Consider the following 144179-nt stretch of genomic DNA (forward strand, 5'->3'; position numbering starts at 1 on the left):
TGGAACTTCTGTTTTACACCCAACCCTTTTAAGATGAGTTGGATAACTTCGGCTACGAAGTGGGGGCCATTGTCGCTCCACAAAATTCGACAAAGGCCGTATCGGGGGAAGAATTCCTTCAGTAGTACTTTTGCGGTAGTCATAGCGGTGTTGTCGTGGGTTGGGTAGGCTTCCACCCACTTGCTGAAGGCACACACAACGACAAGCACATACTTTAAACCTTGGCACCTTTCTAGCTGGACGTAGTCCATTTGTAGGACCTCAAAGGGGTGATTGGGGACCCCAAACCCTCCCCGGGGTACAGCAGTTCCTTTCCCAGGGTTGTGTTGGAGGCATACTAGGCATTGTTGGACCAGTCGTTTGGCTGAGTCTGGTATTCTGTCGTTGTGCCAGACTTTGGAGATGAGTTCGATCATGGGGGCAGACCCTATGTGTGCGGGGGAGTGTGCCATGGTCAGCATGGGGATCAAGTATGAGTCGGGCAGCAGCCATTTGTTCGAGTCTTTAGTTCGCCAACAACCGTCATCGTCCTTCAATCCTACCCGGGCCCAATCAGTTAATTCGTGTGGTGTGCTGGCTAGTTGGATATCCCTAATCGTTTCCCTAGCATCCTTCCAATTCTCAGTTTGTGACCTGGTCACGTACATGCGGGTCGTGGACCTATTCTCGGCTGTGGTTCGGGCAGTAATGTCAGCTAGTGCGTTTCCCTGACCTATAATGTCTGTCACCTTCTTGTGTGCCTGGCATTTGATCACGGCTATCCGTGTGGGGAGGAGGATTGCTTCGGTCAGGGCAGAGACTAGATCTCCATGCAGGATGGGTGTGCCATGCGAGGTCAAGAATCCCCTCTCTTTCCATAAGAGCCCGAAGTGGTGAACTACCCCAAAGGCGTATTGGCTGTCTGTGTAAATGTTTGCGGTTGTCCCTGCTGCCAGGATGCAGGCTCGTGTGAGGGCAATTAGTTCAGCCGCCTGTGCGGATCGCTGGGGGATGCGGGCTGTCTCAACAACGGTTCGGGCCGTGGTGACTGCATAGGCAGCTGAGGTGGTGTCATCGGGGAGCTTGATACATGAGCCATCCACCCACAGTTCTCCGTCAGGGTTCGGGAAGGCAGTATCCCGGAGGTCAACCCTACTCTTGGTCTGTTCGTCGGTGAGGGTCACGCAGTCATGTATAGGGGACGCATTGGGGTCAGTGTCAGAGAGAGGTAGTAGAGTGGCTGGATTCAGAGTGGTGCATCGTTTCAATGTGATGTGGGGTGCAAGCAGAGTCAGTTCGTACCCAGTCAGTCGTGCGCTAGTCAGGTGTTGAGTTTTGGTTTGGTTCAGGAGGGTATCAACAGCATGGGGCACCAATACAGTGAGGGGGTTCGAGAGCACGATCCCCTCACTTTGTCGGATAGAGACAGCAGCGGCGGCTACTGCTCGAAGGCAGGCGGGCAAGGCTCTGGCTACGGGGTCGAGAGTGGCAGAGAAGTAGGCACAAGGGCGTTGTTTAGGGCCTATGGACTGGGTTAGGACAGACAATGCGCATCCCTCCCTTTCGTGGGTGTAGAGGGAGAAAGGTTTAGTGTAGTTTGGGGTTCCTAGGACTGGGGCTGAGCAGAGGGCGTCCCGTAATTCTTTGAAGGAGGATTGGCATTCGGGTGTCCAGGGGAGGGGGAAGGGGGTATCTTTAGCCAGCAGGGAAAGCAGAGGTTTTACGATAAGACTGAAATTTGGCAACCACTGACGACAGAAGGAGGTGAGGCCCACTAGGGACCGCACTTGCTTCTGAGTTTTGGGAACAGGGGTTTCTAGGATGGTTTGAATTCGGTCAGGGGTAAGTTTCCTCCCGTCTTTGGATAGTAGGTGGCCTAGATACGTTACTTGGGGCTGGCAGAATTGCAATTTCTTTCTGGAGACCTTGTGACCGTTCTCCGCAAGGAAGCGGAGGAGGTGAATGGTGGCTGTGACGGCAAGTGGAGTGGTGTCGGCCGCCAAAAGAATGTCATCGACGTACTGTATCAACGCCACTCCATCGGGTAGTTGGACTGCATCTAGTTGCCTCTTGAGGGCCTGGCTGTAAATACTGGGACTCTCAGTGTAGCCTTGGGGTGCCCTACAGAATCTGTACGAACGGGCTTTTAAAGTGAAGCCGAACAGGTAGCGGCTGTCTGGGTGGATGGGGATGGAAAAGAATGCGTTCTTGAGGTCAATAACAGTAAAGATGGTGGCGGTGGATGGAATCAGGGTGAGGATGGTGGTGATGTCTGAGACTACGGGGTACTGGGGTATGACTACTTTGTTAACCTCTCGCAAGTCAACAATGAAACGGTAGGCTTTCTCATCCCCCTCGCCTTGCTTCTTTACAATGGGTAGGATAGGGCTGTTGCAAACATTACTCGCTACTTCTTCTACCACTCCTGCCTCGACCAGGGACTCGATGATTTCCACCAATGCCTTCTCGCCTTCGGGGGATATCCGATACTGAGGAAGCTTTGGGAGCACTGCGTCCGGTCGGACGGTTATGTGTACCGGGTCGATCACCATGCGCCCTACATCTGAGTCGGTTTTAGCCCATAGATGTGAAGGTAATGTGTCGAGTAGGGACATATCGGCATCGGTTATAGAGAGCATACGCCGAGTGTGACAGGGTCTGGACAGATCTGGGTTATCGTGTAGGATGACTCGAACTCCGTCTGGGGAGCATCTGATAGTGGCTCGAAAATGTTTTAGCAAATCAAGTCCCATAATAGCATCGGGGGTGTTGGAGGAGAGCAGAAAGGTCGTGTCAGTGGTGTTATCTTCTAAATCAAAGGGGATTGGTGCTGATAAGGGGTTAGTGGAGGGCGTTCCGTCAAAGCCTATTGAGGTTACGTGTGAGCCAGACAAGGGTGCCCTAGGAATCAGTCGTTTAGATAACGCACTACGTGTCGCCCCAGTATCTACCAGGAATGGAGATTTTGTGCCCAAGACCTTAGCGGTGACGTAAGGACCTTGCTGGTCAACACGGAGTTCGACTGGATCCCTCCCTTGCCCCTGGCGGTCCTATGCGAAGTCATGAGTGCTTTCATAGTCGGACTGCTGACACTGGTTTTGTCGGGGGCGATCAAAGGTGTTTGGTCTACCTGGCCTGTCGTTGATGGCGTCGTTCGTGTGCCCTCGTCCCCGTCCTCTATTTCTGGGGTCATATGCTGTGTCTCTGGGGTTCCTATTTTTATTCATTTCCAGAAGGACCGGGCACTGGGATTTCCAGTGTCCGAACCCTCTACAGAACGCACATTGGTTCCCATCTAAGTCTCTCCGTCCGTTGTAGGGTGTAGGTGTATGGTCTCTAGGGGGTAGCTTTCCAGGGGCGGTTGGTTGGTAGTTCTCTTTCGGGGGTTCCCTTCCTATGGTCACCCCTTGCAACTGAGCTATCATCACCCTCTCCTTTAATTCCTTTTTCTTCTTCTCTGACGCTCTATCGTTCTCGTTTTTCTGGTTTTCGTAGTATTGGGCCATCTGGAGAATTGCTGCGGGTTTGGAGGCTGCCCAACTACTCTCGCTGGTCTGTAACTTCTGGGAAACTTCTGGCGACAGACCCTTTACATAATTCTGGACAAAGAGGTGGTGTCCGGTTGCGGTGGTCATGTCTTGGCCACTGTAATCGGAAAACACAGTCTCGAATCGGGAGAAGTATTCAGACACGTCTTCCTGGGGTTTCTGGCGGCAAGCCGTCACTATCGACCAGTCTACCTTTCTTTCCGGGATTAGAGTCTTCAGCTTTTGTACAATCTTGTCTGGGAGCTCTAAGATGGCTTTCGGGGGTTTCTGTCCTGGCTCTCGCTGTTTATCTATGGTATCGAGTTGTACCCAGGTATATCCGAACGGCTCAGCGTGGTCAACTTTCCGGATTTGTTTCCACACATCAGCCGGCAGACATAGCCCAAAGAACAAGTCGATATCTGCTAACGTCATTATCGTTGAGCCTAAGGCTGTGCCTAATTCAGTGTAGAAGGCAGTCGGGTTCTTTCTCAAGTCGGGTAGGGTCTTTCTAAAGGTCAAAATATCTTGCCGGTCCCACGGCTGGTAGACCCAGTTATATACAACCCTTCCCTTCGCATCTTGGTGGTTGATGTCGTCGTGCGTTCCCTGACCCCGTGGGGGGACCCAGTAGGGGGCAGCTTCTTTAATGGGCATCATGGCATCGGCCCTTCCTCCCTGGGGCTTAGTTGCTATGGGGGTTTCCGTTTTGGTGGTCTGTCCATGTTCTTTAAGGTGTCGGTAGACCTCGAGTGTACGAGTGAAGAGGTTCGTTACATCGCCCTCTCTTTCTTCCCCAATGTCTACCTTCCTATATAGGGCCGCTAGGCCTTCGGGACCTTTATCGTGGTACCTATCCTCATATGTATTCAGGGTGTGATAACAGAGCCGTACGACGAAGTGTCGTCTGCGGCTGTCGGCATACGATTTATACACGTCCGTTATATACTCCTCACTTTCTTTTCGCTCCACCAGCGTCCCTACTATCTTGTCAATTCCTGCTCGTTCATCTTTAGTTAACCGATTCATTCTGGTGGACTCTTTCTTTCCTATCTCATGGTCGTCTAGCGTTGTAGTCGACGTTAGATTCAGTACAAGAGGCTCAGCCGGCGCGGAGGCCGTGAGGGCCGAGGCCCCTGTACTGCTTTCGCTCGTGTTCGGGGGTTGTGGGTGTTGCACTACTGATTGGGAGGGTGCATACGGAGGGGGCATGTAAATGATCGGGGGACCTAACAGTAATTCGTCATTCGTTCGCTGCTTGGAGGACAACTCAGGGTAGAGCAAAGAAGGGGTCCTAACAGCGTACTGGCCTGAGGTTTCGGGCTCCTGTCTTAGTTTAGTTTCCCTTCTCTCCTTTATGTCTTCTTCTAACTTTTTAGCGGCAAGGTGAGCTGCCTTTCGTAATTCCTTTTCTGCTTTTACTTCTTCCCTCTTTTTCCGTTGCGTCGCTTCTTTGCGCCACATGCCAATACTGTCAAGCATAGTAGGCGTCGTCTTATTGCTACGCAGAGCTACTTCTAGCGCTTCTATCTTGCGGTCGTCGAAGGATCCCATCAGTGGCCACTGACTTTCGGGGTCCTTCTTGGTATATTTATGCCACAGCTTGCTATAAGCCACGGCGACTAGTCCGTATTTAGTGAACATGTCCTTATTAGGGGTGCCTTCCAGTGGAGCCGGGTGGTTCACCTCTAATAAGCGGTCCGGGCAGAACCAACTACCAATCAGTGGGGAGAAGATAGGCATGACGGGTTTCAACGGGGACAAAAGTCAGCACTACCTATCTTTTCACTGCTTGCAAAGACTAGACAGAATATCTCTATTCCTCGTTATTTGTAAGCAGAGAATACCTCCAAAGAACCAATATCGAACAACTAGTGTTCGGACAATCAATCAATCAATCAATGGGGAGATAAAGATAGGCACGACGGGTTTCAACGGGGACAAAAGTCTGCGTTACCTACCCTTCACTATTTGCAAAGACTAGACAGAATATTCCTATTCTACGTTATTTGCAAACAGAGAATATCTCAAAAAGTACTATTCTTCAAAACAATCAATGTTCGGACAATCAATCAATGGGGAGATAAAGATAGGCACGACGGGTTTCAACGGGGACAAAAGTCTGCGTTACCTACCCTTCACTATCTGCAAAGGGAGAGAGGGAGAGTATTCCTACTCCTCCCCGTTTGTAGACAGCGAATATCTCAAAAAGGAACAATCAATGAGCAATACTAGTATTCAAACAATCAATCAATTATTTCGCACTTTTGTCGTATTTCACGACCTTACCCGGACCGCGTGGACAGTTTCTCGTCTTCCGCCTCCAGCGCCCGATCGTCCTCTATTCTCCGTATTTGCCGCGGCACTCCTGATGGTTCCCAGTCAGGACCGTAGATCACTCGAGAGAGGTCTGCTCGGAACCAGTGAAGTTCGGATGATCGGCTGCCAGACGAGGGTCTATTGGGCAGGAGCTCTCCCGATCGTTGCAGTCGTTCACTCTGTCGTCGGGACCTCTCCCACTGGATCCACGTGTCGCTGATGGGCCCCACGTTTGGGACGCCAATTGTTAAATGGTAGCGGCAGTTTCAGTCGATAATCTTTCAAGTATTTGCCCGGCGGTAATCGCCTCTCATACCACTCGATGATTTACCAATAAAAGAGGCAGGCGCCGGAGACTGGAAGGCAGGAAACAAAGTTTTATTCCGTCGGAGCAGAACACATCAGATCAGACAGCAAGGTATCGTCACGAGGTGCTCTAACTGCATCTCTGAGACCTGGTCTCTTATACACTGGTTTATTGCTTTATTACACATAGTACATTCTTGAGATTCCCTTGATGCCTGAAAGAACATCCCCTGAAGCCCCGGCTCAGATCCGATCCCACACATAGATACAGTAGAAGTTCCCACCCTACCCGCAGTGGGAGATGGCTATCGCGCAGCAGGGAATTCCGCTAATTCCCGGGGGTGTGTGCAACTGGCCGGGTCTCAGGGGGTAGGGGCTTTGATCTACTGTAATCCCTTTGATGTGGGGTGTTTCCCTTACAGTAGGGGCAGTAAACTGCATCCGCAGGGCTAGGTGATGGCCTGGGACCAGTTCAGACAATGGGGCGCAGAGGAAGGGGGTTATCAAAGGAGAGGCATGACCATGTATGGGTTGTCGGTTGGGAGTGGTTCCGTAGCAGGGTCGCGCAGAAGGAGAGGGTTTATGGCCTGTATGAGAGAGCGGGGGTGGCCGGCGCGCGGGGGATGCTTGCAGCGCCAGGGGAAAGCGCTGGCGGTCGAGAGTGAGCGGGGAGAGAGTGGGGTGCCTAAAATGGCGGCCGTGCATTCGTTGTGCGTGGCGCTGGGGAGAGGCAAGATGGCGCAGATGATGTTCAGTTTGCACGCTAAATTTCCACAACTGCACTCTGCCCTTGGGGATATATTAGGCCTACCTGAGGGATGCTTTACATGTAAGAAAAGAGAAGGATAGGGCCTGGCAAGTGGGTGCACTTGCCAGGTTGACATGGCAGTTTAAAAACTGTTCACACTGACACTGCAGTTGCATGTCTTAGACACATTTACAGGGCTACTTATGTGGGTGGCACAATCAGTGCTGCAAACCCACTAGTAGCATTTGCTTTGCAGGCCCGGGTACACTCAGTGCACTTTACTAGGGACTTATAGTAATTCAAATATGCCAATCATGGATAACCAATCAGAATCACAGTTTACACAGAGAGCTTATGCACTTTAGCACTTTAGCAGTGGTGAGTCCCATAGCCAACAAAAACAGAGTAAAAAAAATAGGAGGCAAAAGGCAAAATGTTTGGGGATACACCTGCAAAAAGGACCAAGTTTAACACATCTTCTATGACATCAATGATAATGTCAATGCAACATCTGAAATGACATCATTGATGACAACACTGTCAATGGAGAACTTGAATTATGATACTGCTGTGAGTTCACTGTATTTCCTAGTGCCTCCTTTGTAGGGATTGACTTTCAGGGTATAGCAAACTTGAACTGTAAAGGCTTGCTCTTAAAGAGTGAAGTGTGGGGAAATTACTAGAATCATTGGTAGCTAAACAACCCCTCAACAACAGTTTAATGGTGGAACATTGCACCTGTCTCGGACCACACCCAATAAGTGCCATTAACGCTGTCCATATAAAAGATCTGATACAAGAGGTTAGAGAACTATGAGTAACAGGCTGTAATTCTAAGAGATTAGGCACAAAGTCACCTGTATGCCAAGATGTGATCATATAGACTTCCTACCATCTACCACCATCCTCACATTTTCTCCTCAGATAAGACCTTAGGGAGCACCCCAGTTCGACAATCAGAGTATCCTCTCCTATCAAGCATCACATTTCACTGCAATGTCCCAAACCTAGGTGAGAAGGACAGAAGCTAAGTGAGGAGAATTAGCATAATAGTACAGATATGATGGTCCTAGGAGAACTTAAATTCATTGTGGCCATGAATCATGTCAAGACTTTACAGCTTCTAAATTTTCTATGGAGCTTCCCTGTAATTCTTCCCTGTGGTGCTTACACTAATATAATATACAATGTTACGCTAAAGTAAGTGGTGCAAGCACCAGCTAACACAGGTTGCAGTAGCAGACTTGTAGTTCCATTTGATCTCTTTGAGTAGATGACATTGTATGCTCATATCTAGATACATCTCTTGCCTCAGACCTGGACTGGTGTTCGAGAGCCAAGGAAGTGGAGAATTGAGGGCCCTTCCCGGTGAATGAGTGTCATTGCCATGGCATCACAAGAGGTGAAGGTGAAGGCTAGAGGTATGCTTGAGAGTTACATGATGACATATAACATGAGTCCATCAAGGGGAATATGTGATTTGTAGTCTTATGGGTGGCATAATACATGCTTCAGCCCATGGGAGGCCTCTGGGGCACCTATGCCCTGGGTACATGGGTACCATATACTAGGGACTTATAAGGGTATCCCAGTATACAATTTGGAGTGTACTAAAGTACATACATGACAATTTAAAGGAGAAAGCAGAGAGACTGGGGTCCTGATTGGCAGGATTCCAGTCAGACTAATCAAAAACAGTGTAACATCAAGCAAAAAGTGGGGGTAACCATAAGAAGCAGATCCTACTTTCCTACACCTGGCAACAGAGCGAAGACCCTGGGTGCAGGGATGCACTAGGGAAGAGCACTTGGTGAGGATTTTAGATGGAGGGAGCAACACAATAGGGAGTTGTTAAAGGGAATGAGCCTGATTGCTTGTATTTTTTTGTTTCTTTTCTTTTGATTAGAATGTTGTGCTTTTGCACGGTTTCAACAGCCCTCTCTTGTTCAATTTAATGATAGAGAGAGCTTAATTGCCTTATAGACTCACCTGTTGTGCTGCCTCCTTTAATTCATACAGCACAGTAGATTTTGTAGAGGCAATGGCCAGGCTCATAAACCTTAGTCTGGACTTACTAATAGCATAATTAAATGAGAATATATATATTTTTTAAACTTATTTTGTTGTTTCTGAAATCTTTTAACCGTTCTTTGCACAATTCTGATAGCAACTGAGCATGGAGAATTTTGAAACAATGATCTAAGGTGTTTTTTTCCTTTTGGCTCCACATCTGGACTCCAATAATAAAATAATAAACGTAAACATATTTTGCATGTATTCATCCATTATAAATAATATTTCAAAATATATATAAATTAATTATTTTACAATGCTAAAAATTGTAAATAATTTTATTAAAATAAAACACTACAGAAAATGTAGTTAAATAATAAAATATTTGAAAAAGTTATAATTTGAAATTAAATATAAACAAAATAACCATGACATTGAACTGTAAAATCTTATGAAGTAGCCTAACTCAATTCCAAAACTATTAAAAAATAAACATGTAATATAACTATACAAATACACTATTCTCACTAAAATCCTACAAAAAATAGCTAAAATGCATGCATTGGATGGGGTGAAAACGTACTATTCGAACTCTAATTTAACGAGTCTTAGGGAAGGTGCATAGACTGGGTTTACTGGTCAAAGTCTGTTGTTCCATATGGAGTTGAGGCTACATATTAAAATGTCTATTTTATCTTTGCTCAGTTTTAACAAGCTTTTACACACCCAGGTTTGGGTAGCAACAAGGCAGGAATTAAGAACTGCTCCTCAGTAGGATAATTGGATTGAAAAAGAAACTGTGGGCTTTCAGCATAACCCATTCATTCCAGGCCAGAGGAACACATAAGAAGAATCAAAGTTTGAACATGAATGTTAAAAACAAATGTGGGTCTAAGAGAAGTCCTAGGGGACGCCGCATGTCACCTGATTTAATTTCACCTGAAAGGTGTCATTTATAAAAAGTGACTTTGAACTGTCCAAAACAAAGAGAACCAAGCAGGGGTGGATCCTGAAAAGCCAACCTCTTCCAAATGGTCAATCACAATAGCACGATCAACGGTGGCAAAAGCTGTGGATAGATCTAACAGGTTGAGACCTGCCAGATTTTCACTGTCCACACTCTACCTTAATTCATTCAAGATTGAGACCAGAGCAGTGATAGAGAACAGCTCAGTTTCGGTCCCCATCTGAGGGTGAAACCCAATTCAAGCCACAACCAGTTGATTATTTTGTTTTATGGGTCTTGGAAAGTCATTTAGTAAGATACTTTGCCCCTCTTTTAGAGATCAAAGGGAGGAGAGATATTGGCCTGTAAATGGACTCCAGCAATGGGCCCAGATTTGTTCAGCATCAGTTTGATTACACTCTCTTTCCATTTTATTGGAACCTGGCTAGACCCAAAAGAATGGTTCACTATTTTTGCCATATAAAATTTTAGCTGGACCAATATCCGACATAATCAACTTTAATCGTTGGACCGTGTTGTCCTCTTGAATGGCAGGCATATTGTGTACTTCAGAGATCTCTTGCCTGTTGAGGCAGCTGGCTCACTTTGAGAACATATCTTTCCAGTCACTAGGATTTGTTGAAGCCTTATGTGTGAATCACTTTCAACAAACTGTTTGAACCTTATTAGTAAAATAGAAGACCCTTTGTCACATAGTTCCTGGGTAGGAATTAATGAGCCATCAGAAAAAGAGGGGTTAATAAACTCTACAATTTTAAATAAGGTGATTGCAGAGTTAGAGGCACCTATAATGCGTTTTCACTGTATTGCGTAGAAAATAGGAGATGTACAATCTAGCCAGTTGGTGGCAAATGTAGTGGTTCAGGGTTAATGTAGTTTCAGTTATTACAAAGGTGCATGTAGTGTAGTTTGAGGGTTGTACAGTGTAACAAATAAGAGTATTGAGTGTGGCCATTGTGGCCCCAGATTGTTTAGGTCACAAAAGATTAGTTTCAAAACCCTTTGTGTGTGTGCAAGTGTGGTAGGTGATAATTCAAGTCAGAGGTGGCCTATCCTGCCAGGTCCTATTCCCCTTTGTCTCACTGTCTGAGAGCACTACAAATAGATCAACTGCCAGCTAAAAATAGTCATATGACCTAGGAGATAGGCTGTAGGCACCAAATGGTGGAGGTAAGGAAATGCCAACTTTCTAAAAGTCAATGTACAAACAACAGCTGTAGTGCACTCAGATTCTATCTCTTTACTTAGTATACTGCAGTATTAAAATTTTAATCAAACTTGGTGTGCACTCCATGTGGTGGTTCCACCCCGCCACCAATTCTGAAAGAAAAACCTTACTAGAGCAAATGGTCCTAGACAGGGTGTGCAGTACCTGCTACACTCTAAATGAGTGTGTATTAACAAATCCTCAATATCATCTTTCACAATGTAAGAACAATTTAACAAAAATCATCAAATTAAACAAGCAGAATTGTCAACTCTTCTTCAAAGACAACTATGAACTTCATCCGTCATTGTTGTAATGCTTCTTTTTAATTCATCATGTGGTATAATTCAAAATCAAATGCAGCTTCAGGGTCAATTCAAATGAACTTGAATAACGTAGATAATGTCATTCCCAATGCATTTCAGGTGTATCTAACACCCTTCGTCAGGGGATATCTACAAACAAATAAAATCTATTTTAACCTGGGTGATATTCAATTTAAAAACATAGACATCACTTAGTGATTGACCCCTAAAAATCCGGGAAGGTTTTACGTACCAAAGTTTAATGAAAAGAAGAGTCCAGTGTGTAAAGCAGGTATCTATAAGGTGTAAGGCAACACACTTTATTGATCAATAGAAATGCCATCCAGGTAGGCAGCATAAAGAAAAGAAAACAAAGAAAAGAAAAGAGTCAAACCACCAATACAGCACCAACAGTGAGTGACCAATAAAAAACTACCTATTGCAGATCAGGGGTTTAAAAGTCCCTATGTCTGTACCATAAGAGTACAAATAACAAGACGCCCAATCTACCTTCCGTGGGTCCGTTTGAGACCAAAACAGCCTCAGTGGAAATGTGTAGATACACAGCGTAATAATGCCAACCCAGTTTCCTGGTTAGCCAAATGAAGAAAAATTGCCCAATAAGGTTACACTGTTCTCTGAAATGAAAATGATAGTTGCCAAGTTGTAAAAGTAAGTTACACCGTACTGCATGTCTAAAATTGTAGACTGACTAGAATAGTGAAGCTTGACTCACCGGTGCATCAGATCCTTCCCTCAAAGGCGGTTGAAATTGTGCTGATCCGACACTATACGTGGGTCTGTAACGTAGTTAAAAAAGACTACTAAGCGAAAGCTGACTCGTCCACCTTATCAAATAGCGTCCCCATCAAATACTACTTACTAATGTCTCGTTCACTGATAGGAAACATCTACCCAAAGCAGCACTCCGCAAGCATTCTTACTCAGCGAGCATCCAAATGCGCATTTAAAAGTATAACCGACTCGTGTCTGACCTCTCACAGAACCCACATAGCGTGCACGTTAACTTAGAAATATGACTTGCAGCTTCCAGCATCCCAGTTAAATAATAGCGGCCATGTTTAAGAAAGAGGGACTTGAATAAAAAAATGGTTAAACGCCTAGGGGACACTGGTTCAATAAAACATAAAAGAAATAATATACCGTGATTCTCACCCGAAACATGTGCAACTAAAGTAGATCAAAAAATATAGAAAGATTTTTAGGAGTCTAAGTGATAATAGATTGTGTAATAACAAGCAATATTTTTATGTTGTCTGCGTAGCATGTTTGTACAACATTTGGGATAGCAACAGGTATCTCTATAACAATGATCCATGTATAATCGTGAATGAGAGTTTTTTGTATTAGTTTAACTTTCAGGACATGTTTCCGATAACAGTCTATGTTAAAATCAGCAAACTTTCAAATCTTTTGTTAACCATTGTTTCGTATTGTTCGGGAATACCATGGGCTATCTCATTTTACAACAATTGTGTAACACACGCAATAGTGTTATATAAAGCAATGTAGGCATACCCTATGGATACAATTGTGGATTACATGTAAAGATTGTCACATAACGTTATAAGTTCACTGCGGATTGCAAGCAGCACGAATTTAGACTATGTTGATTACAATGTTTATTTGATTTAATTGATACATGTACATACGCTTTACAAATTTTATGTTGAATTAGTCGCACATGTGTTGATATGGATTATTATTGATTGTGTATTGGTGCAGCATTATCATAGCGATCCAGCACGTATTTACACCTTTTTTTTATTTCGTCTCTATATTTTCTGATCTCCTACTTTAGTTGCAAATGTTTCGGGTGAGAATCACGGTATATTATTTCTTTGGCCGCTATTATTTAACTGAGACGCTGGAAGCTGCAAGTCTTATTTCTATGTTAACGCACCCGCTATGCACGTTCTGTGAGAGGTCAGACAAGAGTCGGGTATACTTTTAAATGCGCAGTTGGATGCTCGCTGAGTAAGAATGCTTGCGGAGTGCTGCTTTGGATAGATGTTTCCTATCGGTGAACGAGACATTAATAAGTAGTATTTGGTGGGGACGCTATTTGATAAGGTGGCAGACGAGTCAGCTTTCGCTTACTGGTCTTTTTTAGCTACGTTATAGACCCACGTATAGTGTCGGATCAGCAGGATTTCAACCGCCTTTGAGGGAAGGATCTCGACTCGATTTGGTGCATCAGTGCACCTGTGAGTCAAGCTTCACTATTCTAGTTAGTCTACAATTTTAGACATGCAGTACGGTGTAACTTACTTTTACAACTTGGCACCTATCATTTTCATTTCAGAGAACAGTGTAACCTTATTGGGCAATTCTTCTTCATTTGGCTAACCAGGAAACTGGGGTGGCATTATTATGCTGCGTAGCAACACATTTCCACTGAGGCTGTTTTGGTCTCAAACGGACCCACGGAAGGTAGATTGGGCGTCTTGTTATTTGTACTCTTATGGTAAAGACATAGGGACTTTTAAACCCCTGATCTGCAATAGGTAGTTTTTTATTGGTCACTCACTGTTGGTGCTGTATTGGTGGTTTGACGCTTTTCTTTTCTTTGTTTTCTTTTCTTCATGCTGCCTACCTGGATGGCATTTCTATTGATCAATAAAGTGTGTTGCCTTACACCTTATAGATACCTGCTTTACACACTGGACTCTTCTTTTCATTAAACTTTGGTACTTAAAACCTTCCCGGATTTTTAGGGGTCAATCACTAAGTAATGTCTATGTTTTTAAATTGAATATCACCCAGGTTAAAATTATTTGTTTGTAGATATCCCCTGATGAAGGGTGTGAGATACACCTGAAATGCATTGGGAATGACATTATCTACGTTATTCAAGTTCATTTGAATTGACCCTGAAGCTGCATTTGATTTTGAATTATACCACATGATGAATTAAAAAGAAGCATTACAACAATGACGGATGAAGTTCATAGTTGTCTTTGAAGAAGAGTTGACAATTCTGCTTGTTTAATTTGATGATTTTTTGTTAAATTGTTCTTACATTGTGAAAGATGATATTGAGGATTTCTTAATACACACCCATTTAGAGTGATCAGGTAGTGCACAGGACTATTGCTCTAGTAAGGTTTAACTTTCTAAAAGTGGCATTTTCAGAATTGTGACCATTAAAGAGGGTCTTAAATTGAATTTCTTTAGCCAGCAAACTCAACCTTCTTACCTGCTCCCAATTGAAAATGACCATTTATTAAATGCAATAAGTTAATCAAATGTTATCCTATGGGAGAGGTAGGCCTTGCAGTGGTGAGAAACTAATTTAAGAGTTTTTCACTACCAGGACATGTAAAACTTAAAAGTATATGTCCAACCTTTTAGATACACAACACCCTGCCCTATGGGCTGTTTAGGGCCTACTTTAGGGGTGACTTATATGCATTAAAAAATAAAGTTTTGAGAAAGATGGCATTTTCCTGCCCGTTGCTGTTTGGTGCCTGTAGCCTGTCTTAGGTTACATAACTGGCAGTTAGACTTTGTGAATTCCCCCCAGAAAGTTGCACTGTACAGGAATTAGGTGTGCCTAAATGGGTTCTCTGCTGGCAGGATGGGGGGGGGGGTTAAGCAGGGCATAGCCCCACTTGCAAGTGAATAGGCTGTGATCTGCCTTCTCACAAAGGCCATGTCACCACTCTATTGTTCCTGCAGCCAGCTTGGAGCCTGGGCAGGTGAGTCAAGAAATTCCAAGCACTTCAAAGAGAAACCTCAAGAAACGTCTCCTAACTTCAGAGAATGTATCACATATGAAAATAGGACCCTCATACCCACTCTTCAGTTCACTTTCTGGACCTGCACAAGGACTCTTAGATGACACTCTGCTGCCTGGATCCACCTTGAACCCTCAGAGGCCAGCACTGCTGCTTGAACCCTCATTATTCACTTGAACACAGAACTACGTGACTCCAAAGGGCTAGTTTTCTGGCCTCCTGTTCAGAACCACAGGGACATAACAGACTCCCACCATCTAAAACCCACACATGGACCCAGCCTAACCCACAAAGTGGTGCCCCTCTAGTCCTGAAGCCTTGGTGATGGTGGTGCTGCTAAAGGTGCCCAGATAGCTAAAATCCAAAACTTGGGAATTTTTAGATAACTCTTCTAAGAACCCAGGGTCCACTAGGACACATCTGCTTCGCCCAAGGTGCATCGCTGGTCAGCCTGACTTTGTGGTAGCCCACGTTGGATTCTTCTCTGCAGCAGCAAATTTTGTACAGCGGTCCTTCCCATAGCGGTATCTGGCCTCCTGGAACTCATGTCAGCGAGACAATCCTGCCTTGTCCCACTGGAGATTTTCGACTTCCGAAAAAGTGGCACGTTCCTAATGTATAAGTCTTCACACTGACTTTGTCCAGTGGCTCCCCAGCGATAACACTCCCTCCTCGGACACTGCTTGCAGCCTTACCCCACTTAACTTTACCTTCTCAGAACTTTTTCTTCAAAATGTCTTCTAAGTGCGAAGGTAAGCGCAGACTGGGCCTAATCCACTTCTTGTATCTGACCTGCTTTCCATCGCGGTCGGTCATATTTTTCGACTTTGACCCAGTCTCTCTAGACTTGATGTTCACGGTTGACGCTTTGATCTCTTAGGCGCTCGTTTTTGTAAAAAACTTTAAAATTTGTAACTCCGGTTCTACGGATTGGATTTTTATCATTTTGGTGTCAAATAATTTATTAACATCTACTCTATTTTCACAAATTGGTGTGGAATTTTTCTTGTGTTGTGTTTTCTCTTTATTACTGTTGGTGTGCTGCATAAATACTTTATACATTGCCTCTAAGTTAAGCCCAACTGCTTTTTGTTCCGTGCTTCCTATTGATAAGTACAGGTTAATTTAATGACTTTAGTGACTTGGATTATGCATGTTGCTTGACCAGGGCTAACACCCCAGACAACCAACAACTAATTTCACACATATATACAAAGAGCACCACATTCATCTACTCTTTCAAAGTGCAAAATGAAAACATTTTCTCCATTTTTAATTTCTGTAATTTATTACATTTCAGTTGTGTTTTAATGGATACCCGAGTATTTCGGTTCCAGGAAAGTTTGCTGAAATTCTTCTTTTATTTCTTTGATATAATTAACTTTTTAAATCAACAACACGGCGCTATATTTTAGCAAGGACTGATAGACTAGACTGCAGCTGCTAATTTAGTTTATTTAGAATCTCATTTACAAAGTTTATCTCTCATGAATTTATGAATGTGGAAAATGCCAAAGGCAGGGCCAGACTGGCCACTTATCCTATTGTGCATTTCCACAAGAGACTGGAGCTATGTGATGTCAGTGTTTGAAGGTGAGCAGCTGCAGCGCCCCAATATTTATTGCAGCATGCAAAGCACGGGTCAAAGGGCAGAGAAAAGAAAGAGAGAGAGAGAGAGATAGAAAGAGAAAAAATAGAGCAACAAAGAGACAGACAGCAAACACAGCTCCGATCAGAAGGCCCTTGGGCAGACAGGGGCTAGTAGGCCCAGCTGTGGGGGTTGTGTATTTTTACTCCTGCTGTCCCGGGCCCAAGCCAGCATGGATCCTGAACATCTGGGCCAAGTACTACCTATTAAGTACTTGACTCTAAGTGGCAGTGCAGGAAGAGCAGGCCAAGTCTTCTCGAGGGAGGTAGGTCCAAGGTAATATGGTTTCCCAGCAAAAAATGACGCAGCACACTAAATAATGCACACTAAAGCGCTCTAATGCTTTCCTAGCCAGTGGCCCCAGGTTCCTGCCTCTTCCTCCTCTTACAGTTTCTGGCAGTTAACTTGAGACGTCCGCACAGGTGTTGCCTACACTAGCAGTGTGCAACAGTCTTATTTTGGAGGTGAAAGTCTAGCTCACTATCGTGCTAATATGCCAAGTTCATTCAAGTTTTAAAAGGCCTGCTTGCCCTGGACCACTCTTACTCTGCTGCGGCCTGATGTGTTCGGGACCCGAGCCACGTCTTCAGGTGCTGCGATGATGAGAGAGATGCACTGTATCTTCCCGCGGCCAGTAGGAGCGAAGCGCTGAGGTGGATGCAGGGGGCAAACAGCATCTAAAGGCAGCAGATGGCTTCTCCTTCGCAGTTCATGATGGTAAGGTGATGGAGCAATGGAGATGATACAGGGTGACTTTGGCACTTGATTTTGAGTCCCTCTGATTGTTGTGGGACTCGAACTAAATGGGCGATGGCCCCAACAGTTCTAGTGCCCCCCACCTGGCATACAAGGGTCCACGGCAAAGGCAATGGCCCCAACAATGTTAGTTGTAATGGGCAACAACCCGAAACATCAATGCAGCCCTGGCAATAGTTGTTGATTTCCACATGAAGGTGGGCATCTCTCTCTCTTTCACAAAAGTGGTCCCAACTTTTCAGAGCTCCTAACCCTTCACTCACTGTGATCCACTCACCAGGATCCCTGCTGGGGCTTGCTCCCTCTAGGCTCTCTCCTCCTCGTCACAGGGGACACTGGTCTTGACAGGCAGGAAGAAGGTTGGTGCTCCATGTGTAGGGCAAGTTTTCTTGGCTTCTTGGGTTATAGCCTCTCAACCAGTTGGTGAGGAGACCTTGGTCCCCAGTCCTGGCTGCAGCAGCTTGAAGTCATGGTGATCTTGTCTACGCTGATGAGCAATATGTGGGTTTCCGGCTCACACTTTTATACTGTTCGCCAAGAGAGTAGATGTGATTTAGTGCCTGTTCTTTTAAAATTCTTGCTGCGGGTGCGGAGTCTGCTGAAGTGCCCACTCTTCTGTCCTGGTGTTTGTGTGAGGGGAGTTTGCCCTAGCCAGGGTGGCACAAGAATTGATTGACTCACAACACTGGCCATGGACTCAGCTTAAAAAACATATGGGTGTCAGCCCCTCTCTTTTATGATTCTGTGTCCCTTTAGTGTCCAGTACCTTCCCTGGATCATAAAAACCTTTGTTAGGCACAGAGTCTCCTCTGTTCCTCTGCCTTTCTTGTATCCCCTTCCCAGCCCCAATAAATTTCAGCAATCTACATCTCCTGTCTAGGTCAGCAGACCACAACACCACCTTAGCTCTGCTATGCCCTGAGATTCCAAAATGGAACCCACAGGCCTCCATGTTAAGAATCACACTTAGGCACACACACATGCAACACAGCAAGTACACGCAGTCACACGCTGTAAGGCACTCCATACATTTACCATATAGGCCAAGGTAAGTTAAACGCACAGCAGCAGAACTTTACACGAGTGGGCCTGTAAGCACAAATCAGAAAACAGGTAAAAAGGCCTGTGTACTATAAAACAGAAAAGGGGTATGCTGCCACCACTGCTCTCATGCCATTTCACTCCTAGCATGGGCAGTAGCTATTTAACACTATGAGGGTAGCGCTTGGTGCACCCTCGACCGAGGTTATAACGCACATGCATGATCTGTGTTCGACTATTACAAAACATCGATACCAAGGTTCCAGATCTCAATGCAGCCGGGACATCCAGGGAACGTTCTTCACCAAGTAGGGGGCTTATTTTCATCCCAACAAGTCGAAAGAAAGGGGGAAAAAGTGGGCCGTTTTGAATTGTTTTCCAGGGCTGCTCCTGGCTTCCATTCCAGTCCTATCCATCTGATATGGTATAGCTAACCTGCAGGTCTCACATTACCATAGTGGGTGTGAAGGCAGCTCTTTTGCACTGCCACAAGCAGAGGGCAGCAGGATGCAGCAAATTTCAGCTGGCAGAGGCACAGAGTCAGCAAAATCCCACTTTACATGTGGCTCTGAAAATTCTGACCTGATAGATTGTACATTGATGGCCAGATTTATCACACTTTCACTCAACGCAATGCACCAAATTGTAGCAGGTTTACCAAATTGTAGCAGGTGTTAATAATATTGCTTCCCTATTCCTGATTCCTTTACTCAAAGCCATGCATAGCAGATGATATTCAAGAGGTTTGAAGGAACAGTGTGAGCAAGAGCATTTAAAACAATCGGAAAATGTGTCTGGCTCTGGTTGTTCAACTCTTTATGCACTAAGCACAAGGATTTGAAGATAATCTGTTTGATGGTGAGCCCGAGAAGCCAGAGCAGTTGTATATGAGCACGTGTTCAGCAAGTCTACTAAGAGAGCTCTCAGCTATATCCAAGTCCAGCATGTTACAGTAGCCAGCTGCTGTGCTTACAGAGAGTAGAATGTGGGTGGCTGTGAGAAGACTTTATAGATGTTTGCCTGGGCTGCTCAATTGGACATTTAACTTACAGTTTGCAGAGTGTCGCTTCGCTACCTATGCAAAACTCACTTGTATTCACGCAGCATGGAGGAACTATGCAGAAAGAAAACAAGAGGTGAACGGGAAAGCTGCAAAGGAGAGACAGCAGTGATTCCCAGAGGTTGCATTCTGCGTAGATGGTCATGTTGGAAGAAAGGACTCACAGTAAACTTTTCTTTGCGGGCACCACTCGTCTCCAGTGAGGTCCTTAGAACGTCTGCTCTGCAGTAGATCTTTAGACACCTTAGGTTTCTAATTGCATCAATTTGAGAAAGATATTATTGTCTGTCTTATGCTTCGGGAAGATTCAATGTTGCAACTTGCATTGGCTAAGAGATAAGCAGCATATGGGTTGGCTGAAGTAATCGGAGCCTATTACGTAATCTCGAATAAAACCTGAACAAATATGTATATATATTATTTTATGTATACTATACCAGTTATGAAATGACCTGTTATAATAATAAATATAATGTATTAAACTGTCTGTTGTCGTAACAAAATGGCATATCTTTCATTTTCATACTTTTATCACACAATGATAAAAGTTATTGGGAAATTAGCGTCCAAGATAGATAAGCATGCAGAACAGGTGGGTGTTAAGACAGTCCTCATACCATTATGTTTTCATAAAATAGCAAAATTTACTTTTGTCCTCCCGTCTCTATTCTAGGTAACTTCATAGTGCTATGGCCTACCATCAGCTGATTCTCTCTGGTTGGTGTTTCTCTTCCACTTTCCTTCCTCCCTGGAGTTTATGCACTCCTCAGTCTCAGTCTAGAATTATGATGGGCAAGGCTTAAGGTGAAGAGACGTGAATCCGCTCTGGCTGTCCCTGGAATCCCCTAAACATTCTCTTCAGCATCAGCAGAAGAAAGAAACACAAGCTAACTAAGGCGCAGTCAGATTAAACTGTGAGTCTATTTTCAGCCCCGCTTTCTCAGACGAGAGAAATTGGCTGATGTGTGGGACAGGGAGATGACCAGAGCAAGGAGCTGCAGATAAAAGCGCTGACCTCTCTGTGTGCTAGTGTAAACGAGGACTACAAGTCCCAAAATGCAAAAGGTGTTAAACGATAAGAACCAGAGTTTAGCTTCATCTGGTAACTTTAAAAATGGAAATGTAAAACTTTATGTCCCTGGAGGTATAGTGTGCAAGGCTCAAATACTGAATTACCTTAAGGCATTCTCATGATAGATAGCCATATGCCTGGTGTGTTCCCTGGCGGTGGTGCGTCATTGTAGAGGCAGCAATATGCTTGGCCGGACCACCACAATCCTGCCAAGCATATTGCAAGTTTACGGTTTTCAACGTGGTTCCTACTCCATGAAAACCGTGGTGGAGAGGGAACAAAGGGGGGCCTACAGGGCTCCCTGGTGCCTAATGCCATGTGGATGCACACAGAGGAGCACAACATGGCAATTTTATAGTCCATGCCGAGGCACCGCCGTGGGAATGTTAAAAAAAACACCAGACATGAGAAACACTCATAATCTGGCGGGCAGCCAGACTACCAATTTGGCTGTGCCACAGTGGGGCAGACCCAGCGCTGCACCGCCAAACTCCTAATCAGACCCTAAGTGCTAACCCAGGGAACCTGTGTCTGCTCTGCTAGCTGCCAACAATTAAGCCCCACCCCTGCCCGCATAACAAAATGCAGTGCACACTCATTAATAAAGGCATCTGCCTGGGTGCACCCAACCCAGTTAGTGGCACTGAGAAAAATATTATGCTTTATCATGGGCCATGGGGGCAAAACATACAAAGAGGGCGACGCTCCTTTACCCTCATACAGGAACCGCCATTGTTCATATCATGCTGGAGCAGAGTCCCTAGGTAATAAGGATGTCACCATACATTGAGCCACATTGGGTTCACCGTTCTGATACTGACCAGCGTCGCGGGGCTCTGCATCAATTTTAACATATTTTAACTATCACTTTCTTTCAGGTCTCACCACATTCAGTCAAACGGACCTGATGTATACGCTCAAGGCTGGTCCACACTCCTTTGCGTCAAAACCAACATTGCGCTAGTTTACGAGTTTACAAAATCTGTCTGAATTACCACTTGGTCCTGATGAATTGCCACTTGACCCATTAGGGGGTGTCCAAGGCAAGAAACATGTCAACCTCTCACATCACACATGCCCTTTAGGATTATTGTATCCAATTAGGGTTGTTAGCTTTTAGTTAGGTTAGTGCACACCTGGAATAAAATTCAGACTATAGGGCTGCCCTAATCCCATTTTCACATCACTTTCATTCACACAACTGCGTACACTTTACGGCTTCATCACCAAAAGAACTCTGCTAAAGAGCCCTATCGCGGGTGCCCATCGGGCATTGCTGCGTCGGCCCGATTAGGAGCTCGCCCAATGATGAAGCATGACACCCCCCCCGGGGTATGTGAGGGCACTTTATCAAAGACCTGAATATTCCCACTCACACTTGGGAACTGCACACTATTTTGGTTGAATCTGATATCGTCTGGGAATACGTGTGCAGGATAAAAATACTCCTGGTTCCTCATATTTTAAGAATCTGCAAGAACATGTCACTATTCACCAGGACCGTCCCAACGCTGCTCCAATTTAGGGAAAAGTTGAGGACTCACCTCTTTAATGAACACTGTATCACAATGCATTAACAATCCAAACTCAGTTTCTTCTCCTTTTACTCCTGACTTTAAGCTTGCCTTTGACCATGTACAGCTCTTCACTGCCTTTTGGCTAGGTTCACGCCATAGGAATAACACATACATGCATACATAAATATATAGATACATAAAATCCAGTGTTTCATAGTGTCAAAGGCCACTGAGATAGATAACAAAAATCAGAGAACAAAATCAAAAGCGCAGGTTGTCCTTTATCTGATGATCACTAAAGATTATCTAATGCAGCGACCAGAGTTGTCTCCATAGTAGCCAAAAAACAGCTTGCATGGATTGAAAATGATATTTTTCTCTTCGTGATCCCATAACTGATTATAGGCCGACAGTAGATTAGATAGATAGGACAGCTATGAAATAGACTGATACACAGCTTCAAAACTGTAGTTTTCAGCTCAATAGGGCCCTTTCCTGACCATATTGAGGCATTTATGATGTCTCTCCCTACACGAATTCGATGCTCTGCTAGCTTGCAAAATCGAAGTCACTCGTCTGTTAGTGACCTGAACCAGAAACAACTGCAGCAGGTAAGGGTATTAAAACCTCCCTAATTTCCTCGATATAAAAGTAGTTTTTCATAAATCCAGAGCTGCTGTTGAATATATTAATGGAGGAAAACATTGTCCTCTATAAAAAAATAAAAATTCTAAGCTACTGTTGTGTATTTGCCACCGTAAATTAGTCCCTCTGGAGATGTCTTTACGCCATTAATGTTCAAGATCTCTGGGCTGTTTTACATCATTTTACATCATTTTAAGTACAGGAGAGTACCCGCTCTCATTTTTTATTGCAACATATAGAGTTTCCTGGGGCCAGCAGGTTAATTGTAGTTATTTAACGCTCCTTAAACAAATGTTTCCTAAAAGAAACTTCTAGATTATCTGGTGTGATTGCTTTCCAATTATGATTTCTAATATTTGCTCTCAATTTAATTGCGGCCTGTCTCTTATTTCTGGTAGACCATTTAAAGGATTTTGAAGAGTGATCAGGACATGGCAAAGCAATAGGGATAACAGTTGTATAAAGAGTAGTGTTCACACAAATTACATCTAATGGGTGCCCATCAGAATGTGTTCAGTAGATCCTAAGGGCCTCGTTTATGAGTTTTTGCTGTAGGGCAGCGCTGCAGGCCTTCCTGCTGGGCTGCTCTACGGCCAATGAAAAGGGCAAGAATGCGCTGTATCTGTCAGATGCAGCACATTCCTGTCTTTTTCTCCTGCGCTGGTGCACAATGAGCTGCTGTGCACCAATGTAGGCACATTTGCATCATGGTACAAGGGTGCCTGCATTGTCAAGATGATTATTTTTGTGCAGGAAAGGAATCCTTCGTGCACAAAAACAATCACAAGAGGCTTTTTTCTCTTTCTATGTGTGCTGCAGAATTCAGCACACATACAAAAAGAAAAAACAAAGAAAAATAAAGATATTTCTCCTCATTGTGCCTCCCTTACGCCTCCCCTGGGGAGGTGTAAGCTTTTGACGCTACCTCAGAGTTACGATTTCTCGTAAATCTGAGGCAGTATCAAAAAGCCATGGATGTTGCTGGGAACTCCCCCAGCAACACTCATTGCAAGCCCCTTTAAAGGGAATGATATTTAAAAGGCACCATTGAGCTAAAAAAAAATTGGCTTAGTGGTGCCTGGTAAATATGGAGCAGGCTCCTGCGCCATCAAAAAGGGACGCACCGGTGGAGCAAGGGGCTTATAAATAAGCTGTCAAGTAAATGCAGGTAAAATATAGGAAATAGACCTAAATTATGTGATGGTAGGGCACGTGAAGCCTGATCGAAATTAATTATTAGATCACCAAGTAGAATAGCAGGCACACAGTCTACAATGATGCAGCAGAGTTGCTCAGGCAATAAATTTAATAAAGTCAAATTAGCCGATAAACTAACAATCAAATCAAATCAAATCAAACCAAGCTTTATTCGATTTTCAATTTTAAGTCTCTGGTTCTGAAACTGCCACCTTGACTTTAAATATTTCCACCTTCACATTTCCTCTTTTGGTTGGCAAAAAACCTACATAGTTATCAAAAATGAGTTTCTGTAAAGTAGGACTAGTTAAAGCCATGGGATGTGGTTCTGGAGTCATTTACAGGATGACTGTTTCAGGGATGAATGTTTCGGGGAGAAAGAAAATATATTGAGTGTCTTGCTGAGCACAAGCACTGCTTCAAGCCTTTGATCCCCCATTGCAGAGACAAAGGCTCACCCTCTAAATCATCAATCCCCCGTGACTGAGATTAGGTCAAGCATTCCTTCCATCACCTTGTTGTTTGTTGTAGTTGATGCCCTAAGTGGAACTGATATGCCCAGATGTGGGTGCTCAATATGCCGCAAAACTCAAGCTATACCTCACTTACAAAGCCCAAGTAGGCCCAAACCAGTCTGGAGTTGCTTGAATTCCCGTCTGGAGGGAACCTAGCCCAGCAGTTTGAGCTGGATTGTTTCTGTTGGTGCAGGACCAAGACAGATTTTTTATGGCAGGTCTCTTTCTAGAGTGGCACAGTGGATGAAAAACGATCGGCTGGAATGTGGTCCCAGTGACTAACAGTGGCTGAGACCACTTCAGGCATTCCTTCCATCACTTAGTTGTTTGTTGCAGTTCACACCTTAAGTGTGACTCATATGCCCAGACGTGGGTGGATCTTGTGCTCACTGTTCCACAGGGCTAAAGCTATATCTCCATGATGAGGTCTAATTAGGCCAAAACCAGTCTGAGGTTGCTTGTGTTCCCGTCTGGATGGGATCAATGCTGGCAGTTTGGGTTGAACTGCTGCTATTGTAGCAGGACCAAGACTGATATGCATATGTCATCTCTCTGTCTAGAGCAGCATATTGGGCATAAAACAATAGATTGGAATGCGGCCCGAGTGATCGCCAGTAGTTGAGATGAATTCAAGCATTCCATCTATCACCTATAGTTTGTTGCATCTCACCAATCATGAGCAGAAAAAAGAAGTGACACTTTGGCACTCCTTAAATCCCATGCTGTGAAAGGTAACCATTGTCCAGGAAGCTAGCTGTTTTGCTAGTATTTTATACCACTACTAGAAGCACCAGTTTTTTTCATCCTGTTGGGCTGTTACTTTTGCTCTTTTTGACTCCCCAACACTGTCAATTTTCCAGCTTCCCTCCTAGCACTGTAAGGTAAGCTTGCACTGATTTTTCCTATGCTGAACCTTTCCTGTATATGTCAGGAAGCTAACACCCAACATTCCACCTCTATTTGATATTAACACTAGTAAATCCCGCCTTAAACTACAACCCGTTGTCATTGATTTACCATTTGAAGCACTACACCACCTCCCCCACCCTAATTCACCCCTACATCACCATACTGCCACATTACACCACTACACCATTCCACTCCATCACTTTACCACCTCACTACATCTCTACCTCATTAAAGCACTATGCTACCACCTAACACAACCAAGATAAATCTCTGATCATTGTAGTCTACTGATTGTCCAGCACTGCAACACACTACTATAGAAAACACGCTGCACAGCCACCACCAATAGACATTGCCACCACACCACTGCATTACCACGCCACCCAAATATTCTACCACATTGCCAGCCTGCACCACCACCTTACCACCTACCACTACTACAGTCATACCACAACACACCTCAATGCCAATTCTGAGTCACCTAAAAAACACACAAGTATCCTTCAACACGATACCTGGGCCTATCATCATCACGCTACACCTGCTCAGATATGTATTACAATTCCCAGCATCATGCTACTACCCCTAGTAAAGCCCCGAACCACCAGAGCACTATCACCTCACAACAGAAAATTACAGCAACAACATTCTACTCCAACACAGCACCACATTACCACCACTACACTGATACATTAACACACCTCAATACCAATTCTGAGTCACCTAAAAACCACACAAGTATCCTCCAACACGATACCTGGGCCTATCATCATCACGCTACACCTGCTCAGCTACGCATTACTATTCCCAGCATCATGCTACTACCCCTAGTAAAGTCCCAAACCACCAGAGCACTATCGCCTCACAATAGCAAATTACAGCAACAACATTCTACTCCAGCACAGCGTCACATTACCCACCTGCCCTTCAGCCCTCACAAACACATTACCGCTCCATCACTGCAATACCACCCAACAGTAGTACATTTCCACCCCTCAACTCTGCACTATCATTCCAAAATATAACTGCCATTCCATCTTAACTATTTAACTTTAAATACACTAAAACAACAATTAATTAGTGGGTTTAAAATTACAACCAGACCTCTACACGGTCTGATTTTCCTATTTGAAACATTTCTGACAGGACTTTTCACACGGAACATCGATTGTTAGTAAACCCTCTACGCATAGTGCATCAAATAAATAAATTATGTGAGGTTTATACTCCAGCTAAATACATTGATGCAACAACCTTCAAACTTACTATTTTTAAAAACTAATTTGGAATTTTGAGTACCAGCTTTTCCGAAGATGAAGCGAAGTGTTTGTGTTACTCATATCTAATAAGTGAAGTTGGAATCTGCCTCTGAAATAAGTTGTGAATTGATGTTCTCATACTCGTTCTCAATGCAGTTCCTGCTATTTTGGCTTGACTCCTCTATGGAACTGTGCTATGTTCCTTCCTTGTTGTAGGGCTGCTGAGCAATGTGTGTTGCTATGTTCTAGCCTTGGAATGTGGCCACACAGGGGGAGGCAGATGAGTACTGGACAGAGAAAGATGTAGGTGTGTTGTACTGCACTGCTCCAGACAATAAACTTGGGTATTGAAATTTATCTCCCTGCCATCTGTAAACAACATACTGGCAAGCTCAGAAGTGGCTGTTCTCAGTACATACTTTCATAAGTGATTCAGCTCAATACTAATGCAGGATTTCCATGATTTGTTACATTTTAAAGCAGCTTAATCCTTTCTTAATGTACAAAGTAATTGTGAACAATACCCATAGCGAGCTTAAAGCTCATCTGAGCTTGTACCAAGAGTTGGAAGTAGGTGAGTGAAAAAGACACAGTAAAACTGAGGGTGTAATCTTGACCATCTAAATTCTTAGTAAATTAACTCAGCCTATGTATTTTAATTTTAAAATTGACATGATCCACTTTTTCCTGTCCATCAGAACGCAGCGGGTCAGACTCCCCCCTTTCCTCTCTGACCCTACACCTACCACCTGCAGAGTCCCCAGGGGTCCTACCTCAGCCCCACGCTCTTCAACATCTACATGGCTCCGCTCGCCCCCATCATCAGAACTTACGGACTCAACATTGTGTCGTACACAGACGACACCCAACTCATCCTCTCCTTATCCAACGAACCCAACACCGCCAGACACAACTTTCAAGAAGGCATGGAAGCTGTCACCAAATGGATGAAAAGCAGCTGCCTACAGCTCAACACTGACAAAACAGAATTACTCATCTTGGGCCCAAACCCTGATGCCTGGAACGACTCCTGGTGGCCCCCTGAACTCGGAAGCCCACCTACCCCCAAGGACCACGCACGCAACCTTGGAACCATCCTGGACTCTGAGCTCAAAATGGACCGCCAGATAAACTCTGTTGCATCCTCCTGCTTTCACACCCTCTGCCTCCTACGTAAGACCTTCAAATGGATCCCCCTCGAGCACAGAAAGACCGTCACTCACGCCCTCGTCACCAGCAGACTCGACTACGGCAACGCACTCTACGCCAGAATAAACAAAAACCTCACTCGCAAGCTACAAAACATTCAGAACGCCGCCGCAAGACTGGTCCTCAACCTGCCAAGACACTGCCACATCTCCAAGCATCTGCGCACACTGGCTTCCCATCGAGGCTAGAATCACCTTCAAGATTCTCACCCACGCACACAAGGCGGACCAGCATACCTGAACAGCCGACTCAAATTCCACGCACCCCAAAGGACCCTACGATCAGCCCAGCTCTCCTACGCCGTGGTCCCCCGCACCAGAAAGACCAGATCGGGAGGCCGCTCCTTCTCCTTCCTTGCGGCAAGAGCCTGGAACGCCCTCCCGCTCCACCTCAGACAGACAACATCGCTCCTCATCTTCGTGAGAAACCTCAAAACCTGGCTCATCGACAGAACCCCTCCTTTATGGACTGGAACCTGCACCCCTACCTACCCTCCCCCCAGTGCCTTGAGACCCTCACGGGTGAGTAGTCACGCTTTAACAAACACATGATTGATTGATTGAATGTGAAAGGGGTTTTAAAGGATACATATTAGGCAATGTCAATGTAAAGGCACTTCTTTCTCATCCACTTAAAATATGTAAGAAATGTTCAAAGAGCCAATGTCTTCTCAATCTCACAGGGGTGTGCTAAATAAGGTTTTCCATCTTCGTGCATTTACTATTATCTAGATTTAATGCAGAGGATTGCAATGAATATTAATTTCTAAGGAGTAAATGATTAGAAAAAATTGATTAAAGGCATACAATAGATTTGATGGGGCCCAAAGCAGGAGATAAAATTATACCTACATTTGAGGGAAGAGGGTCCTGCTCTATTATAGATTATATAGCAGTCTCTATCCCTTTTGTGAACTGGATATGTAAGGCGAGCATAGAATGGAGCATATTTAGTGACCACAACCCCTTAGTTCTGCGGATAAAGAATTGGGCCCCATGCAAAAATAAGGAAAATTGTAATGTAATTAGCACATTGAGGCCCACGGACCAGGGGAGAAGACTTAGATGGGGGGAACGCATAATCCATTACAACGCATGACATTACAACGCATGACACTACAACGCATTTTTAAAAACTACCTTTACAACGCATTCCATTACAACGCATACTACCATTACAACGCATACCATTACAACGCATAATATTACACTATACTATCCAACACTTACCCTACTGATGCACCCCCTGGAGTTAGAATAGTAATTTTTACCCCTATACTATCCAACACTTACCCTACTGATGCACCCCCTGGAGTTAGAATAGTAATTTTTACCCCTATACTATCCAACACTTACCCTACTGATGCACCCCCTGGAGTTAGAATAGTAATTTTTACCCCTATACTATCCAACACTTACCCTACTGATGCACCCCCTGGAGTTAGAATAGTAATTTTTACCCCTATACTATCCAACACTTACCCTACTGATGCACCCCCTGGAGTTAGAATAGTAATTTTTACCCCTATACTATCCAACACTTACCCTACTGATGCACCCCCTGGAGTTAGAATAGTAATTTTTACCCCTATACTATCCAACACTTACCCTACTGTTGCACCCCCTGGAGTTAGAATAGTAATTTTTACCTCTATACTATCCAACACTTACCCTACTGTTGCACCCCCTGGAGTTAGAATAGTAATTTTTACCCCTATACTATCCAACACTTACCCTACTGTTGCACCCCCTGGAGTTAGAATAGTAATTTTTACCCCTATACTATCCAACACTTACCCTACTGTTGCACCCCCTGGAGTTAGAATAGTAATTTTTACCCCTATACTATCCAACACTTACCCTACTGTTGCACCCCCTGGAGTTAGAATAGTAATTTTTACCCCTATACTATCCAACACTTACCCTACTGTTGCACCCCCTGGAGTTAGAATAGTAATTTTGACCCCTATACTATCCAACACTTACCTTACTGTTGCACCCCCTGGAGTTAGAATAGTAATTTTTACCCCTATACTATCCAACACTTACCCTACTGTTGCACCCCCTGGAGTTAGAATAGTAATTTTTACCCCTATACTATCTAATACTTACCTTAAATGTAATTTAATATTATGCGTTGTAATGGTATGCGTTGTAAAGGTAGTATGCGTTGTAATGGTAGTGCGTTGTAAAGGTATTTTTTAAAAATGCGTTGTAGTGTCATGCGTTGTAATGTCATGCGTTGTAATGGATTATGCGTTGTAAAAAATGCGTTGTAAGTGCATGCGTTGTAAAAGTGTGCGTTGTAACGTCATACATCCCTTAGATGGGCCAGGGTGGACGGGGATGCCTTCTACAGATCTTTAATGGATGTCGGTAAGGAGATGATTGGGGTTTGTTTGGACCCATCCTTGGAAGGTCCCATGGTGGTCAAAGCATTTGAGGCACTGGCACGCCTCATTGACGGACTGCTAAAGTCACCCGCGCCTGGGCCGATGAAATGCTCCCCCAGATGGTTTAATAGAGATTGTTCTAGGGCCCACAAGGATTTGAAAGAAAGTCTAAAAAAGTTGCCTAGAGATAAGGGGCGTATTGTACAATGTCGGACAGTTTACAAAAAGGCCATTAAGTCAAGGAAGTTGGCCCTCCAATCACAGACATGGGAAAATTTACGGGAGGTTGCTGACAGAAAAGACTCTAGAGCATTTTGGGAAATAATTAATAACCCTTGTTTCCAGGATGCGTCTGCACCGGTGATTGCCACTACCATTCTCCCCGAACAATGGTTTGACCATTTTAAAGGCTTATATAACCACGCCAACGAGCAGTCGGGGAGGGGTGAGGCTATTTGCCCATGGGTGACAAACTTAGAATTTACGGTAGATGAACTGGTAGTGGGGATCAAAGGGTTGACACAGAATAAAGCCCCTGGGCCGGACGGTATTCCCCCAGACCTCTACCTAAGTAAAGTTGACCTATGGGCACCTATCCTCACTAGAGTAATAAACACGGCTGTTTCTACAGGCATGCCAAGATCCTGGGCTGCAGCCACGATAGTCCCAATTTTCAAAAAAGGGAAAAAGGATGACCCCCGGTGCTATCGCCCGATTTCCCTAATTGATGTAACAGCTAAAGTATTGGGGAGAGTCGTCCTGAACCGCCTCCTGGATTGGGCAGAGGATCACCACATAATAACCGACTTGCAATATGGGTTCAGAACAGGAAAGTCAACTACAGACCAGTGTCTGAATCTCTACCTCCTAACGGCCAAGTATACCATTGCAAGCAACCAGTCGATTTATATGGGGTTTATGGACCTCTCATCAGCTTTTGACCACGTCAATAGAGAAAAGCTCTGGAACCTAATGATCAAACTAGGGGTAGAAGATGGCCTGGTGGTTATCTTAAGAGCACTCCACTGGAACACCTCTGCTAGAGTACGTTATAATCTAGAGGGTGATACTACAGCTCCCTTTCCCTGCACTAGCGGGGTGCGCCAGGGTTGTATTCTGGCCCCGTTTCTGTTTTCATTATACATAAACGGGCTAGAACTGGCACTTGGTAACTTAAATGTAGATACCCCTAGAGTGGGACCTCGAGCAGTACCGGTGTTGTTATATGCGGACGACGCGGTACTCTTAGCCAGAACACCGAAAGGCCTCCAGATCTTGCTGGACGGGTTTGTTAGCTTTATGGCCAGTTTAGATCTCTCCGCAAATTTTGCTTGCTTCAAAATTGGCACACACGTAATGGAACAGGTTAAATCCTTTTCCTATCTGGGTGTTTTATTTGACGGGTTTTTAAATTTTAAACTTTTAATTGAAGGTAGAAGTGCTAAAGTAGTGGCCTCCACGGGGGCTATAATGAGCTATGGACATAGGTTGGGCAGGTGGTCTCCTGAACAGGTCATGCATTTGTATGGTTCAGTTTGTTGTCCCAAAATAATTTATGGGGCAGAAGTGTGGGGTTTTGCGAACCCACAACTAATTCAAACTGAGGAAAACAAATTTTTTAGGAAAATTTTACAAATCCCACAAAGTACGTCAGTCTATATTACACATGCTGAATTGGGAAGGGTGTACATAGAGGACCTGATTAAAGTCAGACCACTTATGGCCTGGTTGAGAATATGGACCAATAGTGAGGCGGGTCTGAGTAGGCAGATAATTAGTGACTGTATGGGTAGAGATAAGGGGTTGGATATCCCATGGCTGAGCTACGTTAAGGGTGTCCTGTCCGGATTAGACTGTAAGAATCTTTTTATTGACCCCACGACAATAACTGCTGCGGATAAAACCCGTATTAAAAAACTTTTTCTGTCAAAGGAGTCTGCCCGTAGAGCCGCCTCAGAAGCAAGTAAGCCTACTGTTCGCACTTTCAATCTAGTTAAATCAGTAGTAGGTATGGAACCCTACCTTGCCCTGTTATATAATGCACAAAACAGATTTTTAATTACCCGTTTTAGGCTCAACCTTTTACACCATCTTTTGGCTGACCCATTTGGTTTTACGGCCACAGTTGAGCAGAAGGGTACCTGCGGCTGCGACAATAGGTCTCCGCAGGATACCCTTCATTTTGTACTTCTTTGCCCTTTTTATTCAGTGCCCAGACGTCGTTTTTTAGTAAGGATTTTAAAACAAATGAACTTTAGACATGCAAAGGTTGCTCTCTTATATTTACAAAAGGCTGGGAATCCATTGACGTTAGCTTGTATTATGATTTTTATTAGAGTTGCACTAAGATTGAGACGCACAAGAGGGTTATTTTGAACATTTTGATGCAAATGGCCCCCTCCTTTTTTTCTTTTTCTTTTGTCAGTATAAAATGATTTGTATTGTAATGTTTTTAACTGTACCATTGTACTTTTATGATATTTTCTAAATATCGAATAAAGGTTTTTGATGATGATGATTAAAGACAGTAACCCACTGGTTAAATGATAAATTGTGCTCTGTGAAGGTCTGCATTAACTATATACAGGACCCCAGCAAAAGTCAAGTTTCCAGGCCTTTTTCTTACGCTCCAGCTAACCTTTATCTTCTGTCAACCTAAATCCACATTATCAACGAGAATTTCTTTAACTGTGGACTAGTGGACCAAATAAAAATTATGCATTTCCCTTCATCTTTCTTTGAGCCTTTCCTGTATACTTAATTTTAGTGGTTAATGACACTTTTTAGTTTTTCAAATAGTAACACCAGAGCAATTAAAATGTCATCATTGCTTACTATATTTACAAATTACAAATTATTCCTATGCTGTCCCTTTTCCTTGGTAATTTAGTCTCACATTAGCTGGATCCACATATCTTTCATGGAAGCGTTTCTAAATGCTGGCAATCGCATCAGTTTTTCGCCCACTATGACTCTCTTGGAGCCGGGTCACGCTGATTTGCCTAATGCAGATTATTGTCTACAGTGGCTCAGTGAGCTAAGCACAATAGGTTGGAATGCTACCCCGAGCGCTTGGCACTGGTTAGACTATTTGCAAGCATTCTTCCCATCACCTTTTGTGCGTTTAACATACTCAGAGCTTGACAGTAACTGCCAATTTAAGGCACTGATTTGTACCCACTGAAGTGTTTGTTTCTCAGTCACGGAGTTTGCGGTCCTGACCTCACACTCATGTCTGCAGATGTCAGTATGACTAGGCAGGTATCTGCCCCCTATCAGGGCCATGCCCTTCTGCACCCTATTTACTTCTAACCTCGGCCATTTCCTGCTTTTCCACACTCATTAGAATGCAGGCGCCCGTTGATACATGCGCTCTTTCAGTTTCCTTTGTGCTGATTAGATTAAGTGTAATTGGGGTAAGTGATAGGTTAGTATCCAGATGTTGTGTAATCTCAGGAGGTGTGTAGTGTTGTACTTCGCTCCAAAGTTCATCATGTCACAGCTTGTATTTGTAAGGAATTTATCAAAGGAAACCTCAGCTTTCACTCACCGCCCGCTAAAATATGCATATTCTTAGTCTAAACTACTTTTTTATTGGTGTACACAGAAGATGGGGCATAGCCTTGCTGTAAACGTATTGTTTTTAAAGTCATTCCAGCTGTTTGGGATAATGTAGTGATATAAGTGGCAGAGTGGTCTATTTCTTTGGGATATCGAAGTGATACAACACGGTAAAGGGACTGAAACGAGTTTGAATGTTTACAAGATTATGACCCAGGCAGATTTTATCGCAGTCTGGCTGTAACGCTGCTGCTGCTGCAAACCGATCCAAACTCCATACATTGTGATAGATGAGAATGTTGGAGAGGTCGAAGGGGCGATATCGAGGCATGTTCACGATTTTAAACTATATAAGCAATGTATGCAATATATGCGGTAATGTAGTTTGTGTATACGTAAATCGGTCTTTTAATTTCTATACTTTGGTGTATATTTTTTTTATGGTTTTTCCTAATTAAGAGGAGTTTTTAATGCCCAGAATAACAGCAAAACTAAAAAAGCCTTGACAATGCCAATCGGTTTGGCTTTAATTTATTGGGAAGATATTTGTAAGTTTGAGCTGTGGACAGAAAAGGTATATTTCGAAACTAACAAGGAAACCCACAAGGTGAATAAGGACCTTGGGCGTCAGTATTTTAAGTAAAAAGTGGTCCTTATAAGGAAACCGGATAAAGTTGTGATTAATATAGACAAGAATCAGTGCTATATTGATACTGTCCAGCCGGACAGTGAATTTTAATGAATGATCAAAGCCAAAAAAGATAAACACACAACAATAAGGTGGGTCACAGTCCTGCGTCCTACGTAATCACAAAACATGTACATTTAGACGAAAACATTCAGGCAAGACAAAAAAGAGCATGTAAAGAATGCAAATAATTAGACCAAGCTTAGAGACGACAGCGGTTGCACTAGTTTTATCACAATCGATTAATGTGCAAGCTATTTTTAGCAAGTCGACGGCGTTTCAATCCTTTAACATAATACTAGGATCATCATCAGGATGATTTAATACAAGCCTGAAAATTGGTGCCAAATTATAAGGCAATAGCGAGGGCATAAGTCCCTGGGTCACTGAAGAAGAGCCTGGGATAGCTCAGGGGCGGGCCTGGATAAGGTGGCCGGGATGCTCGTGGCAGTCTCCGAATGTTTCAGTCTAGCTTCAGATTATGGAAGAGTACAGAATCCATGTTTTAGGTATCAGGGAATAACTTCTAATTTTGCTTGATCTGGCATACTAGCTGCCTTAATTCTACTGGCCCTCTCAGCAGCGTTTGATACCATTGATCGACAGGTACACCTTGACCGTCTGAAACTCTCAGCCTGCATAAAAGGAACAGCACTAATTTGGTTTTCTTTCCTTGTCCAAAACCATACTCAGCAGGTCAAACTGGGCCCTTTTCTATCTAGTTCTAATGCCATTACCAGTGAGGTCCCACAATGCTCTGCTCTAAGTGCCAAGCTTTTTTAATATCTACATAATTCCTCTCACCACAACACCTGACTTCTGCAACATAGGATTATCATTTATACGCCAATGATATCCAGGTACACATAAGGCTTATCAAAAGTCTCTCATTGCCTTGCCCTTATCTACTGTTGGATGCAGAAAAACTGGCTATGCGGAAACTCTGCTTCTACCTTTTCCCTAGCCTTATTCCTTGGGTTGTTACTCCAAACTAGTGGGAAAAGCTTGCAACCCGGGTGTGCTGTTTGACATCAGCCTTTCATCTTTCCTCAAATAAACTCAGTTACAAAAGCAGCTTTCCACCATGTGCTCTAACTCCTCCTACGTGTCCTCCCTCTATTCTGCCTCATACAGAAAATGAACATCCAACTCACTGTAGTGATATCCCGAATTGACTCCTATAACAGCCTCTACACCATCCTAACCCCCCAAAAAATATAAGCTTCAGCGGGTCCAAAACGGAATCACCATGATCAATTCTCAGCTGCACTACAATCTCCACTAGCTCCCAGTGAAGTGCGTACCAACTTTAAATCTTTATGCTTCATTCATAAAGCCCTATATGGACACTCCCCATGCTACCTGTCTAACTTGCTCCTTCCCTACCTTCCATTCAGAAACCTCAGATCTGCAAATCACAACCTAATGTCCATCTAATCACAACAATATTCCTCCCCTGCTATTTAAGACTGGAACAGACTGCAACTGATTCAGAAAACATCTAAAAACACACCTACTCGAACAAACGTGTCTAACCCCTGCTGCCATCGACTTCCCGTGGCCCCTGCTGGTTATACGCCTAAACCCAGCACACCTTCCTCATTGGGCCTCGAACATTCTATCCAAACTAAGGCTGTATCATTTGCTTGCCTCTGTTTCACATCTCTAAGGCGATCCGTATGGCTCGTGGCACTCTACACATCTTTCAAACCTAAGTGGGCAGCATAGTCTCCAGGGGTGAGGAGCTGTAGAGGTTAATGAGGATGGGGGTAGCATGAGGTGAGGGAAAACACTTGTTCTGCGGAGGAGGAGCATCACAGCGCCCAGGATGGAAAGGAGCAATGTGGGGTGCAGTGTGTGGAGGAGCTGGATAGGATCCAGGGTTCAGAGCGTAGCATGGGGGCCAGGGTGAGGTGGGCCAGTGCAGTACCGGACCAGCGCACAAAGCAGACATACGATCATTGTTCACACGGAGAGAACAGGTAGAGCACGAGCAGCAAGACAGACTTCACTATTATATAACAGTGGGCGCCAGAAGTGCAGGCTTCAATAACACAGTAAACAGCAATAGCACTAGCAGGAGCTATGCAACTCTATAACTCCCAGCCCGATGAGCACTGTTGTAATTTCCTTCCTTATTTGGTTCCTTCCACCCACCCCTCTATTGTGTGGGACTTTCCTGGAATGTTGTCAACGTTCTATGCTGCACTCTCGGGGACCTGTGTGGTTCCTGTCACTGGGTTATGGATGTCGTTGATCACCCATGTTAATAAAGACTTGGATCCTACTTCGGTGTGAGGGTGATCATTTCAAGCACCACACGCTAATACACTGGACACACAGCAGTTCAGCCTGCACCAAACCGATATATGAAGGGAGTGAGGGAGAGAGTTACTTGTGGGCTGAGAGCATTGGCCGAAGCGGAATGATTTAGAGAGAGACCAGTCTCCATGTAAGAGGAAGAAAGAGGTGTGCCGTGAACTGTGTTGAGGAAGAGTCTGGCCTGGGGTAGTATGGGTAAGGAGAGCCTACCTAGGAGGTTCGACGGGATGAGAGAGAAGTACACCAACTTTATTTTTAAACACCAGGGGTGATGCAAATTTAAAGGAGGGCTCGATGGAAGTGCTATGGAGTGCAGGTATTATGGCAGTCTGTCTCCATCTTTTAGGCACTGAGGCTCCTCACGCACATGTAAGGATTTTGGAGGCAGGGCAGAGATACAAATGAGATTGCACCAGGACACAGGCTTCACTAGGCACACCATCTTCTTTTCCTGGAGACCTTCTTCCCTTGGATCAAAATGAAAGTTGTTGACGCTTTTTTGTTGTCACTGTCACCCACCAAAGTGCCCGTCCACTTGCCTTTTGGAGACGCTGGTAGCCCTGCTGCCAGTTAGGAGCAGCGGAATGGGCTCTTGGCCACCATCTATAATATTTGATTTATATGTATTGGATGCAGCAACCGCGTTGCTCGGTGACTGATGGGGAACAGTTGGGTAGTGGAAACAACATCACATTCAGCAGAGTATTCTGGCCTCAAAGCCCCAGAGGCACATGCTGCAGAAGCTGCAGGGCCTGTAAGGCGCGCCCCCAGAGTCCTGTCAGCCACATTCTGCAGAGAGAGGCACCAGTGTGTGCGGGCAGCAGATGTTGACAGGGGACAGGAGCGGGGGATCACAAGCCGGGGACTGTCAGTGGGGCAGGTAATCGGACAGAATAGGACACGTGGATAGCAAGGGATCTAGGCAAGGAGTGTGGACAGGACACAGAACAACCGCGATCTCCAGCGATGCCCGCACTGACCATCAAACAATGGCACTCACTCATGACTCCTGGCCAGAGCATCACCAGTATTATTGGAGCTCCAGCCCCCAGTGCAGGGTGCCAATCTCCGTTCGGATACAGAGAATCAGTGCGCTTCCATTTCAGTGAATTGCAATTTCATTCCTTATGCAATATATCGATTTCTTAAGGTTCCACCCAGCCACTGCCTGCCGAGCACTCCATCTTCTGACAGAATACCCTGGCGTGCGCTGACCGACCGGTACAAAGATGCTATGCTCATGGCCAGCCTTTGTCCTGGCTGACTGGTGCAAATGTCGCATTTGCACTTCTTGTTCAGTGCAAGTTTCTGTTTGTGTGTGCTACCAAGTCCTTGCCGTTAATTCTCCCTAATATTGCATACTGTGCTAACTATAATTAGCCAAGGGAACACCCAGGTTCATCTAAGCCCACTGTAAAGCGCCCTGAGCATTATTGGAGGCACTAGAAGCGGAACCTAGACAGGCTATAAAGAAGGCAACAAACTTTATTACAAAAAAACCTAAATCTAATATCGCACATCATAAAGAGCCCTCCAGGGCAATTATTCGAAGGGCCTCGCATTCCGAGTGCTATGTTTCATTAAGGAGGGCAATAAAAGCGAGTTTACAACCTGCTGTCAGTTTTAATGAGCGACAAGCAACGCACTAAACCTTCGGTGGTTAAAGGTGAATGTCGCTCGTGTAATCCATAACGTGCCCTGGATCCCACAAGCATCTGTGGAGAATTAAATCATGTTAATTTTAAAATAACCCCGTGAAGTCGTGGACGGCCAGATGCTGGAAGTCATGGGAGCCTCGCGGAGCCTACACCTGCATGGCAGCGACTTCATGGATAACAGGAAGTGACGATTCCTTGCCATCCAGACAGGATATCAGTCATCCTGACTTGCTTTTTAAAATGATTGCCAGTTATATGAAGGCTGCTTAGCGCAGATATATGTACTGTCTGCGGTGTAATTAACAACACATTTGTTTCAAGAGTCTGAGAAAGGACAGAGCACCGCTGAGGCATTTTATAAACCCCGGTGGACAGGTTTCATATTGATGTGCTCAAAAATCAACAAATAGATGAGAATGAAACGGTCTGATTGGGGATATATTTTAATGGTGTGACAGGCAGGCTTAAACACAGCAAGCTCCTGCAGCATGTGACTTCATGCGTAATTATACACGCTGCATTTCCTTGTTGCACAAATAATATGTTAAGTAAAGTACTTTGTGGTTCTTAAATATGTTAGTGATATAATTATCACTAGAATGTACGTTTATATTGCATTTCTATCTGAGTGCTTTAAATTACAAATTCAATTACTATTAGCCAGTTCCAACTCATCCTAATTTTACAACCCACGTGCAGACAGACTAAGCAAACCTTTTTTTTTACGAATTGAGCCCTCTGGATCACAAGTGCAGAACGGTACCACAACTTGTTGTACTTCCTCTCTGGTGCCGTACATATTTAGGCTTCTCTCACACAGGGTACATGTTGTGCTGTCTGAACAACTATCCGTACTATAATCACATCTGCATGGTCCCTGCGTTTGAGACAGTTCTCTCATAAACACAACAAATAGAAAGACTCACACAGGGAAAAGACAATGACACAGATTCATCTATATGTTTATTAATGTCCTTAATATTTTGGCTATTGAGGACAATATCACTCTTCCCCTTTTCTGGGCTAATATTCCATTTGGTATGAAACAGCACGAGAGGACTTTGTATTCACATAAGAAAATATGAATGCTTGTCTGCATTAATGGAACATTCACTCTCCTTATGTTCAAACATTTTTGTTCTCCCCTAATGATCAGGTCATTTTATTCTCACTCAATAATACACCTTCGTGTCCAGGTTTTGAACCTCAGCACCATGCAGCATCTTAGCTTTTTTGGAGTTGTTATTATACACTAACTTAGTTCAACCAAACCACATGGGGCATGTCCTTTCGCCAGGCTTTCAGCACCTCATCATTTTAAAATAAAACGTTGTAATTGTGTCATGAGGAGTTAGCCTGTAACAGCCCATCATCCACTCCTTTCAAGGTCCTTTTCCTTATAATTTCACTACAATCTCACTGCATCTGTGAATCTATAGTTCAACCTTTCAACCATACAACTGGTGTCTGGGTGGTAAAATAACAACCCATGACGCTTGATTTCTTTCATCTTCAAACACTCATATTGCTCTGTTAATATTAACTCTCCATCTTTCTTGGTTCAAATTTCATCCAGAAAATTTACCCAAAATATCCTGTGCAGTTCTATCCCAACGATCCTTGGAATTTGACACTTACCATTGCAACAGAGCAATTACCATTTTCAAATTATTGTCACATAGCATGCTCTCTATTTAATTCCATCACCTTTCCCGCCTCCATCTTGTTTAATAAAATCTGCCAATAGCTCTTCCTCCATCATTCTACAGCTGAGACACTCATGCTGTAGAACAAACAAAGTTTCTGTTAACTCCATTTGATGACATAAACCTCTCTCTCTCTCTCTCTCTCTCTCTCTCATTATTACCTCACCTTTCACACTCCTGCACTGACCAAGAGCCCACAGCACCTTCACTCATTCTCCTTCTTTCTTGTTGCCTCACTACTTCGGTTTATTGCCACAGGAAGTTATACTGCAGGAAACCAAAGGATTCCCAGCTCCTTTTTAGGTTGAGCCTATAGCGGCAGCGCGCATGCGCTGCTCGCTTTGCGAGGCATGCAGTATTCAGTATGGCATGGAAGCTCTGTGGAAGCTCCACCAACTCTCCCCCATCTTTTTCATTTGCTTAGGTCTTAAATGCTGCCTTCCAATTTGTTTTAGGCTTGTTAGTCCCTCCTCATGACGGCCATGACGTCATTTGTATCCTTCCATGGCTACAGGCCCCTTTACTTCAAACACTATTTTCTTCTCGTGCCTCCACGCTCTCCCGCAGTCCGTGACTTCTCGGCCACCCCTGAACCCCGTCCCCCCTCCCCCCTCCCGTTTGTGCCTTCTCACCGCCCGCACTCCTGTTTCCAATGCAATAGGTCTCGCGTATATGCGAGTCCTATTGCAAATGCTTGTTCTCATTTTCACAGCTCTACACGGATAACAGGCATTTGATGAGATTATTATTTTGGCCCCGAATTCAAATTTGTCCAGCATGGGTGAGCTTGTGGCACCTTCCTTCACCAGTTCCAAATCATGTCACACTTTGGACCACAAAATGCTATACCTCATTTTAACTCTTTCATTCACCCTGTTTTCCTGGCAAAATTCCTAAGTAAAATCTTAATTTAAAAAACATACTATTCAGCTAAATTGGGAAGAGAATTCAACATTTCTTTGTAGTTCAATGCATCATAGATGCCCCTAAACCAGATAACATTCTTCTTCATTCCTACCCCAGCATCTTATGTACAAGATACTTAATAGGTCTGACCCCAGCTTGCACTTCTTTAACTTAGTTTACGCCTACGTGAACGCTACAGTTTTACCATGGGTATTGAAGAAATTCACCATACCTGCATTCATCTGCCAGCAACACAGCAAGTTGATGCAGCGGACCGGTATTTATAGTCTTAGAAACACCTTAAAGATTCCTCACTATACAGGCTGTTCCAGTCCAGGGCACGTGATAATTGATCACATGACTAAGAAAACAACCACTCGTGCATAAAACAGGAGAACGAGCAGACGTCACCTCACCAAGATGCAGGGACACAGGGAGATGCTTTGATCGCCTTCCCCTGGCACCCCTATGATGTCTGTTGAGAAAACAAGTCATGTTTGTAGTATGTAAAGTCAGTTTTTCCTTTTAATTGTATTTTCCTTTAACTCTACTTTGAATTTACGAGTAACCATTCCTTTGAGTCTCTATATGTGGCAACAACAAAACTTAGGAAACACGTGGTTTTCGCTTAAATGGATGTAAACTATTGCACTGTATGATCACACAAATGGGGGTGCTTTTAAATACGAGCACCTACTGATACCTAATCCATCTCCTGCCTTCTTTCTTTTCAGTTATGACCATACAAGGAAAAGGTCCTTTAAATATAGTCTGTATGATTACGTACATGTTTATTACAGTTTAATTGAACAGCAAATAGCTAAAATAGTCGCCAAAAGCAAGGTGACAACAAGGTCCTGAAGAAAGCCGCTTGACCCTTCATGGGCTACACATGGGCTACACAAAGGCTTAAACATATCAACCTACCAGATGCCTGGGAACATTAATTTCTAAAAGCATCACACAGTTTTAACGGAAGAATACATTTATTACATAGGATTTATAGGCTATTTTAACTCACTCTCTCAACCCTGCCTTCACTTACTCCTACCACCCAAAGAGCTCCACTTACAAACGTGTTGAGCCCACCCATTCATGTTCAGAGTCTGGGTGAGGGTCCAGTGATGAAGCATGCCACAGGTGGTACCTGTGGGTGAGGTCCATATCTATATAGCGATTTACTTGGGTGCATTTTTCGCTCACCTATCTCGGTTCCATACAATAAATGCACTTTCCTATGATTTTGGGCCTCCCCTCTCTCCATGTTTATTGAAGGTCCATAATCATGCCATTCAGGTTCTTGTTGAATCTCTCTACAAGCCCATTGGTTTAGGGTAAAAAGGCATGGAGAACATGTAAGTCAACACACACTAAAGCCACATGTATGTAGACATGAGGTTTGTGACCCTGTCTAAAACATACAACTCCAGTATAGGTACCCAGCAGGATCCTGGCAACCACTTGAACAGTTGCCATCCTCACGGGTGCAGCCTCGGGCTACCGGCTGGTGTGGTCTACCGCCACCAGGGTAAACATGAACCTAATGATATCTTTGGTCCAGGGCCCAACAATATCCACCCCTTCACTCTTAAAGACTTTCCTTACTATAGGTAAGGTCTGGAGGGGAGTCTTGCACTTTTGCACTTACTTGGCACTGGCCTGACAAGTCATGCAGGAGTAGCAGAAGGAATCTTACTTCTGCCTTATCTGGGCTCTTCCATAGGACTTGGCCTTCCTGCCATTAGTTTGCTTTGTGCACGGATCGCATTCTAGAAAAAAACTACCATTTGCAGTTAAAAAACAGGTAAAAGTGACCAAGAAACTGATACTGCCTAGGTTGTTTCATAGAGCTCAGTACATGGAGTTGGACTAACTACTTGGTGCATTAATATGGGACCAGAGGAGAAGAAGACGGGCACTATCTAACTAAAGTTGTCCATAGATAAAGGGGGATTGAGCAAACCAGATAGGGAACTATATTATCTAGAAGCACAGCTTCAGTGGCTGACAATATGATTGAGGGACACTGGACTCAGAGACAGGGATTACATTAAACAACACACTGCAAGGGAAGCTATTTAATATGATGATACGAGCTAAGAATATAGAACAACACCCTAAGACCTTTATAGGTGGCTATGCACTGCTGGAGATAGGCATTGCAAAAAAAATGCAAACGATCTCTCCATATGCACCTGCGATTCCCTTAAAGGTCGTCCCCAAACATAAGAGATGCTATATACACAGAGAGCTGTACCATCAAGATGAGGCTGGAATAATTATGGTGGGGGACTTGTCCCAAAATGGGCTACTGCTAACTTTTGAAATGTTAATGATTTATTATGATCTACACAGGGGGCAATTTTCAATTTACATGAGCCTTACTGAAACAGTTATTCCCAGATGGAAGCCTGAGGATTGGAACCAGAAACATTAAATCGTATTCAAACTGTGCACACCATGGGAAATGGCAGGCACCTGATATCCTGGCCCTGGAAGCAGTGGAGACCTCCTGACCAAACTGAGAAAAACATGGGAAATTCACCTGAGGAGGCCCTTTAATGATAAAGAATAAGAGAGAACATCATTGTATAACCTCACACTATACCCAGGAATGCAGGATCTAAATATATTCAGTTTAATATATCACACAGGGCCTACGTAAAATCCAGGACTCTTAGGGCCTGATTACAAGTTCGGCAGTCTTACCACCATACTGCCGCCATTGCAATCCCAAGAAGACCGCAGTGGCGGCAGTCTCCCGCCCGCCGTATTACGAAGTCACTGCTGGCCCAGCAGCAGTCTTTCTAATGGCGGGGAATATTTTTCATATGTGTCAATGCAGGTGTGTATATTTTGACTGCACAAGTGTTAAATGTACACATATGCATGACACATGAAAAAATACCTACTACCGGTACTTTCCCATTGCTGGAGTCTGGACCATACATACATGCCCAGTACAGTCAATGAGTAAATAGTACAAAACGGACTTACCTGGATTTCGGTGCCAACAGGGTTGTTTTCTTTGTGGTCAAGATGCTGCTCCGAAGGGGCCCTGGAAGAAGGGATGCATGTGGGAGACTGAAGGGAAGAAAAGAAAATGGGTGAGAAAGCTTCCCTCCCTTATTGAGAATCTGGGAATATGGATGGACAAAGCACTGACAATGGACGAACAAGCAAAAAAGATGGCAGGCACTTGTTTTGGACTGCTCAGAATGATCCAGAAAGTCATGGAGTTAATTCCAGAGTATTTAAGGAAAATTATAATCCAAACCATTGTGGTCTCCCGCCTGGATTGTGGTAACTCCCTTTATCTGGGTTCTCCAAAATATGTTAAAAAACTACTCCAAACAGTGCATAATGCGGCAGCCGGGCTTCTTTGCAAAATTCGAAATCACAAATCAGTAAGGGAGCACCTGAAACAGCTTCACTGGCTTCCTGTTGACGCAAGGATCAAATTCAAGGCCCTTTGCCTGCCACATAAAGCAATAACCAACAGAGGTCCCCCTAAAATCAGAAGCCCAGTCCTTCCAAATGTCTCCACTAGAAGCCTAAGATCATCCCAAGTACGCTTTCTTAGAACTACAAGAATTAAGAGAGCAAGATGGGGGGGGCAGATCTTTTACACATCTGGTCCCTAAGCTTTGGAATGCCTTGCCCCACGAATTAAGATTGCTAGTGGTGTAACCCAGATTTAGGAAAAAGCTTAAGACCTTAACAGGTATAGTTCCCTGCGGCAGCTTGACCACCCAGCACTGGGAAGCCCTCGGGCAGCCATGCGCTTTACAAAACCTCTAACTAACTAACTAACTAATTCCTTTGGTTCCGCTGACTCGAAGCAGGCAGTCTTCCCTCCACGGTCGGCTCGTTGGAAAGCCAACTCGTAATTCCGACGGCGTTGAATTTCTCTGTACCACCCTCTGCCAGCGGACTTCCCCCTACCGCCGTCGAGGCTGGCAACAAATGGCGGGGTAGTGCACCGGCGATCATTTGTACAGCAAACCGCCGACATCATAATATGGCGGGTGGACCACCAACTGTGAGGTTGGGTTTCTGACACCGTTTCAATGGTGGCTCATTTACCGACAAACTCATAATCAGGCCCTTAATAAAATATACGCAACCGCATCTCCTGGCTGCCGTCTTTGTACAATGGGCTAGATTGGATATTGTCTTATGGGACTTTCTAGTGAGAAACAGCTATTCGTCAGAGGTTACATTCTTCCTGACCCAATTTATGAACAGAATAAATTTGTTAAAGTCAGTTATATGCCTATTGGGAACATCACTCGTCCTCTCTTGGACAAAGCAGCTTTTATATTTTTAGACCTGAATTAGACTTGGAACTCATTGTTACTAAAAGAATGATCTCAGTATCATGGAAAGCTAAAATACCCCCTGCTCAGCTTTGGAAATGGCAACTGGAACTAATAAAATGGGTTGAACCTGCGTCTCTACTGTTGCGCGAAGAGGAAAATAGAAGGATTAGAAAAATACGAATATCCAACCAGTGGGAAAACATTTAAAAAATATCTCTAACACTCACTGGAAATTATGACAAACCTCCCTAAATAAGTCCACATTTTAGAAACGAAATGCTAGATTTAAAATCATCAGAAACGTACACATAAACTACACAATGTCAGACTTCCACTCTCATGATGCTAATGACTTATATAATGTTTATTGTATCCTTGAAAACTATTCTTCATGTCGTACTATTGGCTGTCTGTTGCACTTGTTGTCTATTCACAGCTCTGGCTCTTCCCCACTGATTAGCCAGGGAAGAGCCAGGCAAAATTGTATAGCATCACACTAGACGGGCTATGACAATTAAGGGGATCACACCAGCAGGAGTGAAACATATTGGTGTTTTTGGTAAAAAATGATGATGTTGCACAGATCCGATATATTACACACTTCTATTTTAGTTCTGATATAGTATTGTTCATTAGTATAATCAGTTGTGTTTATTCTCACACCTTTTATTATTTGTTTGTTTATTGAATACAATGTCTGACCATTCAGACATTGGCGTTTGGAAATGACACTGCTACTTTATAATATTGTAAGTAATAACTGATGATCTCACTGAATTAGTGGTGACAGCATTGCAGACAAGCTGGCAGAGGTGTTGAATGTATCTTTCATAACATTCATGTGAAATATGTTCAAATTGCCCTGTTAATAATTGAACACATACTTCATTTTGCACTATGGGCCAAAATCTAATGAAAATTCTTTGGGAAAAAAAGGACTTGGCCTGCCCAAGTGTCTTTTCAAAAGTATGTAATGGGCCAACTCCAATAGAAAGACCCAATATCATTGGGATACCGCCATCACTCCTGCTGACCTATGTACTAGAACCTTAGATTCACTGAAAGAATGCCATCCTCCATAATAATTAGGTGAGCTCCAGAGATATCGCCAGACTTCAGGGATTCTGGTGCTTCTCTGTCTCTCAAGACCATTCTGCGCTTGTTATCTCATGTGCCAGCATAGCTATGCTTTCCTCCCAGGGCAAAATGTTCTCCTCCAGTGCAGCTGCTGACTTTTTATCCTCCAGGGCAAGGGGTGGCCAATTTAAATTCTAACACAGGTGAAGACTGCTGTTTGTCAAAAATCATTCTTTTGCTTCCTCAGCCTAATACTTATTCTCCTCTGAGGTGATCTATGCTTGGTGGGTCTCTTCCTAAGCCATGAAGCTTTCTCATACTCCCACTCCCTGGCATTTGCACCCAGCCTTCATCACCACCATAGAAAAGCCAGCCAGATGGCCAAAAAACAAATATGGATAAATACAGACTGAAATGTTAAAAAAATAAATACCATAAAACCGGGAGCCCTAATTATAAGTACCATTACCATGCATACCATTACCACGCTTGCCATTACCACACAAATATATTAAAAATATTACAATAAATACTACTAAATGACAGAACACTATGAAAAACAAGGCAGCACAGTAACATTTTGGTGCACATTTTCTGCATAAAATACATATTCTATATAAAATACATATTAAAAAAATCATGTCGACATGAAGCAAATATCTTAATAAGCTTGTTTCATTCTTGATATGTACACAGCAGTCCTCTCTTCATTTCAAGCCTATTTATGTAGCTTGTGCCCAACCAAGATGGCTGTCGTGAAAAGGGAAGGTAAAAAAAAATGTTTTCACCAAACAAGTTAAATATACATTCAGTCAGATTGCAAACCACAATAAAGATACATTCCAAAACATATTTTACTGTGAATTATTGAATTCCATAAAGAAACATATCAATTCAGCCGTCCACCCTTTTGTGCTCAGTAGTACATTGATTTAGATCGTGATCTCACCCACCATTAAGAGCAGAAGAAAGAGAGCCATAGCCAGTTGCAATCACTGCCATCTAGCTACACAAGTAAGTATAAACTTAACCAATAACATTCTCAAACAAAACTAACATTATCTCCAGAAGAATTATTTATCCAGAATTTATTTAATTTTGGAGACTGTGAAAAAATGTACTACAGTGGACTATTCAAGTTTCATTTCTAATTGTACACCACTGGAAGGTAACAAAAACATTTATCATAAAGAAAATTATACAAACTTTTTTTTTCTAAATTGCCTACTCAGATTTGATCCTGGACAGTGACTGAGGGGCAAAGTTACTATTCTAACCCTGCCACTTACAAACCTCAGGGAAGGTGCTGGACAGTGAGTCTGGGGGTCACAATTACTATTCTAACCCCAAAACATACTTACCTCAGGGAAGGTGCTAGGTACTGACGGGGGCAAACTTACTTTTATAACCCCAAAAAGTACTTACCTTAGGGAAGGTGCTGGACACTTATAGGGGGGCACAATTACTATTCTAACTCTGCTTGAGTATTTACCTCAGGGAAGGTGCTGGACATTGACTTGGGGCAAAATTACTATTCTAACTCCACCAAGCATTACCTCAGGGAAGGTGCTGGACATTGACTTGGGGCAAAATTACTATTCTAACTCCACCAAGCATTACCTCAGGGAAGGTTCCGGACAGTGACTAGAGGCAAAATTACTATTCTAACTCCATTGGGTATTTATCTCAGGGAAGGTGCTGGACAGTGTCTGGGGGCAAAATTACTATTCTTAACTCCACCGTGTACTTACCTCAAGAAGGGTATTGGACAGTCACTGGAGGGCAAAATCAATAATGTAACGTCCCCAAATACTTACCTCTTTTTCTTTTCCACAGACCTTAAAAAACTAAAAACAAAGAATTTGAAAATCCAATAGAAGAAAAGAAAGTCAACCAGAATTTAGAAAAACAGTTTAGAAAAGGAAAAAACATTTTCAGATAAATATTCTGTTAAAATAAACGAGTAACCAAATCTAACAACTTTCATTCTACATGCCACAAAGAATAATACTTCAAACAATCACAACAGCATCTCAAGTAACCATGCAAAACATATTTCTCTTAGCAGGTAAATTGTTCACACACAAAATAAAGCAGAGAAGTAGGCAGTATCATTCACAAAACCTCTCCTTTTTCTTATATTTCATAAGACCTCATAACAAATCACCAAAAGAAGGGTCCAGCCACAGTGAAAACCAAAAGAAAGATCACCAGACTTTAGAAAAACAATTTAGGAAAGGAAAATATATTTTCAAGCAAACATTTCTTTAAAAGCAACGAATAACCAAATCTAACAACTTTCTTTCTACAGGCTTCACAGAATAACACTTAAATGTCTTTTATTTTTCATAGGATTAATAATGTTTTTTTTCACATTCACAACAGTGTCTCAATTAATTATGCAAACCCTTTTTTCCTTAGCAGGTACATTGTTAAAAACAAAATAAATCAGAATTTTAAGCAATAGCATTTACAAAACGTCTCCCTTTTCTTATATTTCTACATATCACAATACCATGGCATGCAGAAATCAGGCAAACTACATGCTGTTCCAAAGAGGCAATAGATTGCTCAAATATGGTGGCTATCTGTATTGTAAGGCGAGTTTAACTGAGCCCAGGAGTAATTGGAGGTGTGTGCAGTATTTTTCATCCCATTGCAAAGACAGAGCAGTTACTATGGGTGACACTGTGGAAAGGACCAAAGAGCATACCCACTCTGCAATGGAGATTGAAGTGCGAGAAAATATGCAGAACATTAAAATGTTACTATTCACCTCTAATGTACCCTCTGGCTCAGTTTTGAGAGAGGTAGCCCAAAACGTAACCAAACCATGCATGTTGCTCGTAGTATGCCTGCAATACCCAATTTGAGGAGAATGGTACAAAGGCAAAAACAGACAAGTAATCCCCAAAGAGTAACACCACATACCTATTCTGAAATAATTATCCCCCCCGAGCTAACAGTTTCTTACACTAATTCACTTTTCGTCTTTTATGACAACAAAAACCCTCTTAAAATAATATTAATATTTAGCACAACCCATAACTTTGTAATCCTTGAAAATAGTGAAATTTGGATGATGGATGGGACTTTAAAATCAGCACCCCACCCATTCATCCAAATTTACTCCGGTAATGCTATCATAAACCACACAACTGTCCCATTAGGGTACAGCTTACTCCCTGACATGCAGTCCTCAACATAACCTGAATTGTTATCAGTAATAAAAAGCAACACTGTGATTAAAAGTCTTAGGAAAATTAAAACTGACTTTGAATTGCAAATGATAAATACTATTATCAAAATGTACCCTGTCACCCAAATTCAAGGAGGTTTTTTCACTTTTTCCATGCATATTGAAGAAAAATTCAAAAAACATCCTTAGCTGAGGATTACATGTCAAGCAGTAAATTACAGTATGAGTTAAAAAAACTAACAGAGTTGTGCTTTGTACCTCCTGAGTGTGTGGATGAGTTATATACATCAATTACAGAATTCGAATATTTTACCCAAAACTATGACAAATTGGCCCCACTCCTAAATTACTTTGAGGATACTTGATTTGGCCATCTAAGCAGGTCAGGTCATAGGAGGAAGCCAACGTTTTCCATTGGCTTGTGGAACTGTTACTCGATCTGCTTAGAGGGATGTGCAAAGAAAAACAATGGAACAGAGGGATGAAACAATTCTTTTAACAAATCAATTGGCAGAACTCACCCTAACCTTTATCATTTCTTGGAAATGTTGAAGAAGGAACAAAGGGGTATATTTACAAGGTGAAAGCACCACCAGAGTGTCACTTTTAGCGACGTTCTGGTGGCGCTATGCCTTTCTCCATATTTACAAATCGGCGTTAAGCCACTGTATGTGACTTAATGCAGCCTTGTAAATATGGCCCCTTTACACGCTTCACTTAGCGTGAAAGGCGCATGCAAAGGGTGTTGCTTTGGGCGTTTCACCGCAACACCCATTGCTTTCTGATGCTGCCCAAGATTAACAAGGATTTGTAAATCTGAGGCAGCGCCAAAAACTAACGCCATGCAATAGCAGGTGTTAGAATGGTGAAACGAGGCGAAATACTTGTATTTCTCCTGGTATTTCCTTTTTCTATGTGTGCTGCATTCTGCAGCACAAATAGAAAGAGCAAAATGCCATTAATGATTGTTTATGTGCAGGAAGGTATTCCTTCCTGCACATAAACAATCATTAAATAATGCTGATATTCTACTTTTATGTGTGCTGCATTCTGCAGCACACTTAGAAGTATAAAATTACCATTATTGATTGTTTATGTGCAGGAAGGGGCACCTTCCTGCACATAAACAATCAATAATAGCGAATTGTTACTTCTATTGCTAATTTAAAAAATATTTAGATAAATATTTTAAATGTAAAACACGTTGTGAATATTTGTCACTCACATTAAAACGATTTAAAAATATTTTAGATATTTACAAATTAAATCTAGTAACTTTATAATTACCTATGATAGTAAATGATTAGTTAATTAATCTTATATCTTTAAATGCTAGAGTATTGAAATTAATACCTGAGTATTAATTTACTTCTCCACCCAAAACACCTATATCCCTTGCGTCCCATCCGTAAGGGTTTGTGCCACAGTCTTTAAAATATTTTAACATCATTAACATTATGATAAAATATAATATATTATAACGAGTACACATTAATACTCAGGCATTAAAATTAATACCTAATTATTAATACACTGTGCCACCCAATACCCCTATATTCTTTGCATCCCGGCCCTAAAAGTTTGTGTTGCATTCCTAAAAATATTTTAAATAAGTAATAGTTTGATTAAATATAATATATTATATTGTTTAAATATTAATATTCACTTCCTCACTTAATGCCCCTATATCCCTCACACCCCGTCCCTAAAGGTTTGTGTTAAAGGCCCCCAAATGTTATAAGTAAATAACATTTTGTTTAAATATCATATATTATAATGTTGAAATATTAATGCTTAGTTATTCAAATGAATATCTGAGTATTAATACACTCCCCACCCAATACCCCTATGTTCCTTGCGTCCATGTGAGTTACAGTTTAAAAATATTTTATATAAATAAAATTATTACAAAAATCATATATTGTAATATATACATATATGCTTACATGTACTTGAGCATTAAAATTAATATATTAGTATAAATACACTTCCCACCAAATACCCATATATCCCTTGAGTTTTTAAAATATTTCATGTAAATAATGCTATTACTTAAAATCATATATAATTAAATTTCTGCATTAATATTCAGGTATTAAATAAACATTAGTATTATATAAATTAAAATACCATAAACCTAGGTATATACTTACCTACATACTTACCCAATAAAGACATGGGTGGTTTGTGTATATACCTATATTGTATGTTAAAGGCTTGCGTGGTAATGAGGTATATGCATTGTATTGACTTGTGTGGTATAATGACTATGTGATAAATGTATTGCAAGGCAAAGACTATGCTGTAATGGTTCTTTCCACCCACATACTTGAAGTGATGCCTGTAAAGTCTGGAGACTGACAATTAAGGCTTATGTTTTTTTTTAACATAGAACCTATAACCATAATTCTCTCCAAGTTTTGTTGCTACAGTATTAATTTCCTGGGTAGGAAGATTCAAGATCCTGGAACAGGTGTAAGAATCACACTCCAAATATCTTGTAAGCTGAAGAAATGGTTTATTTCATGGAGAAAGAGAGAAAAGAGCATACATCCTGTGTATTAACTTTCACTTCCACCGCAAGTCCTCAACAAATTTATTATAATATTCGATCATTCCCAAAAATTTCATAAGTTCCTCTTTACTTTTAGGAGGTGGTAAGTTAGCTATCGTATCGACCAAGTCAGATTTAGGAGTAATTCCCTCGCCAGAAATTGTGTGGCCTAAATAGTGAATCGAGGTGGTACCAAATTTACATTTTTCAGATTTTATGGTGAGATTAGCTTCTTCAATTCTTTCTAAAACAACATTAAGCCTCTCTTCATGTTCTTTATGATCTTTCCTAAAGACAAGTATGTCATCTTGATAGACACAAATACCATGACATCCCTCCAAAATTCTTTCCATTTCTCTCTGAAACACAGAGGAGCCAATACTAGACCGAAGGGCATGCGCACAAATCTGAAAGTTCCGAAAGGAGTAATGAAGGATGTGTAATTCCTAGAGGCCTCATCCAGCTTAATCTGGTGATTCGCTGATGCGAAAATCAATAGTGCTAAATACCTTGGCATCACCTAACAAAGTTATCAACTCAGAGATATTTGGAAGAGAATAATGGTCAACTACAACACATTTATTGAGCTGCCTCACGTCCACACATAGGCGAATGGAACCATCAGATTTGAGTACTGAAACCACTGGGGCAAGCCTGGTGCTGGTGACCTCTTCAATAATACCACCACTTTTTAATTTGTTCAATTCTTTTCTCATTTCATCCCTCACCGGAAGAGGCACATTCCTGACTTTACAGTATGAGGGTTGTGAATCAGAGCGTACAGGAATTTCTAACTTAGTTAACATTAAGAGAGACAACGGCTCACTGATATGTGTAAATTCTGACTTGATGAACCTGGTCATTTACAAAATGCTGTTGAGTTAAGCAAGAACCATTGACTTGAATTGACAAGTGCTCAATATAAAAAGCAAGCAGGGCAGATGCCCTCAATGATTTGACAAAAGTAAGTAATAATCATTGAGTGCCCTCAATGATTTGATGAAAGTAAGTATAATACCCATACATTATCTCCAACAACCAGTTCTAGTTGTCGGTCGCATGGTTCATTGCTGCAAGAGTGTCAAATATTTGCTTACAAATAATTCTCTATGGCATGAATCACTGCTGGTCCTAATTCACAATTTAGGGGATAACTGAACTTAGTTATTGGAATCTTCCTTGAGTGAGTCATTTCCTTTATACTGAAAACACATATATATGGAGCAGGTCTCCATAATTTTGCAAATCTTTGGAAATTTTTGGAAAACCATCTAAAAAACTTTAAAAAGCACTGAAATATGGCCTTATATAACAAGTCTCCGACAGGCAGCTAGGAAGCTACAGGTAGCTCGCCAATTCCCTGGAAGTAGCTCCCTGAAGTGCAGCCCAGCACAGTTCGTAATTCAGATGGTCTAGCCAAATTGAAGCAGTACAGCACACGTCCATATTTTTGTAGTGACCACCAGTCAAACCAATCACAGTATCTCACGTTTACGCACAAACATACACTGTGACATTGTAAGGTATCTGCAACGTGACCACTCTCTTCACTCTGAATGTATCAAAGTCACATGTAGACTGGTCACTTTCCAAGCCCAACTCTATCAGTCCAACAATAAATGTGAAAACTGAGAAAAGAAGCACCAGCAATACCCAGAGTAAAGTCACTAAAGTGTGTGAGAACTGTGCTTTAACAGTCCTAAAACCAAGGAAAAAAGAGGCTGGATTGAGATTGGAGACAGGTAGCCACCTTGTTTGTTTCAGATACTGGTAGTGGGGTATGCATGTATTTGTTTAAATGTATCTGCATGCATGCTTATGCACGTGTGTTGTGAATGTGGCAGGCATCATGCCCATCCTTGAAAGACTTCGTTTCTCCCTGGAAGCCATGCCTAGTGCCATAAAACATCAAGGCCCAGATATAGAAACACTTTCCATTGGGTTTGAGTTCTTTTTTCTAATGCTGTGTTGTGGTGAAATTTAGGGGCATTTTTATGAAGTGGTGGCGCAGCACAGCAAGTTACCTTGTTGCGCTGCACTGCATCACTGGGAAAGGGCCACATTTATCCCCTTAAGTGTGTGTGTCAGCCAACGGCCAACACATGCACACCCTCCCTAGTGCATCAGTTGGCTATTGGCCGACACTGGGAAGTGCTTAAAAGGATCCTCCGGTGCTAGAAGCAGAGGATTCCTTTTAAAAGAAAAAATCAGGGGGAGATGCGGCATTGCTTCTACGTCCCCTCCCATCTGTCCCTCTCGCTCATCTATGACATCAGTACACTGCGAGGTGCACTGACAACACTTTTTCCCCATCAGAGCAGAAAAGAGAAGCAGTTAAACTTTATCTACCACTCTGGTGGGGGAAAAAGGGCCAAAATGGCCTATCCAGTTTTCAGGGTGGCATCGTTTGAAAGGGACTTTCTCTCCTTTCAAATGAGGCCTTCCTGTAAGGGTTTCCCAGCTGTGCATTGCGGCCATGTCGTGATCCACAGCCAGCACTTCCCACTATACCCTATGGAAGTAATGTAGGGGCTCAGCCCTTGTGTAAGTAGGCCAGACCACCATGGGGCCATATCTTTTTTTAAAATACAGTGTTTTTTCTCTTGAGGGGGGTGTGATCACCTCCCAAGGGGATTTTATATGCATATGTTTAAAAAAAAGCAAAGAAATTGTCAGGGGGTTGGCCCTCTTGGTCACGGGCTGACCCCTTGTGGAGCCTATTTTTTGTTTTTTGTATAAATGTGTGGTTTCTCTGGGGGCCGCGATTGGCCCCAGGAAAACCACACATATATTTAAGAAAATGATCTCTCTCACTAAAAATATAGAGAGAAACTCCATATATATATATATATATATATATATATATATATATATATATATATATATATATATATATAGAGAGAGAGAGAGAGAGAGAGAGAGAGAGAGAGAGAGAGAGAGAGATATGTATACATTTTTACATCTGTAGTTATTATACTTAGGAAATAACATTAAAAACCTTCATAAATTACTGAAAAAAACAAAGGCTACAGGGACATTATAGTTAGGCTCAGATTTCACACGCACGAACCAATAGATATTCAGCAGTTATAGTTACCTGAGCTTTCTATAATGTACGCCCCATAATGCACTGCACATGACCTCACATATTACATCACTTATGACATGGTCAGTGACGTTACTGATTACATCATCCAGTGAGTGTAAGTGTTTCCTAAATGTTTTTGAGACTTACAGATATATACTAAGCTTCTGCATATGTTAAATTACTATCCTTTCTATGCTACTAATGAGTGTTATTACTTCTAACATAGGTCATCAGAGTGGCTGTGTGACTGTCTTTATCAGTGTGTGAGTGGGTGTCTGAGTGGCTGTAGGGGTATTTGAGTGGGTGTATGAGTGGCTGAATGGATCTGTCAGTAGGTGTGTGAGTGGCTGTATATGTCTGGCAGTGGGTATGTGAATGACCGTATGGGCATGTGAAGGGGTTTGTGAGTGGTGTTCTGAATGTGTGAGTGGTTGTATGGGTGTGTGAGTGAATGTGTGTGTGGTTGTATGGGTGTGTGAGTGGCTGAATGGGGGTGTAAGTGGTTTTACAAGTGTGTGTGTAGGTGTCTGAGAGGCTGTGTGAGTAGGTTTGTGAGTGCTAGCATCAGTGTGTGAGTGGGTGTCTGAGTGGTTGTATGGGTATCTGAATGGGTATCTGAGAGGTTGTGTGGATGTGTGAGTGGTTCTATGGGTATGTAAGTGGGTGTATGAGTGGGTGTATGGGACTGTGAGTGAGTGTATGAGTGGTGGTATGGCTGTGTAAGTGATTGAAAAGGTATGTAAGTGGATGTGTGTCTAGTTGCATGGGTCTATGACTGGGTATCTACACGGTTTGTGGGTGTGTAAGTGGTTGTATGGGTGTGTGAGTGTGTGTGTATGGTTGTGTGGGTGTGTGAGTGGGTATATGAGTGGTTCTGTGGATGATGTAATCAGCAATGTCATTTGAGATATTATCAGTGATGTCACCAGTGATGTTACTTACCATGCATGAGTGATGTAATATTAGATCATAAGCAGTGCATTGCGGGGGCGTAAGTTCTATATATCTCAGGTAACTATAACTACTGAATTTCTATGGTTTTGTGTGTATGAAATCTAAGCCTAACTATAATGTCCCAGTAACCTTTGGGTTTTAAAAGTGAATTATGAAGGTTTTTTAATGTTATTTCCTAACTGTAACCTGTAACCTTTGAGATTGGGTGTGTGAGTGGCTGTATAGGTCAATGGGTTTGAATGGTTGAATGGGTCTGTGAGTGGGTGTATGAGCAGTTTTGTGGGTGAGTGAGTGGCTGTATCAGTGTGTGGATGGGTATATCATGTGTAGACGGGTATGTGAGTGCCTGCATTGGTGTATGGCTGGGTGTGTGAGTGGCTGTATCAGTGTGTGAGTGGATGTGTGAGTATCTGTATTAGGGTGTGAGTGGGTATGTGAAGGACTGTATGGGTTTAGGAGTCTACATCAATAGGTGTTTGCATGTATAAACAGGTGTGTGAGTTACTCTATGGGATTTTGAGTGGGTGTGTAAACAGCTGTCTGCGTGTCAGTACCTATGTGAGTGACTTTATGAAAGTAAGAGTTCATGAATGAGTCCCTGTATGGGTGTGTTTGTTAGTGAGTATGTGGGTATATTAGTAGCTGTGTGAGTGTTTGTATGGGTATGCAGGTAAGTATGTAAATGTCTGGATGTGTATGTCACAAGTGATATTGTGTATAGACGTGTGAGTGAGTATTTGAGAAGCTGTATGGACTGTAAGTGAGTGTATGACTGAATTTCTACATCTTTTCATGGTTTTTCCTAATACCCTTCAGTTTTTTGGGAATTTCAACATTTGCTATATTATAAAATGTACTGCAATTTGAGCCATAAGTTCAGTTCAGTAATATACATTTTTATGTTTATAAATATATTTTATTAAGTCATTACTACACAATTTAAACCAAACAAATAAACGTAACATAACCTCCTTAACTATTTACAAATACAGAACACACCCAAACCTAATCGTCTGATTAGTTACACTACAACCCCACTCATATACTTGCAGTGCTGCTGTCTATTTACTTAATATCTCCAAATTGATAAATATGATGCTAAACCAATGTGGCACCAGCGAGTACTGGTATCGCATTCATGGTGAGCTCAAGTGTATGTTGCGAAATTTTGGAACACCAACTTGGTTTCTAATCTTCAGTTGTGCAGAATATCCATGGGATGACGTATATGACTTTTTGAAAGAAGCAAAATGTAACATTAAAGGCGTCAAATGCAACTCCCAGGAGAACTTAAAGATAGAGTTCAGTATTTGCCAAGTTTGTGTAGTGTAACATCTATGGCAAGCAATTAGCAAGAGAGACTGGTAAAAAAATATTATTATGGGACAAGTTCCATGTCAAAGCATGTTAAAACCATCCACGAAAGGACATACAATCACTTGATGCGGGAGAAGGGAAGTGGAGGAGAAGCATACTCACCATCTGTAGTAGTGTTGGGTGAATCTTCTAATGTTCAACAAATGACAGTATCAGATTACTGCAACACTTTATCTGAGTTGGTAACTTTATTATACAATTTAAACAAAACAATTACCAAATAAACATAACATAAATTATTTTACTATTTACAAACACACTTTTGTACACAAGTACTTCAGGTAGATGCAAGTATTTCTTTATACCAACAAAGACAAATTGACCCTGTACTGTATGAGCAGGAAGAGATGCCACATCCAAAAACGCAAAGTGATGTTTGGAAACATTTATGTTTTCCTTCAAGAGAGAAAAAGGTTAGTGCTAAGTATGTCCACTGCAATGTCTGCTGCCAAAAATTTGTCAAGACAAACTGGGAGGACAAGTTACTTGTGGAAACAGATCAAAACTATCCATCAATGCTTGTACCATTGCATAATGCAAGAGAAGACAGGTGCAGCAAAAGAACAATCATAATCTGCAGTAGCCTTAGGGGAATAATTGTCATTGGCTGTCATAACTGCTCCAGCTGTCTACAAATAAGTTATCTGAGATACTAACTCACAGTAGCAAATGCCAGATGCCCATGGCTCTAAAGATGCCGCCCGTGGCTGCATATCTGGATACAATGAAGAATCATCGTTGCTAATTATTTTTTTGCACCCCTTTGAACCTTGATGTTTTTTTACAGATTGAAGCCAGTTACTTTTTCCCAGTTGCCTTTGATTACCCCTTTTAATACCTTGTTTATTTTCTTTTCAAAAATAAAAGAGAAACACAATTTAAAACTGTTAGTTCTGCAGGACCACTACTAGCATTTAATTTACAGGCCTAGGGGCACAGGTTCTGCACTCTACTAGAGACTTAGGGATAAATTAAACAGTGGTGGCTCGCAGTGGGAGTGCTGCCGGGCGGTGGGGCGGGTGAGTGGCAGGGTGGGGGGTAGTGGAGTCAGACTTACAACGGCAAAGGTGAATGTAAATAAATAAATAAATACCTGCCGTTATATATCTGACTCCATTACCCCTCCACCCTGCTCCTCCCCTGCCGCATCGCCATTCAGCACTCCCACTGCGAGCCGCCACTGAAATTAAATATCCTAATTATAGTTAAGTCAATCAAACCATGTTTAGAGGAGAAGCACACATACACTACCACTATCTAGCAGTGGTAAACTGGTCACATTTCTACGGTAAACTGGGTGTCTCAGTATGTGACTGTGTGTCTTAGTGACTGTATGGATGTTCAAATGGGTTTGTACGTGACTGTATGGATTGATAACTGACTGTGTTAGTGGGTGTTTGGGTGTGAAACTGTTTGTGGAAGTGGCTCTATTAGTAGTTGATACATAAGTACTCTGTGAGTGTGTGAGTGGATGTGTAAGTGATTCTGTCACTGTCTGACTGGATGTGACAGTGGCTGTATGGTTCTCTAAATAGGTATGTTTGTGGCTGTATATGTGGGTGACTGGCTGTATAACCGGGTCCATGATTCTGTAAGTGTGTGTGTAAGTGACTGAAACTTAAAAGTACATGTCTTACCTTTTAACTGCACAGTACCATTCCCATTGGGCTACCTGGGACCTACCTTTGGGGTGACTTATATGTACAAAACAAAGAGTTTAAACATTGGCAACAGGCAAAAAATGCCAAGTCGAAGTAGCAGTAAACTACACACACTTGCTCAGTAGTGGAAAGCCTCTGGCAGATTTAATGGGCTCCCTGTATGGATGACTCAATTAGTGCTGCATGCCCAATACTAGCAAATAATTTGCAGGCCCTGGGCATAGGTAGTACACTCAACTAGGGACTTACAGATAATTAAATATACCAATTGTCGATAAGTCAATGAAACCATGCTTCAATGATAAGCACATACACTTTACCACTATCTAGCAGTGGTAAACTGCTTAGATTCCTAAGATGAACTGGGTGCCTCAGTATGTGACTGGGTATGTTAGAGACTGTAAGGATGTCTAAATGGGTATATAAGTGTCTGTATGGATTAGTAACTGTCTGTGTTAGTGGGTGTTTGGGTATGCAACTGTGTGTGCATGGGGCTCTATTAGTAGAGGATACATGAGTACTGTGTGAGTGTGTGAGTGGATGTGTAAGTGATTCTGCTACTGTCTAACTGAATGGGACAGTGGCTGCATGGTTTTCTAAATAAGTATGTTTGCAGCTGTTTAGGTAGGTGACTGGTTGTATAACTGGGTGTATGAGTCTGTTAGTGCGTGTGCAAGTGACTGAAACTTCAAAGTACATCTTACCTTTTAACTACACAGCATTCTACACATTGGGCTACCTAGGGCCTACCTCGGGGTGATTTATGTGTAAAAAGGAGAGTTTAAAGACTGGCAAGGGGAATTAAATGAATACAAACAACAACAATATCCACGGGTCTAAAACTTTGCCTGGCTTACTAGAACGTGACCATATGAAGAACGACCAGAATATGTGTCTGGGCATTCCTATTAATGGGACAGATTCCCATCACTCACCGAGGTGACATGCTTCATCATCTGGGTCTCCTCCTAGCGCCACGCTGGTGACGCCAAGGGCTACAACCCTTCAACTATGAAGGGGAGCTCATGGATGTTTTCAAATTAATGGTTCCACTAGATGTGAAGAGGTGTTATTTAGGGAGTGATGGACACAGTGCATGTGAATAAGAAAGTGAAAGTGATGTCTAAAATGACCACCAGGAGAGAAGTTTTATTGGGTATCTCCTAATGTCCAGATTACAACCAGTGCAACGACAGTTTTAACATAATAACTGTCTGTGTCAAAAAGAAGGTCTCCATGTTTCAGCCTAACGGACTAGATGAATCCATGGCTTTCTTCAGGACCAAACACTAAATAAATTGCTACTGCGAATAAAGTGCCCAAACAAGTGAAAAAATAATAATGAATAATGACACAGTTGGAACAATCACAACCATGTGACCTGTATTAGTAGGTTTTCCAAATCCTCATCTGTATCAAGGATACTGTGAGTACCCGTGTACTGTGAGGAAGACAACTCACCTCACCTGGCAACAGATCAGGATAATGAAGCCCCGCTCTAACCGTCGGTACCCCGAGCTTGTAAAGAGCCGAAGGGGAATTAAATGCCAAATCAAAGTGGCAGTAAACTACACACACAGGCTGTGTAGTGGCATGTCTCAGACAGGTTTAAGGGGCCACTTGCATGAATGTCTCAATTAGTGCTGAAGACCCACTACTAACATTTAATTTACAGACCCTGGGCATAGGTAGCACACTCTACCAGGGACTTACAGATTAATTAAATATACCAATTGTGTATAAGTCAATGAGACCATTTTTAGGTGAGCAGCACATCACTTTACTACTATCTAGCAATGGTAAACAACTCAAGTTCGTAAGGCGAACTGGGTATCTCAGTATGTGACTGGGTGTGTTAGTGACATTATGGGTGTCTAAATGGGTATGTATATGACTGTATGAATTGGTAACCGACTATGTTGGTAGGTGTTTGGGTGTGTAACTTTGGGTGGAAGTGGCTCGGGTAGTAGTGGCTACATAAGTGCTGTGTGGGTTTGTGAGTGGATGTGAAAGTGCCCTGTCATTGTTTCACTGGGTGTGTGAATGGTAGAATTGTTTTGTAAATAGGTATGTGAGTTGCTATATGGGTGGGTGACTGGGTGTTTAACTGGGTGTCTGGGTGTGTAAGTATGCGTGCAACTGGCTCTCTGACTGCTGGGTGTATCAAAGGCTGTATAGGTGTGTGCGTTGGTGTGACAGTGCCTGTATGGATGTGTGTATGACTATGTAGGTAGAGGTATAGGTGAGTAAATGGGTGTGTGAATGGTTTTATGGATGTGTGACTGAGTGTGCCAGTCACTCTATAGCTATATAAGTGGTGGGTACAAACCTGCTTTTGTGAAAATATAAGTGGGTGTATGAGTACATCCCTGTGTGTGTGAGGAGGGCAAATTACATACTATTAAATTACATATTATAAGTAATCACCCACATCTAATTTCTAACACATTCATTCATTCATATTGGCTTAATATAATAACTTCATTTTCAGTATAGCAATTCATCCCCATCTTTGCTGTTCACTATATATTTTGTTAATGTTCTCTTCTAAGCTCCCTTTTACTTTGCCTTCTACTGTAGTGTCTATAAGCTATACATATTATTTCAGCTTATATACACTAACTTTTTTTAAATAGACTTTTTATACTACAACATAGTTAACACATACCTGTAAAATCTCTTTGCTGTTGTCCATCTTTTGTTATAATGTCTGTTAACATATGTTCCCCATTGCAAATCTCAAGTCAGAACCATATCAATCCTCCTCCACTCTCAGTAGAAAAGTATCTGAAATGGCTACCCTTTTCCATGTGCTCTTACTCAGAATCCTATACTTAGCAAATCACAGACCTCCTTCCATCTTTTATTTGTGCTGCACCACTCCTAAATGGTCACTATTTGTTAGCCCTTTCCATGTTTCCTAGAAAGAAGCCCAATTTGGTAGTTTTTTGTGCAGATCTAGAGATCCACCGCAGTGCTCACAGTGGCCCCATGTAACTTCATGGTGGACTAGTGGATCCATACAGAAGACCTTAAAAACATTCAACAGTCTATTGTTAATGCTTTTTAATTGTGTTTCATTTTGGAAAATATTTCCAGTTACAAGACATACACTCCCTACTGAGCAATTTTTGTACACTATTCTGCTTTTCTGTTTTTCCACAAAAGTCTTTTTTGTTCTCTGCCCCTGCAGTCTTTTAGCTCTGTTTCCATAGTAACCATGTTTCCAGTAGTCTCTGCCAACCAATAGCTGAAAGGTTTACATGACTTTCCCTAAACAGCATACTAGCTTCATATTAACTGTAGCAGGTGTGGTTGAATGTTACCAATTCCAAACATATCCCAAACAACATAACTTTTTTTTTTCCAAAGCCAATCACAGAAGTAGCTACTTGTTTTTGTTACAGTCACTAGCTAATTCTAGTTCCCTGCACATCTGCACCAACCAATTACATATGTTCATTTATATTTTACTTGCTGTCCTCCATTTTAGCTGCCTTTAATTTTCCAAACTGCCTCATTCTGCTGTAGGCTTTTCATATAAACTACAACTGCTTGTCTACAAATGATCAGAGTCTAGATTGTGGTCCATAGTTTTGTGTTTTGGGCCGGAGAGAGTGCTAGAAAGAGTGCATTGGAAGGGACCTAGGTTTATCTGTTGTAGACATTACATGGGTTGGCCAGAGAGGGTTAAAACAGCATTAACTGATGACTTTGGTTGGAAGCATTGCAGATTGCCAACATCCAGACCTCATGATTGTGCACTGTGGTGGCAATGATGTAGGCACAATTACTGGGATATAGCTTGAAATCCTAAAGGAGGATATCTTTGGTAAATTAATGTCACTTTTCCCACATACTGCCTTGGTGTTCTCCAACATTTGCCAAAGACAGAAGTGGCAGTGGTCAACCCAATATTCTCCACATACACTGAAATCCAAGAAACATGTAAATAACACTGTTTCTGTATTCCTCTGAGACAACAACATGGGCCCGACAACTAACACTTCAATATGGATGGAATATATAGAAAAGACGGAGTCCATTTAACATATCAAAAGACTGCATCCTGTTCTATGTATAATTGTCATCTACACATCATAAACACAAAGTTTCTTGAGGGTGTGTGAGTGGCTGTATGGGTCTGTGAACAAATGTGTGATTGCTGCATGGGTCTGTGAGTGGGAGTGGTTTTGTGGGTGTGTGAGTAGGTATGTGAGTGGCTGTATGGGTCAGTGAGTGAGTTTCTGAGTGGTTGTATGGGTCAGTGAGTGGGTGTCTGAGTGGTTGTATGGATGGTTGAGTGGGTATTTGAGTGGCTGTATGGGTCTGTGAGTGGATGTATGAGTGGTTATATGGATCTTTGAGTGAGTGTGAGAGTGTCTGCATAGGTGTGTGAGTACATGTGTGAGTGGCTGCATGGGTCTGTGAGTGGGTGTATGAGTAGCTGTAAGGGGTGGGTGAGTGGGTATCTGAGTGGCTGTATGGGTTGGTGAGTGTGTGTCAGAGTGGCTGTATGGATGGATGAGTGGGTATGTGAGTGGGTGTATGTGCCTGTGAGTGGATTTATGGTCCTGTGATGGGTGTGTGAGTGGCTTGGTGGGTCTGTTACTAGGTTTGTGAGTACCTTGTTGGTCTGTGAATGGGTCTGTTAGTGCCTGCATGGGTATGTGAGTGGGCATGTGAGTGCCTGTGTGTCTGTTAGTGCATCTGTGAGTGACTATGTGGGTCTGTGAGTGGGTGTGTGAGGTCCCCTCTCAATGTCCCTAGCCCACCCTCTCACAAGGCAAAAATAGCAAAATATGTATATGTCACCACCACTTATAAGATTTTTTTCTTTAAAAATTCTTTTAGCCCGAAAAATAGGAATGCACAGTTAATATTGCCTGTGAATCCTCTTGAGGAATTTTCTCATGAAACCGACCCTGACCTGACCTGGTCAGAGCCGGTCGCTCCTCCCGCCGCGTGGCCCACCCCGAGGGTCCCGGCATCCGCCGCCACTGTCGCTGCCAGTTCGTCCTCTGTGCCCCTGATAAGTATTGTGCCGTAATTTTTGTTTAGCATCGTCCTCTGTGCCCCTGATATTATTGTGCCGTATCTGTTTTACCTGTCCTCTGTGCCCCTGATATTATCGTGCCGTATCTGTTTTGCCTGTCCACTGTGCCCCTGATATTATTGTGCCGTATCTGTTTTGCCTGTCCTCTGTGCCCCTGATCTTATTGTGCCGTATCTGTCCTCTGCTGTGCCCCTGCTCGCTCCTGTGCCTCCACCGCCGACCCACCCCGCTCCCTGCCGCTGCTCCCCCGCAGCCACTCCCCCGCTCCCTCCAGCATCACCGCTCCCCTCCCCACTCGCCACCCCGCTCCCGCCTCCCAGCTGCTCCTCCCTCGCTCCGCCCCCTCCACTCTCCACGTATGGCAGAGTCCGCGCGTGCGCGCAGCGTTCACACGCAGCGGGCGCGCCAATGGTGCGCCGAAGGCGCGCCAAAGGCAAGCCCGTCTGCGCCTGGACCGCGCCCAGCGCCAGACACCCTGGCCCTTGCAGATGCCATCCCACCCACCGGACGTACGACGCCGCCACCCTCAGCGCACTCAACAACGGACGCCTCCCCGGCTGCCACCAAGCCACCCCAGGACGCACCCACGGACCCTTCACCTGCCACTCCTGCAAGTTCGCCTGGATCCGGACCTGCAACCCACCCGCACCCGCCAGCCAAGCACCAACAGCAACCACCTGAAGTGCATCCTGCTCAACACCCGCTCCGTCCACATACACGCCGTGGAACTATGGAACCTGCTCGACACCACATCTCCGGACGTCGCCTTCCTCACGGAGACCTGGATGAACGCCTCCTCAGCACCCGACTTCGCCATAGCCATCCCGGACGGATACAAGATCACCCGGAGAGACCGCATCAACAAGACTGGAGGAGGCATCGCCATCGTCCACAAGAACACCATCCGCATCAGGACCAACTTCAAAGACACCCACACAGCCGCCGAACATCTCCACTTCCAGATACACATCGACCCCAAGACCACACTCAGAGGAACCCTCATCTACAGACCCCCAGGACCCCACACACAATTCAGCGAAGACATCGCAGACTTCATCAGCCCACACGCCCTCCCCTCCGCTGACTACATCCTCCAAGGGACCTCAACTTCCACCTGGAGAACAACAACGATAACAACACCACCACCCTTCTGGACAACCTCGCCAACCTCGGACTCAAGCAACTGGTAAATACCCCCACCCACTATGCCGGACACACGCTTGACCCAATCTTCTCCTCCAGCAAGCACATCTCCTTCAGCCATTCCACCGGACTCCACTGGACAGACCACAGCTGCGTCCACTTCAGCTTCAGAAAGACCACCACTCACCACATCCCACAACAGGCTCCCCGCAGGAACTGGAACAAGATCACCACCAACCAGCTCACCACATCACTGAATCAAAACCCTCCTGCCAGATCAACGGACCCCAACCAAGCAGCCCTCAACCTTGCACAGTGGATCACCAACTGCGCCGACGACCTGCACCCCTGAAAACCCACCCCAGCAGGCCCGGAAGCAAGAAGGCCCGTGGTTCAACGAGGACCTCAAGAACTCCAAGAAGAACTGCCGCACCCTCGAGAATATCTGGCGAAAGAACCCAACCACAGACAACATGACCGCCCTCAAGCACGCCACCCGCAAACACCACCAGCTGATCCACACCACCAAGAAGACAGCATTCAAGGAACGACTAGACAACAACGCACACAACAGCAAGGAGCTCTTCAGCATCGTCAAAGAGCACTCCAACCCCAGCGCCGGAAACAACGACATCACTCCCACACAAGACCTCTGCGACTCACTCGCCACATTCTTCCACAGCAAGATCGCACACACACAACAGCTTCGGCGAACAGACCACGCACCCCACCACAGAACCGACGCGACCCACCACCACCCTCCGCGACTGGACCCCGGCCACCACTGAAGACACCATCCGCACGATGAACACCATCCACTCCGGATCACCAACCGACCCATGCCCCCACCACGTCTTCAACAAGGCCGCCTTCGTCATCGCGCCTCAACTCAGGGACATCATCAACTGCTCCTTCAACACCGCCACCTTCCCGGAGAGCTGGAAACACGCCGAACTCAGCGCCCTCCTGAAGAAACCATCAGCAGACCCCACCGACCTCAAGAACTACCGCCCCATCTCGCTCCTTCCGTTTCCTGCCAAAGTCATCGGGAAGACCATCAACAGACAGCTGGCCACCTTCCTAGAGACGAACGGATCCCTCGACCACTCACAGTCCGGATTCCGAGCCAATCACAGCACCGAGACCGCCCTCATCGCAGCCACCGACGACATCCGAACCCTGCTCGACAACGGGGAAACAGCGGCCCTCATCCTCCTGGACCTCTCCGCAGCGTTCGATACTGTCTGCCACCGCACCCTAGTACAACGCCTCAGCAACGTCGGAATCCAGGAGAAGGCACTGGAGTGGATCATTTCGTTCCTCGCCGGAAGGACCCAGAGAGTCCGCCTCCCCCGTTCAGATCAGAGGCCACCGAAGTCATCTGCGGCATACCACAAGGATCATCAGTCAGCCCTACCCTCGCAGCCATCGCACGCCAACACAACCTCAACATCATCTCCTATGCCGATAACACCCAGCTGATCCTCTCCCTCACCAACGACCCCGCCACCGCCAGAACCAACCTGCACGAAGGGATGAAAGAAGTAGCCAAGTGGATGAAGAACAGCCGTTTGAAACTGAACTCAGACAAGACGGAAGTCCTCATCCTCGGACCATCGCCATCTGCCTGGGACAACTCCTGGTGGCCCCCGGCTCTAGGCAGCGCACCCAAACCAACGGACCACGCACGCAACATAGGCTTCATCCTGGACTCCTCCCTGTCGATGACCAGACAAGTCAACGCCGTCTCGTCTTCATGTTTCAACATCCTTCGCATGCTCCGAAAGATCTTCCGTTGGATCCCCACTGAAACCAGGAAGACGGTCACCCAGGCACTTGTCACCAGCCGACTGGACTACGGAAACACCCTCTACACCGGAACCACAGCCAAACTGCAGAAAAGACTCCAACGCATCCAGAACGCCTCTACACAACTCATCCTGGACATCCCCCGCCACAGCCACATCTCCGGACACCTGAAAGACCTGCACTGGCTCCCCGTCAGCAAAAGAATCACGTTCCGCCTCCTCACCCATGCACACAAAGCCCTCCACGACCTAGGCCCCAGGTACCTCAACAACCGCCTGACCTTCTACACTCCCACCCGCCAACTTCGATCGACCAGCCACGCCCTCGCCGCCGTTCCACGCATCCGAAGAGCCACCATGGGAGGAAGATCCATCTCCTACCTGGCAGTCAAGACCTGGAACTCCCTCCCCATCCACCTCCGTCTTACCCAAGACCACCTCTCCTTCAGGAAGCAACTCAAGACCTGGCTGTTCGAGCAGTAGCGGACCCCCCCCTCCCCCCCCCCCAAAAGCGCCTTGAGACCCTCCGGGTGAGTAGCGCGCTATACAAATTTCTTGATTGATTGATTGACCCTAAAAACCTCTTTTTTCTCCCTTTATCAAACACCCCCCCCCCCTTTTTGCTTTTGTCTCATAGGAAACTCGTAGAAAAAGAAGACCGAGACAGGTGAGAGCTTTAGGTCTCAAATTTTGCATGAGGTGCATGCATAAGTAAGTAGGAACATAGAAATAAGCCCTGAGGAAGGCTCCAGACCCAGACGAGCTCTGTGCGAGGGCAGAAAATCTGCTTCTGCTTCTGCAAGCCGGAGCTGTCAAACAGCTCCAGCTTGCAGAAAGAGGAGTTTTCATCTGTTTGCTTGCACGTGATTATGCATGCAGGGAAACAGATGAAAACATCTGCTCTGAAACATAGGGACCTGCCTTTCAGCAGCCCCTTATCTGTCAGAGTAATGCCGGCTCCCGTAGGAGGCAGGGAATCGGCTGGGACCACAGAGGCCTTGATGCTTCCCCGCGGTCATATTGCACACCGGAGGCCATAGGGGCGCCCAGGTGCCATGACCAGGCCCTGGGAGCAGGGGTCCCCAAAGCCAAAATTAGCCCAGGGAGGGAGGACACGTGTCCCCACTCCCCATTTAATTATGCCCGAGCCCGGGTGGATTGGGTCCCCAGGGCCAAAAATGGCCTGGGGAGAGGTGATGAGCGGCCCCCTCCCCATAGTCTGAAGGCTGGGCCCCAGGGGACGTGGTCCCTCAGGCCATATTTGGCCCAAGGAGGGGGGTATGCAGCCCCCCTCCGTATACTAGCACAGAGAAGGCACCGAGTTGAAGCCCCACTTGTGTAAAGTACTAATCATCCTAACTTTGTGGGCATGGCCAAGGCAAAGCAAGTGTGCTTTCTCAGCATTTCCACTGTGAAAAGTTATCGGCAATTCTTGATGGAGGTGTTTGTATCTTTACTCTTCTTGAGCTCAAAATCTCATATAGTGTATGTGACAAGGGGATTCTTTCTTGTCATCTGCTGCTGAGACCAGAGATTGTGTTCTAAACTCTTACAAACTGGAAATAAACTTGCCTACAAGCCCCGCCTATTTGGCCCCGCCTGAAATATACATTACCAGTATGCAACGTCTTTCCACCCTTTTCCTAGGATGATGGACAACTTACTAAAAGAACCCCTAGCGCGTTGCCCGCCATTTTGGAGATTAGTTCCAAATGCTTAGGAATACGATCGCATCTCCACCAAACAAAGAAGCAATTCGTTTTGCAAAGTACTACTCATCCAAGTGTGTTTCCTCTGCAGTTCCACTTTCCAAAGTTATCTGGTGAAGATGCTCGAGGAACAATCACATTGGCAAAGTTACAGACACACAAGGTCACTGGAAACATTTCATCTGTGTCCTTTACCCAGCTGTAGCGTAGGAGACGCACTATACGATTATCCAATAAGGTAACACTTTCTAATTAGCCAGTAGAAAGTACTCTAGTTGTGTAGAGATGTTGCACAAAATGCTGGCCTCTTCTTGGATAAATACACATTGCAGAATTCTTTCTGGCACAATTTTCATTTGACAGAAAGTAAACCTCAACTTGAAGCATTTACAGATATAAACAAAGCAGGTGTTGAGTCAAAGATCCACTTCTGTAAAGTACTCATCACCCTAACTTCGAGGGCATGTCCAAGGCAAAGCAAGTGTGTTTTGTCTGCATTTCAATTTGAAAAGTGATCTGTAATCCTTGATAGAGGTGGTTGCATCCTTGCTTTTCTTTCCAGTCATAAAGATATACAGACACTTACATATGCACTCATACATTCATACAACCACACACACTAAATCAGTCACCCATACAGCCACTCAGACACCTATTCACTGACTCATACAGTCACTCACCCATACAGTTATTCAAACACCCACTCACGTACTCATAAATATACTGACACATGTACTCACTCACCTATACAGTCACTAAGACAAGCACATACTCTACCATACAACCTCTCTCATACTCACTTACTCACCCAAAGAGCTACTCACACATCCATTGCCTTACCCATACAGCCATTCACATACCCACTTACCCATACACCCACCTACACACCATTTCATACGCCCTGACAGCGACTCATGTACCCTGTCACTCACCTATACAAACACCTATGTACCTGCTCAGTCACCCATTATTATTATTATTATTATTATTATTGTTATTATTAATGCGTTCTTAATATAGCGCATGGCTACCTGTAGGCATCCCAGCTCTCTGCGCCAACCATCAACAGAAAACAGGAGACTTACTGCAAGTTCATGAAGAGCCAAGTTTTTAGCTTCCTCCTGAATTTGAGGTGGTTGTTCAAAGAGCGGAGCTGGGTTGGTAGCGTGTTCCAGAGAACAGAGGCATTGACTGAGAACAGGCGGTCGCCCACTCTTGATCTCTTGATCTTGGAGACCCTGGCTTGATAGAGATTGGAGGAACTCAAGTTTCGAGATGGTAAGTAGAAGGACAGCTGGTTTTGTAGGATTTTAGGACCGGTACCCCACAGTTTTGTGCGCTATGCAGAGTGACTTGAACTTTATTTGTTCTAAGATCGGTAACTAGTGCAAAGCCCTAAGTGCTGGCTTGCCCGATTGTTTCCTGGGGACATTGTGGAGAAGTCTGGCTGCACAGTTCTGAACCACCTGCAATCTCCTCGTGGTAGCCTTAGGGGTACCCAAATATAAGGAGTTGCAGTAATCCAGTCGCGGCAATACCAGGGCTTGGACTAGTGTTCTGCAGGCTGAGTCTGGAAGCAGCGGCAGAATTTTCCGTAGTTGTCTTAGACAAGTGGCTGCAACCTGTACTGCTTGATGTTCAAAGATTTAGGTATTTGTCCAGTCATATTCCTAGGCTTTTGGTTCTCTCTTTAGTAATGGGTGGGCCACCTAGGTTGCTGGGCCATTTCAATTCGGGGGAGCTGTTGTTATGGTTCCCTAGAATCATTAGCTCAGTTTTTCCCCATTCAGTTTGAGGAAAGAGTGGTTCATCCAAGTGGCTACTGCGCTCAAACAGGCTTCTAGGTCAATCTCATGCTTTTTAGGGTGGTTAAGGGACAGTACGAGCTGTGTGTCATCTGCATACGTCACGATCTGCACTTCAAAGGGAAGGACCAGGTTTGCCAGAGGTTTAAGATACACATTAAACAGGGTGGGGCTTAATGAGGAGCCCTGCGGGACGCCACACAACAGTGGGATAGATTTTGAGGAATGAGTGCTGTCGAACACCTGGAAGGCTCTCTCTGGAAGGAAGGATTGGAACCAGGAGAGGGCTTTCCCTGCCACTCCTGCCGCTTTGAGTCAGTCTATTAAAGTTTTATGATTTACAGTGTCAAATACGGCACTTAAGTCTAGCAGGATGATTGCTACCATGCCACCCTGATCCAGCAGTTGACGTGCCTCTTCCAACTGCGAGCAGTGCGGTTTCCGTCCCATGGTTGGGACGAAAACCAGTCTGTGAGGTGTGCAGAATTGCGTGAGATTCTAAGAAGTCAGTAAGAGTTTTATTGATATGTTTTTCCAAAATGTTGCTAGTCATAGGTAGAAGAGTGATTGGATGGTAATTGCTCCATACCTCTTGATTTAAGTTAGATTTTTTAAGAAGTCCTTTGACCATCGCATGTTTCCATGTTTTGGGCACTCAAGAGGTAAGGATGGAGGCATTGAGAACATCTAAAAGAGGTGGAAAAATGGCACCTTTTACTTTGTGCAACATGTGTACTGGCGCTGGGTCACAGGGGGAGCCTGATTTAATTGAGTTCCACAGTTGGGAAAGCGTAGAGAGATCTAGCAAGGGAAACTCTTCTAGAACTGCCGAATACTTCTCTGCCATCACTTGAGCTGAGAACGGGTTCTCAGATATAGTGGCCGGAGAGAAGGCATTATATATTTTCAGAATCTTATGGTTGAAGAAGTCTACCAGTTCTGTACATCTTTGTGGTGAGGAATCAGATGAAGTATCAGGCTGGGGGACTAATACGTTTTTTGACTATACTAGCAATTTCCTTAGGAGCATTCGTGGACCCCTTAATTTTCTCCTCATAATAATGTGCTTGAGCTCTTTTAATCTCAGCTTGATATAGTTTAATAGTTTCTTTATATGTCTTTTTCTTATCTGTACTGTAGTCTTTCCTCCAGGCCCGCTCGAGACTTTTACATTTTTGTTTAATTTCTCTAATTTTATGGGTAAACCAAGGAGATCGGTTTTCTTTTAGTTTGTTTGTTCTCCATTTATGCTGGATGATGGTATCAAAGGAGGACGTTATCCAAACGTTAAAGTTCTGAGGCAGTCTGGGTGTCCATGTTCCCTGTTGGGCTGGTATTAACTAGTAAATCTGCCCAGAGTTCATGGTCAAGTTTGGGCCATGTAAGTTCCCATTTTTTTGTGGTTTGGTGGTGTATTATACGGGATGAGGATATCCAGGTAATTGGGATTATAAAGCGGTTTGACCAAGGAATGGGGGTTGGACAGTCAGTTACCAAATCTTCAAGGTTGGATAATACTGGATCTAAAATATGGCCTTTCTCATGTGTGGGGCAAGTAACCTTTTGAAGTAGCTGAAGGGCCTGTAGATTTTGGGTAACATTCAGCCCCTCCGCTTTTATGTGGTCCCCAAAATGGAGGTTGAGATTTCCGAGGATCATGAAGTTCGATGCTGAGCAAGACATGTTTGCTGCAGTATCCGTGAGGGATTCAATAAACATCCCACAAGGGCCTGGGGAACAATATATCAAAATTCCTGAGAGTGTGCAGGTTGGGGAAAAGGAGAGGGTAAAGCCAAGGCTTTCGCAATCCTGCAAAACATGAGGGTTTATCCTCCCATTGATACTTTTTTTCAAAATAATCACAATCCCTCCCCCTTCCTACCTATCCTGTCCCTCCTAAGGATGAAATAGCCCGGTTGTAGTGCCTGCACCACATCTGGGTTTGCATCTTTATGTAGCCAAGTTTCAGTCAGGAATAGTGCCTCTGGCTGTTCCTCACTGAGTAATAAATTGATTTCCATCATGGGCTTTGTCAAAGACCTGCAGTTCAAAAGGAGCATTTTAAGCTCCGTAGTATGCTGCGCTTTGACTGAGCCCCACTGAGGGTGTTCAGCTATAAAGGGGCAGCTTGGGCAGGATCTATGTCCTTGTGACAGATTTATGCTGTGGATGCAATTTTCGTGAAGTTCCCCTTGTAGGGCGAGTAGCTGAGGGCCTGAATATCTAAGCTCCCTCACGTTAGGGGTAGGGTTCCGGACCCTTGGTCCCGGCCGCCACTCATGTACCCTCTCATTCACAATTTACAGCCACTGACACACCAGCACACTCACTCATTCACCCTTTCATTCACTATTACAGCCACTTACACATCCACTTACTCACCCATACAGATATTCACACAGCCACTCACTTACTCATACACCCACTGACACACACACTTGCTCACCCTTACAATATCTCACACACACTCTCACATAACCACTCACTCTTCAATACATCAGTTACACACCCACTCACTCACCCATACAGGCACTCCCACAGCCACTTACCTTAGTATATATGTTTAACAATCAGCAACTTAAAAAAAACACTCACAATTACTGGATGATCTCATCAGTGACGTCACCAATGATGTCACTGACCATGTCATGAGTGAAGTAATATGTGAAGTCATATCAGTGCATTGCGGGGCGTAAGTTATAGTTAGCTCAGCTAACTATAACTTCTGAATGTCTCTGGTTTTGTGTGAGTGAAATGTGAGCTTAACTATAACATCCCTGTAACCGTTTTGTATTTTACAGTGAATATATTTATATATTGCATGCAGGCTTGATTTAGTGCATAAAGGGACACCTTCCTGCACAAAAACAATCTTGGGAGGCATTTTCCTCTTTCTATGTATGCTGGAGAATTCAGCACACAAAAAATGGGAAGTAACGAGGAGAAATAAAAATATCTTCTTTTTTGGTGCATTTCCAGGTTCTTGTAAATCTGGAAATGCATCAAAAACCACATCCACGCAATGCCCACGAAACTCTTTCCCGGTGCTATATAAGGCCACGCAGCAATTTGGACTATATTTCATTACTCCAGATTTTTGGAGCCACTCAAAGCCACGTAAAGGCATGCCGGGTTATAAATATGGCCCTTTGAATGCAAATAGCGATTTATGGGTCATAAATATGGCCCTTTGAATGCGATGCAAATAGCGATTTGCTTTCTATTGTATCCCAAAGTAGCATAAAGCTGCTCAATCTGCTGCCTTATATCAAGAAGGCATTCCATGGGTGGTGCATAGGCACACCTATGCAACCACTCATGGGTTTTGATGTAAATTCCTATGTACAAAGAATTGTAGGATCTGATTTCGGATTTAAATTACTCCTCTGTCACTAATTTGCTCCACAACAGGTTAGAAAGATTGGATCATCTCCATCTTTCATTATTCGGATGCTGTAATATCCTCAAAATGCTTGTTCTTCCTAAATTTTTATATTTATTTAGATCTATTCCACTTTTAATCTCTAACTCCACTCTAGTAAGAGCTGAAAGGATCTGTCAAAGGTTTCTTTGGGCGTATCGTAAGCCAAGAAGGGCCGCCAAATGGACCTGTCTCCCGCAGGATCGCGGGGGGGTGGTCAGTCCCGAATTTAACATATTACTATTGGGCAGCTATGATCCAACATTTTGCTCTTCCGATACTAGGAGAGACTGCTGAGATTCCTCCGCATTTAGCACCATCTATATATTCAATTGCATTAGGAGATGCCACAAAAGGAATATTAACACGCATTCTTGAACCAAGCTATTTAAAAAAAACTGGATTTAAGGTGGCGAGGGCATTGTTTGCGATCTGGCAAAAAATACGGCGTCATTTTCACATTCCTAAGCTTAATTATTACACGTCATTAAACGCCTCCGGATTACTCCCAGTAATATTTCAAGAAGGGGTAGCCTCTATTTGGGCTTCTCAATGTCTACGGGATATTGGAGATCTTGCTGATTTTGGTCTGATGTCTTCCTTTGTGTCTCTAAAGGACAAGTTTCGATTAGAATCTAATCATTTTTTTAAATATCTACAATTTAGAAGTTTTCTTGATAAAAAACTTTTGCTGAACCCAACTTTGTTTGATAAAATTGAAATTGTGGAATTAGTAAGAAGGAAGGCAAAAATTGGGATTTTGTATCAATCTTTTCTGTCTAAACTTCCCGATGACCTGCCCGATCATAATGTCAAATGGGCGATAAAATTCGGGGTACCCTGTGTTGACTTAAAATTTCCATTGAAGATAGCTAGGTCCGTTCTGGTATCTGGTACTCTTCGTACCCAAAGTTATATGGCCATGTTCAATCTCCACCTGCAAAACTGGCTAGATGGGGAGTGGTCAGCGGGGATAAAAGTTCATTGTGTGCAAGATGCAAATTTCCATCTGCAGATTCTCTTCATATGTTTAATGATTGCCCTGAGTTGTCACTCTTTATTAATCAAATTGAAATTTTTCTCACGCAGATTACCCAATCTCCGATTAAAATTTCTGCAGAAATGGTAATTACAGGTTATCAATATTCTATGGCCCCTGAAAGATCAAGATACATGCAGGCTTTTTTGTTTATCACAATGGCAATATTGAGACTTTGTATTACATCCCTCTGGATAAATCCTGAACCGCCTACCTTTCCTCACTGGCAAGCTAGGATGCTAGCATGGTTCAAATTAGAGACTTCTGTACAAAAGCTCAGAGGGAAGAGACGACATTTAATTGCCTCTAAGAATTGGGCGCCTTTTGAAGAGTGGTTGACTAACTAATAATGTATTTTGGTTAATGTATTGCTGTTCATCCATATATTTCTATTTGTTTATTGTTTAAGTTTTTAATTAATAATGTTTTTCGTGGTTCTGTAATTTTTTTTATTTTTTTTTCTATGTCTGTATGATTTTTGCTCATTGCCAATCTCTTTCCCACCACCACGGGATAAAATAAAAAAAAAAAATTAAAATTTTTTTAAAAAAAAGAATTGTAGACAAGGATTTGCACCAAAATCCTTTATCTCCTTTAGACAAGTGCAACAGGGCGAAATGTTTTAATTTCTTCTCGTTATTTCCTCTTTGCATGTGTACTACAGTCTACAGCACACACACAGTGATGGAAACACCATAAAGCATAGTTTTTGTACTGGAAGGGATGCCTTCTAGTCTAAAAACTACACTTAACACAAAGCTGACTCCCTTCCTTGCACTATGACGCAAGGGTGTCTATGGTAGCGCCTAGAAGCCAAAACTGTGCAAGTGCTGGAAGAGAACTGAACAGCGCTTCATCTTAGTAGATCTGGCACTGTTCTGCTCTTTCCCATCAACACAACACAGTGCAGCAATTTTACTTGATGTGCTGCGTTGCGTAAATTGTATGTAGATCTGTGGCCCCAGTATAAGTGGTTCATCTCTGGCAAAATTATGACTAGTCCTGTCTTACCTTTTGCATCGAATAGTAATGGTAAATCTTGCCATAAGTGGAGTATCCTTAGACTAATCTTAGCATAATGGCCGCTATCCTTGCCAACACCACTAGCCAAATTGTGGCCATCTGACACATAACCATGACCATCCTTTGAATAGTAATGTTTAAGACTGACACAACTGAGGTCCTAACATGATTATGGGCATCCAATTTAATGTAAACAGCTGAGGGCAGATGGTAGACATCCCTGGCATGTGCTGGTAATACCTGAGAAGGTAGGGCAGAATTTGTCAATCTGGTGCATTTGTACTAGTGGAATTACAAGCTGACATTTGGGTACCATGCATAAATACTGATTTTTAAGGCAAATAGATAGATAGATAGATAGATAGATAGATAGATAGATAGATAGATAGATAGATAGATAGATAGATAGATAGATAGATAGATAGATAGATAGATAGATAGATAGATAGATAGATAGATAGATAGATAGATAGATAGATAGATAGATAGATAGATAGATAGATAGATAGATAGATAGATAGATAGATATGATGTTTCAATAGTAAATCAATACTATCCATAAACATATATAACTTTAGAATATTGTATTGGTCAATATTTTGGATATGATATTTTGGCAAGACTATATTTCATCACTCCATATTGTGACATATATCTGGGTGGTCAATATCAATATCAGTAATCATACAAGGTGTGGACAATATTGTGATTGTATATCATGTGGTCATTACTGCAACAATGTTCAAAGACATTCGTAGCTAAGGACTATTTTCATAGACCGGCAGTAGCTTTCACAATAGAAAAGGCTGGGGATGCCTGACTTATTCAGCTCCCCATGTAATCTGCCAGGGTCTGTTGGCTTAACAATTTACTCAGTAGTTATTAAAGTGGACAGGTCTTTACCATCAGTCTTACACACTCTTTTTCAGTTCAGGAGTGAACAAACTCTACAGGAATAGGTGGGGGTTGGTCAATTAAAGACTGCAATGGTTCAAGATGAGAATATTTGAAATGCAGTTCAATCTGCAGTACGGTGTAAACAATCTGGATCTTAGATTCATTTGATAATGTTCAACAGTCCAGGCAGCTCTGATAATTTAGCCAGGTGTTTACCTCCCTTTTCATTATTTTCAAAGTAATTAATCCAATTAGAATACCAATAGACTTTAACTTTAGAGATCACTAGACCTCCCCCATCACCCTCACCAAATTCACAGCGCATGTTAGTGCTGTTGCTAAAAGGGCTAACGTGCAGCTGTACATCCTCAGAAAAATACTCCCGCTCCTCCACACCAACTATGGTCTGAGAGCGCTGATCTTGAAAAACCTCAAGTACTGCGATATTGTCTACCCTGGATTCCTGGAGTGCCTCATTAACCAGCTTCAAAGACTGCTAATCCAGCAAGGCAGACTGTGCCTGCACCATCGCAAACAAGCTAAACCAAACCAGCTCTAAAAGCATTCCACTGGCTTCTTGTGGAAACAAGTATTAAGTTCAAGTCATCTACACAGTCCATAAGGTGTACAAATTGCACCACGCTACAAATATACCAGAATCCTCCTTTCGAGGTCCCCTGATTTCATGAGCCCATGCACTTCGAAAGTGCAGAAGAGATTGATAGGGTCGGGGGTTCTAAACTATGAAAAACTTTCAATCATTACCTAAGAATCTTAGAGCTGAATCAAACTACATGCACTTCAAAAAATTACTGAAAACCAAGCTCTTCAGCACTTGCCAAATAATGACCACTTAAGGTACTGCCATGGAGACGTCAGACAATGTCCTCCTGGTCAATTGCACTTTAACACTTCTTCACCTGATGGACACATATGTGCGACCCTAATGTCCTTGAAGTAACTGCAAGCAGTCTTGCAGCATAATACAGAATATCTAAATACATACGTACACCATTTAAGTCTTCAGTGCATGTTGATTTTGACATTGCTTATATTAGTTCTTTTTCTGCTTCATTAATAAACTCCTGACTCAGCCAAGGCTTAAATTCTAAACTGAGTAATTAGACTTCATATATATATATATATATATATATATATATATTCACTGAAAAAACCATAGGTTTCACACATGTTATAGTTAGCGGAAATTTTACTGATAAAAAACCAATGAAATTCCCCCGTTATAGTTAGTGCAGGCAACTATAACTCACGCGACCGCAATCCTCTGCTGATGCTAATACTGTATTTAGACACTTATTTGCCCATGTCTTCTTCCATACATTTTTAGCTATACATATATTACAAATATTTTTTTTTCATAAAGACACATATGTCATCAGCAGAAGATTGCGGTCGCGTGAGTTATAGTTGCCTGCACTAACTATAACGGGGGAATTTCATTGGTTTTTTATCAGTAAAATTTCCGCTAACTATAACATGTGTGAAACCTATGGTTTTTTCAGTGAATTTGCAAGGTTTTTTAAATGCTAATTCCTAACTATAACGTGTGTGAAACCTATGGTTTTTTCAGTGAATTTGTACTTTTTTTTTAATGCTAAGTTACTTTACGCCATTCGTGGCGTGCGCGCCCACTTAACGCAGTTCGTTCCGTGCGAGCACGGTGCGCTTCGCGCACCGTGCGCGCACAGTGAGCACGCGGTGCGCTTCGCGCACCGCGCGCCCACTTTACGCAGTTAGTGCCGTGCACGCACGGTGGGCACGCGGTGCGATGACAAAGCAAGAAAGCACGTCAACAAATCTGTTTCTGCTTTCCTCCGTGACTATGGTATGGGTGCCATTTACCACAACAACTTGCGTTATGACATGCAAGACATTTATAGAGGAGATGGTGTGCACTTCAATGATGAAGGGAACAGAGTCTTCCTCTTGAACCTTAGACTCTGCATCGGTACTTACTTGTAGGTACCACTAAAAAATCATTTCATAAACACAACGGCTCTTTTTAGAGCCCCCTAATATCTAAACACTTTCATTTTTTTTTTTTTTTTTTTTCTACCGTACGCTTACCGTAAGCTTACCATACGCGTACCCCGTGATTTTTTTTAAAATCAATAAATGTTTTCTTTGTACTTTACAGTCCTTCTTTGACCCCCTCACAAATGTAAGGGGGTCTGTAACTCTCCTCATTGCCCCCTTTCCTTGTTTTCACTCTTTTTTTTCAGAGTGAAATACACAAAATGGCGGCCGCCGCTTCCTGGTTTCGGCCGATTCGAATGTTTACTAAGATCTAAGAGCCAATCAGAATCGCGCTCGCGCACGCCACCGTACGCTTACCGTAAGCGTACGGTAAGCGTACCGTAAGCGGGCTCAGATATATATATTGATTTAAAGGCTATTTTCTCAGAATCTACTGACGCACGATGCGCTTCGCGCACCGTGCGCACATGGAGGACATATGATGCACTTCGTTTTGAAAGGTAATATTTAAATTTTTTACACTGGGGAGAGTGTGGATAATTTTTTTTTTAATATATTTTTTTACCGTACGCGTACGGTAAGCGTAATCGGCGAAATTAGCGAAAAAATAAAAATTCCGTTTTTGGCATTGGGGGATCTTTGGGGACTCCCTCACCATGGCTAGGTGTTTTGGAGCTGTCCAAACAGCCCCTTTACATGTTTTTGTGCTTTGTATTTTAATCCACACTCTCAGTGCGAGAGAGAAAATGGCGGCCGCCGCTTCCTGGTTTCGGCCGATTCGAATGTTTACTAAGATCTAAGAGCCAATCAGAATCGCGCTCGCGCACGCCACCGTACGCGTACGGTAAGCGTACCGTAAGCGCACCGTAAGCTGGCTCAGATATATATATTGATTTAAAGGCTATTTTCTCAGAATCTACTGAACAGATTTACACCAAACCTACAAAAGGCACTTCCTTGACCTGAGGACTACCTCTCTGCCAAATTTCTAGTAATTCTGTTCAGCCGTTCGGGCTGTAGCTGTGTCTAAAGGTCCTATGGAAAAATGCATGGGAAAAACGCGTTTTGGGACCCCCTTTTATCTCAGCCCCCGCTTGACGAATCCCCCCGAGACTTTCAGGGTAGGAGCGGAGCGTAGCGCCCCACCTATTTTGAAAAATTTGCGAGGATTCGTCGACCGGCGCCAAAGTTATTCAAAATAGAATGTTGCGGATTTCCTATGGAAACGTGGTCCTAACTATAACTACCTACTGGCGACCGCCAGTAGGTAATATATATATATATATATTCACTTAAAAAACCATAGGTTTCACACATGTTATAGTTAGGTGGATATTTCACTCGTAAAAAACCAATGAAATTCCCCTGTTATAGTTAGTGAAAGAGCCCCACTGCTGAATCAGCGGGTCCAAGCGCCAGCAAATATGGAGCGCATTTGGAAAAGCGTGTGCCCAATTGCATTGACATGAAACAAGCAGGGCGCCAACCTCGTAAGTTGACAGCAACCCACTGTGGTTTAAACAATATATTGAGGAGGAATGATGGCGGTATCCACTTTGGATTGAATAAACTCTAAAGACCAAAATGCACTGTATGTATGCACCCACTGGGCGGGACTATATAATCATTGCAAGTGCGATGTTAAGTTTGCTGCCTGTTTTCCCTAAATGCCATGCCTTTGAGCAAGGGCGGATGAACGCCCGGAACGCGTGTGGTGGAATTGGCGTATTTCAGCTGTGACCATGATGTTGTTTGCGCTGCAAGTCTTGCAATAAAAAGGACGAAAACACGCTTTATGTGGCACTTTCATAACGTGTGAAACTTATGGTTTTTTCAGTGAATATATATATATATATATAGTCACTGAAAAAACCATAGGTTTCAGGGGCGTTATAGTTAGCTGGACTTTTCACTCGTACAAAACCATTGAAATTCCCCTGTTATAGTTAGTTCAGCTAACTATAACTCGCGCCCCCGCAATGCACTGCTGATGACGTCAGATATTAGATCACTCATGACATGGTCAGTGGCATCACTCATGACATCACTGATGACATCTCCAATGACATCACTGATGACATCACTGATGACATCATCCAGTGAATGTGTGTTTTTCTGAAAATTAAATATGTTTTATATATGTATATCTCAAGGTCGATGGAAGAATAAATGGGTATATAAGTGTCTAAATGGATGATTTAAAAAAAAAAATTGATTGTATAACTGTCTGATTAAGTGTATCTTAGTAAATACATGGCTTAGTGAGTAATGTTTAAATATGTAAATATCTGTATCAGTCTCTCACTTTGTGTATAAGTGGCTGCATGGGTTGGTGAGTAGCTACATGAGTGTCTATATAGGTTATTTGTTGTTTTTTTGAGTATCAGTATGAGTGTCTGAGTGTCTGTATGGTTCGGTGGGGGTATTATGTAGTGCATAGATGCATGAATGAGTGACTCACTGTTTGTATGTGTAGAAGACAGCATGTGTGCAGGACTGTATGGGTGGATGAGTGTGTGTATGGGTGTGTTAGTGAGTGAATGACTGTCTCAATAGTGTCTTTATGAGTAACTACATATGTTTTAAACTAGTATATATGACTATTGGTCTATATAAGTGAGTATATGTGAGAGTGAGAGATTGGAAGAGTTCCTGTATGAAGAAGTATGTGTTTCTGTAAGTGATTGTTTAAAAGACTAAGTATGTGTAAGTTTCTGTAGAAGTAAGTGTGGTGGTGTGTATATAACTGTATATGCAAGTAAATGGATGTTTGATTCTTTATTAGCATGAGTGACTGTGTGTGAGTAACTCTATGGATGAGTGGCGTTGTGTAACAGGATGTATAGGTGTATGAGTACATATGATGAGTGAGTACATGTATGAGTGACTGTTTAGGACTGTTGGTGAATGAGTGGATGTGTGTGTATGTGGATCTTATATTTACTAAATAGGTTGTTGTAACTGGTATTGGTATGTCCATTGTTTTGAAAATTTTAGTTTCTATTTTTGAATGTGTGTATCAAAGGTTATATTAGTGTGAGAGGAGTTCTGCCACTCTATCACAAGGATGATGCCATCACTGATGTCATCAGTGAGGTCATTTGAGATGTCAACAGTGATGTCATGAGTAATGTCACTGACCATGTCATGAGTGATGTCATATGTGACGTCATCAGCCGTGCATTGCAGGCACGCGAGTTATAGTTAGCTGAACTAACTATAACGGGGGAATTTCAATGGTTTTGTACGAGTGAAAAGTCCAGCTAACTATAACGCCCCTGAAACCTATGGTTTTTCCCATGAATTTCTACGGTTTTTTAAATGCTAATTCCTAACTATAACGTGCCTGAAACCTATGGTTTTTTTCAGTGAATTTCAAAGGTTTTTTAAATGCTAATTTCTAACTATGCCTACAGAGATAGGACATTTGAAGAAAGAAGAAAAAACGCACAGAAAGAAAAAAAAGAAATGCAGAAAGAAGCAACAGAAGTCCTCAAAGACGAAGAAAAGTGCAGGAAGAAGGATAACGTGCAGAAAGAACAAACAGAAGAACAGAAAGAAGCCTTGTTGCAAAATCATCCTGTACCCTCAACTTTTTCAGACGGATACTGGTGGTAACTGAGTCTGACTAACCAGTCCTAGAGCCAGTGCTATGTTAAAAGACACTTAGAATACAGTGAAAACACCTACATACACTAGGGAACACTATGCATTGGGGTCCCCCTGTGATTAGCATGATCTCCTCTTTAAGCCCCTAGTATATAATAGGGCAGGGGGATTAAAACTACCTCTTAAAATGCACCACAGGGCGTGTTTGCACACGTCACCTCAGGCCCCGTCCCCTCCCTTCCCCACTGTGTAAACACGCCCTGTGGCCGTTTTAAGTTTGGAGATTAAATCCACTTGAATCCTGAGGGTCCCTAGGGTCCAACTAGACCACTAGGTACCTCCAGTAAGTGCCACAGAGCTGCGTTGCAGAGAGATGTAAAAAGGGGCACGGCCTAGACCACCTCTCTGCAACGCAGCGGAGTGGTGCTTACTGGAAGCACCTGGTGGGCTAGTTGGCCCCCAGGGTCCCTCAGGATTGAAGGGGAATTATTTCCCCAACTTAAAATGCGCCACAGGGCTTGTTTGCACATGTCACATCAGGCCCCATCCCCTCCCTTCACCACTGTATAAACGTGCCCTGTGGCCGGTCTAAGTTGAGAGTCCCCTTGAATCCTAAGGGTCCCTAGGGTCAAACTACCCCACTAGGTACCTCCAGTAAGCACCACAGAGCTGCGTTGCAGAGAGGTGTAAAAAGGGGCGTGGCCTCAGAACACCTGTCTGCAACGCAGCTCCCTGGCGCATACTGGAGATACCTGTTGAGCTAGTTGGCCCTTAGGGACCCTCAGTATTGAAGGGGAATTAATTCCCCAACTTACAACTCGCCAGGGGGCGCATTTGCAGAGTGCTGCAAGGAGGGGGCGTGGACTCTGGCGCGATGCCGGTCTTTTATTTATTTTATTTTTTAAGAAGGGGGGCTGTGTGACCCCCTTCTTTTTCTAATTTATTGGCCCTGGGGACCCCATCCACCAGGGTCGGCCCCCTAATTTTTTTTTAGAAAAAAAAAATTGGAAGGGGGCCGCGTGGCCCCCCTTCAAGGCCTTAATCGGCCCCGGGGACTTCAACCTCCGGGGCATGGGCTTTTTTTTTTAAAATTCTTTAGGAGAGGGGCTGCGTTGCCCCCCTCCTCAGGCCACTTATGGCCCCGGGGACCCCATCCCTCGGGTGGGCCTTTGTTTTTTATTATTATTTAAAAAAAAAAATATTTATAGAAACACCTACGACATACTGGACAAACCGTACGTACCTATCACCATGACGATTTGCGTGATATTCATTATAAGGCGACTATGCATACAATGAATCCACGTGGAATGTATTTACATCGCTAGTGAAGCTCTGACGTGTCTGACACTCTACCGTGCCTAATCCCGGTGCCCCCGCTGGTGGGTACTCTCCAAGTAGACACCCTTGTTGTTTATTTATACAAACATGAGTAGCTATTGACGGGCACATTTAATACACACGCACACCAAGCCATTCAAAGGGGATTCGACTAAAAATTCGACCAAAACTATGCAAGAAACCCCCCTCAGGGTTAATAAAACACACATCCACCGCCAGATGTGTAATACTTTTTATTTTACTCTCTGGAAAGGAGACGAACCTCACTTGAGAGTCACAGCGCGCTCCTGGCTGAACCCAATGCTGTGTTACACCCACCAGTGCCCTCCGAGTGCCACACACCTCTGTGTTGCATTCCACCAGCTAGTGCGTATGCTATGACACTCTCTAGCACATGTGCACTGTAACACCACCCCGTGAATATGTCATGCCACACTTGCCATCTCACAGGTTATATTACCCCGTCTAACGTGCCTTCCTCGATGCCTATGCTATAATGCACAGCGCTATGCCATACATATTACAATCTGGGATCCATATCTTTGTCACAGTGCATATGCAACGTTACATTCCCCAGCACATATTTTATATTACAACTTTAGAGACTAGTTAGGTTACACAACACTGCCCTGTGCATATTACACTCCAAGGTGCATATCGCATCGCACGCGCTAGTGCCTGTAATATCTTGCGGTCTACAATGAATCTGTCATTGCGCACAATGTATTGCATATTATATTTCACGCCCCGGTTCATCTTATATCACACTTTTTGGTGCATATTTTATACCATACACTATATCTAGTTTTCATTTTCAATCATGCTCTCAGGACTATATTCTATATACCACTGTGTTCACCTACCCTTTTCACAGGCATTACATTTTGCGATGGGGGTGAGGGGTCAGGGGGTGTTTCTGCCAAGTGAGCCCAGAGTCACAGTCACAACATTTCTCTTCTTCCTGAATAAAAGTGAGATTATGCTGCATACTTGTTCATATTTTAAGTAGTTCACACAGACACACATTTTAAAAACAATCAAGTTCCTAATACCCGCCTTCTCTGAACAGTTAGCTTACTGCCCCATCCACCTCCTCCCTATCCTCTGTTGTCTGAATCCATGGACTAGCCTCCTCCCTACTGCCATGCATGGTCTGATGTGCTGCCACTGCCCTCCATTTAGAATGATGTACCAGTCCACTCCTCCTGCCCTCCATTGCCCAATTCTATGCCCCATCATTGACCTCCTGCTTAGCCTCTGTGCTTAGCTTGCTGCCCCTATTCTTCTTCCCCCTGCCCTCCGATGTCTTTGTGCATACCCCTGCTCCATCCTTTTTGCCCACCACGTTCCATGGACCTGCCACTCCTATCTACTCTGAGTGTTCTGTTGAACTGCCACTCCCCTCCCACCTGCCTAGCATTGTCAGATGACTGTAACCTGTCCCTGTCATCTCCACCCGGCCTGTCCACATTCCATGCCCTTATCCCCTTTCTACTGTCCTCCATGGTCCATTTTACTGCCACACCCTTCTGCCCTCCCTGGTCTGTTGTGCTGCAACTGCTCCTCCTGCCTGTCCTGCCTGGTCTGTTGTGAGGCCCTTTCCCCTGAACTCTCTTGTCTGTGCCCAGGTCCTGACCCTCCCTTCTATCATCCATGGTCCTTTGTGCATGCCCCTGCACCCTCCTTTTTGCCCATCATAGCCATTGTGCTGCCACTAACCCTCCTGCTTGCCATGCATGGTCTTCTGTGCTGCCACGGCCCCTCCCACGGCCCCTCCCACCTTCCCTGTTTGGTCAGCTAGCTGCCCCTGACACCCTCCCACCTTCCCTCCATGGTCTGTGTGTATGCCATCATAGTCTCACTGTTGCTCTCCATGGTGTATCTTGCTTCTAGTGCCCATCCTGCCTGACCTCCATGGTCATCTTGCTGCTCCTGCCCTGCCCCTTTGCCCCCAGCCCTCTGTTTCCATGTGCAGACCCCTATTCCCTCCCTCCTGGCTTGTCTGTTCCATTGTAATGCCCCTGATCCGTCCCTCCTGCCCTTTATGGTCTGTTATGCTGCAGCTTTCTCTCCTATCTGTCCATTATGGTCAGCTAGCTACCATTGCCTTTTTCCCCTCTGTTCTCTGTTGTCGATGTGCATGGTTCTGTCCCCTCCCTATTGCTTTCTATGGATTGCTGTGCTGCACTCCCGTCCCGCATGCGCTGTGTGGTGTATTGTGCTGCTGCAAACCCTGAGGCCTGCCCTGTAGGGTCAGTTTGGTGCACCTCTCCATGTCCCTCCTGTCCTCTGTTATCCGAGTCCATGTCTCTACCCCAATTCCTTATGCCTTCCATGATCCAATGTACCATACTTGCGAACATTTTGAACTTGGTAAGATGGAGATTTTGAAAGAAAACTGGGGTATTGATTTTCCCCTTTGAGTTACATTGATAAAGAGGAGATTGTAGACAGGAGACAGATCAAATAAAGCCCATTTGAGCTTAAAACATTGGAAGTTTCCTGGCTGTATCGGATCTGTTGGCATGTATGGTTGTACTACCACTGCCTCTTCCTTCTGCCCACAATGGTCTATTATATTGCCACAGCCTCTCTTGCCAGTTCTGTATTGTTGGTTTGTTGCCCCTGCCCCCCTTTCCACTGCCCTCCATAGTCTGTTGTGCTGCCACTGCCCTTCCTGCCTGCCCAGTGTGGTCAAATTGTTGCCTCTGCACCCTATCTGCCTTCAATTTTCAGAGTCCGTGCGCCTGGCCTCTGCCTCTCAACAGTATCCAAATGAACAACTAGATTGTTAACATTCTATATTTATTACAAAAGTGTGGAACGCCTGACGTCATCTTGATGTAATCAAAACTGTAATACCTAGAGCATTTCCTTTAGAAATTACATATATGAGAGGGTCTTATTTGCATCCAAATAATGGTTAGTGCTCTAAAAAACTAAAATGAGGACATATTTTCTGAGTTTTCAAATAGCGACAAAGCACTTTTAAATTATTTGTTATCTTTATATTTTTTTATCCAGTTGACCACTTGATTAAATGTTCCACTTAGGGGAGAGGATGTGGTGTTACTTCCAGAGCTGCAGACTTTGCAACTGGGGAACCAGGTTGGAGTTTCCGCTTCAGCTCGACATTCTGTGATTCTGGTCAAATCACTTAATCTCCCCATGTCTACAACCAAAATTGTTCTTGTGTGATGTAACCAATGCTCATGTAAAGCACTCCAATACCTGACGAGTCTGCACTATATAAAACTGCAAAAACACAAAAAATAAAAAGTGTTTTGCACACTTCTGTCATTGGGCTACATGTGGGCTACATCTGGGCGAAATTTGTGCTGCATTTGGGCTCTTTTGGCTCTGGTGGCCATCTTGGGAGATTTATTTGTTATGAAGTTTCCTAATTTCCTCATTTACTGCAGTCTCCTCAGTAGGAAATACTTTCAGTTTTTTACTTTGATTCCATCAAGAAGGCATTCAGATGTGTCACACATTTGCCATAAATTCTGAATGTTAGCACTCTAGTTGCTCATTAGATCACTGTATTAAAGCTACTGCTCACCAGGGACGTCTGCTGCTGGTATTGAAAGTGCATGATTCAGTCTGCATGTCAGAATTTTTTTATGAAATAGAAGAGGATTTGAGAAGTTACTCAAAATGTGCCCTAATTTTTCTTTCTGCAGCACTAATCATACTTTCTATGGCAAAATGAACCCCCTCATTTTGTTCCTTAAATTTTAAATTAAATGTTCATAAGTAGGACTGTTAGCGCTCTAGTTGTTCTTTAGAACACTCTGGGAAGCTGCAGTAGAACACAAAGGAATCAACTGACTCTGCCCCTGTTGGATGTACATGTTTTACTGAGAATGTCAGACTTCATTCTCACATGACTGAGAAAGATAATGTGAATTTACAGAAAATATGCTCTCAGTTTAGCTTATAGATCACCTTCCAAACCTCTGTGGGAAAAGCATGAGAAAATAGTTTTCCCTCCAACATGATTCATGATATCCCAGCAGAAGGCTTTTTCACATGGTAAAATCACCTTAGAACACACCACAATTCCTAAAATGAGTATGGTACCATCAACAAATGATTTATAATGTAACTAAAATCTTAAAACCTTCTATTAACTGCAATGCTTTTTAATGAGGTGCTATCATGTATATTGGTCCCAAGATGGTTGCCAACACTTCTTGGATGAAGTGCTGACTGCCAATCAGATTTCACGATGAGATGTGTGGTTAGGCTCCGCCCAGATATATATGTGATTTTACTTTTGATTTTCTCAGGAACTACTGAACGGATTTACACCATTTCACCTAAAGGCACGACTCTGAACCAAGGGCTACATTTTTGCCAAATTTGGTGTAATTCTGTTCAGCAGTTTGTGCTGTAGCTGTGATTAAAGGTTCCTATGGAAAATTGCATGGGGAAAACACGTTTTGGGACCCCCTTTTTTCTCGGCCCCTGCTTGATGAGTCACCCCGAGACTTTTAGGATAGGAGTGGACCGGAGCACCCCACCAGTTTTGAAAATTTCGCAAAGATTCGGCGCCAAAGTTATTCCAAATGTTGCAGATTTCCTATGGATAATAGGTCATAACTATAACTACCTACTGGCGATTGCCAGTAGGTAATATATATATATATATATATATATATATATCCATTCACCAAATAATACAAGATGGGTGCGCTTTCTCGCACAGCAGGTGCCGGATGTCGAGGTCGGGCCGAACCTCCCAATATTTTACAAAACAACAAATGCACCGCACTCCAGAAGTCACTTTGTAACTTTGTTGTACTTTCATTAAAGCACAGTTGCCACCACGACCGTCACCGTTTCGACCAAGAAATGGTCTTTATCACTTTTTACATGAGTCCATCCTCTATATCCTTCATTTATATGTCAGCCATATTAGCACATTATGAGGCATTATGGGACTTGTATTTCCATCATGATCATGACTGTCTTTTATGTTAGTATTCACCTTTCATCATGTTATTTTTCTCCCTACAATCAAGGCTGTTATATCACACAAGAGTATTTGATATTCTTTGGTGAGTTAGTCTCACTATGTTTCAGGCTCTTCTAGTCTCACATCAAGTATGTGTATTTGCTTTTATAATTCAAATATTCGCGTGGCGACTTTATTGCAGTTCTGATTTTATGTTCTTCTACCCTAAGTGGTCCACATTGGGGTAAGTACCCTATGGAATTTCCAATCTTTGGCCAGAGAGAAATTTCACCTCTTTCTTTGCCTATTGTTAATCCTTCCGTATTTGTATTGGGGTTAGTACCCCTTTTCCCCTTGATGTCATCTATTGTCTGTGCAAAACTATTTGATACTCTTGTTTCTATTATAAATTAATGTGTAGCTCCTCGTCTGCATTCAAACCATACTGGGTCTTGATCTTGAATCAGATGATCAAACGCGACTCTAATCTTCTCAGCTTTAGCGTTCGATTTCCCCCTCTTTCATTCGCCGGAACAATTGCAATTCCAAAGTATCATGTGTCTTGCCAATTCGTCTTGTGTTGGGTATGCAAATGTTTTGATATTGCATAATTCATATCCATATTCCGTATCGCTGTCAGATGTTCTAGGATCCGTTTTTTTAGAGGACAGATTGTGCTGCCTATTTAGCATAGGCCGCATGTGCATTCGATCATATATTTTTTTATTAATTTGGAAAGTTCTTCCTCTGAAGTCTTTGACCATTTTGATGCTCTTGCCTATCTTGCACGCTTTACATTTAGTGCAATGAGTCAAGCCTTTCTGTTTTTCCATTAGCCATGTTGATTGTTTTTTAATTGAGAAATGGCTTCTCACAAGTTTATCCTTTAGGGATGGCACTTTCCGGTATGTTACCATTTGTCTTGTTCCAGTTTTGTTCCCAATATCAGGATCTTTCACTAAAGATATTCCAAAATTTTCTGAGAATGTTTACAATTTTGCAACTCTCTTTGCTTTATGTTAGAACCAGTCTTGTTACATCTTCTGATTAATTTGTTGCCACTGATCTGTCTCTGTTCACAAGAGTCTTAGCTCTGGGGATTTTCTTTCCCTTTCCAAGCCTTCTTTCACATCCCTATATTTGTACCCTCTCATTATAAATCTCTGCTCTGTTTCTTTGAAATTCTTCTCCGCTATTTCATTATCCGAGCAGTTTCTTTTCATCCTGATAAATTCCCCGTATGGGATACTCTTCTTCAGTTGTGCAAGATGAAAGCTTTCACCGTGAAGTATACTGTTTGTGGCTGTCGGTTTTCGATATACGTTTGTATGGATTCGATCTTTTTCTATGTATACTGATACATCTAGAAATTGGACTTGTTTCTCACTCATGCTGTACGTGAATTTGAGTCCCACGTTGTTGTTATTCAGAATTTCGAAGTATTGTTTGAATTCCTCCTTACTACCATTCCAGATGAGGAAGAGATTGAATATGTATCTCAACCATAACTCAATCTTGGATGTGAATCTTTCATCTTCATCACTCCATGTTATAAGCTTCTCCCACCAGCCCATAGTAAGGTTGGTGTTGCTGGGTGAAAATGAAACGCCCATGGCGGTTCTGCACTTCTGGGTGTACATTTGGTGGTTGAAGAGAAAGATGTTATTCCTCAGGCATAGCTCAATCACATCCATTAGCATTTCAGTATGTTTTAGTTCCTGTATGTTCCTTTGGTGTAAAAAATATCCAACAGCATTAAGCACAACTTAATGATCAATGGACATATTTAATGACACTACGTCGATGGTTATTAGCAGAGAGCCTTTTTGCCATCCCATGTTGGTTAATGTTTTCAAGAAGTCCCCAGTATCCTTGATGTAGGAACTGAGGTTCATTACCATGGGTGAAAGATAGTAATCTATGTATATTAAAATGTTTTCATAGAGAGAGTTACAGCTCAATATGATGGGTCTTCCTGGTGGATTAATTAGGGTCTTATGAACTTTCGCAGAAAGTATATGGTTGGCATCAGCGGGCTGTCATTGAATAATAATTGGGCTTCTTCTTCATTTATGAGTCCTTCGTTTTTTCATGTTCTGATTTTATTTTCCAAATCCAAAGTTTATGAGTTAATTGGATTTGATGACAATTTCACGTAGTTCTTTTTGTTGCTAAGTTGTTTCATAGCTTCTGTTATATAGTCCTCAGTGTTAAGTATCACTATATTTCCGCCCTTGTCGTCAGGTTTGATTGTTATGTTCAACAAATCAATGAGAGGGGGGACTAGGAGCAATTAGAAAGAGGTCCTGAACCAATGCTCCTAAAAGTCATACATTATTCCAACGGATGGTTACAGTTCCTACAGAGTGGAGGGGGAGATTACAGCCAGCAGATAAGCTGTAAATAGTGGGGAGTGTCTCCAAGGATCGAGTGAGTGTGCAGAGTAAGGAAAAAGTACTCCTTAATGTGGTATCTAGTACCCTCACACACCCTTGCGGATGTATAGCATCATCATTGGGCAAGGTTGCTCCTCCTGGGGGTGGCGCTGCAGTCCCTCATGGGCCCTTGGTTAGGGGCTCTCTGGCGGAGTTCTTTTAAGGAGTTGCCGCATTTGTGAGTGAGGGTGTGTGGGTAGGGGAGTGCTAGTGAGTGCAGGTTTAAAATGAGACAGGGACCTAAAAATATTTAATCAAAAAGGTCCCTGGTACAGGCTAAAAAGTTCACGGGGATGGAGATGCACGGTAGTGCTGCTATGAGAGGGGAAACAAGACCAAATAGAGTCCCACTACTCTCAACCCGTGTTGTGCAGCGGCACGGGTAGGTCTCCCCACAACGTAAGGCGACTTCTGCACCTTACTCCGCGGCATACGCTGACGGAGCCCATCATCGACAAGGAGAGGGCTGTGAACAGGATTTACGTATAATAACGGATTCTGGACATTTATTGTCAAGCAAACCTGACCCAGGTAACATATAGGATCACGGGCTGTCTTTTCCCGAACCCTATTTTTCATCCATTCCTTGGTCCTGACGAAGCGCTCCTGGATCCAATAGGGACCATCTAACAGCGCAAAACATGTAGACCTTTTTCACATTCACTTTTGTTAATACACAACACGGGTTGAGAGTAGTGGGACTCTATTTGGTCTTGTTTCCCCTCTCATAGCAGCACTACCGTGCATCTCCATCCCCGTGAACCTTTTAGCCTGTACCAGGGACCTTTTTGATTAAATATTTTTAGGTCCCTGTCTCATTTTAAACCTGCACTCACTAGCACTCCCCTACCCACACACCCTCACTCACAAATGCGGCAACTCCTTAAAAGAACTCCGCCAGAGAGCCCCTAACCAAGGGCCCGTGAGGGACTGCAGCGCCACCCGCACGAGGAATAACCTTGCCCAATGATGATGCTATACATCCTCAAGGGTGTGTGAGGGCACTAGATACCACATTAAGGAGTACTTTTTCCTTACTCTGCACACTCACTCGATCCTTGGAGACACTCCCCACTATTTACAGCTTATCTGCTGGCTTGATTGTTATGTTATCATTTTTCATAAGTCTTTTCCTGATATATATATATATATGTATATGTATATATACTTTTTATATATATATTTATATATATATTTTTTTTCCTTAATTGAGCCACACGCTGAGAAGAATGCAATAGAGCTATCATTCACATTTTTCTTCCACCCATACAGCATCGGCATGCAGCAATGCCGCTGGCTATCTTCACAGCATATGATGGAATTTTGGTCTTTCACAATGTGAACATCTATACAAAAAAAAGTTGTGTAATTCAATAACAGGTACTCAAGTGGCAGTGTGTGCATTTTGATTAAAATGTAACTTTTCGCTAATGCTTCTTTTTTGCTGTTTTTTACACCTGCTCTTGTCTTGCCATAGGCATGCATAATCCTTTAATTGTTAACATGGACACCAATTCATTCACATGTGAGCACACGTGTTCACATGCATGAAAGTCTGTCTTTTAATGTATTTTACTTTAATACAAACCATTCTAAAATGGCCACCTATGGGTGCGCAAGGTGGCCATTTTTGTAATGTTTTTTGTAACGAAGCTTTACAAACACCATTACAAAAGAAAGAAAGCTTTAGAAAACCAAAAGGTTGGCAGCCAATGCAAGACCTATTGGCTTTTTGGATGCTTGTGTATTTTTATAAGAAATTCTTCAATCGTTTTTAAATAGATTGATTTGATTTTCTAATAAGACTACACAAACATAAATAAAATACAGGAATGTTTCGCAGTTGAGACTACATAATCTGCAAATAATAGACTTGTTACCCACAGACCATCTACCAGCAATAGAATGTAAACTAGTGAAATACAGCCTAAGCAGATCTATATCTGAGGTACCCTCGTTGTACGAATTTGAGAGAAAAACTAGCTAAACAAATAGAGTTGCACCAACAAAAAAAGATATACCTTAAAACAGCGGTTCTTAACCTTTTGTCTTTTGTGGACCCATACTTAATCCAAGGGCCCACACAGAATCACTATTGGAAATTGGGGACCCCCGGCTTAATCAAATTCTATGATTGGAACTTGAAAACAATACCAAAAAATACAAAAATAAGCACACACCAAACAAATTCTCAAATATTGAATTTTTTTGTTTAATTCACAATCAAATATAGAAAAACTTTTCAAATGTTCAGTTTTGTTTCTTTAATAGTATATACTCTATGGATTTAAATTTCTTAATTTCAATATTATTTAATTTTCTTAAGTAAGTAACAAAAGTACTTGTAAGTACTGAGTGAGTCTTGCAGACCCCCAGTGGTCCTCGGACCAAAGATTTCGAATCACTGTCCTGAAATATAAAAAATGTCTATTTTAAAATAGCATATTAGGATCCCAGGTCAAGGTCAAGCTAAAGCTGGCATAGGTTTGTCCAGGTATCAGGTAATGAATGCAAACTGCTCCACTGCCAGAATTATGGCTGTGTGAGCATGTAGAGGGGGAGGAAGGCAAAACAGTCATAACAACATCACACAACTTCGAAACAACACAGCACAGCTGCTAACAAAGGGAGGCATTTTGAGAGTTTGGCAAACAAATGAAAAGACACAATAAAGTAATAAACCTAACGTCCCCTTAACACGCTCGCTTTCTTACTCCAACTTTCAGACTAATGAAAAACTTTGGGGAGTGTTTTTTTCAAAGTGGCTTAAATTATGTGGCAATAAAGCATCATGGGAAATGTAGCTCAGCTGCTATTAAGACATGGCGCTATGTGAGAGATCTCATTACGCTTTAGCAGCAGGGTGTGTGCGAGGAAGGTCACATTGTTGCTTTTCAGCATCTTGCAAATGATCTCTGAAGGAAAGACTCGTAGTCCAGTTCGTAAAAGCCACCAGAGCTTTAAAGAAAAGATTTATTACACAGAATAAATTGAACATACACATCAATGGGACAAAGGCAGCCTTTGTGGGCTTGTGGGGGTGATTTGGATAGGTGATCACAAAGGGGGTGCGCAGTGTTTGAAAGGTTACTACCCACGGCTTATTTTCCTATCCAAATCTGGAAATGTCTGAGCAGTAAAACCCAACTGTGCAATTCCAAAAGTCTCAGTGGGAGTTCGAATATTACCAAACTGGCTGCTGAGTTTTAATTTCTGCGAGTTATTCATCTGTGCAAAATAGATGCACAAGTTCAAAAGTATTGTTGTGAAAAAGATCTACTTAAAATGTAAAATCCCACTAGTTCATAACAAGAAGACAAATCGAAATGAAATGAAAATTATTTTTTATATAGCGCACTCCTGCCCGTAACATTCAGTCACATATTTGTAAATTCAGACACATATTTGTGTATCTTCGTGGTCTTCGGTGGGATGCACATTCAATCACCCTGCTCTTTCAACTGTGCTCTGCATAATTTTAAAAACATCTCCAAGGTCATGGCATGACTCGCTGTTCCTCTCAGGCTCCCGTTTTTAGCAGGTTACTTTCCCTAACTTCCTGAAAAGAGGGAGTGTCGCTTTTTTATCTGAAGTCTGTCGCTCCGCCCAATTGTCAACTAGCATCCTTTTTTGGCTAAGCGCTTTGCCAATGTTGTGACTAATAACTACCTTTGAACTAAACTATCTGTTGTGTGATCTCTGGCCTAATTTCCACATTCTTTTATTTATTTTATTTATGGTTCTTTGTAAAGCGCATGTACACCCCTTTGTAGTTTCTTGGTGCTAATAACTACATCGATAAGTTCCGCGTGATTCTCATACTATGTTCCGCCTAAGAAGTGAAATGACAAGTTTTTAAATATTTGCGGGATTTGAAATTATCTGATTGCGCACAAATATAAAGGGGTAGTGAATTGCAGAGGGCTGCCGCTTCAAAATTAAAATACCTGCCTTTCATTTGGACAGTTTAATTTTTGGAACAAGAAAAGAGGGATTCGCAGAGGATCTCTGAAAGTGAGTGAGAAAGATGCCAATAGAAAGGTTTTTTTTTAACTGGGTGAGTGAGCATCTCTTGAATCTGTCAGAGGAAAAATACGTCATAGAACCAAAGAAAGTTTTGTGTGCATGTATTCACCAGAAACCAATGAAGTTGTTACCAGCCCTGGGTGAGCAAATATTTTCAAGTGAAAAACTAACCTGACTCCCTTCCATAGACCAGTCTTACTGGATTAACCTTGGTTATCAATAATAGCTCTACTTTGCTTGGAATAAGTTTTAAAAAGTTACTTTTTATCCGTTTTTGGGTCAGGTCAAGCACAGAGGCCACGTCCAAAATATTATTACCTGAATGGGCTGCGAGACGCCTCATAAATTCCATGTTGTGTGCGTAAATCAAGAACTTAAATCCATATTATTGAAAATGCAAGTGGGCATAGATGTAAGTTAATGAGTAAAAAGGGAAATGAGAGCCCGTTGTAGTACCCCTCCCCCAAAACAAAGATTTTGAGGGCAAGCAATAACTCTTTAGCTGGATTAAGCTGGTAGTTCTATTGCATAAAGATATGTAATCCAGCATAGGCAGTACCACCAAATCCTATGCTTCTAAAATGTTGACGGAGGATAGAATGATCAATGGTATCAAAAGCGGCAGAGAGGTCCAAAAGAACTAGAACCACCCAATAGCCTGTAACCACCATCATTCTTAAATCATCAATCGCAGAAACAACCACCAACTAGGTGCCATGAAATAGCCTGAATCCCAATTGAAAATCCTAAAGGAAGTATTTCTCTTCAATAAAATGTTGTAGCTTCAAAGTGGTGGCCTTCTCAGTACGTTTTCAGATATATGGCTATAAAGAAATATGTCCAATCGTTTGTGGCTCTTTAGGGTTCAGTGAGAGGTTTTTTTTTCAGTAAAGGATGCATTAGAGTTCTTTTAAATTGCCAGGAAAGATTCCTGTCATCACAGAGTAATTAGGCATATCAGCTAGTTTTTGTTTTAAATGTTTCAATATTGTTCCTGGAATTGGATTGACGGGGGAGCTGCAAGGTCTGCTGTTTGCAGTAAGCGACGAACACTGTTTAGTAGTAATAGAAATGAAAGAGGACGTCAGTGGAAGTTATATCTTTAAAACCAGTTAAGATATCGGTGGGCCAGACTTGAGCAGGAGGCTCTACCTCCCACCTCCACAACCTTTTCTCACCACAGCCGTGAAAACATGCAAATTGGCATTTTTACATAGGTCTCCCAGGCACTGGCAACGCACCAATGCTCCATGCATATAACAATGCCATTCATACATATGCAGTTTCCAGTTGAGATCAGTCCTACATGGCACAGGGCTTAGTGAGATAAACGTATGCGAATATTATAGGTAGTAAAGCTTTATTTCGATATAGAAACATATCATAAAAGCACAACATGACAGCATAAAACAATGGTCGAAACAAAGCAATTTACAATTCATATTACCATTAAAAACATTTCAAATTTACACGGGATAATCTTAAAATTTATGAAAAATGAAAAAGGGACACTTTACTGTATCGTCAGTTGTTTAGCAGATCTTATGCGCCAAGCCCAGCCTAGGAACTTAGCCAAACAAATGGCAAAAAAGGGTCTTGTATCTGAGAGCAGTATTCTTATAGCTTCCAGATGTGAGCGAGTTCCCAGGCTCCTACAAAGAGGCTTCAACCACCTCCGTCTAGGGGCCATATAGACTCGACACTCAAATAGAAAGTGTGCGACAGATTCGATTTTTAGCTCGCAGAATGGGCAATAGGGTACAGTTTGCAGTGGTGGTTTCCAGGTAGAGGTAAACTGACATAAAAGTAAGACCCCAACCCTGAATTTGAAATATAATGCCCTATCATGTGAACTGTGAATCAAGTCCAAATATGGTTCTCTGGAGGGGATATCTTTAACCATCAAGAAGTTGGCAACAGATCTTGGGTGATTTGATTTACCAAGTCTCTCGTTATCCACCCAAGACCAGTAAGCCTTCTTCAGTTCTTGTTTAGGAGGTGCTGTTTTATTTTCCCACGCAGCTCCCAGACCGAGCTTGTATAATGCCCTCTTGACCTCTCTGAGCCAGGCGATCTTATGCCAGCCAGGTAAGGACAGTACATCTTTTAGGGCGTCTGCATAGCTGTGGAGTTCGGGGACGTTCCAAATTCTAGACCATAGTAGTAAGGGGCGTAATTTAGCTTGCTCGCAGATTGGACGGGTACCTGCGTCCAGCAAGAGGGGGATTGTGGGGGTGCTCTGGGGTAGCCTCATCAGATCTTTGTGAAATTTATTTTCTAGGTGGGCCAAAGTATCCACTCTCTGGGTACCCCAAAGTTCTGCGCCATACAGTGCTGCACTCACAACCCTACCCCTATAAATATCAAGAAGTGCCCCAATAGGTTTTATGGAGGAAGCACGCTGCTCTTTAAGTAAAGCACCAACAACCCTCTTATGGGTTAGAAACACTTTTTGGTGATGGGCCTTCCAGCTCATACTATCACAAAGACGTATGCCTAGATAGTCAAATTCTTTGACCCGTTCTAATGTGACAGAGTCTAGAGTGGGGGGTTTAACAGATTTCTTAGGGGGGTTGAGGACAAGAAATTTGGTCTTGCCAATATTTATGGCCAGTCCCTTGGTGTCACAGAAGGCCTTGAAGCTGGAAAGTAGTGACTGTATGCCTGCAGGTGATTTCGAAATCAGGAGGGTGTCGTCCGCAAACAGGAGCGTCGGGATTTTCCTTCCAGCCAGGGATGGTGCATCTGCAGGATGTTGAAGAAGGTGCTCCACCACTCCATTGACGTAAAGCGAAAACAGAGTGGGGGCAAGCACACACCCCTGGCGGACGCCCCTGTCTACTGGAATACACGGGGTTTTTTCTCCCTGGGCACCCCATCTGATTTGGGCAAAGTTGTTTTCATGGAATTTTATCAGCAAGGCCAACAAATAGGGAGGTAGACCTAACTCGTCAAGGACCTTCCACAATAATGCTCTTGGAACCAGGTCGAAGGCTGTTTTTAAGTCTATGAAGACTAAGTATAAGCTGCCCCCTCCTAGCACCACTACCTTCCAATAGAGCATTAAAAGGCGGAATGTCTGCTCGACGGTGCATGTCCCTGATCTAAAACCCGCTTGGAAATCAGACAATATCTGATTTTCATCCACCCACTCTAGAATCCTGCCCAATACCACTTTCCCCGCTACCTTTTGCGTCGAATCCAGCAAACTGATGGGGCGGTAATTGGCTGGGTCTTCCCTGCTACCCTTCTTGAAAATGGGGACTAATTCAGCGCCCCTCCAAGAGTCAGGGAAAGACCCCCCCAACATAACCTCATTAAGAAGAGCAGCAATTAATCTGCTCCAAAATGGGGGATTATTTTTTATCAAGTCGCCCGGGATCCCATCAGGTCCTGCCGCTTTGTTAGAAACAATACACCTGATTGCCTTCTCTACTTCCAAGGTGGTAAATAGGACTTCATTTGGTGGGAGATCTGTGGAACTGAGCCTTGGGAGCGGGTCTGGTTGCGGAGGCCCTATCTGAGCCGAATACAATTTCGAAAAGTGGGCAAACCAGGCAACACCAGGGATATTACAAGTCAGTTGTTGATCAATGGGCTTGTCTCTTGATCTTAGCAAGTCCCAGAACCCCTTAGCATCTTTCCTTGTGCTCGCCTCCGTTAGGTCACGCCAAAAGTTGAAATCATATGTCCGCTTGGCCTCAGTCACAGTTTTCCTATAAAGTTTCCTTGCAGACCTGATGGTAGCTTGGTCTTTTCCTTTTACTGCAGCAACAAGATCACCCTTAGCAAGTCGACACTTGGCTGTGAACCACTTTTCACTTGTTCTCAGGGCCCCCTTTGAAGCAGTTCTGGAGCTGGGTTTGGGAATGATGAACAGCCCACTTAGTGCCGTTACAGTCTCCGTAAATAACGATAAAAACATCTTGCTATCGCTATTCGTGCTATCAAGCCTAGATTCAGCCTCTAGTAAGATGGTTTCAGCTTGTGACATCCTAGCCTCATCCGCTGAGACTCTTGCCCATTTAAGACGTCTGCCACAGTTTGAGGGAAGAATCTCATGTGAAGCTTTCCATAACTGATTAGTAGCTTCTTGAGACCCAGTTTGCCAGGGGACAGAAATGGTTAAAGCGAGAGGGTTGTGGTCGCTGTCACAGGTCTCTATAACCTCCATGTCTTGATGATATGGCCAGAGGTTATAGTTGAGCATAACAAAGTCAATTCTGGATGAGTGGCCCGTCCTATTGTATGTATGGGCACCCATGGGATCTGATTTAGAACGCCCATTCGTTGCTCTCAAGTTATGCTCCATGCAAAGAGCATTTATATCGATCGCCTTTTGTGTCCATTTAGGGATCGGTTCGAGGTTCAAAATAGGGATGCCCCTCCTGTTATCCTCCTCGTTGGTATCCAGAATATCTTCTTTGGCTAAAGGCTCAAAACAGCAATTAAAATCGCCTGCCAGCAGGACGAGAGAGTCGGCGTCACAGGCAGACAGGTAGTTACTTAAGCCTAAAGAGTTTAGAGATCCTCCGTTCCTAATGCCCCTTAAGTAGAGATTAAATAGTTCTAGTTTCCTTCCCCCTTTGTAGTGCACTGTTAGCCATTGAAGGTCAGGTGTTTCGGTGGTCCTTTGAGAAACACTGAGGTCTAGTGCTATGTTGATCCAGATGAGAAGACCATCGGATGGGCGTCCTTTAGAACCTTGGTGACATACAGCCGGAACATGGAAGGTCGAAAACCCCACTCTATGTCTAGGTTCCTGGCACCATGTTTCCTGTAGCAAGCAAATGTCATAGGGTGCCAGGAAAGTGTTCCATTCCGGGTTATCAAAGTTACGTGCAAGGCCAGCCACATTCCAGCTTAAGACCCTCAGTGAAGAATCGCCTGGGGAGGCAACTCTATCAGGCAGGTCGATCTCCATTGGATTAGATTGTACTGGAGGAGGGGGGATCGAACAGGGGCTGTCTGGCCTCGTTTCCACTCTTTTGCAATCTAAAATGGCCATTTTGATCGATTCCATGGCCCGGGGCAAGAGAGTCAGAAGCCCGGCTTGGCTAGTTGGAGGGCCGTTGGTTGGATTTCCAATTATGTCTATAACATGTGGAGACAATGCTTTTTCTAGTTGTGGGCATGCTGGGAACATAGAAAGTCAATCGACCTCCTCCAGGCCTCCAAATCTATTGTAGGTTGAAAGGCCATTCCAGTGTAAAAGAGTATTCTTTTGCCTCATGGGATGGGTGTTCCATGGGTGGTGCTGCACCAAGGACCAGTTATCCGCTTGGGTATGCAATTGGCGTGGGGGGTAAAAATAGGATAGCGGCCTTGGTATGACTAAAAAATCTTCACTAGTTGGCCAGGAACAGATATGGTGCGCCGTATGTGGGTCTTCAAAAGTTACAACTACACAGTCCCCTTGCTTAGATTTCTTGGTTGGGCCCACCCAGGGTATTCTACGGACCATCATTACTCGGCTTCTTTTGCCATTGGGAATCGGTCTGTTGACGTTAAGCCAGTGCATAGTTTTATTTTTCAATGACCAGTGGTTTTCGTGTTGGTCAGTGCCAATCACAGGGACGCCTGTCAACACGACCACATAGTCATTGGCCTCTGGTGGAAGGTCTATATAGCCTCCTCTAAAATTTTCTTTTGGACGAGGACCCTGGGTTTCGGCAGGCTGGGGTCTGGCGGATGCTACCAGGTTTGGATTTACTTTTCCAGGCTTAGAGTTCCGTGTGGGAATCTGCGGTTTGGTAGCCTGAGGTTTAGCGGTTATGGAAACTTGATCCACAGCCACAGTCCTCGGCTTAGGAACAGGCCTTACAGCAACAGGTACTGGTGGGGGGTGCTGCTCAGCTTGCAAAACAGGGGCTGGCGAAAGTGGGTCAGATAAGGACACGCCCTGGTTTTCGAGACTTCTCAGGCCAAGAGTGGCCAGAGCAATAATGCTCTTCTCCATCTCGAGTAGATTGTTTTCTATCCTAGACAATCTTAAGTCGAGTGGTGAGAGAAGTTTTTTTAATGTTTCCCAGACTTGATCTATAAATTCCTTATCATTCCTTCCCTGGTCTTGTACCTGCGCCCCCTCGTCTACTGGGGTGGTGTTGGCTGGACCCTCTCCCATACTTTGGCATACTGACTGTGTGCTCAAGGAACCCTCAGGTAAAGCATTACGTGCCTGAGTGTTGGTCATTGTGAGCTGGTGGGAGACTGCGACCTTTGCCTTTTTACGAGAGTAGGCTGAGCGTAATTGGCGTTTTCTTTTGGGTTGTGCACCACTAACACGGGAAGTAGTTGGGAATGCTTGGGAAAGGGGATTAAGGGTGGGGGTCTGGGCGTGAGAAGGTGCAGCGAAACTTAGCTCTTCTGTAATGCGTGATTGTTCTAAGGGCGGAGTGAGGGTGGAAGTAATCGGGGGCTGGTGTAAATCAACCTGGGTGGTAATACTATTTGGGCGGGCAGGGCGTGCTGGAGTGACAGCAGAGGCTATATGTCCTAGGGATGATTTTTTCGAGAGGGCAATTACCTCGGACAGCCTACGTGCAGCTACCAATTCTAGGGATACCCGGGTTTGAAGTTTAGATATTTCTTCATCGATGGCTATATTTGTGCGGGTGATGAAGTCGTCCATAGGGCCACAGATTTGTGGACCACCTTTGGAGGCTTTGCTACGTGTCATCCTAGTACTCATGGTGCTTACGATGAGATCAGGGTCGTCATTCGACTTACTAACTAGGGAGCTTCAGTTTAAGCTAACCTGTCTCAGCACGATGATACAATAACAAGCAGGTTAGGAGCAATAAGGGGGATGGGCCTGGGCCGTCCTCTGCCGTCCTCGAACGGCCTCAAACGGCCCGCTCTTAGCCCGGTCTTCGCCCCGGCCGTTGCCCCGCGCGCGTTGTCCACACAAGCTATGAAGGAAAAACAAGAGGAAGGGGCGGGAAGAGGACCAGCTGCGGCCGATCCACGCCGCTAGGAATGCTGGTCCTCGCAGTCCCGCCTCTACCCCTGTTGACCAGATGACAGCTTGCAAGGGGCGCGTTGGTGCTCAAAGCACGTGAAGGGAGGCAGAAAGGTTGTTCCCCAGAGAGAGTCTAAGCCTACAAGCGGCACCCGCGAAGCGGGGGCCGCGAGGCGTGGCGAAGTGGCCAGACAGCAACAACACAGAAACAGCGCTTCTTTGCAGGAAGGGTCCCAAGGCTCACTCACTCCACACAGATTTTAAAGAGGAGGAGGAGGGGGCGGGAAGAGGACCAGCTGCGGCCGATCCACGCCGCTAGGAATGCTGGTCCTCGCAGTCCCGCCTCTACCCCTGTTGACCAGATGACAGCTTGCAAGGGGCGCGTTGGTGCTCAAAGCACGTGAAGGGAGGCAGAAAGGTTGTTCCCCAGAGAGAGTCTAAGCCTACGAGCGGCTCCCGCGAAGCGGGGGCCGCGAGGCGTGGTGAAGTGGCCAGACAGCAACAACACAGGAACAGCGCTTCTTTGCAGGAAGGGTCCCAAGGCTCACTCACTCCACACAGATTTTAAAGAGGAGGAGGAGGGGGCGGGAAGAGGACCAGCTGCGGCCGATCCACGCCGCTAGGAATGCTGGTCCTCGCAGTCCCGCCTCTACCCCTGTTGACCAGATGACAGCTTGCAAGGGGCGCGTTGGTGCTCAAAGCACGTGAAGGGAGGCAGAAAGGTTGTTCCCCAGAGAGAGTCTAAGCCTACGAGCGGCTCCCGCGAAGCGGGGGCCGCGAGGCGTGGCGAAGTGGCCAGACAGCAACAACACAGGAACAGCGCTTCTTTGCAGGAAGGGTCCCAAGGCTCACTCACTCCACACAGATTTTAAAGAGGAGGAGGAGGGGGCGGGAAGAGGACCAGCTGCGGCCGATCCACGCCGCTAGGAATGCTGGTCCTCGCAGTCCCGCCTCTACCCCTGTTGACCAGATGACAGCTTGCAAGGGGCGCGTTGGTGCTCAAAGCACGTGAAGGGAGGCAGAAAGGTTGTTCCCCAGAGAGAGTCTAAGCCTACGAGCGGCTCCCGCGAAGCGGGGGCCGCGAGGCGTGGCGAAGTGGCCAGACAGCAACAACACAGGAACAGCGCTTCTTTGCAGGAAGGGTCCCAAGGCTCACTCACTCCACACAGATTTTAAAGAGGAGGAGGAGGGGGCGGGAATAGGACCAGCTGCGGCCGATCCACGCCGCTAGGAATGCTGGTCCTCGCAGTCCCGCCTCTACCCCTGTTGACCAGATGACAGCTTGCAAGGGGCGCGTTGGTGCTCAAAGCACGTGAAGGGAGGCAGAAAGGTTGTTCCCCAGAGAGAGTCTAAGCCTACGAGCGGCTCCCGCGAAGCGGGGGCCGCGAGGCGTGGCGAAGTGGCCAGACAGCAACAACACAGGAACAGCGCTTCTTTGCAGGAAGGGTCCCAAGGCTCACTCACTCCACACAGATTTTAAAGAGGAGGAGGAGGGGGCGGGAAGAGGACCAGCTGCGGCCGATCCACGCCGCTAGGAATGCTGGTCCTCGCAGTCCCGCCTCTACCCCTGTTGACCAGATGACAGCTTGCAAGGGGCGCGTTGGTGCTCAAAGCACGTGAAGGGAGGCAGAAAGGTTGTTCCCCAGAGAGAGTCTAAGCCTACGAGCGGCTCCCGCGAAGCGGGGGCCGCGAGGCGTGGCGAAGTGGCCAGACAGCAACAACACAGGAACAGCGCTTCTTTGCAGGAAGGGTCCCAAGGCTCACTCACTCCACACAGATTTTAAAGAGGAGGAGGAGGGGGCGGGAAGAGGACCAGCTGCGGCCGATCCACGCCGCTAGGAATGCTGGTCCTCGCAGTCCCGCCTCTACCCCTGTTGACCAGATGACAGCTTGCAAGGGGCGCGTTGGTGCTCAAAGCACGTGAAGGGAGGCAGAAAGGTTGTTCCCCAGAGAGAGTCTAAGCCTACGAGCGGCACCCGCGAAGCGGGGGCCGCGAGGCGTGGCGAAGTGGCCAGACAGCAACAACACAGAAACAGCGCTTCTTTGCAGGAAGGGTCCCGTATGCGAATATTAATAGTAAGGGCCATATTGTCAATCAGAAAGCGTCCAGCAGTGTTTGACTGAGATATCTTGGTATGACTGTGAAGACCCAATACTATCTGATTCCAGTAATATGCAACATTCTTTTTTTTGTTAAGTAGAAGAGTCATTGCTTATACAAAACAATGAATCACCCGCATTTAAATATAGATACTGCGTCAATAAATTATGGATACTAAAACCCAGGACAAAATATGCAGTGCCTTCCCACATCCATATTACAAATATAGATACTGTTAAAAAAAACAGCAAAATATACAATTTATATACCTTGAACCTCCAGAATACAACAACTATTCCATTGAATCGGGGACATATCTTAAAATGTTTTGTGTAGAACCAATTCTGGCTGCTTTTAAGTCCCTGAATATCTTCCCCCGTTGTCGCTTAGCGAACCATTGGATGAGAGAAGGCACATCCCTACATTTCCAATACTGCAATACTAATGATCAGGCAATCATCAGGGAGATGAATACAAACTGCTGTTGCCTTACAGTAATATCAATGGATTGCGGAATCAATCCGAAGAAAGACCACTAGGGATCAGGATGTTAAATAGTCTGCAGCTGTTGGCTTAAGAACCCGAACACCTGCTCCCAGAAGTAACTGAGACGAAGACAGGTGAAGCATAAATGCAATCAATCGCCTTAGTACATGCATACCTGAAGCAACATGCAGAGACAGCGGGGTACATCTTATGAATAAGATACAGCGTAGGATACAGCATTCACTTACTGAAAAAAGCCATTCTTCTTAAGTTTGCAGCGTTAGTGGCTCTGCCGCAGATCTTATTATAGAAACCCCAGCGATTTTCATCGCTCTTGCTGCCGGTTATAGTTGTAATTGCACTTAACAAAGTGGTATTACACCGTCGGCCAGTTTTGAATGTCACAAATGGTACCAATTCCATATGCCCTTGAGATGGGATACAAGGTATGCCTTACTTATATTTTGAAAGCTATTTGGGAAGGGTTTTAGAAGTTCCCAAGGATAAAACTTCTGATTTGTATGTAACCATACCATAAGTTGGAAGCTATCTCTGAATAATTATTGACTAACTGGTCCCAAGGTATCACATACCCTGCATCCATATTGAGCCCGTGGTGGTTGCACTGGTGCTGTTCGAGGAGTTGAGCAGCTCCTGCGGCAAGACAGGGTAAGGCACTGGGATTTCTCACAGGCACCTTCCATGGTTTTCTTCACTGACGAGGAGCCAGCCACGCAGAGGGAAGAGAAGCTGGCAGAAGGTTGTGTACTGAACAGTAAGCGCACACTGGCGCTGGTGCAACCTATCGCTGTTCCTGATTCAAGGTGCAAAGTTGGTGCAAATTTCATGCATGTAAACACATCTGTTAATACGTGCTTGCTCTCCTAAGCCCTGATATTATAAACTACAAGAGTATTATTTTTTACTGCTGAAAACAAGACTATGTTCAAGCAACTAGCATACGCAGCAGGAGGTAGAGCCCCTTTGAGTCGTGTATTAAACACTACTTCTTAGGGCAGTGGTTCCCTGGGGAGTGTGGGAGCAGCTCATCTAGAAATTGGGTGCTGCTTCTCAGGCTTCCCTGCATGCTTCCTCACTTTGTTTTGTGACACCTTGCCTGATGATCGAACAAAGCACCAACAACACAAGGTAGCTGGAAAGTGGCAATCAGTCCTAATGAGTGCTATTCTCTTTGTGATGCAACGTCCTCAAGTTGATTTGTTGCAAAATCTAATAAGGGCTTGAAGTATCGCTCCGCAACTGCAAAAACAGGCAAAATTGTTATAAAATCGGATCCAACAACTATGTTTTCAGGACAAACCCAGTCGAGTCTAACTTAGACTTGCTTGAGTGCAGTAAAAGAGCACAAACCCTGAAAGCAGATGTCAACTCAGATGTGATACAGGTACCCACATTGCAGGCATCAGCACTGCATTCGTTCGAAGCAATTGGATACCGCAATGCTCTGAGTAATTATTGCCTAGTTGGCTTTGATATATTAGATGAATCGCCATCACAAGCCGCAAGCAGCAACTCCAGCAGCTACTGCACAGCAGCAGTCATTGCAGCAAGGGCCAAATATCATCTGTACTGACCTCTAAACCAACATACCCGATTTTTGCTCACTCTTCCAGGCCACCCCATATTGTATCATTGGCTACCATGGTCAACAATGTCCTAGCTTTCAACACTCCATCTCACAGCAAGGTACTGCCATCGACGGGCACAGATCATTATTTAGAAGTTTCCAGCCTCAATCCCAACATCTCAGAGATTAAGGATCTTCTGATTAAGGATTTCCACCTCCAAAAGCTTTTTGACTGGGGAGCAATACCGGGTCAACCAGTAGTACAAGCGTCTTTGCAACAAGATGGTCAGAAATAATCGTACGTTGCACCATCTGAACTTGTGCCTGCCTCATCGCTGATAACCTCGCTTCTGCAGCCAGCCAGGTTAACAATAACATCAATGTGCTATTGCGTGTTATAAAAGAGAGCCTGATGCAATGCAGTGCTCTTCTGGAACAAGCAGATCAGAGTATTTCTGACCTTGAGGACAAATTTAACCAATTGGATAGTTGGGCCTTCAGCCACAATTTCTGATTCCACAACTATGCATGCCACAGAGTTCCTGGCCAGTTGCTCTACAAGTCAAGGTATCCCAGAAATTCTTGTAAATTTTGGAGATTATCAAATCAAGCAGCAAATATTAAGCAAGGCACTGTAGAACAAAGCCTTGCAAACTGCAGACAACTATTTGTTTCAGATCTTAACTTATATGTCTCTGTCAACTGATCAACGGTGTAAGGAATTCAGGTCCATGATTGAGTTATTCAAGAAAGCTGCGGTGCAGGCAGGTGTGGTACAACAGGCCAAACTTAAGGTTATTCACAATGGACGATTTTACATCTGCAGTCTTGTTTGTTGCAGAGTCTTAATCCCCCCAAGAATGCAACATTCAACTTTTAATGCTCACCCCGGTGTTTGGAATAAAGTTACTACTGTTGTGAGTGTCACACTACTCAAAGCGGTTATGCCACAGAATGTTTGAATATGTATGTAGCTTTGTGTTGTTTGCAAAGCCTAGATATAGCCTAAAACAGCAGAACTCTACTCAGGATCAAAGGCAAGGATACAGTCAATAAGTATTTGAAGGGGATGCTGGGTTCTGAGAATGGAGGTAGCCTGAAACTTCATTTTGTGCTCTTTAAAGGAGAGTGTCTTCATCTCTTTCCTAAATTGGAGCAGGGTTAGAGTAGTACTCCTGAATACAGGGATTGTGTTCCAGATCCTGGTTACATAAATGGACAAAGCTTCTAGAATTATGTTTCGCTTGTTTGAACTTGTTCATCTTCATCTGATGGTGTCCTGGATGCAGTTGTGTGAAGAGCCAACAGAGGTGGTGAGCTTGTCATCCTGAATGGTGGAAGTGGTAGCTGTGATGACTCTATAGATGATACACTGAACCTGGTGCCGACTGGCAAGAGGAGTCACAGGAGTTTAATCAGGGTAGGGGTGATGAATTCTTATTTCTTCTGCCCCTTGATGAGGCTGTCTGTGGCATGTAGAATGCCATTAAAAGAAGCGGGGGCAATGTGGACGCTAGGAGGCTGTGGTGCAGGGAGTTACCACCCTCTAGAAGCAGGTGTATGAGGGCTTGAACATAAATTATTGAAGTCACTTCCGAGGAGCAATTCTTTCGCTTTCTTCAGTACAGAGAGCAGGCATGTTTGGTTTATCCACTTTCAAGGGATACGGTAGATGTTGCCATTAAAAAGTTGAATACATTTTAGTTGGTTTCACTATGTGGCAACTGAAGAAAGACTATTTTAAATCTTTCCTTATTGCCCAGAGAATTAAGTGACTGCAATAAGCTAATATAGTTTAAGCACAATGGAAACTGGAGGATGGCCTGTCCAAGGCAGGGGGCTTTAAAGGCCCAATCAATTTAGTGGCCCCACCAGCCATGGCTACATTTGTATGCTGTTCTGTTAAAATTGTTTTGGCTTTCCTAGTATATTTCATACAGATGCAGGCATAAATTAGTTTAATGAATTAGGTAGCACTTGAAAATTATCCCTGAAAATATTATATATCTATTGATATCTCTGTGGTCCTGTGGTTCATTTTCTTTTTAGATTTGAGTTGGTGGACCAGAGGCACTGACATCATGACAGATGGAGGTTCAGATGTTTGTGATGTTATCTTAGGCATCAGGACACAAAGGATGAAAGAGTGAGTGACAGCAGTAGGGTAACAGAAATATTGGCAACAGGGTGTATAATAGAGCCAGAGAATGTATTTGAAGGGTAGTAGCTCAAGCATGAGACTATATGGGTCTGAGAAAATATGTGTGAGTGAGAATAGAAACGTCATCATATGCTCAGGAAATTGAGATCTTTGTGTTAAATCAGGAGAAAGAGTTCCATTCAAATATAGTGTAAACTGGGACTGTGTCATTGAGGGGATCAGAGACTCACTGCTGAAGTCACATGCAGGGAGGAGATGGAGCCATGGAGACAGAGTGAAAGGCATATACAGAGCATCATAAACAAGGACCTGACTCTCAGAAAAATGGGTAAATCTATAAAAGGAGGTATATAGCCATGTTTAGGTGTACATTGACTCATTTTGGAAATTCACAAAGGTTTTGCCATGATACTACCAACAATCTTGTAAAACATTTTCAAATGTAATTATTCAATTAGCATATATCCTCATTATAAAAAATGTCAATTGAGGGTATTCCCTACTTCTTCCCACCTTTTGCTAGGAGTAAATTTCCAACCTTTCCGGACCCTTTTAGAACATAGGAAGGCAATGGGTTCAAAAGACACTGGCAGTATGGAAATTTGTTTTTGATGCAGAGCAAGTCTCTATAAAAGATACAAAACATAGAATGGATTTGTCAAAATGGGAAACAATGGCCACAACAATGGGAAAACCCAGAATTGGAAGCGGGTATAATAACTACCAGATTCTGAGTGTAGGACGACTCACTGTGCAGGACTGATGGACGGTTGCAGGAATCGGTGAAGATGATTTGGAAGGCCATGAAAAAGAAAGGAAAAGTGTGCTTGAGAATGTTCCAACAAATAAATTGATTGCAATAAATATTAGATATAGTTGTGGGGAGAAAGGAGCTTTGGGAAATAGAGATTAGGGCTCACATCAATTGGTATAGTGTTCGCTTGCAATTTGATTTTTTTTTTTAATTATACAAGTATCGCTCTTTAAAAATAGTTAAAAAAACTTATCAGAAGTAGGTAAAGAGATACCAATTGACAAAATGAAATGAAGCATGCCTTAGTAGAGAAATGAGAATTGCGAAAGTCAATAGGGTGTGCCTGCAACACCTAGTGGCTTTGCCCCAAAACATTTTTCCAGATGAATTCTATGCTTGCGCACACAGGCACATTGGACATGTGGATTTGTTTTTTGCTTTAAAAATACTCAAAGATGGCAACTACGTTTGTGCATGTATATGCAGTGGCTATCTTTGTATAGATTTTCTTAAAACAAAAACAAATTCATGATGGCATGTGCGTATGAATACATATATATTTGGTGGCCATCTTTGAATGCTTTTTCTTAAAACTAAAAACATTACAAGAAGGCTGGCACACATGCACACCCGTGAGTTGCCATCTCCAAATCATTTTAAATCCATTTAAAGATGGTTGTCGTAGCCTCTGGGTCTATGGATCGCCATCCCCCTAGGGACCTCCCCCGGGCACAGGCGTGGCTGCCCGGCCTTCTGGACACGCTGGGCCTGGTGGATTGCTGGCGATTAAAGCATCCCGCATTGCGACAGTACACTTTCCACTCGGGTGCCCATGGTAGCCTCTCGCGGCTTGATTACATCCTTGTCCCGGCGGCCCATGCAGGGAGGGTGGGGGAGGTGCGCCATCTGGCGCGGGGTATCTCAGACCACTCCCCATTGTTGTTGCACTTCGATGTCTTCCCGAGGGGGGATGGCAGGGTGGCCCCAATCAATGCATGGTATTTGCGCGACCCCACCATTCGTGCCGATTTGATCAAATCCTTACAGCGATACTTCGACGAGAATGTGGGGTCGGTCTCTTCGGCCATCTCCCTGTGGGAGGCTTTCAAGGTAGTCCTTAGAGGGGAGGCCCTCTCCTTTATCTCCCATGCCCGGCGGCGCGAGCGGGAGGAGGTGACCCGGGTAGAGGCCGAGATTGCAGAACTGGAGGGTGACCTGGGGAGCGGGGTAACAGACGCCAAGTTGCATGTTCTACACCTAAAGCAGGCGGCCTATCGGGCCCTCGTTACGGAGGCGGCCAGGGGTCTCAGTAGAGAGCAGCAGGGGCGATTGTATGATGTGGGTGATAAGGCTGGCAAATTGATTGCGTGGTTGGATAAGAGGGAGAGAGCGAGCCGCGTGGTGCCTTTGATTGAGAGTGTTGATGGTGCGCGTGTCACTGAGCCGGAAGCCATTGTCTCCTGCTTCGCGGATTATTTCCGCGAAGTCTACTCCCCAGTTTCCCCCTGCTCGGAGGAAGATTCCCATGCCCTGCTTCGGGACATCGCACTGCCCTCCCTTACGGTGGAGGACAGGGATTCGCTGGACGCCCCTCCCACCTCGGACGAAATTGCCTTGGCTATTCGCTCGGTTGCATCCGGCAAGGCCATGGGCCCCAATGGTATTCCCATCGAGCTATACAAGCTACGCCCGGATGTGTTGGCGCCCCACCTGCGCGCGATGTTCCTAGCGGCCCACTCGCGGGGTTCCCTCCCGCCGGACCAGCGTCTGGCCACAATTGTGGTGATCCACAAGGAGGGGAAGCCCCGTGAACGGGTCACATCCTATAGGCCGATTTCGCTCTTGAACGCGGAGCCCAAAATCCTCGCCAAGGTGTTGGCCAACCGGTTGGTTGGCGTGGTGGGCGATTTGGTCCACCAAGACCAATCTGGCTTTATACCGCACCGCAACACGGCGCTCAATCTGCGGCGCTTGCACGGGGTGCTCGCGCGTGTCCCATTTGTGCGGGAGCCGGCCATCTTGGCGTCCTTGGACGCCACCATGGCGTTTGATACGCTTGAATGGCCATACATCTGGGCGATGCTGGCGAAATTCGGGTTTGGCCCGGGTTTCATTAGCTGGGTCAAATTGCTATACTCGGGCCCATTGGCGCAGGTGGTAGTGAATGGGCGAGTCTCGGCCCCATTCGCGCTGGGGCGGGGTACGCGACAAGGTTGCCCCCTGTCGCCTCTCCTGTTTGCCCTGGCCCTGGAGCCCCTGGCGGAGTGGCTGCGGTGGCACCCTTCTATCCGTGGTCTCCGCTGGACCCCCGAGCATGAGGACCGTGTGTCCCTCTACGCTGACGATATCCTTCTGTATCTCGCCTCCCCGCGTAAATCACTGATCGTCCTGATTGATGTTTTGCGCTCATTCGGTCGCAACTCAGGCCTGGTCATCAACTGGGCGAAATCCTGTGTCTACGTGCTTTCCGGGGAGGCTCCGGTCCTACCACGGGACTGTCCGATCCAGATTGCCTCTCAAGGTTTTCGGTACCTGGGTATCTATATCACTCTTGACCCGGAGGCCCGCTATGAACGGAATTTGCTACCCCCCCTCCAGCGCTTGAGGGAGGACGTGGTGCGCTGGCGGCGTCTGCCGCTCTCGCCGCTCGGCCGAGCGGCCTTGTTTAAAATGATGTCCCTGCCGCGCTTCCTCTACGCCCTCCAGAATACTATGGACTTGGTACCGGCACGCTATTTCCGTGAGGTGGAGGGCCTCCAGCGGCGCCTGTTCTGGGACGGGAGGCCGCGCATTGCTCTGGCTAAATTGACGCTCCCGTGGTACGATGGGGGGGTCGCCCTCCCGGACATTAAACGGTATTACTGGGCCTCCCAACTGGCTGCAATTAATCATGGCCTTTACGGGCCCGCCTTGAACCCGGCATTTGAGATGGATAAGATGCTCCTACCCGGTGGCGATTACAATCGCGCGCTCTACTCTGGCGCGCCCGACTCCCGTTTGACGGGACCGACGCGTGTCATGGTGCGTGTCTGGCACGCGGCTAATGCAGCTATGGGGTGGAAGGACCGTTTGACCCGGGCGTCACCGCTGTATGCGTCTGAGAGGTTGGGCTCCCTGTGGACGTCGAAGGGCTTCGCGAAGTGGGACACGATCGGAATCAGCACGGTGGGAGATCTCTGGACGAGGGGGGGATTCAAAACTTTTGAGACGCTGCAGGCGGAGTTTCAGCTGCAGGGCAGTGAGTACTTTCGCTACCTACAAGTCCGCCATGCGCTGGGCTCCGTCTTCCCGGATGTCGCATCCATTCCGGAGTCTTCCCCCCTGGAGGACAGAGTGCTGGATGGCCATGTACCGGACAGCACGATCTCCCTCATATACAAAAAACTGATCAACGATAGATCGTGCCTGCTGACTAGTCTTCGCGAGGCCTGGGTTGCCGACGGGCTGGAGCTGGACGACGAGGATTGGATTTCCGCGGTGGCCTCTCCGAAAGAGGTGGCCATCCCGGCTCGCCTTCGTTTCGTCCAGCTCAAGATCCTTCACCGGGTGTACGTGACGGGGCCAAGGCTTCTGCGTATGGGTTTTGCTGGTGACGGACTGTGTAAGCGTGGCTGTGGTGCGTTGGCGACTTTCATGCATATACTGTGGGAGTGCCCGAAGGTGGAGCGATTCTGGCGTGGTGTGCATGAGGTCCTGCGTGTGGTGACGCGTGTCACGCTGCTGCCTGAAGCGAGGAGATGCTTGCTGAATGTATGGGAACCGAATGACTATTCGGTCCCGCAGACGCGGTGGGTGACTCTGGGATACATGATAGCTAAGCGTGACATTGCTCAATTGTGGGGATCCCAGAGGCCCCCTGCGGTGACGGCCTGGAAGGAGCATATGGATTGGTGTATGTTTCGTGAAAAGGTGGTGTATGTGGCGAGGGGCAAGCCTGGGGCGTGGGTGAAACTCTGGGGCCCCTGGAACGCCTACCGCGGGGGTATTTGTGAGCCACCACTGCTACCGGCTGCCTCGCCTGCTCCGTCTCCCTAGACTGCCCCCCTCCCTCGGCCGCGGGCGCGCGGTCCCCCAGTCCCTGATCTACTCCCATTCCCCTCCTCAGAGTTCTGCTGCTGGTTTGGATCCCCCACTTATGGAGCACGTGCTGTCACTTTGGATTGCGGGTTGCCTTGCGGGTGTGGTTTTTTGTGTTGTTTTGTTTTGATAAAAGGGAACCGTACTGTGGGCATGGAGCTATGCGGCCTGCAACATTGATTTCTCCTGTTTTGCTAATCTGCACTGCCAAGAGACTCTTACTGTATGTATGCAATATGCTTTTGTCACTCTAGCGGCCGGCCGAGTGGTTGTAGGCCCATACCTGTAACTTTTTCAAACTGCAATAAACGGTTTCAAAAAAAAAGAAAAAAAAAAAAAAAAAAAAGATGGTTGTCCGCTTAAATAATGGTAGGCAGCAGTGAGTGTGCGAGGGAGCTGGAGGAACAAGTGGGTGTGGGGGGGTTAATAATTTATAAGGAGAGCAGGGCTCAAAGGACGGGGAAGAGCAAGAAGAGATGCACAGAATAAGAGGAAATAGCCCCTCCCTCGTGCACTGAAGTACACGTTTCTGACATCAGCAGTGGAAGGGTGCAAATCATCCAACTAAAACACAGTAACACCGAAATGCTCATTGGTTAGAACAACTAAGAGGAAAAACAGCTGTGATGCACTCAAAAAGAATCAATTTACGAACAATAAACCAAACTTAAAATAGTAAATATGCTCATACAATCATGTGTGCACCAGGTTAAGTGGCTCTGCGAACCACTGAATACAACAGTACAAGTGGTGAGACCCAGAAGTGTATCTGGGGATGCCCAGTGCACTACAGGAAAACACTATCCAGTGTGAGTCCAACACTTTCATAAACTTTAAGTAACAATATATTTCTCATGAAAACACATTTCAATATAGTAAGTCCAAAGATATTCTTTGTATCAAACAGAATCAAAACGAAGTCATATGTTGATTGCACGACAATTCTTCTTTATTGTCGAAGAATGACAATGTTCATGGTTGCTGTGACATGAATCAGCATAAACAAATGTTCAAAATGACCGTCGCAATGTGCGAGTTTCCCAATGCATTTCGGGCTGATAAAGCAGAGCCCTTAAAAGAAAAACTCGATGAACTTAAAAGAAATTTTGAATAAGTCCAGTGAAAAAACCAAATTGGTCAACAAGGGTATGACCAAATGCATGAATTGCTCCCATTGCAACAATGTAATGGTAGGTAAGAGTTTACCTCATCCTCGCACTGGGAAGACGATTAATTTGTATTTCAACGCGAACTGTAATAGTCATCATGTAGTGTACATAATCAAATGTCCTTGTGATTTATGCTATGTTGGAAAAACTGAACGTGCCCTTCGTACTAGAATCACCGAACATAAGAGTCGGATTCGAACCAAGACCATCAGCTCTCCGCTCGCACAACATTGGGCAGCAGCTAAGCATACCATAGCTCAGCTCAGATTTGGAGTTCTTGAAATCATTGAGGCTCTCCCAGGAAGAAATATGTCTAAAATGTTATCACAACGTGAGACTCACTGGATATGGTTTTTGCAAACACTTTCCCCGTTGGGGTTGAATGACAAATTTGAATTATCATGTTTCCTATAGCAGTTTGAGTACATTGTAATTATTATGTTTCTCTCTGCCTGGTACTCTATTTTGAAATTTTTTTAACCATTTTATTCTGTGGTTTTTCTGCTATGTTAATCACGTTTATTGTCTTGCAATGATACTGTCTTGCCCTCATATGGATGGTATTGTTCACCTTTCACTTGTTTTCTTTTCTTTACTCACACACGGTTTAATACACGATGCATTTTTCATCATGGCCACCATTGTTTTTCACGTAGTCCTCTTTTCATTCTGGTGATTTTTTTCTAAACGCGCATGCTTCTTATTACGCTAGCCACTCCTCTTCCATTTGCGAGAGGTGGCGCAGTGGGTTTAGAGACGTCCGTTTCACTTTGATGGGTAAGCGTTTTGACCGTTTTTTTAGTGCATGCATATTTTTTGACCACTCATAGCTCTTAGTTTATTGGTTTCAGCTTGCCCAGATACATGACGCGGTTTTCATATTTTTCAGCAGCTTTTTGAATTCCTTTTTGGGACACTGTCGCGCTCGGTAATTCAGTACGTGGTAAGATTTTAGCACATTATTTGGTGATGGTCATTTCTCGTTAACACTATTTGACTGCTCATTTTATGTTCATTCATTATTTAGGTTCCATAACCCGTCAGACGTTTGTCCGGTGTCCATTTCACCAGACATTTATTTGTTGACCGTTCATTGGTAGGTTAGTTTGCTTTAGACCTTGTGAATGCTATCATCACGGTTCAGGGTGATGGCTCGCTCACTATTGGTACTCGTGGAGCTTGTGATCACGGGTTTAGTTAGTTGCCCTGCACGGTTTCTACTTTTTTCACCTCTATTTTCAGCTTCTATCCACTACTATCACGCTCTTTTTGGCATTTCGCTAGTCCTGTCCCCTTATGAACCATATTGCAAAGATCATTGTATATACATTTTGTAATGACTATTACACAGACCATTATTGTTTATGCATTACAGATTCCCCTGATGAAGGGCTCTGCTTTATCAGCCCGAAATGCATTGGGAAACTCGCACATTGCGACGGTCATTTTGAACATTTGTTTATGCTGATTCATGTCACAGCAACCATGAACATTGTCATTCTTCGACAATAAAGAAGAATTGTCGTGCAATCAACATATGACTTCGTTTTGATTCTGTTTGATACAAAGAATATCTTTGGACTTACTATATTGAAATGTGTTTTCATGAGAAATATATTGTTACTTAAAGTTTATGAAAGTGTTGGACTCACACTGGATAGTGTTTTCCTGTAGTGCACTGGGCATCCCCAGATACACTTCTGGGTCTCACTTGTACCATTGGTTAGAACAGACACAATAAAAGAGAAGAAAGTCTTCTGAAAAAGACAAGAACGCCATCAAAACATGAGTGAGGAAGGGGCAGTTAAAAGTCCACTTCAGTTCCGTATTGCATGTTATATGACTGTTTGCCATGTCTAGGTGAGAGCTAAAAATGTCCATGTTGTAAACATGATTGCTGCTAAGAGCTGTCTCTGACTTGAATATTTCTGCTTTAGCTTTAGTTAGAGGAAACAGAGAAAATCCCCTCTTTCTATGCAGGTTCTACATTCAGTCATTGCATTTACAGAAGGGGACAGAAGGCCGCCTCTCCATTCCCACCCACAAATTCCCCTCTGGCTCCAAACCCGTGCCCCAGAGATATGTCCATTTCTAGGATGCTTACCTAGAAACACAATGGTTTTACTGTTCCAGTTTAGCCCTGTGCAGAGCTCATTTCAGACCCGGATAACATTTGCATATAGTTCCAAGAAATTCAGCTTTCTTCGCTTCTGTGTGCTTCAGGACACAAAACTGTGTCCTTTATTTTGAGTTTCAACTTGAGTTTCCGCAAGAGGTAATTAAGCAAAAGCAGTCACAAGAGGGTGACATTTTGCGTGGCGTCTAGCCGAAAGTGACTGTATACTTCCCATTAATTAGAAAGTCTTGGAACTGCTGAATGAAAGTCAACTACAAAGCTCTGTTACTTTTACTGCTGTTTTTCATTTGGTGTAAAAACGTGGGATATGAAACTTGGCAATGATGCCATGAAACCTGCGAGGGAGCGGCAGCAGTGGAGTCATCAATCTAGTTTCAGTTGCCTTGGATTACAAATGTATTGATCTATTATCACAAATTTCAGAGTCAGTGCAGACCTTGATTATGAGTGGCTCTGAGTTGTCCAACCCCTGCACAAACCCATTTTTGGGTGCCATAAAGTCCACACCCTTCATTACATTTTGGCAGGTCAAACCTGCCATAAATTAACACAGGGAAAGGGGATCAGAGAAAGTAGATTTTGGTGCCATAACTTCCAAAATCGATGTTGAGTAGGTGTAATTTATTGCACCCAATAAATTAGGAACCCCACACAGCTGGATTTCATCAGGAAAAATAAATAGCACCTACACTTTTGGGCAACTCATAGTGAGAGTATTAATTGCATCTCCATGTTCTGATCCCTGCTCAGAGGCGCCTTCTCCACTAAGGCGGAGGAGGGTCGCCCCACTACCAGGAGCAGCAAAAAAAGGAAAAAATAAAATGATAATAAGGATGTTATTATCATTTTATTTTTTCTTCCTGCTGCGACAGTTTGTGAGGGGGTGGGGCAGAGCTGCAAGGGAGGAGTGGTAGACACTCCTTTGCACAATGACTGTTTGGTTGGCCCTCTCGGGCCGCCCAAAACAATCATGCGCACTTCTCTGTTCTCAGCCTGCATGGAGAACATGCCCACCCATACAGCCCCTGGCTGAGCGCCGTGTCACAGCGTTCAAATCAATCACGTTGAAGTGTTGTGATTGGTTCAGTGGTGGGAGCCTGACTGCCTGCAGACCTGGCAGGAGAGAAGACGTGAGACCGGGCGACGACGGCAAGGTAAATTTTCTTTTTTGTTAAATTTTATTTTAAGAGCATTTGCAAGTCCCTGTCCACCCCCCAGCCCACCCCCCACCCACAAGCTGTGCCAGACAGCTACAGTTCATAGATTAACACAGAGATTTTCTGAGGTAAAGTATATGCTGGAGAAAGTGCCATTTCAGGAGAAGCAAATGCACAGATACATTCCGTGGAAAGTGTATACATTTGGAGGTCCCATTTACTATTCTAAATCTAATCTAAGAAACATTGCAGAAAGTACGTACATGCAGGATCAGATTTACTATTCTATCTGCAATTTAACAAATGCTATGAAAAGTGAACATCGGAGTGGTTAGATGTGCTATTCGAACTCCAGTCTAACAAACATTGGGGAAAGTGTAGACATCTGAGGTGGGGAGGGCTGATTTACTATTTTAATTCCAGTCTAACAAAAGTTGTGGAAAGGGTATACCCTGGTGAAGGTCAGATCTACTGTTCTGACATTGGGAAAAGGGGGTGTCAAATGTATCATTTTATTTTATTTAACATTTTAATTACTACAATTTTTGTTATAGAAAACTTCTCACCATTTCCCGAATATAGTCCAAAATCTATTAATAATAACAAATTTTTTAGTAAAATGATATTAAAAATGCACAATTAATCCTTAAAAACATATATATATATCTATCTATATATATATATATATATATTTTGTTATCTCAAACGTCCTGCCACGAATGGAGCACTTTCACAAGCCGGTGCTCACGTCGAGATCAGGACAGCGATCTCGTGGAAAGATATCTGTCTCAAAGTCAAAGAATGACGCGGCACTCCTCTCGGCAGAAAAAATGTTATTTTAATTTCAAATCGTAAACCTCCCTACGCGTTTCGAACCGAAGTTCCTGGTCACGGTAGATTGTTACATTGGTCCTTCTTTCATTTTTAATTTTTATATTCTTGTAACAAGGTGCCATTGTGGTGCATTGTGGGTATGGTAGTTTACATACTTACAGATGCAGAGAATTTCATTATTTCCCGCGCCAGAGTTTACATTTTAACATACTACCAAGTAAATGTGATTTGGTCAGTGTTGTGCCGGCCCTGATTGGCGCATGGTCATTAGAATAATGGCTAGGTAATTATCATCTGAAATACAATGATAAAACTTGCGCATGCAATTTGCTAATTAAAGTATAACATCACATTGATGGCCTATAAATTCATAAACAGTGTTTAACATAATTTGCACATTAACTGGTTTAAGTGACACTTTAAAGCTTGGTGTGATTACACATTACAGGGCTAAGTGCCCGTTATTCCATCTCACATTTTTGGAGTATGTTACAATAGTTAAAGTTGATATGCACTGTATCTTGCACATATATTGGTTAAGGCTGGCTGTTGGAGAGTTCAGTTAGGGTTCAGTACCCATTTCAATCCTGATGCTAAAAGGAGAGAACACATTCTATTGATTTTCAAGGGTATAGCACTGTTACGTTTCTGTTAATTAGTTAAGTACATCAAATGCCATTGGATGTCTACAGATGGACATGGAGCTCCTCATCCCCGTTCAAACCTAGGGGATGTTTGGTTTTGAACCTCATTATCATGCGTGATTCTAGCCTTCGCAGTTTCTGAATACGATTTCCTCCACGCTCATTTGGAGGTACTGTCACGAGTCCTGAGTATTTTACATCAAGCCAGGATTTGCCCGTGTGAGAAAACATATTTTTTGCAATTGCATAGGTACTGTCCATATTTTGTATGGCACGTGTATGTTCCAGTATGCGTTTCTTTAAAGGGCATATTGTACTTCCTATGTACTGTTTCCCACAGAAGCATTGAAGTATATAAACAACAAAGGTTGAATCTCATGTTATGGTTTCTCTGATTTCAAAGATCTTGCCAGTTGGGTCTTTTAGATTTTTTAGATTTTTTCCAATCTTGCATGCTTTGCAAGACATACACTTTGAAAAGCCTTTTGATCTGGACTGCAGCCAAGATTCAGATTTCATTGCTTGAAAATGACTTCTAACTAGGTGGTCCGAGAGATCTGGAAAATCTGAAAATCTGAAAATTTCGCGAAGATTCGTCAACCGGCGCCAAAGTTATGCAAAATAGAATTTTGAGATTTCCTATGGAAACACGGTCCTAACTATAACTATCTACTGGCGACCGCCAGTAGATAATATATATATTACCTACTGGCAGTCGCCAGTAGGTAGTTATAGTTAGGACCACGTTTCCATAGGAAATCCGCAACATTCTATTTTGAATAACTTTGGCGCCGGTCGACGAATCCTCGCAAATTTTTCAAAATAGGTGGGGCGCTACGCTCCGCTCCTACCCTGAAAGTCTCGGGGGGATTCGTCAAGCGGGGGCTGAGATAAAAGGGGGGTCCCAAAACGCGTTTTTCCCATGCATTTTTCCATAGGACCTTTAGACACAGCTACAGCCCGAACGGCTGAACAGAATTACTAGAAATTTGGCAGAGAGGTAGTCCTCAGGTCAAGGAAGTGCCTTTTGTAGGTTTGGTGTAAATCTGTTCAGTAGATTCTGAGAAAATAGCCTTTAAATCAATATATATATCTGAGCCAGCTTACGGTGCGCTTACGGTACGCTTACCGTACGCGTACGGTGGCGTGCGCGAGCGCGATTCTGATTGGCTCTTAGATCTTAGTAAACATTCGAATCGGCCGAAACCAGGAAGCGGCGGCTGCCATTTTCTCTCTCGCACTGAGAGTGATGATTAAAATACAAAGACCAAAAACATGTAAAGGGGCTGTTTGGACAGCTCCAAAACACCTAGCCATGTTGAGGGAGTCCCCAAAGATCCCCCAAGGCCAAAAACGGAATTTTTATTTTTTCGCTAATTTCGCCGATTACGCTTACCGTACGCGTACGGTAAAAATATATAAAAAAAAAAAATATATCCACACTCACCCCACCCCGTGTGCAAATAGTGCCCGAAGGGCACCATTTGTGCATGGCTTATATGTGGTGCGAAAAATTAAAATATTACCTTTCAAAACGAAGTGCATCATATGTCCTCCATGTGCGCACGCGCACCGCGTGCCCACCGTGCGTGCACGGCACTAACTGCGTAAAGTGGGCGCGCGGTGCCCGAAGCGCACCGCGTGCTCACTGTGCGCGCACGGTGCGCGAAGCGCACCGTGCGCGCACGGAACGAACTGTGTTAAGTGGGCGCGCACGCCACGAATGGCGTAAAGTAACTTAGCATTTAAAAAAACGTACAAATTCACTGAAAAAACCATAGGTTTCACACACGTTATAGTTAGGAATTAGCATTTAAAAAACCTTGCAAATTCACTGAAAAAACCATAGGTTTCACACATGTTATAGTTAGCGGAAATTTTACTGATAAAAAACCAATGAAATTCCCCCGTTATAGTTAGTGCAGGCAACTATAACTCACGCGACCGCAATCTTCTGCTGATGACATATGTGTCTTTATGAAAAAAAAATATTTGTAATATATGTATAGCTAAAAATGTATGGAAGAAGACATGGGCAAATAAGTGTCTAAATACAGTATTAGCATCAGCAGAGGATTGCGGTCGCGTGAGTTATAGTTGCCTGCACTAACTATAACGGGGGAATTTCATTGGTTTTTTATCAGTAAAATTTCCGCTAACTATAACATGTGTGAAACCTATGGTTTTTTCAGTGAATATATATATATATATATATCCACCAGTCCTCTGCCAGCAGCCAAAGGATGACGACGCCGTGTCTGGGCTCGATAAAGTTTTATTTAATCAGCCGATTTGTACGCGTTTCGCCTGCCCAGCAGGCTTGATCACCAACAATTCAACTGAACTCGAGTTCCTTATTTACATAATTTCCTGTGCTCGTGACACGTCACATGATATGACTACAACTCCAGTGCATTAGAAAACAGACTCGTAGTCCAACGGTACGAAGACTCTTGGCTTGCTAATGCCCAAGTAAACATACAGAACTTAATATTATACAATTAATGCACAGTAATGCAAAATAATGGCAATTTCATATCGTGCCTCCTCAAGGGAATAGGGGCCGGCAGGTGCCCTAATCATTCCAAATTATTACAAGAATAATGGCAGCAATCATCGTAACGACAACATCACGGATACCGCACATACCCCTGGGATTGTTATTAGCAACACCAGCCTGTCAGTCTTTCAATAGTTCGTACATTTACCATTTGCATGTTTAACAAGTTTAACAAGTTTAACAATTATGCCCAAGTGGGCAGTCATTAATTACAGAATCACACGTTGGACATATCTTGCTATAAACTGAAAACTATAACAAGAATTTTCATAAAAAGAGAAATTGTGTATGTGCACTCCATAAAAACCATAACCAAAAAGCAACAAAAAACAATTTTTAACAGATTTTAAAAACACTGTCGAGGGGGATTGCTGCTGCCATTTCATATGACTATTAGACAATTCCTATTACAGGTGTGTAATTAGGTCTTCCTCAATATTGAGACCTGTGGGGGTGCGGGTATTGAGTGCCAAGATGTAGGTTGACTCAAGTCTCCTCAATTTCCTTTCCCTATTGCCCCCTCTCACATTTTGCGGTACACAATCGATGACAAAGTAAGAAAGACCTTTCTCATTCTTCTCATGATGAGACTCAAAGTGGCGAGCCACTGGATATGACCTGTCCCCATTCTTGATGGCCCTCAGATGCTGTAAAATCCTCTTATGGGCAGGATGAATTGTGCTGCCCACGTACCGCAAGCCACAAGGGCATTGCAGGACGTAGACAGCATAATCCGTCTTACAGGAGGTGGAGCCTGGCGGGGTAGTTTACCAACGCTGGACACCAGTGGCGTACCAGGTACGAATTTCCCTGTATATCGGTAACGGGAAGAGGGGAAGTCAGCAAACGTATTTAATAACTGCAAGCAAGAGTGCTGTGTAGTGGCTGACGGTTCCGGGCTCGCAGCGACCAGCTGTACATTGAATGTCAATATGTCAGCCGAAGAAATGAAAGAGAGGGAGGAGGCTGCACTTGCCATTTTTGATGACGCATGTGTTATATCGGCAAAATCTGGCACGTACACAATCAGTGATAAAAGTACCGATGTGCAAACACGCTTGAAACGCTTGGAAAAACTCAAGCGCAGTGAACTTTCAAAGTGGTGGGAATCGAAGTCCCTCCACCGTTATCTGGAGGTGAAGAGAATCCCCCGGGGGCTTCGGATTATGGTGGCCCCGACATATGAAGACCCAAACCCAGCAATGTTGAATGAATGGGCGCAAAACAACTTTGAGTCATCATGCAGGATGCTGGCTATTTTAGTGAAATATGCGGATATCGATCGTTGTAAAATTCTAGAAGAAATTTCCCAAATTTCAGAAATGCTGGCCAAAGAAAGTAACCAAGAACCGATTGAGAAATTTGAGAAGGAAATGAAAGAACGACTTCTCAAATTGGAAAAAACGATTAAAGAGAGAAAAGCGCAAAAATTCATCCGTGATAAAAATGACTACGAACGTGGCCAAATATACACCTTTGCGAGGAAATTCGACATGTTACGCAGACAGCGGATGAACCCAAAAAGCCATACTCAGACAGATGCACAGGCAGAACTTAGTAGTATCCAGAGCTCTGAGGTGGATACGGACATTGAGGAAAATCCACCTCGCCCTATTGGGACAATAGTACCATCAATAATAGATGAGTTTAGTTTTTTAGAGCAAGAAAGGAGATTCAATCTCCGTCCACGTCCGCTCCAGACAAACGAAGGCATACGAAGAGGAAGAGGCAGAGGCAACAGAGGCGCAAGGGGGCAAAGCTCTGGCAGAGGAAAAATCAACAAACAATAATGGTTGTTATGGCCGAGAATGACAATCAAATAATTAATATGACCAACATCGAACTAACGAAACAAGAGGAGAATATTCTAAGTCTTGGTCTATCCTACTGCCCGCCGGCAGACTTTGACTATGTCAAGACGAGAGTAGATGTGTTCAAATTCGTGAGAACATTGAAATTAAAAAAACACTTTGCCTCAAATCTGGATAAAGGAGCATATCCGACGCAGCCGAATATATCGGAGGAAGTCCATCCAGCGGGCTTAGTGGTGAATGATATGGACTTACTCATGAACTTAAGACCAATGGAGGAGGCATCTGATAATGATATGGGGGCTGGAACAACCGATACAACAGATGAACTAGTATCGATCTCTCAGGCTCAGGAAATAGCCAGGGAACAAGAGGTGGACATTGGGGGCAGTGATCCCACTAGGTTCAAACTACCCTCGAGATTCATTCCGCTAACCACCAGAGACGCTGTAGATGTTTATAATGACCTTGTTGTGAATGACTTGAAAAATCTAGAAAAATGCACAAGTGTTAAAAATAAAGCATTTACTAAACACCAACAAGAATACTCTGCATTGGTGAATAGACTCGCAACAGATGACACCTGTATAGTTCGTAACGCTGACAAGGGTGGCAATATCGTCCTGTGGGACAGGAGTAGCTACCTTGCAGAGGCACATAAACAACTAAATAATATCAACAATTACGTTAAGATCAAAGAGAATGTCATGCAATCAAGTTATAAAATGTTTAATGACCAACTATACGCGTGATACAGTCAATGTCTGCTGACACGTGATGAATTAGCGTTTTTGAAAATTGTGAATCCGGTTGTACCAGTTTTTTACCTGATCCCCAAGGTGCATAAGAGCAAACAGAACCCCCCAGGTCGGCCGATTATTTCTGCCATAGGGGGGGCGTTTGAGAACACTTCTAGATTCATAGATTCTTTTTTATGTCCCTTGGTGAGAAATCTACCAGCCTTTATCCAGGATACTGGTGACTTTTTGAAAAAGATCTACGATCTTCCCTGGGAGGAAGATCTGCTGTTGGTTACAATAGATGTGGCTGCATTGTATACCAGCATTAGACATGAGGACGGCCTCCAAGCTGTTAAGCACTTTTTGGGCAATCGACCAATTAAACTTTGGTCACACACACAAATGCTGCTCTCCATGATCTCTACCTGTTTGAAGAATAATTTTTTCCTCTTCAATGACCAGCTGTACCATCAGATCTGCGGTACAGCTATGGGCACCTGCTTCGCCCCCAGCTATGCTAATTTGCATATGGGCTGGTGGGAGGAGCAGGTGGTCAAGGTCAGTCATCAGAGAGAATGGGAGGATAATGTGCTACTTTGGAGTCGCTATATCGACGACCTTTTTATTATATGGAAGGGGTCGGAGATAGCAGCGCAAGACTTCATTAAGAGGCTACAAATTAACAACTTGAACCTTAGCTTCACTAGTTCGATCAGTAAAACCGAGGTAAATTTTCTAGATCTCACGATCTATATTAGTGAGGGCAAAGTACAAACCAAACTATTCAGAAAACCTACCTCGACTAACACACTGCTACACGCTAAGAGTTTTCATCCCTATAGCCTTATTAAAAGCATTCCGTACGGGGAGAGTATCTGAACTATCCGGAATTGCAGTGAGAGGCCGGTGATTGAAGAAGAGCTTGTGTGTTTGCAAAACCGTTTTAAAGCTAGAGGATATGCAACAGAGGTGATCGAGCAAGCGATTACGAGAGCCAAAAAGAGGAGTAGGGAGGATATACTGTTCAATGAGAGCCGTGGTCACATCAACCGTAAAAGAGGCAACAATAATGAAATACGGATGATTACCACGTTTAACAAGAGCCATAAACAGATCAGGGGTATTCTCTCTAAACATTGGCATCTAATCCGCAATGACCCTCTATTAGGGAAACTTGTACAGAAAAGACCATTGTTGTCCTTTAGGAAGGCACGCTCTTTCAAACAGATGCTGGTGTCTAATATGATTACATCTAAAAAGCAGATGCCTATGGGCAGTGCCTGGCTGGCGAGAAGAGCAGGCTTCATAAAATGCAACAAATGTAAGGCCTGCAGCCACGGCAAAAACACGACTTCTTACACATTAGGCCTCTCTAAAAGAATCAAAAAAATAAAGGGGAGTCTTTCCTGTAAGACGGATTATGCTGTCTACGTCCTGCAATGCCCTTGTGGCTTGCGGTACGTGGGCAGCACAATTCATCCTGCCCACAAGAGGATTTTACAGCATCTGAGGGCCATCAAGAATGGGGACAGGTCATATCCCGTGGCTCGCCACTTTGAGTCTCATCATGAGAAGAATGAGAAAGGTCTTTCTTACTTTGTCATCGATTGTGTACCGCAAAATGTGAGAGGGGGCAATAGGGAAAGGAAATTGAGGAGACTTGAGTCAACCTACATCTTGGCACTCAATACCCGCACCCCCACAGGTCTCAATATTGAGGAAGACCTAATTACACACCTGTAATAGGAATTGTCTAATAGTCATATGAAATGGCAGCAGCAATCCCCCTCGACAGTGTTTTTAAAATCTGTTAAAAATTGTTTTTTGTTGCTTTTTGGTTATGGTTTTTATGGAGTGCACATACACAATTTCTCTTTTTATGAAAATTCTTGTTATAGTTTTCAGTTTATAGCAAGATATGTCCAACGTGTGATTCTGTAATTAATGACTGCCCACTTGGGCATAATTGTTAAACTTGTTAAACTTGTTAAACATGCAAATGGTAAATGTACGAACTATTGAAGACTGACAGGCTGGTGTTGCTAATAACAATCCCAGGGGTATGTGCGGTATCCGTGATGTTGTCGTTACGATGATTGCTGCCATTATTCTTGTAATAATTTGGAATGATTAGGGCACCTGCCGGCCCCTATTCCCTTGAGGAGACACGATATGAAATTGCCATTATTTTGCATTACTGTGCATTAATTGTATAATATTAAGTTCTGTATGTTTACTTGGGCATTAGCAAGCCAAGAGTCTTTGTACCGTTGGACTACGAGTCTGTTTTCTAATGCACTGGAGTTGTAGTCATATCATGTGACGTGTCACGAGCACAGGAAATTATGTAAATAAGGAACTCGAGTTCAGTTGAATTGTTGGTGATCAAGCCTGCTGGGCAGGCGAAACGCGTACAAATCGGCTGATTAAATAAAACTTTATCGAGCCCAGACACGGCGTCGTCATCCTTTGGCTGCTGGCAGAGGACTGGTGGATAGTATGCGGACTTTGCTGGAGTAGTTCGCTTAAGACGACGCACCCTCTGGTCTGGCGTGCGGCGGCAGTTACTCGAGTGAGGAGGAGCAAAAATATAAATATATATATATATATATATATATATATATATATATATATATATATATATATATATATTCACTGAAAAAAACAAAGGTTACAGAGACGTTATAGTTAGGCTCAGGTTTCACTCGTACAAAGCCCCCGCAATGCACTGCTTATGACCTCACATATTACATCAGTCATGACATGGTCAATGCCATCACGGATGTATTGTTGAATCAGTGGGTGTATGAGTGCCTCTATGGATTATTCAGTGGCTGCGTGACTGACTGTATAAGTGAGTGATTAGGTGTCTCAGTAACTGTTTGAGTGAGTGACTAGTTGTGTGAATGTCTGCATCAGTCAGTCAATTGGTGTCAAGTAGCTGTATGGATGTGTGAGTGGGTACATGAGTGGCTGTATGGGTAAGTGATTTGTTGTCTGAGTACCTGTATGGGTGTCTGTGTGAATGGGTTAGGGAGTGTGTGACTGTCTGTGTGGATGAGTGAGTGAGTGGGTGAGTCAGTGGCTGTATAGGCTTGTGATTGCATGTGTGAGGGGCTGTATGGGTGAGTGAGCATGCGTATGGCTGTATGGGTGAGTGAGTGGATGTGTCAGGGGTATATGGGTGAGTAACTGGGTATATGAAAGGCAGTATAAGTGAGAGATGGGGTGTACAAGTGACTGTATGGATGAGTGAGTGAATGTGAGAGTTGCTGTATGGGTGAAGGTGTGCCTGTGTCAGTAACTCTATAGGTGCACGAGTACGTATTAGTATATGCATGAGTAAGTAAGTGGGTATGTTTGTAACTGTATGGGTGAGTAAGTGGCTGTGTGATAGACTGTATGGGTGAGTGAGTAGGTGTGTGAGTAGCTCTATGGGTGACTGACTCCGTGTGTGAGTAGCTGTATGGGTCTATGAGTGGCTATGAAAGTGGCAGGCTTATTGAGTGAGTGGGTGTATAAGTGGCTGTATAGATGAGTGAGTGGATGTGTGTGTGTAGGTCTATGAATCAGTGAGTGGGTGTGCAAGTACTGGTATGGGTCTGTAAAAGGGTTTGTGAATGGTTGTGTGGGAGTGGGTGAATGAAAGGTTTTATTACTAATTGTAACATGGGCAACTGTGTATAAATGACCACATGCCCCTGTCAGAAGAGTTACATCGGAATGACCACTCGGGTAATCAAATTGAGGATCACTGAACACCGCAGCAATATAAGATGTAAGAACAGCATGACAAAAATGTTGACACTATATTGAACTGGAAAATACACCAGATGACATTACGAGGACAGTCTTGGAAGCAAGTGCTACTATCACCACGCAGGCCCTCCTAGTCAAGGAATAAAGGTGGGTCTTTTGACTCAAGTCACACAAGACGGGCCTTAACGATGAAATCCCATGGAGTGAGGTCACTCGTGACACACCAATCCACCTTCTATTACTAGACCAGTACAAATATTCCCTAAATATACTTTACCTAAAGAAAGTAATTCAGGTTTATTAAGCCCCTTGTGTGGCAGATAGGATTATAGTTGTAAAAATGGGGACACCAAACTAGAAATGCACCCCTTGAATGAATCCCAGGGATCCTATGATAGCCTCAACCAGGGTTTGATATTGAAAATCATTTCAACTATCCCTGACTTAGCGTTTTTTAAATCCACTGATTTGGTGTCAGTACAATTTAGACAGGTGCAGGCCAACACTCCTCGAGAGTCCACTATTAATTACAACTTGGTCCTTGAGTGATATTGTTACTAAGATTTCAGGATCAAGTTTGGACTTTATGGACTGTGGAATTAAGGTCTAGATCTGGGTCAGTGTACAATATGCCCCGATCTTGAAGGTATTGGCCCTTAAGGTGGATAATGGTTGTAAAATTGTTGAAAGTAACAAGCCAAATCCAGTACTTAGAGGAGCAGTGGGTCCATCAAATAACCAATTTTGCAGTTCTGGTCTGTTGATTACCAATCCCCAGTCAGGGGGTCGGTTTTGCAAGTGGCTACCCAAAAACAATGTGCGAATGGAGGACTGGTCTTGGCTGCCAGCATCATTGGTAAAGGTGCCCCGTGGAGATAATAATTGAATAACCGGAGCTATTGATGTTAACGTAAATGAAATAAGTCTATGCTCCTGGAATGTCCACGGACTGAATCATTTATTGTCTGACCCAGATACGATATTATTTTTAAATTAATTTGCAATTTTAGTATTCCAAGAAACATGGTGCGAACAAATGACTTCTTTGTCTGGATGTAATGAATATAGTATTCCTGCAGTAAAAACCAATAAATGTGGCTGTGCAAAATGTGGATTGGCGTGTTATATTGCAACCGATTTAAACCTAGTTGTGGAAGTGGTGGACTTTAATTTGGGTTGGCTACAATGCCTTGTGGTAAACACCACTGATTTAAGGTTAGTTATTCTTGACGTGTACCTGAGTGCTAATAAAAATAAGTGTGCACAGTTGTATATCCTGGGGGATGTACTGAGCACATTAATAATCCAATATCCAGATGCTGGCTTAATAGTATCAGGTGATTTTAATTTGCAACTATTTCTGTTTGCAGAATCAAACTGTAATTTGAGAGGTCTGGTAAAGGACTGCTGTGACATTATGTCTGAGACTGGAGCCAGCCAGTTAAACGAAAACTCTAGATTTACTCCCACGTTTAAGAATTCTAAGCAAGGTTCAATCATTTTGATTATACATTTATTTCAGACAATTTGAAATCAAGTATGTCTGAATATAAGGTAATCGGCTGGACAGAAAGTGATCACAATCTCCAGGTTGTAAAATTTAATTTTTCTGTAGAATTGTCGTACTTTGAAATTTGGGACCGCGTAGGAGGCAGGGCCCTACCCCTGTCTATCCCGGTATTAGCGAACCGCGAATGGTCAATACGGTATGTACAAGTGCTTTGTATAACGTTTTAGCTATAAATGCACTTCAGTATATGCTATTAACACTGTGTATACGATATGATACAGTAACTTCGTGGGTTCCATCTTAGAGCGGTGGCCATCTTATGGTTGCCCTCACATAGGCTACATATTACGAGCAAATACGGGCCTTTAGAGCACATGTGCCTTCCTTTGACTTCTCTATGACCTGGGCAGCTTGGCTCCGCTGCCCCAGGTCAGTCCGGTCTCACGAGCTCCCCGTCCTCTGGCCACCTGTGATTAGCATCAGGGCTTGACACACCATAAAGCCTTTTTATGTCACACGAGCCTCCAGCTAATCTCTTTCACACCTGACTGTTCCTGCTTTATGGCTTGTTTTCCAAACAGGAGATGCTCGTGTTTATTGGGGCCTGTTGATATCTGATGTGGGATCTGAGCCTCGCTGGGTAAATAATTGTGGGCTGGCCTAACTGGAATGTGGGATGGTCATCATGACTCTGACTTTTCGTTTGTAATGTATACCTGTAAATGACCATACCATAAAACAAGGAATGTGTGCCTGAAGCATGATATTTTGTATTTAAGGAGAAGCTCGTTTCTGTAATTTTAAGCAGTCTCCTGAGAACATACACGCTGTTGTACTTCTAGGATACCTGTAATTGGTCTGCAGCCAATAAACTGATCTTTGACTTCACCCAGAAGACTCTGTGTTTCTGTAGGTCTGAAACAGGAACAACCCGAAGTCATAGGGTGTGTTCCCCTGCACCGCTGGGCTTAAAATACCCAGTACTTCAGTTGGCGCCCAACTCGGGACGATTTCAGCGGTACCGGTCCAAGCCAGAGGTTCGTGAGGAGCTTCGTGTGGAAATTCTGGAGGAAGGCCGCCACTTCATCGACCCCTGCATGTCGACGTGGTCCAAAAGTCTTTTCTGCGAGGTTCTCCGCGTCCCAACGGCTACGAAGGACTGCTGCCCTGATAAATCGCCCTGTTTTGGACCCTTGACGATTTTGGTAGAGCAAAACAATCGAGAGAGTCTTCTGGTGACGCCATCGATCATCGATATTCAGTTAAGTATAAGTGGAGCGTCTCCCAGTTTGAATTTGGTATCCTTCGGGATCAATTTGATTTGGAGTTTGCAAACGCCAAAGCCAGAGGACTCGTGTATTCACGAGACTATCGTAATCGATAATCCTTTGAAGTTTGGAACTAGACTAGTGAGCGAAGATGCCTGGTGCTAGTGTATTTGGAAGATTGTTTTGTTTGGGTTGTGGAAGGGATTTCCAGTTAGAGGATTCATGTCCAGTTCCTCCAATTGGAACTCCAACTTATGAGCTTTATGTAAAACATGGCGTGGGCCCCATTGCATATAATGAAGTATGGATCCGATATACCAGAAAGGACGGTGTTTTAAAATGGCCCCAAAATGGTAGTTTCGATACAGATATCTTAGATAATTTGGAAGTGAAATTGTTTAAAAAGAAAGCCCGGCCGGCGATGTTTGATTCTTTCTGCCTATGGCGAAAGGAAGCCAAACAGAAGGAAATTAAGCTAGCGAAAAGGAATAAGAGAGAAAGAGGTATGTCAGTGATGCAAGCAGCTGTGCAATTTAAAGATAATGAGGAGGAGCAACTGAATGAACAGTTGCACAGACAGCGCAAACTAGGGATTGATAAATGTTACCCTGTTTTGTCACCCCTTGTGCAACTTGAAGCAAAAGAGAAAGAAAAAGATTCCCTAATGTCCCATTTACTAAGTTCGCCACCCCCGTATGCGCAAAATGCCACCGCGCCTCCACAGCTTGTAAATGTGCAGCCTCCAGTGAATATGCCGCAAGCCTTCCCACAGCCGCCAGCTCCTCCTCAGCTGGCTCCTATCCCTGCAGTGCAGCCCTCTCAAGGGTCGCCAGTTTTGCTACCTATTGCCCCTGCGCTTCCTGCGACTTTGCCTAGCACGCCAGCGGCCTCCTCTGGCGCTCCTTCTTGCACTACCCCGGTACCTGTATCTGAATCCGTTTTTCTTCCCTCTGTCTATCCCCCCGTTTTCGCCTCGACTTCTCCTTCAGCACGACAATGACTAGCTAATGTAGTTACTAGTTTAATGTCGCCTCTCTTTGGGTCATCGAGTGCGACTCCTGGCTTACAGCATAAGCAATTGCGCTGGTCACGACGAGAAAGAGGTGTTAGATCATCTGGCGCGTAGGTGGATTGGTTTCCCTTCACTCTATGATGTGGAATCAGTGGTTAACGTTTTTCATCAATGGGATGCCCCAAAACAGAGGTATGTCTTTGACAAAATGTGTGAATTCCTCGGTGAGGAATTGGAGGATAATGGTTCAAACCCAAACCCACAGGAATTGTGTCGAGTGCGATTTGATTTTGAAACAGGTATAATTGTGGGTCCCAATGTAGATAAAGCAGTTGAGACTTTACTGTCCCTCAGAAATGGTGATTGTCAGCAATCATTGTTCGAACAGGAACTCCCTGTGGGGAAAAAGGTAAAAGCGCGCCAATATCCGATGCGTGAAGTTCCTCCAGTATGGAGACCTGCTGATCCAAATGCTAATCCAGCTGTCCCAGCTCATTTTCAGCGTGTTTGGGTACATGTTCCATGGAAGCGTTCTGAGGTGTTAGCGCTTAAACAGACATTGCCTGACCCCCGTAAAAACCCTACAGGTTATTATAAGGAGTTATCACAAACTGCAGAATCATGTGTAATGAATCTGGCTGACATAGATATGCTGTTTGGGAATGTGGTTCCACAGCCTTTATGGGGATCCATTCGTAATGTAGATCACGCTGCAGAATTGGGTAACACATGGGCTAATATTATTGCTGCAGATGCTGGACAAGTTGGTGGCGCGAAGCCTGACCCTTTAGTAGTAGACCTCCCTGGTAGAATTATTACATACATGAAAACTATAATGCCTGCGATGCGCGTAAATTGGGATAAACTATCCGCATGTAAGCAGAAGAAAGATGAGACAGTGTCCGATTTCTTTACCAGGTTTGAAGAAACGTTTATCGACCACAGTGGTCAAGACATGAGCACTGAAGGTGGCCAACGGTTATTTGTCGATAAATTTGTACAGAATCTACTTCCCGAGTTGTGTAAGAAATTAAAAGATTCAGAAAGTTCTTGGGCTGTTTCCTCTTCAGCGCAAATACTGGCTACTGCACAGTATTATGAAAATAGAGATAAAGACGAGAAGGACAGAACAGATAAGAAAACGAAAGAACTGAAAACAAAGGTCCTCTTACAGCAGGCGTATCCGCCACGTGGAGGACAGAATAATTATAGGCAAAGCCAAGGTATCTATCAGCAGCCCCAACAGTTTCAGAATAATCAGCAAATGAACGGGTATTATCAACCACGCATCCCTGTAGGTCCCAACCAATGTTCATATTGCAAAGAGGAAGGTCATTTTAAATATAGTTGCCCTAAATTAATGCAGCGTAACAGTAATGCGTATGGCGCAAGAGGTAGAGGTGGTCAGCAAGCTCCTAGAGGCAGAGGGCGTGGAAATGTTCCCCAGAACGCGCGTCTTCTTCCGCCTCAAAATACCATAAATAGCTTTGATCAGCAAGCCAACGTGACTGGTAATACAGCTCAGTACTACAATAATGATTATTATGCAGAAGACGACAATGTAGAAGATAATGATTACTAGGACAGCCGTAGACAGAGAGAGGGAGTTGTTTCAGTGCCAGTGGATCAGAGCGGACCTTATGTTAAAGTAACTACAGCAAATGTAACGGAGCCCTTTCTGCTGGATACTGGTGCTGCAAAGAGTTCAATCATGCATTCAAAACTCCCTGGCGCGCCTTTGTCTGGCGAAATGAATGTTTCAGTAGGTTTTTCTGGCGCCCCAGTTAGGAACCCGATTTCTAGTCCTATGTCACTTTCTGTTGGACCTTGTGAGCTAAAAGCACCCCTCATCCTAACGACAGGTTGTGGTGAAAATTTGCTAGGATTAGATTTGCTAAAAAGATTGCATGCAACACTATATTGTTCTCCCTCAGGAGTACAACCTACAATAGGTAAGAAAGTGATTTCCCCAATGTATTTGTCTAAAAATGCAATGCCACCTGAATTGTCATCCCTTCCGGATGGCCTTTGGGCTACTGGTCCCAATGATGTGGGTCTTCTGGAAATACCGCCATATGTGGTAACTTTAAAAGCCAATGTCAGATTGCCACGCATTCCCCAGTACAAGATCTCCAATGAGGGTCAGAAAGCGTTGTTAGCAATTATCAGCGATTTGATTGAAAAGGGTGTAATTGAAGAGACAAGAGGCAACGTTTGCAATAGTCCTGTTTTACCTATCTTAAAACGAACGGACCCTTCACAGCCACCTGTTTACAGATTTGTGATTGATCTTAGAGAGGTCAATAAGATTGTTGTGCCACAGTTTCCAGTTGTCCCTGATATAACTGCCTTGTTAACCATGATTCCAGCCTCCGCTGCATGGTTCTCAGTGATCGATTTAAAGAATGCTTTCTTTAGCATCCCAATTGCAGAGGAGAGTAGAGACATTTTTGGCTTCAGTTTAGGAGGTCGCAGCTTCCGCTTTAAACGCGCTCCCCAGGGCTACTGTGAAAGTCCATCAATATACAGTCAAGCTTTTAAAGCGCAGCTTGATGCACTGGTTTTACCCAGTGGCGCTATCCTTATTCAGTATGTTGACGATTTGCTAATCGCCGCGGATACTGAAAAGATTTGCAAAGAAGCTACACTGTCTTTGTTGTGTCATTTGTCTGCCTTTCATCACAAAGTGTCTCTCTCAAAGCTGCAATATTGTCGACAAGAAGTGACCTACTTAGGTCATCTCCTATCGAAGGAGGGAAGGAAACTGACCCCAGAGAGAATTCAGGCCATTGCACAATTAAGTGTGCCTAGAACACAGAGAGAAGTGCGTGCTTTCTTGGGCATTACTTCATACTGTAGGCACTGGATACCAAATTTCTCCTTGCTGGCAAAACCTTTGTTAGCATTAACATGTAAAGACACACCGAATCCTATCCCTTGGTCTGAAGTGTGTCAGAAAAGTTTTTGGGAATTGCGCAATGCATTATGTTCAGCTCCTGTGTTGGGTACCCCTGACTACAGCAAGCCTTTTACATTTACATACGAAAAGAACGGTTGCGCATTATCAGTGTTAACACAGCCTTTTGGCGACAGACCGCGTCCATGCGCATATTTTTCATCAACCTTGGACCCGGTAGCGAGGGCATTGCCAAGTTGTATGAGAGCTACAGCTGCCACAGCTATGTCTATTCGACAGTCTGCTGGACTAGTAATGGATAATACATTGATTGTTATGGTTCCACATGCTGTGGACACATTGTTAAACAGGACCAAGACACAGCACTTAACTAGTGCGCGATTATCTGGATATGAGCTGACACTGTTAGCAAATCATATACACATAAAGAGATGCAACACGTTGAATCCAGCTACACTATTACCAATTCCAGCAGACCTAGATGAGATTGAGCAACATGATTGTCTGTTCAGAACAGAAGAAGAGACAAAAGGGAGAATAGATCTTAAAGATACTCCCCTGACTGAGTGTGATGATACCTTATGGGTGGATGGTTCGTGTTTCAAGCTTCCAAATGGTGATACGACTGCTGCATATGCTATCACGACTTTGCACACGATTGTGGAAACTGCACGTGTGCCACAAAATTCGGCTCAAGCAGCAGAATTGATTGCCCTTACAAGAGCATGCGTGTTGTCTGAAGGAATGAAAGTGAACATATATACGGATAGCCAGTACGCCTTTGGCGTGGCTCATAGTTTTGGGCGATTGTGGAAAGAACGTGGGTTCCTGACTTCGCATAGAGCTAAGATTCAAAATGGCAAGTTGGTGAATGATCTCCTTGAGTCACTGACCCTACCGTTGCAAGTTGCGATTATGAAATGCAGTGCGCACAAGAAAATCACTGATGATGTTGGTCGTGGTAATGCATTTGCTGATGAAGTCGCGAAAGAAACAGCAAAAGATGTGAAGACTCGAATGTATGTTGCAGGCCCTGCCAGGTGGGTTGGTGATGTTGGAATGTGTGAAAACACGATAGAGAGTGTAAAGTCCCTTCAAGCTGAAGCCACAGAGAAAGAGTTGAGCAAGTGGAGAGAAAGTACGGGTAAGTTAGATGAGAATGGTTGTTGGATTGATCTGTCAGAACATAGGCAATGGTTGTTACCTGATGCATATGTGCTTCCAGTGGTTACTATGGCACATGGAATGGCACATATCGGTATGAAAGGAATCTGTAAGTTGTTGGCTCCAGTATGGCAGAATGCTGGAATTCCCAAGTGTGCAGAGAATGTGGTCAAGAATTGTATGGTATGCTTGAAATACAACCCTGGTAGGGGAACCCCAACTCCAGCTGGTCATTTTGCGCCTCCATCATATCCGTTTGAAGTTTTGCAGCTAGATTTTATCCACATGGAAAGATGCAACAACCTGAAATATGAATTGGTGGTTGTTTGCCCTTTTTCAAAATGGATAGAGGCCTATCCCCTAAAAGACAACACTGCTCTATCCACAGCCAAAGCCCTGGTGAAGGAATTTTTCCCTAGGTTTGGAATGCCAAGAATGGTGTGGAGTGATAATGGGAGTGAATTTGTGGGTCAAGTGATGAAGAATGTGTGTGAGGGATTAGGGATCAAGCAGAAGTTCCACGCTGCAAATCACCCCCAATCAGCTGGATTAGTAGAGCGCTACAATGGCGCTCTAAAACTCAAGCTGGCCAAAATCCAGGCGAGCTCCGGTCTTAAATGGCCTGACGCTCTGCCTCTAGCACTCCTGTCCACCAGAATGACCGTACACTCACGAGTGGGACTTAGCCCATACGAGGTGGTTTTTGGCCGCCCGGCCAATGTATGGGGTGTGCCAAGACCGGCGAAATTCAGAGAAATCGAACATCCAGTACTGCTTGATTACTTGTATGAATTGACGGCTAAATTGCGTGTTTTACACCAACAGGTGCATGATACTCTTCCCCAGGCCTCTGAGGCTCCAGGACACCCTATCGACCCTGGCACATGGGTTCTGGTGAAGAATTTCCAGCGCAAAAGCAACGATGAGCCCAGTTGGATTGGCCCTCATCTCGTACTTCTGTCTACAAGATCAGCTGTTCGAGTAAAGGGGAAGAAGAACTGGATCCACGGCGCCCACATAAAAAGGATCCCTTTGCCTCTGCCGTATGACCAGTGGGTCCAGGAGGGTATCGCTGACTCTGAAACAGACACTGTACATCGTTTTGTGCCGTTCAGTGATGCACGCGTAAAAGGCACAACTTCAGCACAACAGAGTGACGATATTTTGCAAGAAGCTGTGCCACCGTCAATTCGATCGGACACTACAGAGCCTGAACTCTTGTTTCAAGATCAGACAATACCTGGCCGTTTTCATTATAACTTAAGACCAAGGCCTATGGACAAATAAATATTCTTTTCCTTACCTTTTTGGTTTTTGATAGCCATAACTCTCCCATCTGAAGGACTTTCTTGATTTTTTGTTTTTCGAACCACTATCCGGGTTCAGCCGCAGGGTCGCGGTGCCAAGACTTTGGGGTACAGGCCGAAGACGTTAGGTCAACGGTTCTGGTTGGTCTAGGGCGTTCCCTGGACCGACAGGCGTACTCCTTAGCAGAAGATACTCACCCGCCGCGAGCGGCACGGTTAGAGGATGGAGTTTTTTAAGATGGAGAGACCCGCTGAGGAAATAAACTTTAAAGCAAGAATGTGTAAAATAATGAAGAGCAACCGTTTTGTATTTTTATGTCTGTTTATATTATGTAGTATGATAGTGTTTACTGTAGGATTTGTATTCTTCTCCTCTCAAGAGCCCATTGCACCCACTATACAGCCTATGCCTCCTTCTACTGTCTCCTCACACTCTTTTCACCCTCTGCCCGAACATGAACAAGCTAGACGATCAGAGTTTGTAAACAACTCGTTTATTCAGCTCCTGCACCAGCACCAACTAGTTATGAATACAACCAATTGTTGGGTGTGTGGTTTAATGCCACATACCATTAATAAGGTACTCCTTATCTAGTGCTGCCGTATAGTTACAATGGATCGTCATGGGCATTCCAGACCATGTTTCTCTTTGCACTAGATACCTATTCCCCGCGACAACCGTGTTCCACCAGACCTAGCACCAATAATAAAGCTTTAATGAAAGGAGTTGCCGATATGAGCAGAGATATCGATGAATACACATCTATACCCAAGGAAGAATTGAGAGCTTATGTAGGGTGGAACGCGACGGGGTATAGTATTAGTCTGGTTGAAAGACAGCGAAAAATTTCATCCCCAATTTGGGTCGTACCCCACATAGGTCGGTTCTGTTTACAAGGTAATGGTCAGAATCCAAGAGCTCAACTGGGGATAAGTGACTGTACTGAAACGTACACTTTTCCATCGCAGTTTTCCCCTGCGTTTTTGGCTGCCAAGGGTACATATTTTGTCTGCAATGACCGAGCATATACATGGTTGCCCCCTGATTTCTCGGGCACATGTTATATTGCAAATCTGCTACCGCCAACATTTACTGCTGCCTCTGACTATCACAAGACCTGAGTTGTGAGAGGCGTGATTAGTAAGGAGGATACTGCCGGTCAGGAAGCGGGAGACTTCTTTTTGGGTTTCCTGCCGTTTTGGGGACCTATGGTCAATAGTAGGAACCTGAGACAACTGACTCGTGTGGTTGAATCCACCGTTAATGTTACGGCTGGTGCCCTTGGTAATTTAACAGCTGAGCTCCAAGCGGATCGCCTCATGACTTTGCAGAACCGCATGGTTCTAGACGTTATACTTGCAGACCGCGGTGGGGTATGTAAGGTTATCCAATCTAGTTGTTGCATTTTCATACCAGATAACGCTCCAACAGTTTATCAAGCCATCTCCAAACTCCATAAAATATCTGAATCCATACACATGGATAAAGGAGATTGGTCACTGGTGGGGTGGTTCTGGGAACTGATATCTGCCTGGGGTTGGAAAGTTCTGATGATCATTGGAATGATCTTAGCCATCCTTTTCCTGTTCTGTCTGTGCATACAGTGTGCTCCTGCGCTATGTGGCCTCTGTGCTACATTATGTGTAAAGAAACCTGTATCGAGGGACGAGCTAAGTAATAGGATGATGCTACAGCAACATCTCCATGACTTCATGAATATTGACCTAGACTCGGATTGAAATGAGCATAGTTATTGCCTATGTAAGGGCAAAAGGAGGGTCTGTCGTACTTTGAAATTTGGGACCGCGTAGGAGGCAGGGCCCTACCCCTGTCTATCCCGGTATTAGCGAACCGCGAATGGTCAATACGGTATGTACAAGTGCTTTGTATAATGTTTTAGCTATAAATGCACTTCAGTATATGCTATTAACACTGTGTATACGATATGATACAGTAACTTCGTGGGTTCCATCTTAGAGCGGTGGCCATCTTATGGTTGCCCTCACATAGGCTACATATTACGAGCAAATACGGGCCTTTAGAGCACATGTGCCTTCCTTTGACTTCTCTATGACCTGGGCAGCTTGGCTCCGCTGCCCCAGGTCAGTCCGGTCTCACGAGCTCCCCGTCCTCTGGCCACCTGTGATTAGCATCAGGGCTTGACACACCATAAAGCCTTTTTATGTCACACGAGCCTCCAGCTAATCTCTTTCACACCTGACTGTTCCTGCTTTATGGCTTGTTTTCCAAACAGGAGATGCTCGTGTTTATTGGGGCCTGTTGATATCTGATGTGGGATCTGAGCCTCGCTGGGTAAATAATTGTGGGCTGGCCTAACTGGAATGTGGGATGGTCATCATGACTCTGCCTTTTCGTTTGTAATGTATACCTGTAAATGACCATACCATAAAGCAAGGAATGTGTGCCTGAAGCATGATATTTTGTATTTAAGGAGAAGCTTGTTTCTGTAATTTTAAGCAGTCTCCTGAGAACATACACACTGTTGTACTTCTAGGATACCTGTAATTGGTCTGCAGCCAATAAACTGATCTTTGACTTCACCCAGAAGACTCTGTGTTTCTGTAGGTCTGAAACAGGAAGAACCCGAAGTCATAGGGTGTGTTCCCCTGCACCGCTGGGCTTAAAATACCCAGTACTTCAGTATGTCATTCTAAATCCAATGATCTTCCCAACATGGCATATTCTGCATATAACCTGAAGAGGCTGGTATGGCATTTAGCCAAAAAAGAGGACATTATGCAAACAGCTGAGGCATTGATTAAGGAATGTGATCAGGGTGTTCAGGGTGATACGAATATGATTAATAAATGGAATTTTATTACAAAGCCCATCATGGGGAAATTTTCAACTGGAAATACTAGGAAAATTAATACCAATCTGAATATTCAAAAAAAATGGTTTCTCCCCAAACTATTGAAGTTAAAGAATTTACTTACCAGAGCTGTCCGTGAAGCATGCACCCGTTGATTTTGTCAGACCTATTTAGTGTATAAAAAAAATCTGAAGGAACTTAAGAAGACCTACAAACAAGAAGCATGGAAAGCCAAACTTAAATATCAAACTGGGCTTTATTGTCCGCCTCTAAGCAAAATAATGCAAAAACATTAAGGGCAGTTATTAATAGGCTCAAAAGGGGAGGCTGTAGGACTTTTTCTGTAAATGTATCAGAATCCAGTTGGATAACGTTTATAGCCAATTTGTATGGTTTATCGGTACAGATGGGAAATCAACCAGACAGGTTGGCTGTATGTGAGGTAAATAATATATCAACAACCAATGTGGGGAATGGAAAGTGTCTTGATTTGAATTTCATAGATCACATTATTGATTCTAGTCTAGATCCAAATCTTGATTTAGACATTCCAAGTTGTAATCAAGTATTGACCCTGTTACGTGGGCTTCGAGCAAATGGAGCCCCTGGATATAATGGGCTACCTAATGCCCTGTTTCGTGCTAGTAGTGACATGTGGGCCGGCATTCTCCATAATTTATTTAGGGAAGTTTTGACACTGGGGGTTGTCCCAGGATCATGGCAAGGTAGCATAGTGCAACCTATTTATAAAAGCGGCCCGGTGTCAAATCCTGCTAATTATCGACTAATCTCGTTGACTGATGTCGATACCAAGGTGTTTGCTTCTTCTCTTCTGATAGAATTGGAAGATTGGGCTATGCAGGAGGGTATTATTCCATTTAATCAGACTGGTTTCCGGAAAGGACAATCCACTACTACAAATTTGTTGGCTCAAACCGTACTTGAGGAGAGGGCTGTCTTGAATAAACAAAATTTATATATTGCTTTTATTGATCTTAATGCAGCCTTCGACTCTGTGCCACGAAACTTGTTATGGAAAAAACTGTCCGATCGGGGCATATCAAAGAAATTGTTGAAAGCTATCTGTATACCGAAACTTGGGTTCAAGTTAAGCTTGGGGAGGGCAATTCCTTATTAAGGAAGATTAGAACATATAATGGCCTAAAGCAGGGTTGTGTCCTTGTCCCCTGCTTATTTAATTTATTTTTATCAGATCTTTCTCAGCATTTGGATGTTGTTAATGGGCATGTTTCTAGGAATGGGGGGGGTGCAAATTAGTTACCTCCAGTATGCCGATGACACAATTCTTGTGAGTCATACTCCTATCGGCCTACAAAGACTCATTACTGCCTTTGATGACTATACACAACAAAATGGCCTTGAACTGAATGTTAAAAAAACCAAAGTGATGAAAATTGGTGTAGTTAAACAGAAGTTTAATCCCTGGAACGCCAGAGCAGGTACAATTGATATTGTTAAAACGTACAGATACTTAGGGGTGATGTTTGACAATTAGGTGTATTTTAGATTTCATTTTAAGGATTTAAGGGCCAAGGTTGTGACCTTGATCCATGCTTTTAAATGTTTAAAAAAATCACTGAACTGTCAATCATATGAGTTTATTCTTAAAGTAATCAAAGCCAAGTTACTACCAATCCTCATTTATGGTTCCCCCATTACTAGAGGGAAAGATGTGAAGGTGCTTGACTTATTGATTGCCAAGGTCTTCAAAGCAACTTTTGGGATTGCCAGGTCAGTGTGTCAAGCAGCAATAAGATTGGAATTCGGTCTCCAAAACAGTGCCTGGTATCAAAAGGAGTTTTTTTTTAAATGTATGGTTGCATTGTCAACGTCAGCCCCTGCATCTTTAGGGAATATTTGTTGGCAAGAAATAGACAAGTCTGTCTACGCGGCTAAATGGAGATCTTATATTTTAACTTCCTACGAGATATCGGCCTGCAAAAGTGAACTGCCATATTTGAAAGCTGAATCGTTTAAATTGGATAAAAATGCATTAGCATGGTATGTGAATAATTTATACCAATCCCTGCGCGTTCAGCCGTATGTAAATGTTTTCTTTTCTGCGAAGTTTAAAAAAACATTTTTAAGGTTACTTATGGGAATAAACCCAACAAAGGAGGGCACTCAATCTTGGATCAAGCAGTGGCCGGATTCCAACTGTAGATTTTGTGGATGGCCACAGGAAACTCTTGTACATATAGTATGTGTATGCCCCAAGCTGATTAATCTTAGACGTTTAGTTTTGAGACCTTACTTTTTGATGAGTGGCATGAGATCTGCTTGACAGGTATTAATCATGTCATTGTCTGGTGAATCGGTTCCATTACTATGTCAACTGGTAAAAATGTTAATGGCAGTTGAAAAATGTCTAATATAACAAGGCAGATCCCCTCTATTTTTATGGCTTTGGTGACTAACAGTTTTAACCAGCTCATAAATGTTATCACCGAATAACTTTTGTTGAGAGAGTATTAATTTGAAATGTAACAATAGCTGGGTTATCATTGCAGTAAATTGAGGCACTTTTATTGTTTTGATATGATGGTCGTTGCAATTATTGCGCATTAGCACTTTGAAAGGAAATGGGGTCAAGAAATGTATAATAGAAACTTCTTCCCTTTAGTCACTTCCACACTTTACCATTAGCACTTTGAAATATAACATGTGTAGTGTTTCATGGTGGAAATGAATGGTTATTTGTCAGAATTATATACATAGAAATAGTATGCAATGCACGCCGTCACTTTAAAATGTAAAATGCACAATAATATCCTGTAATTAAGGACGTAAGGTGGTGAGATTTGGGTTTATTGATACGTTTTTAAATTGTATTTATGGGACATTTTTTTTATTATTACGTGCTGAGAAGATGTTTTGTTTGTAATGTAAATGTGTTTTTCTAGGAGTTGTAAGATGTTGTGATTGCAATGATTTTAATTAATCAAGCAATAAAGATTATATATATGTTACTAGACCAGTAGGCAATACCCTCATCACACACACGTTAACTCTGGACAATCAGTTCCTCATCCATGTAGGTCACCAGATAGACTCCAATGATGCACATACGTGTGTGGGTACGGGCTGTATTCTCCATGCACACCATGTTCGCCATCCATGTGTGTCAGCAGGGAGACTCAAAATCCAGGGCTGCTTACATGGACACTCCTATAACATACATACATGGGGCAAGTCCATACATACCCTGACCAGACATCCCATCAGCTATTGTGTGTCACCACCTCACAGCCCCTACTGATTTATACATTTACATCTTGCTGTCCTCTGACCACCTCAGCAACTAGGATACCTAGCCTCAACATGAGACTAACCTTTTTTTAAATGCAACACCAGTGAGCATAAATATAGGACACCACAAATTACTGTCTGATTGTTTCATCTGGGGTGGACGCCTGTCAACACTTTCTATCGGCATGTGTCCATGCAGGGTCTCCACCACAGTATCTTCACAATGGAGCCTGTTGCCATTTACATCATTGAACATCCTTCAC

The sequence above is a fragment of the Triturus cristatus genome, chromosome 2_2 (assembly GCF_964204655.1).
Source record: "Triturus cristatus chromosome 2_2, aTriCri1.1, whole genome shotgun sequence".
NCBI lineage: Eukaryota > Metazoa > Chordata > Amphibia > Caudata > Salamandridae > Triturus > Triturus cristatus.